We start from the raw sequence: 115,768 nt of genomic DNA on the forward strand, positions 1-115,768 counted from the left end.
GATGGAAGTTATTACAACATCAATAGTTCAGAGGTTTTCTTGCATCTTTCTTCCTATCTCTCTCTCCATATACACGTTTTATGAAACGTCAAAACTTTAAAACGCAAGAAACCATTTAGGTATGAATGTTTTGTTGTTATTTTTTTCCAAAAGATGAAAGTGAAAGAAAATAAAAAGATGAAAAATTATTGAGCTCTTTGATGTTTCTTCGTATGTCCCTTCCCTTCCTTCGTTTTTTTTTTTTTTTTTTTTGTTCCTGAAAAGTCACAACCAAAGTTTCTGAAATATTATAAACGACACACTGAATAAAAACCTAGAAGTTTATGATAATTATTAATGAGTTTCTAGGTTCTTTGATAGTAGTTTATAAACCTTAAGATTTTAGAGTGTTGTGTGATCACCTGACACTTAATTAGTAAGGCGTCTATCAGCAACTTGCATTTGGTATAAGAGGTCTGTGCAAATTACGACAAGACGAGGTAAAAATAGAAAGTACGAAATATTGAACAGATAATAACCAACACTGTTCACAATAATAAAAAGTAGATAGTGGTGAAATCTCAAAAGATGGAAAACTATGTTTATTTAGTGAGTGTTGCTAAAGTCAATAATAAAGTTACAGTAAGTTACGTAAAATGTATTTACGATTACACTGACAATCGATTGATTTAACTTTATTTATAAAGTTTCTTTTTTTGTAGTTTATGACTGTTCACTGAACAAGTAGTGCCCGGTTATGTTTCTGTCTTACATAGATTACTACTTTGATATCTACTAGTTTCATTGAAACAAACAAATATAAAAAACTTTCATAAGCTCTTGGGTTATTTATCCTTTCTTTCCTTTTACACCTTGCGTTAAATTTATTAACGTTGTTGTTTTGAGTTAAGCACAAAGCTACACAACAGGCTATCTGTACGCTGCACCCCACGGGTATCGAAACCCGGTTTTTAGCATTGTAAGTCCACAGACATACCACTGAGCCACTGGGAGGCAAATTTATTAACATTCAGTTGCATTACTAGTAAATTATTACAAGATAACTGTATAAAAGTCTGTCAAAACTGATGCGAAACTATTGTTAAATGATTAATGAAAATTATAGAATTTAAGTAAAACGAATTTGTCTGTACCAACAAAACTCACATACTCTTCACTGATTTAATTTTTTGAAGTAATTTTTCAGTCACCACATTTTTACTAAAAAACAACGAAGGAAAGTGAAATGTTATTGTGCACTCTGAAAGAGACTTAAATGATATTCGTGACGTTTTTTAACTGTATTTTAGGTCAGGAAATAAAAAACATAATGTGGACATTCCGACATAAATGTTTGACACTTTTGTCTGTACGGAGGATAAAAGCTATTTTGTAATAATATAACGTTTATTTTTCTCTAGGTTTCAAGGCTAAGTAGATAAAACGTATTAAAATATCAAAATATATTTATTAGTTAACATTTATTCCCGACTTAAAAGTTTTTAAACACCGACATCAATTTGCAGTTTTTCCACTAAACAAAGGATGAACACATATTTATAGTAATACTTATTTACGTTATGATCTAAGTAGGTAATATTAATTATTGATTATTTATTAATTAACATTTATTCACCACTTAAATCTTATTAGTTTTCCCATCTTGACGTCATCATCACGACATACTGCTTTTTCAAGCGAACAAAGATATTACAATATCACAACCACAATTTTCCAAATTTTAAAAATCGTGAAAGTTGTTATAGCTTTCATAACAGATTTTCCATAATTCAACTACGCAGATTTCGAAAATAATACTAATTTCCTTCTATCGCATAAGAAGTTTTCACAAATCGGGAAGGAAAAAAAAAACTCTTACTTAGATCAAATTATTATTTCGTTTACCACGACCAACATTTTTATTATTATTATGTTTATTTACAAAAATACAAACAAACTGAAGAAAAGAAAAGGATGTTGATGACAAACGAATGTGTATCATCATTCATCCTGACTTTTTGTGAAACCTACTTCTTTTAGCACCAAAACTACATGTTGTGGTCTTTCCTTTATGTATTGTGTCTGGAGCATCTCTTTCCAATGACTAGTAGAATCAGCCATCATGCTGATGTTTCATCTTCCCTGATAACTCCTATCCGTGTCTCTGATGTCTTAATGAAACCTTTACGCTTGTTCTTCGCTAGTATCACTGATATTTTCAGAGAAAGAGTCAATATGTGAGCGTAATAAATGGACTTTCAAGCTCATATTACAACCTAACTTTTTGAATTTATACAGCATGTTATCGACAATGTTTTCGTTATTTGGGTCCTTGCTGTTTCCTAAAAAAAATTCAATAACATCTTTAAAATCAATTCAGGCTTCATTTTCAACTTTCCTCACTGCCCTTTCGAACTGTTCATTCGATGTTAATTTTTTAATCTGAGGCGCAACAAAAATATCACTCAAATATAATAGAATATGTATGGGTCATTTACACAACCTTATTAACACGAAAAAAACTAATGTCAAAGAACACGCACAAAAGTATTTTCCAGAAATGACACGTAATACATGCCTGTTAACAGTTTATATATATCTATATTGGCGGTGCGTTTCTTTTTTGTTCTAAACCGATCGATAAGTCTCATGTCACAACTGGTCTAGAGAAAGCTGTAACCAGCGATTGTTAACATTTCGAGCGTAAGAAAATATGACCCGACTTTAATGAAAATTATTCATTTATGTAAAAGTAAACATGACGTTTTGTGAAAAAATCTGTACGTAGTGAAGAAAACGTGATATAATTTTCGGATTCAGCGTACAAGAATACATTCAAGATAAAAGTTGGTTGTTCTCTGTTATTCATGCAATGCTACACAGGAATTATCTGCCCTAAACGTCCGTAATGTAAACTGATATCGGCTAGAGGGAATGCAAATAGTCTCTCCCTCTTATAGGTGTTTGGGTATTGGTGTTTATCTACCCAGGAGGGTCAGGTTTCGTTAACCTCTTCCTCCTTACTTTAAATTTTGGTTTTATAACCGTCAAGTGTATTTATATATGGTACACGAGGGCCAGAGTAACCCGCACTTAATCAGGCCCCTTTCAGGGCAATGCTCATGCACAATCTATACATACACTTGGTGCAAATAAATAATTTCTCTTATAGTTCCATAATTATTTGCACTTTCATTTGTTAAGTATTAACTATAAAGCATTTACATAAAAAACCTTTCAATTTTGAGTAATTAACCCCAAAACTAATGTGGAGTCTAGTTCATAGGTGATCTTTTTTTTAAATATATTTATTTAGAAAATAAAAAAAAATTCACTGAGGAAAGGTGTAAACAATACGTGTCAAGTTCGCTTACAAGTTCATTTTTTCTCCAATTTTTGTCAAAATAGTTTATTGTACTATGTAGGAATCTATCTGCTATTGTTTATAAATGTGCATATTTATGCATGAATTCAGATGATGTTGTTCTAGGTACTTTATAAGCTGTTGTAAGTAATGTATTCTGTATTGTTTGTAGTTTTGTTTGAAGTAGTTTTTTGCTTACATTTATCCATGCAGGGGCTGCATAGTCAATGACGGGTCTAATGTACGTTTTATATATTTTTATGATGTTGTCTGCCGTAGCTCCTCTGATTTTGCCAGTTAGCCTCCTAGCATAGTTTGTTCTTCGCCAAATTTTTATTCTCATATTATTTATGTGGTTTATCCACGTAAGTTTTGAATCAAATAGTCAACAGCATACACAACCAGCTTTTGAATTCTTTTTGTAAGTGGAAGTTGACTGTTTGACAGTATTATAACTCCACTTCACGGAAGGTCGGGGCTAGCTTTTATTCTTTGCATAAATGGACACGAACCATGGAGCCTCAGATGCATAGTTCCGCACGCTAACCAATGGATCACGCTCTGCATCAGCCTTCAATCAAAAATAGATTGGTAATGTTTCGAAGAGAATTATACATATATAATGGGAGTGAGGGTGACAGTGAGCTAGTGCTCAACCGTTTTCGAAGAGATTTATACATACATAATGGGAGTGAAGGTGACAGTGAGCTAGTGCTCAACCGTTTTTTAAGAGAATTATACATACGTAATGGGAGTGAAGGTGATAGTGAGCTAGTGCTCAACCGTTTTTACGACTGATATTTTCCTTGTCTCTAAAAAAAATTAAATCAACATCTGACGGCTACGTAAAAGATTACGACTTTATACGCTCATGAGAACAAGATGATAATTGAAGTTGATTCACACTATGCTTGGATGATGAAAGTGATTTAAAGACTTCCTAAGCTTAGATACTGCACGTGTTTTAGCTCACTGTATATTTAGCACAGATAACCCTCGTGTAACTTTGCGCTAAATTCAAAACAAACAAACAAACTTCTATATTTACTGCGGCATATCTCAATACTGATAATAAAGTAAAACAGAAATACATTCCAATGAATGGCCAGGCGTTAAAGTGTTTGACTAGCAATATAAGAGTCGCAGTTTCGAATCCATCTCTTACAAAACATACTTCTCTTTTCAGTTGTGGGGGTGTTATAATCTCACAGTCAATCCCACTATCTGTTGTTAAATGAATAGTCCAAGAGTTGGCGGTGGGTGGTGATGCCTAGCTACTTTCCCTCTACTCTTTCACTGTTAAACTGGGACGGCTAATGCAGATATCCCTCGTGTAACTTCGCGCGAAATTCAAACCGTTTTTCAACAAGCTTTCAGTTACTTACACTGCAGCCATTATTATTTCTAAAGATATTCTGTGTATTTTGCTCTGTTGTTGTTCCAAAGATAAAGTAGGAAAAGAAAAGAAAATTGTTAAATGATTTCTATGGTGTCAGGCTAGAACGAAACTAATATCACGCCGTATATTCCTTTGTTATTGTCTATGATAAGAGAAGTTATTCAATAGCAATAATTAATTTTTATGAGGCTCTTGTAACCGATATTCAAACAATAAGCTTTTGGCCAAATAACTAAACCAGAAGGAAAAGTTTGAGATAGTGTATAGTGTAACATTTCTAAGGAAATGTACAGATACTTTTTAACTGTACTGCTAAACAAAACACAAAAACCTTTTTTTGGTAACGTGATAAGTATGATATATTAAATCAGAAGTTATTTACGTTGTGAAACGATCAGGCCATTAAGTAAAGCGCTTTCTTCTTGTTTTGAAGCATAAATAAATAGTTTAATATTAAATTTGTTTACTCTTCATTTGAAAAATGTTTCTTGAAATGTAATTTGAATTAATTTGTGTATTTATTCATGTAGGATAAAAAGATATTTTAAATGTGACTCTTACCAGAAAAGCGAACCTCCCCCAAAAACAAAATGAAATTTTGAATATTTGAATTTCACTGATTTGTTCCAGTTAAAAACAAGAACAACAACAACAAAAGCCTAACATCCACATCTGAGTTAACTGACAATTATTTTGAAAAGATGTAAATATAATTTATCAGATATTCGCATGTGAGTAAGACCCGGCATGGCCAGGTAGTAAATGCACTCCATTCGTAATCTGAGGGTCAGCGGTTCGAGTCCCAGTGACACCAGACATGCTCACCCATTCAGCCGTGATAATGTGACGGTCAATCCCACTATTCGTTGGTAAAAGAGTGGCCCAACAGTTGGCGATTGGTGGTGATGATTAGATGTCTTACACTGCTAAATTAGGGACGGCTAGCGCAGACAGCCCTCGTGTAGCTTTGCTCGATATTCTAAAATCAAATAAACAAACCTATGTGAGCAAATAGACAATTTATATCTCCATGGTCAAACACGGAATGTTTAGTATGTTTTTTTAAATTATTGTTTATATCACCAGTGAGTTTCCTTTGTTAAATTTAAGTAACGTAGAATTTAAATTGCATGTGAATTGTTAAAGTTGATAGTGATGCTCTTTTAAAACAAGGAATGTGTTTAGAAACCACATGTCCACCGATGTCTGTTCTTCTCGAGTGTTTAGGAGATGTTTCAGACTTCAGCATCGATAATCGATGTATCATTTTGTTATTACAGTTACAAATTTTAGAAGTCCGAGTGAAAATATGAGATTTAAATTTTTATTATTATAATTTAAGAAATGAATCTTTACACCTTTACTGAAAGATGGGTGTCAAATGCTCTGAACTGTTAGCAACAGATTTTTTGTTTGTTAACTGTATTAGAAAGAAGGTTTATATTTCTTAGAACCAATTGCAATTCCTAAAATTTTATTTTAACTAATAAATAATTCTTATTTCATAACTAGTTCAAATTAAAAAAGAAAATTATGTTTTCCACTGCTCGTATAAAAATAGATTTTCTCGGAAATATTGTGTTTTAATATAAGATATTTTCATGATGTTAAAGAAAACAAGTAGATTCAAGAGTTCATAAGACAAAATAATAAGATCCCTATAACCAGAGCATTTTCGAAAAGTGGACTTTTCTTCATCACTTCTACAAAGTTGTGTCATACAAGCGCAATTATATCCTATGATGTCGTATCATACGAGCACAATTATTTGATATAACGTTGTTTTATAACAGCCACTTGAACAAATATATTAATTTTACAATAAAAGTTGTATATGCTTTATATTTAATTAATTTCCATGAATTTCATAAGGATAACCTTAAAGGTTTAAAATATATCAACTATCGTCCATAAAATGAAAAAGGTAAGTTTTGCGTAAGGATATCAATAAAACAAAACAACAACATAACTTTCTCACGCAAAAATTCATTCCCGTGGTGGGAAGAGTACAAATAGACCATTTTGTTACTCTGTGTTTAACTTCAAACAAACAAATTTATTTTCGAAACACTGTTATGTAAGTGGATGGCTTTATAGATATTTTTTTAAACAATGCAATTGATAATTATTCTATTTCAAGAATCTGTTTATGATCATGTAAATAGGTGGCCAAAACGCTTCAAACTGCCCTAACCTCCAAGTCTTATTTATACCTGTCGTGATTTTCAAACTCCCTCTGGTGCAACTGTTATTCAGAGAAAGATAAATGCAAGCTTATATTTCGAATAAAATACACTCAGGTTAAAAGCCTACATCATTCTGTTGTCAACATATGTCAAAGGTAGTTTAATTCTATACGAACTTTTTCATAGCAAATACATATGTGTGCATAACTAAATTTCCATTAAAAGCCAACAAGATATGAATATGGTAAGACAAGACGTAGAAGACGGTTTACAAAGTTTGTTCAAGTGAATTGAGGTAAATCATGGAAAAGAATAATATAAGTACTGGTATTTTCAATTTGATTATCATTTAAATTTACACACAAGAAAAACAGTCAACTGAGTTTCTTTGTTTGTGAAATATTGCGCAAAATTGTCTCTTATTTAGAAGTGATAGACTAAAGGAAAGACGGCTAAACACCACTACACACTGCTAACTTTTGGGCTACTCCTTACCAATGAATAGTGGAATTAACCGTTACTTTATAACGTTCTAGTTTTCGGAAAGATGCTTATTTTCGCAGGTTACGAGTCGCTCACCATAACCACTAATCCATGACAGGTGCCATGTCAGAGTGGGTACCAACATTGAAGCGTAACTGTGTATAATTTAGAACTATTAACCAAAGGGAAGGCCTCTGGACAAAAGTAACCACTTTTCTAATGAGCCTTCAGATGAAACTGTTGTTCTCGAACTTTAAACTTTTCTATACTTAACCATTTAAATCAAGTATTAAGCTTCGTGATTGGGTTAAAATATTTCAAAATGTTCCAAAGTAAAGTGAAGAAACATTTTTAATGTTTACTTAAAATTTAGCTTTTGTTTATTGCTATCCTCAACTGTTGTGAGTTTCGCAGATACATGTATGCTGATGACACCATAATCCGTGATGACGAGAAAACCCACTTATAGAGAATTATATATTCTCTACCCATACCAGCCCTTTTAAGTATATAATGTTGATGACACCACATTTTCTTAATTAGCAAACATATCCATAGTTATAATTAAATGTTGTTTTGTGTAAGGTGAAATTCCCAATAAATGAATGAAAAAGTAATAAAAAGAATGACAATATTTCTATAAATTATGAGAAGTGTAAACCAGGTAAAAAAAATTGAAATTTATTAGTGATATTAACTAAAGTATACACATAATACTTTTAGTTTTCTCTTATTCACCACGATAAACTGACCCTTTGCCCTAGCGGCAAAAGTGAACCAGAATAAGGTTATAACTTTTTTCAAAGAAGATTGAATATATTCTTTAAACATTTTAATATTTATGTAATCCAAATTCGGCATTTAGTTATTAATTAATATAAAAAATAACCCGTTTTTTTACTTAGTGTTATCACGGCCTGATTATTAGAGGCACTGAACTCGCAACCTAAGAATCTAGGAATGAAATCTCGTCATTGAACATATCTCCATTTTAGCCATGGAGGCATTATAATATCACAGTCAGTTCCTCTCTTCATTAATAAAGAACAGTTTTATGCGAAACTGAACAAAAAGCCTCACTTATTTCGTATCTTCCTTGTAAACGTTAACAAAGTAATTCATTATACTACGCATTCCAGGGGAAATGCTTTTATATATCTTATGTGTTTATTTCTCTAGCTTTTTTGCTTATGTCGGGAAAAAATTAAAATGTGAAAATGGGTTCTTAATACAAATCAGTAATAGAATATACCAGAAGGAGCATTACTTATTAACTTTATGATTAGAGGAGACTCAAAATCTAGGGTAAATATTACAATAGCACAATTAATGCAGCGTGTTTGTTTTATTTATTTTTGTTTCGGTTTGTTTTTAAGTTATAACAAACTAATATATATATATATATATACACGTATGTATAGTTTTGTTTCTGATGAGAGGTATTTATGCTCAACAAACAAAATATGCAATCAGTTAGTTATGTCCGACTACAGTTATCGATGTGCAGAAGGCCCCCTATAATATTTAACTGAAAATGACTAAAATAATTATTTTATAAAATAGAAATATTAACTCAAAATATAAATTAAAAGATGCATTGTTAATTATGTTACATCGAGTTAGTAAAAGGTTAACATACACATATTCAGTGTTGGTTAGAAGTAGATTATATCCATATGTTTTCATTATAATGTTCTTCTTCGAAATAAACAAGCATAAAAATAAGTATTCTTAAACTGCTTTACATGGTGTGCTGCATGCTAGTATTTTGTAATAAAATAGCTTAGTATTCTAAAGATAACTAACTGCACTACCTAGAGAAATCTAATCCATGTTTTTAATAACTGCAAGTCTACATTTTTAAGGAGTTAACCAAAATATTAATATAATTTATAATATAATGTAATATGATGACGTGTCAAAAACTACCTTGACGAAAAATATTATTCAAATGTAAAGAATTTTCGACTTAAGAGCACGGTTCTCTAATTATTCAATATCTTTTAAGTACTGTTCTTTCATAGAATTAGATTTGTTGAAGATATTTTTTAACACCAAAATATTTTAAGAAGGGGTGTTAATCATTAATACGGTTGGTATATAATTAATTGTACGTCAATGTAGTTCCTCTGTACACCCTGAAAGTGGACTGCGATATATTGGTATTAATATTCATCGCTTGTGAGTCTTTTAAATTAAATTTATACAGTTTTGTAGATGTAGAAAATTGTATTTTAAAATAATTATGCTAAATATTTTTTTATTTCGGTGTAAAATAACTGGAAGAGAAAATGATACACAGGTTATAAGATGTTATTTTAAATATGTAATTCAATGCTTTCACACATTAAACAAAAAAAAACTGAAACGTTTAATTTATATAAATGCTTTAAAATAATCTATACATTATTTTTAAAATACTGTACATTATAAGCATCGGTGGTTCAGTGGTAGAATGCTCGCCTGCCACGCGGGCGGCCCGGGTTCGATTCCCGGCCGATGCAGTCGTTTTTTCCTTCAAATAATATAAAAACGTCTTGTTTTAACACCGAGGAAAAAACCTTTGTAGTTGGTTAACAATTGAGGAAATTAATGATATATTTTTACCACACTTTACGGCTAAACAGATTTGAGTTAAAATAACAAATATCTTCATATTTTCTCCAGCATAAATAATCTCTAATTTTCAGCATTTGAAATTTTAATTAGTCTAGTATTTAACCTGTGAACCTGACGTTGTTCGCTCATCTACGTAAAATAATTTCTCAACCCAAACGAGCCGTTTTTGCATATATATTTCTCTACAAGTGGGTTTTCTCGACATCACTGAGTCTAGTATTTAACCTATGAACCTGACGATGATCGAAGAAGGTCGAAACGTTGTTCGCTCTTCTACGTAAAATAATTTCTCAACCCAAACGAGCCGTTTTTTGCATATATATTTCTCTACAAGTGGGTTTTCTCGACATCACTGAGTCTAGTATTTAGTAGGACAAATTATATTAAAGGTGTGATCCGATAAGTTTCAGTAAACGTTTTAAATTATTTAAGTGTTTAATTATAAGAAACCACGAGTACGGCGACTATAACATTTTCATTGTTTATATCTTGTTTCTCCTGTTTACAGGTATGCTTACCTACAGGAGTGTCTGGCTCACTGTGACCTTTGAGATCAGTATTTGTATCTTATATCGGTGGTGCCCTCAAGTGGGCAAAACCACAAGTTTTAATATTTGTTTAGAATCTGTGTAATTTGTATTACGACAATATTATTAAGGCTACCTACCACTACCTCTGATTTTGAACTACTGAACAGAAGAAAGGCCGTCTGTCAGCAGTACCTTCCTCCTACTCACCATCTACGCTTAAGTCAATATTTTGGGTTTTTTGTACAGACTAAAAACCTTTAGCCATTTCTGAACTCCAGAGCTCTATGTATCATGGGGCCAATCCGCCTCTATTATTAAAGGACAATAGGAACTCGTTAGTTCTTTATTTTGTGTCCACTTGTTGACATTGAGTATATTTAAGTACTAACTCTTAACGAGAGTTCTGGATAAAGATGGCACGTCAACCAATGAGAAGTGGTAGTCTTCTGTTTCACTCTTCGGATCTATTTACTCGTCTTTATCAATTGCTTTAAAATTAATTATTATATTTACAAGCGATACTGACCCTTCTACGTCATCAAACTTATCCTCTGCAGCTTAATCGATTATCTTCTGTTTTTATATTTCTCATCAAAACAGTTTTTTCATCTCTATACATTCATCAGTATTTTTCTTATGGTCCTTCTGTGTTATGAATACTACATCTTTGTATTTCATAGAAATCTTGATTCGTTGCTGCATAATGGCTGCTTGGTGTATGTGGCAGCACGTTATCAGCCCATCATGGGTTTCACATATACCGTTTGTTTGTTTAGAATTAAGCACAAAGATACACAATGAGCTATCTGTGCTTTTCCCACCACGGATATCGAAACCCGGTTTTTTGTGGTGTGAGCCTGCAGACATACTGCTGTGCCAGTGGGGGATACACATACAGAGATAAATATTAATAAATATGCATCTCAAGATATCTGGTAGGGGTATTAGAACTTTTAATAAATTAAAGTAGAGAACAACGTTTCGACCTTTTTAGGTCACCTTCAGGTTAACAAAAAATGGCCTAAAAAGGTCTAAACACTATTCTCTATTCTAATAAAAGTTCTAATACCCATACCAGCCACCTTGAGATACATTTTTACTTCAAGTTGATTTCTCTTCATCGCGGATGTTAATAAATATGTTAACATGATATAAGGTCACCCACCCTGTATAGAGTTATAATTTACGTGCATATGTTCGCGCATGGATACCATATCCGTGAAAAAATCCACGAACTGTTCTTGTATTATCTATTAGCGCTAACGATATGCATAATAACAATAAGAGAAAAGTCAAATGTCTGAATCTATTTAAGGCCCGGCATGGCCAAGTGTGTTAAGGCGTTCGACTCGTAATCCGAGGTTCGAATCCCGGTCGCACCAAACATGCTCGCCCTTTCAGCCGTGGGGGCGTTATAATGTTACGGTCAATCCCACTATTCGTTGATAAAAGAGTAGTCCAAGAGCTGGCGGTGGGTGGTAATGACTAGCTGCCTTCCCTCTAGTCTTACACTGCTAAATTAGGGACGGCTAGCGCAGATAGCTCTGGAGTAGCTTCGCGCGAAATACAAAACAAACAAACTGAATCTATTTTTCTAACCCAAATTGTTCAAAGTTCAAAACATTCTGCATCTAAAGAGGAAGAAAGAAACATCTATGTTCACAGAAATAATGTTTTTATTCTTAAATCTAAAATTCTTAGGAGTAGAAACCAGTGCACTTTTTGATTTTGTAACCAAATCTGAAAATTCGACAGAAGACAGTAGACCAGCTATTATTTTAACCTCCACATTATCACATTATTCGTGAAATTTCTTTTTGGTTCGCGGGTTCGAATCCCCGCCACACTAAACATGCTCGCCCTTTCAGCCTCGGGGACGTTATAAGTAACGGTCAATCCCACTCTTCGTTAGTAAAATAGTTAGCGGTGGGTGGTGATGACTAGTTGCCTCCCCTAGTTTTACACTACTAAATTAGGTACGGCTAGCGCAGATAGCCCTAGTGTAACTTTGCGCGAAATTCAAAAAAAAAAACCAAACCAATTTCTTTTTTTTTTTTTTTTGAAAGAAAGATTGTCTGTATAGTGCTATTAGAATTTCAATAAGTTGGCCAAATCGCTTGTCGACAATGCGCTTTGGGCTGAGAATACAATAAACAGAGTTTAGTAGATTAGGTATTCGGGTCACATCTCCTGCTTGTAAAGATCTTCTTTGTTTTATTTAATTGCACCTGTATTTGGATAGCTGAACTGTAGGACGATTTCGATATGAATGAAACTGACCAAGAAAGAAATCGGTGTGTTGGGATGAATAGTTTCATTATATAATTGCAGTGTAATTAGTAGGTTATGAATTTTCATTCACCCCAGTCGTGAATATGAAGACTTACAGCATCAAACTGGTTTTCGATACCCGTGTTAGTCACAGCGCACGAGACCCCATTACGAAGTTCTGTACGTTAAAAACAATGAAACAAACAAAGTATGATGAAAAAAGGGTTGGCAGATATTTCTCGAGATCTTTTTCTCGCTCATCCATTCGTGTTTAGTATTGAATATGTGAAAAAATTACGTCACCTCTTTATTTACTCGCTTGTGTAAATCTCTGAGTCAAGAGGGACAAAATAGAAGAAAAGAACTTTGGATCATTATTTAGATTTTGTTATAATTCTTTTTATTTATTATTCACAGATGTAAACATTGATTTATATCCGTGTTTTATCAATTGTCATTGAGAAAAAATACTGAAAGTCGATGTATATGTATTACAGATACTGGGTGTGGTAGACAGATGAAACATTTGCATGGTGAGTGAACTTCAACCTTTGCCCTTTTAAATTCTTTCTTTTACTTGCGAGAAGAGGAAGCCGATCCTTCATTGAAAGAAAATTGCAGTGATAATAAATATATAAACTCATAGAATAAAACGATATTTATTTTTGATAACTTTAAGTTGAATTGTTTTCAGTGTTTTTTAATAAGAACACAGACAATGAATATGTTATAATGCAGCCCCGCGATTTCACATAGTAATCCGATTTCTTTGGGGGGTGTCTTATTATCAATTTCTGAAACATGGTAATTAAGACGGAGATTTATTTGAAAGAAAAAAAGTTTTTAAAACTGTTTTTCTTATTACAATAGAAAATGAAGGTTTGTGTTTTCTTAGTATGACTATTACCAGACTATCTTGAGAACCAAATGTTGATGTTCTCCTGAAGTTTTATGGATTTGTGTTAAAATATAATTCATGAATCACCTAAACAACTCGGGTCAGATTACTATATCATTGAACAACTCGGGTCAGATTACTATATCACTGAACAACTCGGGTCAGATTACTATATCACTGGGTCAGATTACTATATCACTTATTAACTATGAAACTTTAGTAAGTGGATGATTGGGAGAACAAACCTTATTTATTAATATACAGTAGAAGGCGTAAAACTGGGTCAAGCCTGGCATTTGCTTAGTGTTTAGGATATCCCATTTGCAATCTTATAGTTGCGGGTTCGAACCTTGTCTCCGAACAGGCTTGTCCTTTTAGCTATTGATGCATTATAAAGTGGCGGTTAATCCTTCTATTCCATGGTAAAAGGTAGCCCAACACTAAATGGTGGGTGACGTTGATTAACTGCTTTTCTTCTGGTCTATCAATTCAAAATTAGGAACGGAGTGGTTCTGTGCGATATTCAAAACAAACAAACAAACAAATAAATAGAACCAAATCTTAAGGAAAGGGAACATTTGTCTTACACATTTGAAACATAGCCGTTAAACTGCACTTGTTAATATCTGTCACATGAAAAACCTTGAAATAATTTAATTTGTTCAGGAAAATTGTACTTGTTTATCACGTAACGTAACGCATCCTCACAGACCATAGAAACTCATAGTTAATTACATAGTCGTTACGAGGTTTTTAAGCACGAATGTTTACACCATAGTCCCATCATTTCTTGACCGATTTGAAATTTAATTACAGTTTTGGACTCAGGAGAAAATATCCTTTCCATTGATGTATTGGACCACGCGCAAGGTCTTATAGATTAATTTACTCTAATCACGCCTAAAATAATTTAAAGTGTCGCGACGATTGAGGAGTCTCTCTTGTTTTCAAATTGTTTACCTTTGTGTAAAGTGATAGAACAGAGTACTCAAAATTTGAATACATGCCATGTTTATTGGTTATAACAATTAATATAGAATGTTTATATAATTGGAAAATAATCTGGAAGGAAGAAGATATTAAAAAAAAACATGAGTGTTTGAATAAAAGAACTGAATTACAATACGATTTTGTTACACATTTAGCTACCTACACTAACGTTCCTAATTTTTGACCGCGGCTCAAATAATGACTGAGTTTGTTTTTTTTCAAAGGCATCAGTCCACAGTTCCGTTTCTCGAGATGTAATTACAGCTGCGGCTGTTGAGAATTCCCTCTTGATAACAGCAAATCAGAGGTGAAGTAGCTAGTAAACCTCCCTGTCCCCACTTTGTGGGGATATTTCAGTAAGAGTTGTACAGCACCGTTACTTTATAAAGTCCCCACAGTCCTGAAGTGCAGAGAGCGTTTTTTTTTTCGGTAACGGAACGCCAACTACAAATTCGTAATTGCTGTAGTACGGCACACTAACCACTGGACCAATATTTTTTGGCGTCCAAACTCCTTTAAAGGGCAATTAATAAAAACTAATTATAAAATTCTTTCTCTCTTGATTGGTTTGGTTTGTTTTGAATTTCGCGCTCATCGTCCCTAATTTAGCAGTGTGAGACTAGAGGGAAGGCAGCTAGCTAGTCATCACCACCCACCGCCAATTCTTGAGCTACTCTTTTACCAACGAATAGTGGGATTGAGCTACTCTTTTACCAACGAATAGTGGGATTGATAGTCACAGTATAACGCCCCCATGGCTAAAAGAGCGAACATATTTGGTGTGACTGAGATTCGAACCCGCGACCCTCGGATTACGAGTCGAGTGCCGTAACCACCTGGCCATGCCGGGCCTTCTCTTGATCGAAAGCAAATTTCAGCAGAAAAGCCAACCCAATTTTGAAGACCTGCTTGCATTAATATATTTGTTTTATAAATTCCTCAAACAGTCACTGTGTGATGTGATTCACTACCGAAATTTATAGAAGATTTGAATGTTTTTTCTATTTTATATGACGAAAAGTACTCTGTATTCTGATTTCTTTTCCCCTAATTTAATGTTTGTTTGGCAAGAAACTCTTTAATACGAAAGATAATTATTAGTAAACGTTAAGATTTTAACTTAGACGTTAACGATTCTCAATCATTTATCAAATTAGTCACATTATAATTTCGAGATGCATTTAGAATTCGAGATAGCAAACGTTTCTTTTAAGTTAATCACTTATTTTAATTTCTCCTTTTCAGTTGAAGCTCTGTAATGACTTCGGTGTCACATTTTAATTTAAAATTAACATATTCAAGATCTGATATTTCGCTATGATTATTTTACTCAATGGATACCTTGATGTTAAAACAAAAGTGTAAGTAACTTAGGAAAGCTATCTGTGTTCGAATAAAGAATGAATTTATTGTTAACATCCAACATTTTAAGAACTTTTTTCACTTTTCCTGCACCATTACAAAAAATTACAAATAATTAATCACGTATTTTTAATGTGAATGCTGTTATACACAGTATGAACTTACCAAACGATGTTTCTAAGTAACATTCACGTAAGCCATACAACAGGTATGTAGACAAAGTAAATACTATTTATTTACATTCGCTAAATCATGCAATCAAACAGACGGGATGAGTAAAAAATACGTTAGTAAAAATAGGTATTTATTCCATTATAGATGTGAACTATTACGATTTATCGATAAACCTCGACGTTCTGCTGCAACGTATAACACTTCTATCAGATGAGTGACAGTATAATAATAATAATTACGCGTACGATACCTAATCGTGCACCTATTATGTTTTGGTTTGGTTTGAATTTCGCGCAAAGCTACACGAGGGCTCTCTGCGCTAAGCCATCCCTAATTTTGAAGTGTAAAACTAGAGGGAAGGCAGCTAGTCATCACCACTCACCGCCAACTCTTGGGCTACTTTTTTACCAACGAATAGTGAGATTGAACGTCACATTATAACTCCCCACGGTTGAAAGGGCGAACATGTTTGGTGGGGCGAGGATTCGAACCCGCGACCCTCAGATTACGAGTCGAGTGCCTTAACCACCTGGCCATGCCGGGGCCCGTGGCTAAAATGTGGCAAAAAAATCAAAATTAAGTTACAAGGAAATAACGAATAATAATAATAAGCAATTACTTCTTTACGTAATGATTTTTTAACTGAAGAACGTAGTGCTAAAATAATGTGATTCGAAGATTAATAAATATGTGTATTTCTTATTGCAAAGCCACAGGACGCTATCTGCTGAGCCCACCGAGAGGAATCGAATCCCTGATTTTAACGTTGTATATCTGTAAACGTACTTCTGTACTAGCGGGGAAGCAGATTAATAAGAGTAAGAAACATTATAAAACATATCCCAACGTAAGGATAATATGATTCGAAAAACTTCAGCATCATGTCTATAATATAATTTCCTGAGACTAAAGACAAAAATGTAGGATATAACTGTAAGTGAAATTATAAATAGCATTTTTTTCATGATTTTAAAAGAAATGTTTGTTACAAAGAAGTAATTTAATATCCAGCAACACTGTGAGATCGTATATCAAAAGTGGAAGCTAACAAAGGTTCGAAGTGTGAAAAACAAACTGTTGACAGTTAAGACTAATCGATGAGTAAATCACAGTAAATAGTGATTATTCGCCTTGTTTTGTTGCGTTATGCCTTACAATATTGTAATATTGACTGTATGAACAACATGTAGGCATTTAGGACAGAAGTAACTAGTAAGGAGAGTATGATTGAAGAAACACTTGTTTATAAAATAGTTAATAATAATTCGACGAGAACAAAATATTAAACAACTAAATTATTTAGTAGTGCGATTATCTAACAATATCCAACTTGGCGGTACGAACCAAGAACATCATGGCTACCTTCCGGTGGAATAATGAACAGGTGCATGATAGCTTCTTTGACACACCTGAAACTTTGCTCACCTTTTCAAGTCGAAGGTTGAGACAAGCTTTCAGGTGGGTCAGTGAAGTCAGATCTCCTGAGGTCATTGCTGTTTCACATCTGCTCACGTGATCTGTAAGATTTACTTACTGGGGACATTCACTAAAAATGTTATATAAAGATCTAGCCTCGAAATCTTAGATCTAGAAATTGATTTCTGATTGATAAAAACTGTGTGTGACTCAATAAATTGAAATTCTTCAATCACATTTATAATACGTCCAAGGAGGTATTAGAAGCTGGTTAGCATTAATACTGTGAGTTCATCTTTCCTCACTAGGGACCACAAGTTAGCAAGTACTGATACCATAAATATATCTTTTCGCACTATTTACCAGAAGTTGGTTAACATTAATACCATAAATCCATCTCTCCACACCAAGTAACAAAAGTGGGTTACTATTAATACTATAGATAGAATGATCAGCAGATGTGACATATTTTCTACGAAATATGTACCATTTGTCTTTGTTTTGCATTCTCCTTCACATTTTATTAAAGTAATTTATATAAATGTTTAGCTTTCATCGTAAATGCTAACGCTACAAAATGCACTGAAACCAAGAAAGAATTTCTGATTGCGGTATTAGCATTGTAAAGAAAAAAATCACATAAAGAATGATTTTCGTTTTTGAAATTATTGGACATCGCAGCTTCTTAGCCAACCCGACACACCTGAAACTTTGCTCACCTGTTAAACGTACACAGGTTGAGTCAAAATTTCGGGCGCATAAGGTTGACAGATAATACCTTCATTGAAAGCCTAAGAAAAAAAGGAAGAAAATCATACAAATATATGTTAGAATAGAGGCTTCTATCTAAAACATATGTAAAGAAGAGAGCAAAATCACAAGGACAGTTCATTTAAGTATAAAGTTATTATCAGACCTTGATGATATGATTATTATTTTACAATAAGTCAGCCGCATTGATAATTAATATTTTGTACATCAAGTGTCTAATTTGTTAAAACCTATGATCTTTTCATGAATTTATAGAGATGTAACATATTCAGTAAAATAACTAAACATATAACGTTTCGTTCTAACTTACAATAACTAATTTGTCAGTCACGCACTATTTTGTTTTAGCTGCAGTAAAAGTTTGTGTTTAAATCGGAGCTAGTCTTAATTAAGCAGAGTGGTTCTTAATCCTCGAATCAATCTACTAAAAATATTCATAGTTAAAACCAATTCCAGAAAAACCTTCCTTTGCTATACATTCAGTTTTCTTAAAATCTTACCCAGAATTTCTCTCTCTCTCTCGATTTTTTATGTCTTATTCCTTTCAGAGAACTTCCTTTGAAGGTTCACCAATTTCTGTCTTTTTTCACCCTTGTAAGGAAAACGTAAGGCATATATCGCATGGATTTTCTCTTGGGTATCGTATATTTCACTAGTAAAATTTCTTCGGTGTTTTTTTTTTCTGGAATACAGTAATGAAATATTTTCTATTAGAAAAGAAAAGACAGAGAGAGACCCTGTACGAAAGCTAGTAATAAAAAGATAAGATAGATAACAAATATAAAATAATATGATACTACTATCTATAAAATAAAATAACTGCAATAGGTTCAAATGCGCATGATTAATATGAAAAGAGAGAAACAGAACAATAAGGGAAAAACAATCAAATCACATGACCGACCTAAGAACTGAGGGGAACTGTTTATTTTTTGAATTTCACGCAAAGCTACACGAGGACTATCTGCGCTAGCCGTCCCTAATTTATTAGTATAAGACTAGAGGGAAGGCAGCTAGTCATCACCACCCACTGTCAACTCTTGGGCTACTCTTTTACCAACGAACAGTGGGATTGATCGTCACATTATAACGCCCCCACGGCTGAAGGGGCGAGCATGTTTAGTGAGACGGGAATTCGAACACGCAACCCTCAAATTACAAATCGAATGCCTTAACCCCTCTGGCCATGCCAGGCCCACAGGGAAGGGAACTAATAGAGTTTCTGTAGAAAACACCAGCACGGGTTTAAAATTTACTTTCTTAACCCTTTGTCGACTAGTAGTGACACACATCATATTAAAAATGAAACAAACTTAGTTACAAGTGTTATACTTCTTACCTCTCGCCAGTAATAGCATACTTATTTGTATTTATATATATATATACATATTACAGAACAGTTGTCATAATTTTAATACCTAACAGAAAGAAAGCGTGAAATTACCTCCTTACCTCTGTGGATATTTTAAAACTTTTCGCACGAAAGATAAAAATCTTTGAACATAAAAGACATGAATATAACTAAAGTACAAACTATAATGTGGGGTCATAAAATGAATCTCAATTAATGGTATCTGTCGAAACAGGAGGGTGGGAAGTCTGCCAGCTCATTTGAACATTGCTGGTTAATCCATAATCCTATAGTTCTGTTGATTTATAGTGTGTTTTTTTCGTTTGTTCATGTCTTGATTTCAGTTAGCAAAGTTAATCTAAGTGTCGTATTCTTGTGCTCTGTGTTTCATTTACCTTTTTGGTGAATGTAATTTTATGATCTTTTTTTCTTGTTTCTTAAATCCGTTCAAAGGCTTTCTGTCCGAGTTCTCCATAACCTGGAGCTGACAGACAAGAGGGAAGGCCGCTAATTAAAACCATTGTCGCTAACTTTTGTGTTTTTCTAATATAATAGTAGGACTTAACCACCAACTGTTATAGTGCACCTACAGCCCTAAACTACGAATCACGGCCACACTGTTTTTGCATCATCTTTAGTTTAAGTTTCGTTACAGATTATTCAGTAGGGTTATTTTAATTTTAATTAATTAATCAGTCCTTTTGAAACATAATCACTCGATATTCTTCTTGTATTATAGATTCTAATTATCTTAATAATTCTTAATCAAATATGGTGAATTGTGGTATAATACCAGCTTTTGAATCTGTAACTGCTGCTATTGTTTCAGCTAGGTAACATTTATTACACGGTACAACTTATTGTTTACAAGGTTCAACCAGTTGATAACAACATTGTCGTTTAGAGGCTTGCTGTCGTGTAAGCGTCACATGAGTTGTGATCATGTTCCCTGATTATACAGCACTTGAAAAATTGTGTAGTTCTACTTTAACATATGAAAACAGCCTTAAGCTTTAAATTCCACACACAAACGTAGCCATATGCACATGTACGGGTATTATACAGCAACATTTCACCTGAACGTCTTTTCCTTACTAAATTATATACAAGATCTCAGTTTCTTTTCTTTTTTTTTAATACATTTACTTCAAAGTGAATAACAAACAAACACATAAAAAGCGGGCCTAATGAAACTTCCAGCTTCTGCTTTTCACAATTTTAAAGCAATGTTATAGGTGGAGATTGATAAATGTATCTCTGTTGCTAAACTCTTAGACTTAAGTCGCTCGTGACCATTGTTAATCTACTTTTTTTTTAAATACAAAGCTCAAAAGGTCCTTTTAATATTATATAAAGACCCGCAGATATGCAAGCACAAAGTTTCAGTTTAACTAGGTAGATATCACAATCGGGAACATTGTAGCCTATCATTTTGATTTAACATTTTCAAATGTTTCCAAAGATCAGAAGGGTGAGGACCTGATCTTTGTGTGTTTTATTTTAATAAGGTGACATTAATATTTAAAAGTACTGTATAGGATGCACGTATTTTGTGGTTAGGAGCAAACATTAAACTGCTGACCAAATCAAATCTACTGCGTTTTTCACATTGGGCTTCTTAATAATATCAAGATATACATGGACATTTAACCGTATGTATATTTCGTTTATTTTTCATGCTCATCTACAATATATAGCACCGTACAATATAAGTCCCTACCATAAATCTCTAATGTTGGCGTAATAAAATCATAATTGTTTTTTTTAATTTAGCGTAAAGCTACACGAAGGCTATCTTCGCTAGTCTTCTTAAATTTAGCACTATAAGACTAGCGGGAAAGCAGCTAGTCGTGATTACCCACCGCCCACGCTTGGGTTACTCTTTTACCAACGAATAGGGGGATTGATGGTCGCATTATAACGCTCCCACGGCTGAAGGGGCGAGCATGTTTAGTGAGACGGAAATTCGAACACGCAACCCTCAAATTACGAGTCGAATGCCTTAACCCCCCTGGCCATGCCAGAAAAGAAGCGTGTTTGATTTGACGGAGATTCGAACCCGCGACCCTCAGATTAGAAGTCAGCGCCCTAACCACCTGACCATGAAGTAAAGTGTTTACCCTGCCGCCATAAGATACATGTACATCAATTGCTCTGAAACTTGATGAAGTAATTTGTGTCACTCAATAATTTTTCTCGATCAATCACAAAGATTCTAATGCTCGCAAATTTACAAATAAAACTGTTTGAAGAATATTTCGGAATAGATATGTTTGTTTACGCAAGACTTTTCACGTGAATCGAATAGCGTTACATAAACGCCACAGTTTGAAATGTTTGCAGAGATAAAGAACGAATATAATAAAATCATTGTGAATTTGTTGTAATAAGTACGGTGGACATTTATTTCGACACAGGGAAACGATTGTCATGCTTCTAAAACACGTTTAACTCATTGGAAAACTAATTAAATGTTGAACTACCAAATCAATGATGCTATTAAACTGTCTGATACAAAGTTTAACTTACGTAATCAAACAGTGAATCAATTTGATGTTTATATTTTCCACACTTCTAGCAATCTTTCATCTCTTAAGTTCATGTAATTTCTGACATTCTGATATTTTCTGTACAGTCCATATTATCAAAGTATACATCTGATGAGGTTTTGTTCAGATTCCAAGCTCACTTGACGAGTGCAGTGGGTGGGCATTTCATTAAACAGCGCAAAGTTTAAACATTGTTAAATTCATTATAAGATAACACGAATTTCTGAGAGAAACAGCTTTGTTGAACGCCCAAAGTTTTATTCTTTTGCGTATGATAAACTATTTTTTTGAAACATTTACCTCTCACCAATCACAAGCCGTCTTAGATTTAGTCTCGAAACAAGTTTTTATTTCAGAAATCTGCTATCTTACATCCTGTCTTGTGCTGTATATCATTCCTAAAATGGAACGAACTCTTGAGGTTTCCTTCTATAAAGTAAAGGGCAATTTTATATTCTACTCCATAATGATCTTCATTAATGTTACACATTTCCAGAGATATCAACTACCAGAAATTGTAATGTTTCTTACGTGCTATATATATATGAATATTACAATATACTTTAGCAGTAACCCTCTCAAGAGTACACTTCTGTACTTACAGCGTCCATAACTATTAAACATTCATTTTACGACAAACTATCAACCTGGATCATTAAAAAAAAAAGAAAAGCACTATATTATGTGTAACAATTACGCATATCACCACAGTTTTGAAGTTTAAATGTCCCCCGTTGGTGCAAGGGTAAGTCTACGGATTTAGAATGCTAAAATCAGGGATTCAATTCCCCTCGGAAGATAGCCCGATATGGCTTTGCTATAAGAAAACACACATACACACAAAGTTTAAAATGTTCAAAGGTCAATATAGAGTTCCAAAATTGGATCTCACAATCGCACTTATATTTGGAAGAGTTTTTGTTTGTTGTAAAACGCAAAGCTACATGACAGGTTGTCTGTGTTATCGAAACCTAGTTTTTATCATTATGATTCTTTAGAGTTATCGCCAAAGATAGACCATACTTGTTTAACATACACTATTCTACACGTATGATTCAGGTGTTGATCTACAAATATAATACATAATAGATTTCTATATCTTTTATAAGGCTCGGCATGATCTGATCGTTAAGGCACTCGACTCTCAATCATTTGATTGTGGATTCCATTCTCATTACCAAACAAATCGTCTTTTTAACTTTGGAAGCATTATAATAAGACAGTCAATCCCACCTTTCATTGATGAAGCATAATCCAAGAACTGGTGGTGGTTGATTTTGATTAGCTGCCTTTTCCTTAGTCTAGGAAGGTCGTGCGCAGATAGCCTTAAAAGTGTAAACCAAGAGAAAGAGGTGTTTAATATTGACTAGCTGCCTTTGTCCTAGTTTATCATCTCTAAAATAGAATCGACTAATACAGATAACCCTAAATTAACTCTGATAGAAGTTTAACAAACAAAACACCATCCTGCATATGCTCTTCAACTATTACATAATGGTGAACCTAATTCGCTTTAGAAATAACATTTCAGATTGAAATAATAAACATCTGTCATGTCACATAGTCTGATTGACAAACCTGACGGATTTTTTCTTCATTAAAAAAGTAAATGTTGAAATATATCGCCGAAGAAAATCAAGAAAATAAAACTTCCAATGAACTGTCTTTTATGTGGTATTCAGCTGGTCATTAAGCCTTTTAAGAATTATTAACTTTTTCTAGTTTAGTGTGTGTGTGTGTATGTGTTTTCTTTATAGCAAAGCCATATCGGGCTATCTGCTGAGCCTATCGAGGGGAATCGAGCCCCTGATTTTAGGGTTGTAAACCCGAAGACTTACCGTTGTACTAGCGGGGGACTTTTCTAGTTTGCTGATTCATTAACGAGCGTGTTTCCTTTGTGATACACAGAAATTGTATTAACATGAAACGAAAGTTGGCATTTTTCAACAGCTTTATTTACTTCATGATTTAGGAAAGATGGCTTATGAAGATATTGGACTCTTTCGGCTATTAACTCGTCTTACTGCAAACAAAAATATGTGTAGATTTAACATAAGGCTGCAAAACGGACTATCTACGCTCTTTCCACCGAGGAGAGGCCAGGCATGGCCAGATGGTTAAGGCGCTTGACTTGTAATCTGAAAGTGGTGGGTTCTAATCCCCGTCGCACCAAACATGCTCGTCCTTTCAGCCGTGGGGACGTTATAATGTTACTGTCAATTCCACTATTCGTTGGTAAAAGAGTAGCTCAAGAGTTGGCGGTGGGTAGTGATGACTAGCTGCCTTTCCGCTAGTCTTACACTGCTAAATTATGGACGGCTAGCGCAGATAGCCCTCGAATAGCTTTGCGCGAAATTCAAAAAACAAGCAAACAAATCACACCTTTGATTTTTTTTTCTGTGTTATTAAGAATTTACTATAAGCACTTTGTTTGTATTTTAAGCACAAATCTGCAAAATGAGTTATCTGTTCTCTGCCCACCACGGGTATCGAAATGCAGTTTCTCGCGCTGAAAGTTCGTAGGCATACCGTTGTGCCACTGTGGGGCCCCCCGCTAGTACAGCGGTAAGTCTACGGATTTACAACGCTAAAATCAGGGGTTCTCCCCTCGGTGGGCGCAAATACAAAATACGCCACTGTCGTGGGGCACTTTCAACAGAGCTTTATTTTAATGTGTGAAGGTTGTTACATTTTGAACATAAGTTCCAGACATTTTCATAGGGGTGTCAAGATAGCGTGAAGTTGTGAAGTGAATAAAACATTTCTAAATTCATGTACATATGCTGAATCAATAAACAAAGAATCATATTTCCCATTTTAAAATGCCCCTTCCATCCCTCACAGACGTCCATGGGTATATTCCGTATTAATGCAAAGTTATTATAATCTAAGGATCAGGTTGTTATGTTTTTATGTGTTGAAATGATTGTTTTCTAAGCATAAGCTTACTTCTTTTAAAACTTCATATGTTTTCTGTGTAAGTGACGCTAGCCTCACGAACTTACATGTACGAGACTCATATTTAAGATAATTGTTGAAAGTTAAATATAGGTTGCGGTGAGGTGAAGAATATGATATTGACTTCGTTTTTAGAATATCTGGAAAGTGTTGAAAACTGTTCATCGCGAATGGAGTATTATTTAGTGTAGAATGTAAAAGTCGAATCCTAAGAAGGCTTAACTGGAGAACGCCAAACCATACATTTCAATACTTCATTTTTAACGATGGTTTGAAAATATATTCAAAATATTTAGTTCACAGCATACAAGTTAGTAACACACATTTTATAAAAAAAGGAAACATTTGTTATGATTGGTAGTACGCGATTTTTCGCGAAATCAGAATGACTCGCTTATTCGAAGTTGTGAACATGAACTTTACAGTAATTGTCTTAAACGTGGGTGTCCTGTAGCAGCTTTATATTTCTCTTGTGAGATAATTCACTTGATTAGTTTCCGTAGCCTCTGCACTAGTTTGATGGAAAAGGTTATGCTAGTTTTGAAACGCTTAAGATATCGAACTAACGTGCATACTCGAATATAACCGCCACCTTAATCCTCCATCTTAAGGTTAAAGACAAGTTTACTTCTAGTATAGTTGTTCCAGAACATTAATAAGCGTGTTTGTGCTATTTGTTTTAGAATTTTAGGCTGTTAGCCGTCTCTTATTTGAACATATGATTTACTTAGCTGACTTTTATAACATCTAAGAATTTACATAAGAGATATGGAAGTCTTACATACAACGTATTACCTAATCTTTTAACATTATCATTTAATAAATAACATATTTCATAATTTTTAATGGGGAACATATTTTGTTTGTTGTTTGCTTAGAGCAAAGAAACACGGAGCTATCAGCTATGACAACCACGGGTAATCGAACCCCGGATTTGAACGTTGTAAGTTACTAAACTTACCCCTGTCCCGTTGGGGAATCACATCGTTTTGAATCAATACCGGTTCTCATTTTTGACTTTTGAGAGACAGACTGGACGTGAGGCTGCAGACAGAGGACAAAACGTGAGTTACATACACGTGAGAATTACAGTTACAGTAATATGGTGAAAAGAAATAAAATAATAAATTAGTATATTCCAGTCCTTAAAACAAATAACCCTATAAGCAACGTATACAATTAATTTTATTTGAATTATAATCTGCGAAATAGCTTTCATCACTGACATTGTTTCTAATTTATATCAGAGACGTTTTATCAGAAAATGGTTATTCTATTTGTTTACCAAACTTTTCACTCATATTACAGTAACATACGTGAAACATTAAACTGTTTATCTAATCAAAACAAAAACCAGTAAAATAAGACTTTTATCACTTACTCAGTTTTCCTTGGTTCAAAGAAAAGAGCATGAACTACGAAACGCGTATAACATTTTAAAATGTGTGACTAAGCGATTGGACTTAACATAGTGTTCTAACATAAGTAACATTTTAAATAGCTTGTGTTGAATGGGGACTTAACACAGTACTCTAACATATTCTTAACATCTTATTGGTATTCTTAACATCGTATTCTGAAATAAGTAAAATTTTAAATAGCTTGTGTTAAATAGGAACTTAACATAGTATTCTAACATAAGTAACATTTGAAATAGTTTGTGGTTAATAGGGACTTAACATAGTATTCTAACATAAGTAACATTTGAAATAGTTTGTGTTAAATAGGAACTTAACATAGTATTCTAACATAAGTAACATTTGAAATAGTTTGTGGTTAATGGGGACTTAACATAGTATTCTAACATAAGTAACATTTGAAATAGTTTGTGGTTAATGGGGACTTAACATAGTATTCTAACATAAGTAACATTTGAAATAGTTTGTGGTTAATGGGGACTTAACATAATATTCTAACATAAGTAAAAATGTAAATAGTTTGTGTTGAATGGGGACTTAACATAGTATTCTAAAATAGGTTGTTTTTTAATATTTTCTAGACAAAAATAAATGCAGTACTTCAGCATCTCCTTACTTTCGTTAACATGTTAAACTCAGTTAATAAGGAGGTCAGACAAAGAGAACTACATGCAAATAGGGCTAACAGATAAAGTTAGCAAAAACAAATTATTCCATAGAACAGTAACGTGTGCACAGGTACTAAAGGTATAGGTAAACGAAAGACCCCTACGACAATATCTATTCACTGTTGTAGAAATTCTCACGTATAGATGCAATATTGTAGGTTGGAGTGGAAGTGTATTATAATATTTACATCTACTCTCATTTTAAACTGGTTTCACCAAAACGTGTGGCTTGCAGGTATAGGTTATGTTTCAAAAATAAGTTATCTCCGTTAATTTTGTGAGTCCTAGTTCCATGACGATCCTCGTCTATTATGCAATATACACTTTTGCCTCTATATTATATATCCATCTGTCAAAAAGTAAACTTTTAACTTTGAAGTAGTTAAAATATGTATTAAATTAAGTGCTTTAAATACATTTATTGAATTAAAATATTCTAGAAATAGCTATTGCTATTAAACTGTATTTTCTTTTTAGGCGCGTTTTCAAATAACGTTATAAGTATAGAATATTTCTGCAGTCGTTTGTTCTTCACATCACGATATACTAAAAGGCTTCAAGATATTTTTGTATCCGATGTGAGTATGTCGTTAGCCATATCATCTAGCAATGGTTGGTTAGTTTGAATAACTGAAGTTACAAGAGACCCTTTGTGCTACACTGTTATGAAATAACTCCAGTCACGTTATTTCACGATAATCAATGAGTTTCCTCGTTTTTGGCTATACGTGCATAGTTACTCAAGGACTGTAAATCTGCGGTAACTTTCTCTAATCTTGAAATGACAAATTAGGGGGAAGGCGTCCAGCCAACAGAACTCACCACTAGCTCTTGACATTACCCTTATAACTACTAACGGACAGGGAGTACAGAGTGAGGTTTCTTTTATGTGGTAAAAGAACGAAACAATTATAAGGCCATGTTAAGTCAAGCTAACTTTAGGGGCATGCATAGCCACACTAATCATAAGATTATGCCTGGCCACGCTAACTACTGGACCATGTCTGGTCATTCTAGCTACAGGGTTATGCTTGGCCTATAAAATTATGCTCGGCCCTCGATAATGGGAAAAAGTTGACCATGACAAAGACAAAAATAACGTGTCAGTTATATCTTGCTACTCTTAAGAATACTGACAATAAATATTTGCAATGGCTTTCTTCTTTTCTCCTATGAAAGTCTTCATCCTATGTTAGTTCATCTTGCATCTTTATATTATGCTTAACTTACTTATTCCACAGTTCTGGAGCTTGCAGTACCAAACTTGGCGGGGCCTGGCATAGCCTTGGGGTTAGGACGCTTAACTCGTAAATTTTCAAGTCGCAAATTCCAATCTCGTCGCCGAACAGCGGGATAAATTAACGGTTATTCTTGATAACAAGAAACCCACTTGAAATAAAAAATGTATCTCAGAACGGCTGGTATGGGTATTAACACTTTTAATGATAAGCAGAGAACAACGTTTCGACCTTCCTAGTTCATCTTCAGGTTAACAAACTACAAATTAACGGTTAATTCCAACACTTTATTAGAGTTGAAATGTATGGCGTTGACTAGTTGCTTTCTCTTACTAGTCTATAACTTCTAAATTAGGAACGGCTAGTACAGATTGTTTGTTTTGTTTTTTGGAATTTCGCACAAAGCTACTCGAGGGCTATCTGTGCTAGCCGTCCCTAATTTAGCAGTGTAAGACTAGAAGGAAGGCAGCTAGTCATCACCACCCACCGCCAACTCTTGGGCTACTCTTTTACCAACGAAAAGTGGGATTGACCGTCACATTATAACGCCCCCACGGCTGGGAGGGCGAGCATGTTTAGCGCGACCCTCGGATTACGAGTGGCGCGCCTTACGCGCTTGGCCATGCCGGGCCATGGCTAGTACAGATTGCCTTCGAGTAGCTTTGTTCGAAATTCATCAAACAAATAAACGAAATAAACTTTTCGACTAAGGTCTCGCCCTCCTGAGGTAGCTATAGAAGTAACTGGAACAGTGGAGGAACTCGATTGTACCATGGTCTTTTATGAATGAAGCGGAGCGCGGGAATCTCATGCTAATAACGACAACAGATAAAGTAATAGTGTGCTTAGAAATGAATATTTAGACAGAGCTTAGATCATAGAAAAGGGAAGCAACCTTTTTTGATCTAATAGACATAGCGAAGACAAACACACAGAGACGAACAATTCTGTTATTAGTGTTGATTACTACTGGCAAATGTATGATTTATTTTCTGTGATGATCGTTGGTTATCCCTGTGTTCCCTCAAGAAAAAGTTAAGTAACGCCTGTATAATAGAGACAAACCGTTACTTGATGAGAATAAATAGGCAACTAAATTTATAAGATGACGAAATTCCATGTTAAAGCCAGTGCACTACTGATCTAGGATACAGCAAGTATAAAGCCACGATAAAGCTATTGCGCTACTGGCCCAAGACATAGGAAATATAAAGCCACGATAAAGGGAGTGCGCTACTGGCCCAAGATACAGGAAATATAAAGCCACGTTAAAGCTAGTGCGCTACTGCCCTAGGATACAGAAAATATAAAACAGAGAATCAGTTTTGCCATCATTTGTGCTAAATATCTGTACTAAAAGAGTCTAATTAAAAGTGTGGAATGGAAATTGTTTTTCTTGAATAAAACAAAGTTAAGGACTCACACAGCTAAAAACCAGGTTTCGATACCCGTGGTGGGCAGAGCACAGACAGCCTATTATGTAACTTTGTGCTTAATTCCAAGTAATCAGTCAATCAGTTAATAAAACAAAGACGATATTATTCTTATCTAATTTAACAAAAACTAAGCATGTGCTTTAGAATATATAAAGCATAGCGTATGTATAAAACACACCAAAAGTAATATATACATATAAACCATATCAAGCGTAATATATAGAGAAAAAATATAAAGTAATATATATATATATATGGCGAGGTGATTAAGGGCTCAACTAGTAACCTGATGGTCGTGGGTTCGAATCCCCATCGTACCAAACATGGTCGCCCTTTCAGCCGTCGGGGCATTATCGTGACGGCCAATTCCACTATTCGTTGGTAAAAGAGTAGCTCAAGAGTTTTGGGTGGTTATGACTAGCTGCCTTTCCTCTAGTCTTACACTGATAAATTAGGGACGGCTAGTGCAGATAGCCCTCGAGTAGTTTTGCGCGAAATTCAAAACAAACAAACACTAGCATGATTTAGCGATTGTAATGAAGAGCATTTGCCTTTCATGGCAGAAAACATTTGTCTAAATTAAGAATCCTCAGTGACATGAACATTGCGTGGCAACTTATTTGTAGAAAGTAAAACATTTTATAATTTTATATCCAAAATGTCAGTTTTAGAGAAAGGTATTTATTGGACAATTTTTTTTTCCCCTTTCAGGAATGTTTCCGTCTTTCGTCAATTTAAATTCTCAAAAGTGAAAAAGAACAGAAAGGTGCGAAAGAGAAACCAATCAGAAGGAGATAGAATATTTTGATTGTAGCGAAGGATTGCATCAAACTAAACTACAGCGATAACCATTTGTTTTAGACAAAATGACAGAGTTGTCCATTCATTCATACTCATCAGGCACAGAAACCATTTTGGCTACGGTCAACTCAAACTAGACGTCCAGTGTTCACAGTAATCATCTCTTAGTGCAAATGAAGGCTAATGCGGCCATTTGAATGCTTGGGAGTTATCAGGAATGAAGGGCAGAAATTGGAGTCAGCAGTGCGAGAGCAATTTGTGTGATGGGTTTACTGAGCCTCATTTTGGATTGGTGCGCGTAACTATAGCTATTGAGGGCTATAAAATTTTGTCCAAGGCAAAATCTGTCTTAAAAGTTGCATTTCAGCACGATGCGCTATCTTCGTGACTGCACAGAGTTCAGTCAATATTTTACGACAGTCTTTAAGCACACTAATAGTCAGAGCTCTGATAAAACTTTCGTAGAACTAGAAACATAAGCGCTACATAGACAAAGTTGCGATGAAACCAAACACCAAAAGAACTTGCTATCCCAGAAGGTCTCCCTGTATTCCATATAGTACGAACACTACTTAACAAGTTACAACAAATTACAAATCTATATAAGAAAGAAAATACCTATATAACACGGAAAATTTTGTTTTTTTATAACACTGATACATTTTGTAAAAGCACTTAAACTGTAATTCGAGGGTCGCAGTTTCGAATCCCCGTCACACCAAATATGCTCGCCTTTTCAGCCGTGGGGGTGTTATAATGTGATGGTCAATCCAACTATTCGTTGGTAAAAGAGTAGCCCAAGAGTTGGCGGTGGGTGGTGATGACTAGCTATCTTCCCTCTTGTCTTACACTGCCAAATTAGAGACGGCTAGCGCAGATAGCCCTCGTGTTGCTTTGCGCGAAATTCAAAATAAACAAACAGGCATTTTGTAAAAGTATTTAAAGAGAAGATGTAATATACTATACAATTTATTGATATGGTAATATATTACAAAATTTACTGGAATAGTAAGGTATTATAAAATTTACTGACATAGTAATATGCTGTAAAATTTACTGACATAGTAATGTGCTATAAAATTTACTGACATAGTAGTGTGCTGTAAAATTTACTGACACAGTAATATGCTATAACATTTACTGACACAGTGATATGCTATAAAATTTACTGACATAGTAATATGCTATAACATTTACTGATATAGTATATTAGTAAACAACTCTATTAAAAAGATCTGCGCAACATGAAAATTCAATAATTTTCATTTCTTAGTCTTTACAAGTGTTGAACACAGACATTAAGTCATTATTTAAAAAAAACAAGGTATTTTATTGCAGCATTAAAATACCTCAAAATTGTGAAACCCATTGTTTAGTGATTAAAAGACAAGAACTGAATTTAAGTATTTGGTTAATAGCTAGGATAAGTTTACTATCGTTACGGTATTAATGTCGTATGCCATTGTTACTTTTGTATCATCCACTCGACTATACAAATACACATAAAAGATATTCTGAGTTGTTAAGGTAATCATGTACATGATATGGTAGTTAATAATCACACACCTTTTACAAAATCCACTTGAAAAATATGAGAGCTCACCCATCAAAATTTGTCTTTCTTATCCAGCCACAGAAAGGATGCTATTTTGCCACCTAACGCCAGTGTGACGAACAGTCAGGTCACTCCCATGTGTTTGGCTTGCCTAAAATTTGAAATACTATTAATATCATGACGAACTTTGGTCTGCTTCTTGGCAATAGTTTTGAATTCAGGCTTAAGGCATTTCTGGAAACAGCTAATGACTTATTTACGCGCTTAAATTATTCTAATTAAAACCTCCTGTTTACTGCTAGTTTATAAATCGTACCTCATTAATAGAAAATATTCGCACGATCTTAAAACAACAAAGCTATCAATACTTTATACTATATAAAATAATAAAAGTACGTTATAATTGCAAGATATCCTTTAGAGGACACTGCTGTGGACATTTAATATCCTTTAGAGGACACTGCTGTGGACATTTAATTAATTTTAAGGAATTCTGTCATCATATTTGGACAACATATTCGTGAATTATTTAAAAAGAAAAGTGTGTGTGTGTTTTTTCGTATAGCAAAGCCACAAAGGGCTATCTGCTCAGCCCACCGAGGGGAATCGAACCCCTGATTTTAGCGTTGTAAATCCGGAGGCATACCGCTGTACTAGCGGGGGGCCAAAAGAAAAGAGAAAAAGGGTATGTTTATTTAAGATAATCTCTTAACAGTAAGTTATGTATTTTAAACACGTTTTTCAAAAAATCTGTCAAAGGTACTACATTGCTGTACATTACAATGAACATGACTGAATTATTTGTGCGTTTCTTTATTATTGAGCACAAAGTTAGACAAACGGCTGAATGTGCTCTGACCAGCACGGGTATCGAAACGAGATTTCTACTGTTGTAAGTATGCAGACATAGCGCTGTGCCACTGGGAGGACTATTCGTTGCAAAAGAGTAGCTAAAAAGTTGGCCATGGGTGATGTTAACTAGCTGTAGTTCCTCTAATTCATCACTTCGAAATTACGTGGGCTTAATTAAAATTCATCCCTGAAGCTGAATTTTACGTTTCCTTAGTTCTTCAGACCCGGCATGGCCAGGTGTATAGGGCGCTCGAATCGTAACCTGACGGCCACGAGTTCGAATCTCTGTCAGACCAAACATGCCATGGGAGTGTTATAATGTTGCGATCAATCCCACTATTCGTTAGTAAAAAAGAACGTGTTTTTCTTTCACTAAGTTTGTTTTAATTTAGTTATTTCAAAATATACACTTACAGTTTATTGAGTTCTAATTAATTTTATTCATTAGATACGCTATATGCAAAAATATTCGAGTGAAATTTATTTAGAACAACCGATAAATAGTGAACATGTGAGAAAAAATGTCTTACTTTTATCGTACTGAAATTTTTTACTTCACTAATTTCTAAAACTTCACCTAGGTAGTAGCTTAGCCGTTTGAAATATTGATGCATTTATTACTTAGCAAAGAAAAATTCATGCCATTAAAAATTGAAGAGGTCAAACTAAAAATAAAATTACTATTTTCAAATAGTCCAAGTAGACACTACAGCTTATATCCTTACATATACAGACGCTAAATAATATCCTATTCAAACGATTTGTATGTCCAAAAACAACGTCCGTGGTGCCATAATGAACATATTCGATCACAGTAAATTTCCAACTACTAGACATGTTTGAAAGACAATTATTTGAAAAACTACATTCTTAAATGACGTAGAACAATAAGGCCCAACACTTTGAGAAAGGAAGCATATACGCTAGAGTGTTTAAGACAGTAAAAGGTGGTTATAGTGCATTTCAACTCAATTCGGAGCAACTCCCTCTTTCGAAGAATGGAGGGTTTAGTTACAGAAAAGAATCATCCAACCAAAGGTACATTCACAGTTTGAAGCTAATCATATATCCTTGGTTTAAAGTAAAAGAGAGAACAGAAGGAAAATTTTCACAAACATTCAGTAATAGCCCTAAAGTATGGCCGATTTTTGTGCGAAAGATGACCAAAGAAACAGTAATCATAGAGAAGTTCCATGATGCTATTCCACTGGACTTTGGACATCTTAAACGCATTTTAAATTGTCAATGCCTACGTTCAGTAAAACGTTCCATAAATGCCTATCAAAAAGTGCGGTCTAATATTGATCTGGCTGTACGTCGTATAAACATTTTACAGTACAAACTTTGCTATTGAAAGGATATTTGGTAATACTGATAATCAGACAGAACATAATAAAAAGTAGTTTCATGAACTCTGAAACAAACTTCTAATAAAGTTCAAATAAACCTTAGGAATAATATGAACAAACATGAAGTGGTATACTTTGTATTCTTCATTTATTCAACTTCACATCCTTAAGGAATCATCTTATATGACTACTTCGGAATCTTTGATATCTCAGAAATGAAAAAAGGATTGACATATACTCTATAGCTTTTAGTAAGTCCTTTTGTGTCTCTTACGTCTTTCCAATATAATATAGTGAATTAATGAATCAACTTCTACCAGTGTTAAACACTTCTGATCCACAGTTAGTTTTCGACACCTGGTGAGAATTTAAAACATTCTTTATGATTTATTTAATGAGGTCAGTTAGCTAAAACAAACTGACTGGAAGTATTTAATCTCAAATCCACACATTAAAAAACCACATACACACAATATTATACAATGGCCAAAATCCAATGAAAGCTAGTTGGAATCATTGCTATTAGCAATATTATTGTTAATAGTCTTACTACTAGGTTTTAATAGTTTTTGAAATATTTTAAGTATTATAATGATTAATATTTAACGAAACTAAGTAGAAAGAAGAATGGGGAAGTCATTACTTACATACACATAAAATGCCAGTCATTTGCTACAGATCTACGTAGTTGGCTGATATACAAACATAAAGATTATACTTTATACAGGGCTGATACAAAATACGTTTGAGTATAGGTGGAAGGAGGCCCATACAATAAACAGATTTTCCAGTTCGTACCAAGTGTGTAAAACAGATGCGGAACATAAGGTATAAAAATATGAACAACGGTGGCGCTGGAAGACGACCTTGAAACCGCCCATAGTTACCTAGTTACCACGCGATTGACGTCATTATAAAATGTTAAATGAGTGAATTTGATGTTATAACTTATTCTTTCACATATCCATTAGTAGAATTTCTACACACATCCAACGATAGCAGTTATTTGGGCCAAAAATTATATTCAAAATTACATAAAGAGAATCACAAAAATCATATTTCATTCTGCTGTCTGTTATGCTCCAACATCGTCTGAAGTCGTCACTTGGAGGAAGGGGGGAGCGCATTGAACATTTGACTCGACTTGTATTGATTATACACCTGTAACAAATTGCCAAGCTATAACTTATATAGTTCTCATAACACCTCTACGCTTATATACAACTTAATTTTATGTCGGCCCTGTACTTACAAGCAGTCTTGCATTTGCAGTGAGAAACACCGTACAACACAGCCTGACAGAAGTTTCGTGTGTTTTCTTATAGCAAAGCCAAATCGGGCGACTTGCTGAGTCTACAGAGGGGACCCAAACCCCTGATTTTTGCGTTGTAAATCCGCAGGTGGGGACAGAAGCTGCAAAAACTAAACATTCAAATAAAACAAATCAGTTGCCTGTTTAAAATATTAAAGATTTTTTATCATTGTATCCCTAGACATTTCTTTCGGGTTAAATGAAAAGATAACGGAACTTCTACATGATACAATTTGATATACCATAGACAATTCTAAAAATTAAAAAAAATCTTGACAATAGTAAAGATACTGAGATTGGAGATTAGATCACAAACGTAATTAGATCGTTTAGTTTTGTTTTGGTTTGCATTTCGCGCAAAGCTATACGAGAGCTATCTGCGCTAACCGTCCCTAATTTAGCAGTGTAAGACTAGAGGGAAGACAGCTAGTCATCACTACCCACGTTAGTACTCTAAATCTGTCACGTTAGTTTTTTTTTAATTCTTTGTGTAAAGGAGTGGTTTTTAATTAAGTATTAGGCCCGGCATGGCCAGGTGGTTAAGGCACTCGATTCGTAATCCGAGGGTCACGAGCTCGAATCCCCATCACACCAAAGATGCTCACCCTTTCAGCTGTGGGGGCGTTATAAAGTGACGGTCAATCCCACTATTCGTTGGTAAAAGAGTAGCCCAAGAGTTGGCGGTGGGTAGTGATGACTAGCTGCCTTCTTTCTAGTCTTACACTGCTAAATTAGGGACGGCTAGCGCAGATAGCCCTTGTGTAGCTTTGCGCAAAATTAAAAAAGCAAACTAATTAAGTATTAACAATTTTAATTGGTAATTCATTTACTAGGTTTTGATTTAGTCATTTTAGAGAAAAGGAATATGTAAATATACAAAGAACCCCGTGTTTGTTTTTGTTTTAATTCTGACATCTTATACACCCCATCGTGAAACTTGAATATTTTTTGCCACAAAATGTGATTGTATTTTACATTTCTGACAAAACTGCAAAACCAATCTTTCCAAATAGAAAACAACCATTCAGTGGCATCTGTCATCCACTCTAAAGGATTGGTTATCACTCTTATAACACTCCAGTACTTAACGCGCTTAAAGTAGTTTGTGATATCACAACAATTCGAACCAGGGTAAACAGCTTCGAAACCCAGAGCTCTAGCAGAGAGTCAACCCTCGTTCCAGCAACAAAATGACATGAAAGAAACGGCATGTTTCATATTTCCTCCCAAGAACAAATAATAACTAAGATACAATAAATTTATTTATAGCTAATATTTATTTTCAGTTGAATAAAAAATAGCGAGTATTGTTTTACAAAACACCACATAGCTTACTAACGTATTAATTAATATCACAATTTAAGGTTAATTTAAATCTTAGCTTATGAAAAACAAAACTACTTTCAGAAGATATTAAAATGTGTTAATTAAAAGATAAACCAAACACGTGCACATATGTACACATAAATATATGTCAAACTCAGACACAAATTTTCATATTACAGAATCGTCACAATATAATACTATGAACAACCCACATTGAATTAAGATAATTTAATATGTAGCTTATCTCCTTGACGTTCAGTCACATCAATTTCAGCATACCATTGAATAAAAGTCTGTATTTAGTCCTTATACTTAAATCTCAACCAATCGAAATACAGCTCTATGATATGTAAGCAGGATAGGTTTATCTTTACCATTTCTTATTAATTTTCTGGATGTGAACGTTACATATTTGACCAATGAAATAGAATAAAACATAATCGGTTGTAGTGATTTTCTGTGTTGTAACATCCAGATCCCACCGCTAATTTGAAAGGTGTAATACAAGACATCCAGATTCCATGGTTAACTTGATTTGTGTAATACAAACTGAACGATTTGTAAGAAATTCAATAATGCCAAAGAAGCATTGTATCTTCACTGGTATGCTAACCACTAGACTAATCAATAGAGTATGCTAGAAACTCAGTTTAGATACCTTTTGTGGACAGAGCATTGTGTAGCTTTGTGCTTAACTTAGAAAAAAAGCAACTCAACAACAACTTGGCCATAGCTATCTCAAGAGTAAATGATCTGCTGGGTTTGAAAAGATGTTAATTCAACAGTGTGTTATACAACAGTTATCCATAAAAATAATTATAATCTAACAGTGTGTTATACAACAGTTATCCATTATAATAATTATAATCTAACAGTGTGTTATACAACATTCATCTATTATAATAAAAATGATTAATAATTATAATCAGAAGAATACCACTAACAGTAAAATTTACAGAATAAATAATAATAATAAATAATAAGTAAATAATAATAAATAAATAATAAGTAAATAATAATAAATAAATAATAATAAATAATAAATAAATAATAATAAATAATAAATAAATAACAATAAATAATAAATAAATAATAATAAATAATGCTGCTAAAAATATTTCCAACATTTTCCTTTTTTTTTAAATCTATAAATCTAAAGAACATTATGATGAGTTCTATTGACGCCATCATTCCGAAAGATGGATTTAGTAATGCTACTTACCATGCTAAAGCTTAAGTCCAGTTTTTGCAAATGTTAATAAATGGAGGTTCATAAAAATACGTATTTAATTACTTATGTTGCTACTGTATTTTAACAACCAGTCATGGAATAAGCAAGCTAAGTTTATAAAGATGTTTAAGGTTCTTAAAAATGTTTACTAAAATATAAAGCTATATATTAAAGTACATCTTACCCTTGGAGATGCCTGGCATGACATGGTGGAAAGGATACTCAAGTCGAATACTGAAGGTCGAGGAATCGAACTCTTTCACCGAACACCGTTCTTTCAGTCGAAGAAACGTTACATCGTTATTGTCAGCCCCTCTGTTCGTTGGTAAAGAGTGGTCCAAGAGGTAGCAGTAGGTGGTGTTGAATAACTGTCTTTCCTATGGTCTACCACTTCAAAATTGGGAACGGCTTGCGGAGATAACCCTTGAGTAAAAGATTATTATCAAATAAATTCCCTTCCGAATCATGTCTACAATTCATAAGGTAGAAATAACTATAAATACTTGTTTGTGTTTCAGTTTGGTTTCAAGAATTCGTCTACAGAATTTAAAATAAAGCGATAGAAAATACGATGGTCTTACTAGAAATACGTTACGCATTGCAGAAACAATAAAATTTCCATTATGGTACATGAGAAAATAATAAAACATCTTCCCTGTCATACAAGGTAATAGAGACACTATACGTTGTCTCATCCGATGCTAAAATTGACATTTTTCAAGCTAACATGAAATAACAGGTTAGAAATGAAGATCGGGTTCCAATCGAAATTTATTTATCAAACTCCTAGCAACAGTATTGGAGCATCGACAACTGTACAGAAAGTTAGTAAGAATATAGTGTTATAGTGTCTAACGTTTTTTGTTTGAATGATGATTCAACTGAAAATACCGTTTTTACCGATCCAATTCTTTTAATTTCAAGGCAATTTTTACCGCTGAAGCTTTTGACAAATCCAATAACTGTCGTCGTATCTCCTTATAACACTTAGATGAAATCCCAAATCCGATAACCTGGACTTGAGGATATATCAATGCTTTGCTCGAACTTCCTAAAATCGATCTGATATAATAATATCAACTTCCAAATACTGCATCGGTAGTTAAACCAATATCACACAACTATATATATGATATTTTTATAAACCACACTTACCGTTTTTCTTACATTAATTACATGCACTATAACTTAGGTTGTTTTTTTTAAATTGTTGTTCAAGCCATTAATTATTTTATTCAAAGAAATAGTTGTCATCGCTACTTTTCTGCCAAAAACAAGTTAAGTAGATAACAAATACAATTCTTGTATGTATGTTTATATCACATTTTTCAATCATTTAATGATATGGTTACATTAGAAACCAGAGGTTGCTTTAAGCCTATTTCGTTGACAGTTGGTTTACCATCAAAATACGAATGTTAGGCGTTTTTTTGTTTTGTTTTTACAACTCAAAAACATGTCTTCGACTGCGGATTCCTTGATTGTTAACAGGGGTTCTCCAAGTGAAAAAGGAAAAATCAAATTGTGTTTTATAAGCGTGAAAGATTTTCTTGAGAAGTTGTAGCAGAGGACAATACTATATAATATTTAACAGGTCGACCAATATATTGGCAGCTTATCTTTTCCACTCTAGAGAGAGAGAGAGAGACATAGTTTGAAAAACAGTACATGTCACAGGACCAGGAAATGGAAAAGGAATGACAATATATATATTGAATAGATGCACGAAGAACGAATACCGTTCGACTTAGTAATGTTCAGTATTATTCGTGGATAGTAGAGCAGGTTGTTTGATGTGATGACACCGTTATATGGTACCATTCGGCGAAACCATAGCAAGTTTCCCCTTGGGTAGAATTTCTACTACAATCTATCATTTTCTGTACAGAGTAAAGACGTCTCAGTGGAACTTTGACCAAAATCTGTACAGTCTCTTCCAGTGATTATAGTAGAAGAAACAACCTTGAGTTGAGTAAATGGATGTTTGGCTCATTCAAACAAATAACAAAAACTTGTATCTGTACTGCAAGAAACAAAATAGACGAACACTTTATACATAGAACTGGATCAGTATCCAAGTTACGAGTGTTTGCTTTGTAGTTGGCAGAAAAAAAAAAAAGTAAAATATGAATGATATTCTATCACTGCTAACCAACAAGAGAAATTCCTGGTGTGAACTTTTGTCATCTAGCAGCATCTGATCAAGTTTTGTCAAAGGATATATAAAGGTGTGTGTGTGTGTATGTATGTCTCACGAGGTTTTGTTTTCTCTGGCACTCTAATGTATATTCTACGTCTTTTCGGATCAATTTCTTGGAGATCCTTCAACATCACTGTGCACATGTGAGAATTTCTTTTATTTTACTTCCTACATTTTCATTACCTATAATTGCTTTTCTCTTTTGATTAGTCTCAGTTTTCCGCGTATCTTATTACCGTTATCGTATTTCCTGACAGTGTTTTATATTGCTTAATATAATTCGCCAGTAATTTTTTTTTTATCTAAAGTTTGCTTAGTTTCTGTATAACACTTTTCTCTGGTAGCTCAGTTTGTTTCTGTTTTATCATTGTACATTCAAATATGCTTATCCAGTTAATACTAAGTTACAATTGATACTTATTACTGACTTGTTTATAAATGATATCCTGCTTGGTATATAATTCGTTTTTATGCATCAAATTGGAACTAGCTTATGAAGCACAACTGGGATATATCCCTTTACGAATTTTGTTCCTATAACCTTCAAATAATAGTAGAAACATTTACATTTCTTACAAAAAAAATAAACATATAAGTGAGAACATCTAGTTACTCATACGTCTATTTGCCTCCCGCTAGTACAACGGTAAGTCTATGGATTTACAACGCTAAAATCAGAGGGTTCAATTCCTTTCGGTGGGTTCAGAAGATAGCCCGATATGGCTTTGCTATAAGAAAACATACACACATACGTCTATTCCCTCTTAAAATATCTCATTAGGATATTCGGATATTTGTGTAAAGAAATACTTATTGCTTTAAAAATGTTCAATTTCGAAACTCTAACTTAAATTTGTTTCTCATTTATTTTATGGAAATCTTCCTTTCTTTTATTTTCACAATATTTTTCAATAACAACGACTTTGAACCGTATACGTGTTTATAGCATCTCGCGTTCTACGATCTCCCAGTAACTACGATAATAGGATGCAAGAACATAGCGAGAGATTTATGCTAAACAGTGTTATAGAAATGAACAAATAAGAAAATTTGCGATTATATTTTTTTCAGGTTCGCTCAACCAGAACACATTAGTCGCTTTCTTGTTTCAGCTTACAAAAAACATTAGCATACAAATGGGTGCTTTCGTTACTTTCTAATAAACCTTCCATACTTTGCCATATTTGAGCTGGCGACATCAAAAAACAAAAACAGATTCGCCATCAAATGAATGCGAAACAGACCGAAGAATATGCAACGTTGATTTTTTTTTTGTCTTTTCGTCGTTTTTTTTTATAAATATACGGGTACAGTTCTAATTTCCTCTTATAACCCACTGCTTTTCCATACAAAAATACAACACGTTTTGTTGTTGTTGTTGTTTAAAAAGAGCACTGAGAGATCAAATTACTACCAAGGTTTTTACAATGTTATAATACGTCATTCACCTTGACGATCTAATGCATTGTCTGATACACCGACGATTTTCATGAATACAAATGTCTGTGACAAAGCTCTTTTAGCAACAAAGTGCTTGGAAACGGTGACGCTCTAGCTATAGCTGAGATAAACAAGGATCGTGAAGTTATTTCGCAGTTCCATATCACATCACTGACTTGCTTCTTGTGGTCTAGAATAACTAGCTACTCGGACTAGAAATAACACAGTAAATGTTTCGTGTTTTGGTAGACTATTTATATTGGTTCATCTTCTACAGGAAAAGTGCTTTACGTTTTGTTTCATAGTCATCAGTGATAGTTATGTATATCTGGTACCAAGAAGATAAGCGCACGAAAAAAGAACAGTCCTCGGTGACTCAGCGGTAAGTATGAAGACTTATAACGCTAATAATCGCGTTTCGATACCCGTGATGAGCTAACTGTGTTATGCCCATTGTATAGCTTAATAACAAGAAAACAAAAATAATGTTTACTTTTCCTAACTCTAGATACAGAACAGAAAACATTAACGAATATAGTCTCAAATTTAGGAACATTCTTCTTTGTTTGTTTTAAATTTCGCGCAAAGCTACACAAGGCCTATCTATGCTAGCCGTGTAAGACTAGAGGGAAGGCAGCTAGTCATCAACACCCACCGCCAACTCTTGGGCTACTCTTTTACCAACGAATAATGGGATTGACCGTCACATTATAACACTCCCACGGCTGAAAGGGCGAACATGTTTGGTGTGACGGTAATTCGAACCCGCAGCCCTCTGATTTCGAGTCGAGTGCCTTAACCACCTGCCCATGCAGGACCCATACCTCTTTAATAATTGTATTTTGTCATCTTTGAAGTCAACATAATCAGTTTTGGTAACATTGTCTAAAGTTGTATTATTTAAGTAGATAATCGCAATAAATGAGATTTATAAAACAAAATCACAGTGTAGCGGAACTCTTGCCTATATGATACTGGCAAAGCATTTTAATTACGCAGTGTTTAACCTCCAACTTCGCGAATCTTTTTCTTGTGTGCATGTACATGTGCAATGGGGGTCAAAATTTTCCTGTTTCTCCTTTGTTGCCCGTCACGGAGAACTTTATTTTTTCTCCATTTTAATATTGCAGATATGACGTCATAAATATGTCACAAGAAGATTTAATGCAGTAGCGCCATCTATATAAATATACTAGTACTGTCTGTTGTATGTCCATGTAAATACTTCGCAGGGTGTGGATGGATCTTCACAAAAATTGGTATGGAGGTTTAGTCTGTATGTCTGTGTTTTCTTATAGCAAAGCCACATCGGGCTGAGTCCATTAAGGGATACGAACACCTGATTTTAGCGTTGTAAATCCGTTGGCTTACCACTGTACCAGCAGGGGACATGAAGATTCATTAGGCTCATGGGGAAATACGTACAATTTTCACTTTTGCATTTTGAGGGTTTTTTACCACTATTTTGCCCTTTTTAATGGATCTTCGCCATATTTGGCATGAAGGTTTGTTCGGTTTTACATTATGTTTTTGCTGTTTTTTAGGAGAATTTGGTGTTGTTTTTTAAATCATATATATAAAGAAACAACTTTTCATGTCCTGACATAAACTTTCATTAATTATGAATTTACGTATCTTCCGTCCAGGGTACAGGTATCCTAGCCAGTAAATGTAATTTACTTACTGAGTCATTGGTATTGCAAGTTTAATACATATGACGAAGTTTAAGAGTCACCACCAATATAGTAATTGCTTCTTAACCGTAATTAATTTCTGGTGTAAGATGTGAATTACAGTCATATGATGATCAATCACAATGTAACTGTACAATTAATAGGAATAACGTCTACATGACTATGCCACTTACTTATTCTCAGTTCAAAAGTAAATAGTTTTATGACATAACTCACAAATCAACGGTAATCTGAGGATCCAAAAAATATTCTATTTTCATCCTAGGAAACCATATTCAAGTACGTTGGACATTTTAATTCAATATTGCCAGGCTTAGAAATTATAATCTTTATTTTCAGTGATGGATTAATCACCTATTAGTTTTCCATTAAATAGTTCATTGTAGTATAGCTTTCACCAGTAACATTGTCACCACCTATACTTCTTATGCATAAGTAAAATCTCTGCAGTATTCATTTGTAACAGTACTTATTGCTGTTTGCTTCATTGTATCTTTAATTGCCTTGGTTTTCTCTTCAGTAATGAATTTGTTCATTCATTATTCTTATCAATAATAGGTCAAAATGATATTCATTTTTAGGAACAACATTCATTGAATATTCTATGCTTAACTCATTTCTCTAGATTTACGTTTATCCAAGCATAATTCTAAACAAAATAGAACTAAATTATCTTATGAAATTCCGTCACAGTGTATGTGTAAATTAATTTGGTACTACAATTGAAAAATATATCTTTCAATAAGGTTTAAGTTGCATACATATTCTTAGCCCATTCACTGCCACTTCAAGTAATATTTGGAATATTTTCTGTATGGGCTTTTATTTCTGGTTCTTACCTTATAACACCTATCCTTTAGATAGGTTTAGGATTAGGCCTTAGGTAAGAAGAACTTTGATGTATTAAGTTTCAATAATTTTATCTACCTTCGAACATAATTTTTGAAATAAAAATAATAACTAAATAATTATATCTAAGAATCACTTGAAAATAAATCCATGACAACTTTTTTCTGCGTTCAGTAGCTGGTGAAATGTTAGTTTCTGAAAGATAACATTACACGAAACGGCATTATTAGGCTAATATAAAATCTTACTGCCTAAACATATGAATGAATAAGTATGATAATTACAAAACATAGTAAATTTAGAATAAATCCAATAAGCTTAATAATGATAATAACATTGAGTAATCGACTGAAGTGCTTATTTCAATCACAGAATGTTGAATTGTTTATATCTGTTTTCAAATTACATTTTAATTTCCAGATTGTTAATTTGTATATAAATAACAAATTTTACTACGACATTAATGATTACAAGATTTTATCTAACAAACACCAAAGGATAATCGGACCGTGGGAAATTGCATTTATGTTTATAACAACTCGAATAGGCATTTATTTCATGTCGTTGAATCGAATAAAAACGTTCAGGGGCATTTTGAAACTGTTCTATTGCAAAACACTCATGAGATAACTTCGTAAAATTTTAAATAAAATGGTAAAGTAACAGCCCCTTCGCCACGTGTAAGCGTACATTGGACTCAATTAATGTGTCGAGATTTTATACACTTTTGTAGGATTGATATTTTTGCCAAATAATTTTAGGTTCATCAAAATAATGTTTTTTGTCCGAAGAAGAAGGCAGAATACTTTCCATTTTTGTGTGTTTTAGTTACTTATTTTGTCATTGTTGTTTAGCTTCAAGTCGTCGAAAGTATGGTTGACTTATGCAGCAAAATAATAGTTCGATAGAAGCAAGCTATCTTGTGTACAACACCTGCTTGTTATCTGTGAGTAAAAACTTATTTTTCTGAAGATACGAACTACTTTTCTATTTAAAAGTACTTCTAATATCAAGACATTTAAAACTTTTTTGCATTTGTTTGGATGTGCCTTCCATGTATGTTTGTTTGTTTAGAATTAAGCACAAAGCTACACAATGGGCTATCTGTATGTTCTGCCCACCACGGGTATCAAAACCCGGTTTTTAGTGTGTAAGTCCGCAGACATACCACTGTGCTACTGGGGGTCTACATCTATGGGATAATATTTGTAAGTCAATGAATGGGTTGATACTGTGTCTGCCCATTTACGATTTCTTTTCTCTTTTTTTTTGTTTCTTTCAGTTTGACCACTTAATAAACCGGTAGAATTTGCTTTTGATTTCAAAACCCCATCTTTATGGTTGGTTACTTCTGTAATGACAAACATCCAGCTAATAGGAGCAACCTTTGTATACAGTTAAATATATTTGAGGATTTTTCTTTTCTTATTTTTGTGAACACAGAACTGCAGTAACATTACAATCTTCATCGAAAACAATAATACACGCATATAAGAATGGTATATAAACTGTAACAGGGAAACCATCTATTTTTCCTTTGACATAAAAAGCATGAGAAAGTTAAACAACGTACGAAATAAAGTGAAAAAAACTGATTTGTAAAACATTTTTTTTTTCGTAGGAGAGCTCACTGGTATTTGTATTTCAATCTGAACTAGCGCTAAGACTAAATTAACCTTTAATACTATGGATCTAAAGTAATAGACATCCAACAAAGCATTAAGTTCTTGTTTTTTTTTCTTAAATTCGCACTACGCTTCACGAGGGATATATGTCGCTAATTTAGCAGTGTAAGACTAGAGGGAAAGCAACTAGTTATCATCATCCACCGCCAACTTTTGGGCTCCTTTTTTACTAGCGACTAGTGGGATTGACAGTCACATAAATAACGCCCCACGGCCAAAAGGGTAAACATATTTGGTGTGACTGGGACTCGAACTTGCGACCTTTAAATTGGGAGTCGAATACCCTAACCATTTGGCTATGCCAAGCCTAAGCACCTCCACTACAAGTTTTAATGTTTACCAAGGACGTTAGCTAAGTTATCGCCGGACCCGGAATCCTCTACAGACGCAGTTATTCTCTTTGAAGAAAATCTAAACATCTATTTTTCTATTCTAGTAAATATCTACTTACTGACAAAAAAAAATGTAATTGAGTGTTAATTAACTTTTTTGTTATTTGTCAGACAATAGGCCATGCAATCCAGTTTTCGCTTTCAATAGAATTTCTCAACTTGAAATAATCTTATCGGTAACATATAATACCAAATATCTATTTATAAGCCTCCAGAATGAGTTGTCCTTATAAAGCAGGATGTTCAGAGATATTAAGGTGCATGTGAACGAAACCTATTATTATGAATCGTCTTTAAAATATTCGCATTTTTGTTATCCTAATGATTTACGTTGTGCTTTTCTTTAGGGAAAGTTGGTTTTAACAAATCGGTTCAGTCGAGAGAAACAACGCATGAAACAAGTTTTGGAAAATAACTAGTATAATAAGCCTTCCCTTTTCTCATTTTGCTTCTCTTCTAAAGCACTTCAGGTTTCCGACAGTAAACTAATAAATAGTCGTTTTCCATGGAAAAGAACATCACTATAACAAAGTATATTGAACGGATGCCTCACTGCTTCAATTTATAAAGATCTCACTTCTCTCACAGTTCCTTGCTTGAGCCTAATAAACTCTGTCTTGATCGTGAAAGTTAATATTAAAAAGATTATTCAGGCGATGAAGCAATAATAGTCCAGCTTCTAAATTCTTTGTGAGTTACTAAGTTTTAATATGTCAACTGAAAGATCCTAAATCACCGTTAACTTAATCCATATGCCTAGAAATATATCTCTTATCATTGAAGCTGTGCATTTCGTATAAAACATTATTTTTAATAGATATTTTCAGAAAAGTAGCTAGCAACACTTAGAGTTACTTCCAGGAGTGATGACTCTGCCCAGATCGCGAGTTTCGGGCTCACCTAATTCCTGTTGTCAGTACCTGGTTAGAGCCTCGTACCAACAAAACGATGAAATTCAAACGGCAGTAGGCTGATATCTCGGAGCGTTTTGGTAAGTTACGTCATTGATGGTCAGAGTTTACACACTAGCAGGCAGAAGAATCGTTTTGATCAACGGCTGGCAGTAAATATCTAAGTCAGCGAAAAACTGGGAGTGATGGTGTCACTAAGAAAACGACACGTCCAACGAGTGCGTTAGTGATGGACCAAAATCTCACCAAAGCCGTGGTGCTCAAAATCAGATGGAGCATTCTTCAAATGGAAGAAAAATGGTTCCGCTTCTTGGTGTTTCTGGTCTAAATCCAACGGAAATATTACAGACCAGTAATGAAACTCGCAAACCTACCATACATATTTGTACTTACAATGTGAGAACCTTAAAATACGATGATGATCTTAAAAGATTACTGGAAGAAATTAAAGAAATGAAATGGGACATCCTAGGTCTAAGTGAAAATAAAAGAATTGGAGAAAGCCCAGTAGAAACGAAATACGTGTGAATATATGAGGCGGAGAAGATAGATTAAGATTCACAAGCGAAAGTTGTAGCCTTTGTCATCCATCCAAACATGAAAGACGATATTGGAATCTTTCATACACAATTGAACAAACTGATATCCCTAGATATGAATCTCGGTGGTAAAGAAGCAATGATAGTAATCTAAGTTTATGTCCCGACATCTGACTATGATGATGATGAGATAGAGAAATTCTATGATGATGTTGAAAACGTACTGAGGAAAAGCAAATCGAAGTACAATGTAGTTAAGGGTAATTTCAATGCAAAAATGAAAATTAAAGGAGACAACGAACCGTTTTAGAGTTTAGGAAAATATGGTATAGGTGAAAGAAACAATAGAGACGAAAGACTTATTTAGCTTGCAGAAAAATAATAGTTAGTGACAGGAAACACTTTATTTGGGAAAGAAAACAAGGAGTTATTCGACATTGGAAAGCCCAGACGGAAACATAAAAACCAAATCGAGTTGATAGTGGTGAATAAAAAAAAATGATGGAAAATTGTGAAGTCATAACCAAGACAGACATACGAAGTGATCAAAGGATGGTGAGAACAAAAATTAACATAAATAAAACACTGGCGAGAATTAAAATTATACAAAAGCTACCAAGATCAATGTTAATAATCTAAATGTGAATAAAAAAGATTTTGAGTTAAATCTAAGAAAAGAAGGGGGAGTCTTCGAGTACCCCGCTAGTACAGCGGTATGTTTCCGGATTTACAAGACTAACATCAGGGGTTCGATTCCCCTCGGTGGGCTGAGCAGATACCCTGATGTGGCTTTGCTATAAGAAAAACACACACACTCGAGTTTTTGAGGAAGAGCAAGATCTGGATAAGTTTGGCTAACAATTTAATGAAATTTTAATTAAAGAAACAGAAGGAAAGAAAATACTGAACAAATCTTAAAAGCTGGTTGAGTAGAGGACCTAAGAGTGTCAGTAGAAGGTTGAAAACAAAAAATATGCTCAATAAAAAAAACAGAAAGGAATCACCACAAATGATAGAAATAGTTGAGATATGTACAGATATTTTACAGAGATAAATTGTTAAAGATCAATACATTGTTAAATACATAAATTGTTAAAGATGAAACAGGAACAACAATGAATTTTGAGAGTAAGAAAACAGAATTAAAATAGAGGTACCTAAAATTTTAATATCAAAATTGGAGAATGTATTAACTGAAATGAAGAGTAGGAAAGCTCCAGGAAACAATATAATCACCAGTGATATTTTTAAAACAGGTAGAACTGAAACATTAAGACAAATAACAAAATTGTTTAACAAAATATTGAAGTCAAAGACGATACCAGAGAAATGGAAAGAGGCCAATATTATCATTTTATATAAGAAGGAAGACAAATAAGATGTAAGTAATTGCCATCCCTTAAGTCTATTATTTCACTATTCACAAGAGTACTAGAAAAAACATTGAACAGAATTTTGGACAAACATCAACCAAGAGGACAAGAAGGCTTTAGGTAAAAATTTTTAACAACAGATCATTTACATGAAACTAATCAAATAATAAAAAAATCAGTTAAATATATCTTACTTACTTTTATGTGTGGGATTTATAGGTTATGAAAAAACATTTGATTTTATGGAAACAGCACAATATTAAATGTTTTAGTTACAATAGGCGAAAATCTAACTTACATTGAAATATTAATATTTATATATACAGACGCAACAGCAAAAATACATCTTGATAAGGAGGTATAATTAGTGATAAAGATAGAGAAATGGTGAAACAGGGTGATACAGTATTTAAAACTGTTTACGACAACTCTAAAAGAAGTATTCGGACAAACTGGGTGAGAAAATGAAGGTATGGAAATATATGGCGAGACAGTAATAGATCGAAAGTTTGCAGATGATGTTTATAGATTCAACAAAAAAGATGGAAGCCCTATTAATCAGTTTAAATGCCAGTAGTAAGATAGCAGGATTAAAAGTACATTAGAGAAAAACCAACTATCATTATACAAATACCATCAAAATTGAGAGTGAAAAAAAAATTAGAGAAAGTGTTAGAGTAGATACATTTAGGACAAACCTTCAAAATGTAACACACAACAAGGAATTAAATTATGGTAAAAATAAAGGCAACATCGCAATGTTTTGGAATGTGCAAAGAAGTGCTAGAGAATTAAAATATCCCTTTTACTTTGACGAAAAAGATCATGGATCAGTGTGTACCACCAACCTCAACACATGGTGACCAAAGATGGGCACTAACAGTAGTGATAAGGAAGAAGAAGAAGCTATGGAAAGAAAAATACTTCATATAACACTACAAGACAGATGGAGAATAAGAAAAACAACAAACAGAATAGATTCATTCGAAGAACTAAATGGGAATGAGATGGGCATGTTAGTAAGGTGTTGTGATAATATGTGGACGTTAAGAATAACAAAATGGCAGCCTAGGATAGGTAAAGGATTTAATAGAAGGCAGAAGAATAGATAACGGGACGATATATTGGCCGAAGCAGGAATCAGATGGAGAGAGTGTGCTAAGAATAGAAAATACTGGACTGGTCTTACAAGGATGAATGTAGCTTAGAAAGACAGGAAGCGTTACCTAAGACTGACAAGATATCTGAATATTCTTGGATTACGTCAGAAGCAGATGTTTATAACTTATTTTCCAAAGTAACGCTTATATTCTTCCTTTAGTGTATTCAGATAAATAACTCGCTGGACCGTTTTTTGTTTGTTTTGAATTTCTTGCAAAGCTACACAAGGGTTCTCTGCTCTATCAATCTCTAATTTAGCAGTGTAAGACTAGAAGGAAAGCAGTTATTCCACCACCACCCCAAGCTAACTCTTGGACTACTCTTTTCCCGACGAATAGTGTGATTGACTGTCACTTTATAGTGTCCCCACGGTTGAAGAGGAAAGCATATTTGGTGCGAAGGGGATTCGAAACCTCTACTCTCAGATTGCGAATCCAACGACCTAACCACATGGCCATGCCGGGCAATCCTGGAGAGTTTTACAGCAACGTTTTACATATATGATAAGAATAATTATCACTTGTCTAATAACAGCATAGAAATACAATCTTGAAAACATAAATTCATGCAAATTTCTTAAAAATGAAATAACTGCAAATCAACCCTTCAGGTCTCATTTTATTGGAAAAATGAAATTAGAAAAGAGACAATGCCTAGAGATATAAGCTGTACTAAAGAATAACTGAATAAGGAAACAAGACAATATACCGATTTATTATAATTCAAGAAAGTATCTTGATCCAAAAAATAACCAGTGGTTATAAATCCTGTTCACGTCTACAATAATGTTGACGTTTTGTGTGATATTAACTTGTTTGAATAGGTAAAAGTTGAGTTACTAATGTTCTGTGTGGTATCAACTGGTCTGAATAGGTAAAGTTGAGTTATGTGTTCGATGTGATATTAACTGGTTGGTTTGAATGAGTAAAAGTTGAGTTGCCAAAAAAAATCCTTCCTCTGCTGCGAATAAATATATAAAAGTTGGGTAGAGTAAACAGATGATTTAGACTGAGTTAAATAGAGCATGAACTACACTTTATTTATATAGACGTTAATATTACCTTTTCCCGCAGAATAATAACACCTTTTCATCTGTATGTTCAAAATCTACCGTTTTATTTCTTCCTTTCTAAAAAAAAATTGATGTTAAAAAAAAAGATGCTCAGTTAAAAATTATATTAACTGCTCATAGGTTTCTTTAACAATCAGTAAAAATAACAATAATAAAACTAGCCTTATTTTAATGTAAACTAGATAGTAACATTGATAGCAAACAAGTTTACTTGTAATTCTATCGACGAAAACAAAATACGGTGACGTATCCACAAAAGTTCTGTGGTTTAGAGGACAAGACGTCGGTGATCAATGGAACCTGCCAAAAGCAGATACAGACCAAAAGGATCTTTACCATTCCAAGGAGCAGATGCGTCAAAAGCTACCGGAGCTTCTACTCCAGTAATTAAGTAGTCAAAGCCGTGACAAATTACCTCCAGAGCAGTCTGTGTGGACTGACTTATCACCTTACTTGATATGGATGAACATGATTTTCCTTACTTTAAAGATGGCCATTACTCCGCAGTTTTTCTTCCATATATAACAAGATAAAAAATAACTCGAACGAGATGACGTGTTTTTTTATCTTTATGAAAAATGATCATTTCTTACGTTAGCCTTAAATAGTTTTTTCTGTGTGCCTGTGAAAATTTATATTAAACATAGCTCAAGAAATATTATTATTCTTAGTTTGGAGAATTAGTTTTAATCATGACCAAGAGAAATATTATTCTTTTGCAAACGACCCTGTCTGCCCCACTACTTGGTTATCTAATTCACAGTTATATTACAGATATTTGTAAATTGTTTATTAGCTCAGTAATTATTGGATGTTTTAATTACATAGCTTCGTTTGATTGTTTGTTTGGTGTAAAATTGAAAGCTACGCCACGGATTGTTTGTTCTCTGCCCACCGCTGGTATCGAAACCCACTTTTTTGCATTATATGCCCATAGAGTTACCGTTAAGCCACTGGGAGGAAAATATGTAAGAACAAATATTTTTGTCTCCTTTACAACTATCACAAGAAATCCAAAAACACGGATAAATTTAATCAGAACGCTCGGCATGACCAGGTGGTTAAGGCGTTCGACTCGTAATGTGAGGGTCGCGGGTCCCCGTAGTACCAAGCATGCTCGCCCTTTCATCTGTGGAGGCATCATAATGTGACGATCAATCCAACTGTTCGTTGGTAAAAAAAACGTAGCCCAATAGTTGGCAGTGGGTGGTGATGAATAGCTGCCTTCCCTCTACTCTTACAGTGCTAAATAAGGGACGGCTAGTTTGCGCAAAATAAGAAAAAACAAAACTAATCAGAAAGATAAAACGTTTCTTTAGGCCACACATGTATTGTTTGTTTCCATATTGAATATTTACAGTATTTTACTTAATACTTGAAAATTAGTAATCAAAGTTCAATAAAAAATATTCGTTATTCAAATTCACTACGTGGAGTTTTAAATTCGGTAAATGACGATTCTTCACTCTATGACGAATGATTTTTCTCTGTCTTTAGAGCACACACATAAACATAATAACAGAATTTTGGTCAAATAAATACTTAAACCTAAACTTGCCTTACAACAAAAGAAAATCATCATTCAGATGAAACAGAACTGAGATTCCTTCGCATTTCATACACAAGGCACGATCTTAAGGCTCTACTATAACCAATTAGAAAGAGAAAATTTTAGAAAATGAGCAAGAAAAAGTAAACATCTCTCTATATATTAAACTTAGAATCGCTTCTAAACGTTAACGAAGATAAAGAAATACACAATACATTAGAAAAAGTTGTACACCTTAAAAAATAATTTTTAAAACATGTACTCTGCTTTCCGTTAATGTCGAAGTGTAAAATTATATAGCTTTCTGTTTGTCCACACAGAATTAATACATAATACATGTATCGTTTTTTGAACGTTCGATTTTGCGTTGTATGCCAAAATTGGATATGAAAATCATTACACAGGTGGCTATGGTGTGGATCACCAAAATATTATCCTTAACATTATGTCTCGAATTAGCCACAATAAATCCACAAATCCATACCAGTAAAAAGGTTTGTTTGTCTCTTATTGCAAAGCCACATCGGGCTATATGCTGTGTCCACCGAAAGAAATCGAACCCTGATTTTAGAGTTAAAAATCCGAAGACTTACCGCTGTCCCACCGAGAGACCTGTAAAAAGAAACAAAATAATCGACTAATACGCTCAAATAAAATATATAACAGACGTGGAAAATCTAGAATTTAAGCCAATTTTTCTTTCAATGTGTGTGTGCGTATTTTCTTATAGCAAAGCCACATTAGGCTATCTGCTGTGTCCACCGATTTTCTTTTGGTTAATATATAATTGGCAACTGGTTACCTTTGTTTAAAAAAATCAATAAGACACATAATTTATTTGTATATTTTAACATTTCTTTTTATAAGTAAGTTGACAATATGTTAAGAAACTATTTAAGAAAGTATTGGTTTATTTTCGCCACTATCAGAGTATGAGCGTAGATGGAGAAGGAACGTTGAGTGACAAAGAATGCAAAGAGATAAGCTACCTCAAATGAGTTGATTGCTTATTGCGTACCAAATTTCTTTCGAAATTATGACTTCTGTTCCGTATTAGAAATCAAAATTAAAGGCTCTATAAAACAAGTAATAAGTTCTCAATCTCTATATTACCATTTGGCCAGTAAAGACATTAATATACTTCAAAAACTAATGTATTTAAAAGTAGTACGAATGCTGAAATGCTGGAAGAATAGAGCGATTAATATTGATGACAACACCCAAGGTTTAAAGAACTAAAAACTTAAAGGAGATAAATGGTTCAATGTATCTTTTGTTTCGAATCTATTTGACAAAAGTATTTCCACTGTACTACAAAAACTATCACCCGCAAGGGTGTGATAAAGGACGGTCAATGCCACTATTCGTGAGTACAAAAGTAACCCAAGAGTTGAAGGTGGGTTGTGTTGTCTAGGTGTCTTTCTCCTAGGGACGACGGCCCGGAGAGGAGATAGGCACCACAAGATAAACGTTATCTAAGAGTTATTTATTTCTTATTAGCATCTAAAATGTTCCAACAATCATAAGAGGCCTTTGGTCTCAAATAAAAAAAAGCCACTAAATCATGAAATTGAAACATGCTTATTATGAACACTATAGTATTTAATGTCAGAAGAATTCCATATGATTGGGTTTTTGTTGTTCTAGTGGTTAGAGTATTCAGATTGTTAGCACAGGGTTCAATGATAATTAAAGCAAAAAGATCCGCATTGAGAAGCTTTGTGTGAGAGTGAAGATTAACCCTACCAGTCTGTTAGATAAAATTGGTTTGAATTTCGTAAAAAGCTACACGAGGACAATCTGTGCTAGCCATCCCTAATTTAGCAGTGAAAGACTAGGGGGAAGGCAGCTAGTCATCACCACCCACCGACAACTCTGTTACTCTTTTATGAACGAATAGTGGGATTTTTCGTAACCTTTTAACCCCTCCCCGACGGCTGAAAGGGAAAGTATGTTTGATGGGACAGGGATTCGAATCCGCGACCCTCAGATTGCTGGTCATGCCTGTTACATAAGAGCAACCCAAGAGTTCTTGGCGCGAGCTGTTCGCTAACTGCTTTCTATATCAGTTCAAAATTAGGGACTGTTTTGAGCTTTTTGTGTAGCTTTTAGCCGAAGTTTTGAAAGAAACAAACAAATCTTTATATTTGTTTGAATAGCTTGCTTTCAAATTATGCTTGTATGTTTAGTTTGAAAAATATTCACAGAAGGTATAACGTATATTTAGCTTCAAAACTGGTTATCACGTTAAGGTTTAGCCATTAAATAACACGAATTAAGTAAAAGTTTCAATATTCTAGAAATGTAATGCAGAACAACAAATCATTATTGATGCAGTAGAAAGCTTGTTGTTAAAATTACTCTTAACAACACTGTAACGATACCAGTTAAACAACAACAAAGAAATCAACTGTAATGTTAGCTTCTTTACAGGTTTCGATTCGTTGAAATACTTTGTAATTTATCAGAACCACCTGAAATGCTCAGAATATGTTAGAGCGGATGTTTAAACTATTCTACTAATGGTTACCTCATCTCAATTTAGCGTAGTTTCATCATTAATGACAAGGAAACCCCATTACTTACTGATAGTGCAGCTCGCATTAGCAAACAAGCCGTTATTAAGAAATCCGAACAAAATACAGCCCTGCAGGTGCTCCGCAGTTTTAATCAGCCATGCTAGTGAAGTCTAGGATCACAGCCAAGCGTAGCAATCTGTCGGTAGTAAAAAAAATTGAGCGTAAAGCAGCGAAGGGTTTGTTGTGAAACTGATGGTGCAATTAGGCTCCAGTTTGATAATAACCCGGAAAGGGTGGTAACAGTAATACTACTTAAATCTCCACAGTAAAATTTAATATCGAGAGCGTAATGAAACACTTTAGGGTAAGCTACAGTAATACACTTCTATTCGCGTCCAAATCAACCAAGACAACAAAGTACATCCATGTTTCATTACATCCGTTTTAATAGAATACATTAAAAATAACTATTTAGTCAAAGTACTGGCTGAATATTGTTTCAACTTAGTTATTAATTACTTTGAACTTTGGCTTTGCAGTTCACCATTAGTGACAACTGAAAAGTCGGCTGAGGTATTTCAAAATCTTTGGGAATAGGATTTATATTAATTAGTAGTTCACAAAGAAACACATAATTATAATTTTATCTAAGGATGTTTTTTTGAACAACCAATATAAATTAATTCAAAAAATTACTTTTTTCATACGTTTGAAATAACAATATGTAACTTTTCGGAGTAACAGTATAGTATAAATTATTTGATTGCATGGGCCAGGTGGTTAAGACACTCGACTTGTAATCCGAGGGTCGCTGGTTCGAGTACCCGTCACACCAAACATGCTCGCCTTTTCAGCTTCGGGGGCGTTATAATGTGACGGTCATTCTCACTATTCTTTAGTAAAAGAGTAGCTCGAGAGTTGGTGGTAGGTGGTAATGACTTGCTGCCTTCCCTCTAGTCTTACACTGCTAAATTAGGGACGGCTAGTGCAGATAGCCCTCGTGTAGCTTTGTGTGAAATTTCTAAAACAAACAAACATGAAATATTTCTTTTTATCAATACAATATTACTTTCATGTTTTCAGTTTGACTATTCACTGAAGGCATGTGTTGCATGGTCAAGTGGTTAGGACGCTTGACTAGCAAGTGGGGGGTTTACGGTTCAAATCCTACAACCCCACGTGCTCGACCCTTTAGACATTGCAGAGTTATAATGCGATCAATTAAAACCTTTATTCGATTAAAGTATCCCAAGAGGTTATGGTGGGTGTTGTTAACAAGTTGCCTTATCTCTAATCTGTCAATTCAAGATTAGGAATGGCTTGTGCAGATAGCCTTCGAATAGCTCTACGCGAAATTCAACAAACCTTTCTTGTATATTAAAACATAAGGAATTTGCACGCTAGTCAGGCTTATCATGTGCATATTTTATTGGATCTGTTAATTTTTCTTTTCCACCCAAAATTGTTAATGCAAATAAAGCAATTTTGAGCATTGCACAAGTGAATGACTCAACAAAAGTATACTTTCATACACTGAGTACATTATAGTAAAACAATTTAGAATATGCAAATGAGAATGTCACATAACCACACAGATGATATAAAGTCGCAATAGGTTGGCATGTTTCAAAAATACTTTGACAGTGCTTAGCTATTCGTTTGGTTGTTATGATGTTGCGAAAAATTACACTAGAGCTGTCTGTACTAACTGTTCCTAATTTAGCAGTGAAAAATTAGAGGAAAGGCAGCTAGCCATCACCCACCGCCAAATCGATGGCTACTTTTTTCATCAACGAATGGTTGGATTGATCGTCACGTTATAAAACCTTCCCGGGATTGAGAAGGCAAGCATGTTTGGTGTGAGGGGGATTCAAACCCACGATCCTCAGATTGCGAGCCGAACGCCCCAGTCATCTGGCCATGCTGAGCCATTAGCCTGTTTCAAACAATAATGACCCGACATGGCCAGTGGTTAAGGCACTCGACTCGTAATCTGAGGGTCGCGGGTTTTAATCCTTGTCATACCAAACGTGCTCGCCCTTTCAGCCATGGGGACGTTATAATGTAACGTTCAATCTCACTATTCATTGGTAAAATAGTAGCTCAATAGTAGGCGGTGGATGGTGATGACGAATGTGGGCATGTAGTTATTCGTAAGTAGCGTGATGTTACTGAAAATGGGTAAATTTTTCCAATGCAAAATATTCACATACTTAGATTATAATGACGTATTAGAAAACAAAGGAATATGAATAAACATGGGGTACTAGAACCATTCAGAAAGACATCTCCAACAAGTCGTATCATAGCCGTGAAAAGCATACTGTTACAGATTAGAATCCATGAACATAAAAGTAAGTGTCAATAGTCATCCAAGTATCCCAAACAGTATAACAAAAGCTACGCAAGTCACGTGTACACAGGCTGATTTGACAACATCTTAATTTAACTGTCGTACACATGAAGCAGCCGAAAAATGAAACAAGTGTTCATGCTATCGTATATGAAAACGTATAGGACTACTATCAAGATGCAGGATCGTTAAGTGGAGCACGACTGTGGTTCGACTCCAGAATCGTTTTAATAATATTCGACATGGAGTTAATGCTAACAAATCTGTAGTGTTATATATATACCATGAAATGAGAGTGATTACAGTCTGCGAAACAAAAGGAATGTTTATCATGTATTATTCATCTAGGCATGAATACTCCATCAATGAACTAGATGAATTATTTCCTCTCATCCCAACTGCAAAGTCAATAAAGAAAAAAAAAATCCATTGTATACTTAGTACCAGATGTTCACGTCAATTTCGAATATTTTTCAAAATTATTGCGTGTTTTTAAGCATTTATAGAACAGTAACGTTATATCTGAGTAATATATTAAACAAACAAATAAAATAAGAACAAGAGAACTGAGGAACAACTTCCATTCTACATCAAATTTCATATCCTTTAATAATTATCTTTCCTAGTGACTTTTGGAAAAAAATCTAAGCCTAAGTCCAATTACAAAACGTAAATGATTGATTCCTATATCTGAGCTCTTTCAAAAAAGAAACAACATGTAATCCTTTTACAAGAATTCGTTGTTTCTAAATATTTTATTACGCTCTAGTACACAGCCAATGAAGCTTCGTCGAATAACTAAAAACTAGTTTCACTAAAAAAACAACTATCGGAAGATAAAGTAACGTTAATCCAGTCAAAAAGCTGCATGCTGTACTTTACTGATTTTTCTATTTGTACTTATTTTGTAATTCTATGTGAAATTCCGTACAATAATTTCATATATGAAGTCTTTGAGTTTCTCATAAAGACTAGAAACGAAAAACGAATCATCATAAAATCTCATCCGTATATGAAGTAGAACAGTATCTCATGCCTTTACTTTGTAACTGGGAGATATTATATACATATATTATATATATATATATATATTGTTAACTTGTTGAAAACTTTCATTTTAAAAGATCAACAACAACAAGTGCAAGTGTATTATGTGAAATATCTTGCTTTTTTAAAAAATATATATCACGATTTTCGGTCAGAAAAAACAACACCCGGCGACAAAATGTTTTTAAATGGTTACATACAACACTTTCTGTGAAACGTTTTCAGCTACACCAATGAAAAAGAAGCGAAACCGACTAATGGTTACAGAGAATGAGTTCTGATATTTCAGTTGATGAGCAGTGCCGTTTCTTCAGTTAAGTTTATGTGGTCTTTTCCACAAATTGTCATGTTCTATTTGTTAGAAGCGATTTAAGTAAATCATTATATTTGAACTTAACACACGTCAGCCTCACGAATAAATTATATAACACGGAAAAGCATATGCTTTATATAAAGCACTCAAGATAAAGAAATAATGTTATCTTGCACGAATTGTACGGCAGTTACAGAACGTCTGAAAAATAAAACTCTGACTCTGTAATATCAAAGAAAAGAATTTCAATAAACCGAGAATAACATAAAACACAAAATTTGACCACGAGTGCCTACACCTTTATCAATAGATTGTGGAAAACTTCCAAAGAATGGTAAACTAAGAAATACATTTTGGAAAATTTCTATGCGGCGGTTCTTTATTGGAAGGGCTTATCTACCTCACCAGGATCTCTCTTTTTTATTTCTTATAGATAGTTGACAAGACGTAAGAATCAATTGAAGGAGCAGGTGCTGAAGAAATATTGGAAGCACTTCTCTCAAAATATGGAAAACAATTTTTGGGTCAAAATAATAAAACAAAAAGGACACATAGTTTAAGGTCTGATGTAAAATATGTCTTATTACAAACGTCTGACAAACAAAACCAATACTTGTCAAGAAAAAAAAGATGCAATAACTTCGACTAAAAGATATAACATGACATATTATATTGTGACTACAATGTGATAACAAGATGAGCATAGATTATATTAAAAGTGCCCTAATAGTTAAAACCTTTAATAGCAGCGACTTAAAATATAATAAGCACCAATGCACATTGGACAATTTGAGAGAGAAATAATTCCAATACATTTTTTGATGAATTGTATCTCCACCCTGTATTAGAACATATATGTGTGTGTGTGTGTCAAAACATAAATAAAGTTGAAAATGTTAATTTATTAAAAAATAATAATTTTTTACAAGATTCTAAACATTTATTTCAATAACGATTACCATACCAGAGTAGTTAAATTGTTTACGGTGGTCACTGTTGACTATTTGCCGTCCCTTTAAGTCTATCAGTTCAAAATTAAGGGCGACTTTTGTAGATATCCTGTAGCTAGTTCAAGGCAAATATTCTGAATCAGAGAATAACTGTTCTGGTTTCTAAGTAACTTCACGTTTGCGGATTTACAACGCTAGAACCAAGTTTCGATGCCAGTTGTGAACTGAACACAGATAGCTCATTATGTAGTTTGCGCTTCAGTAAACAAACAAATCTATATAATTTACCCTGTATCCTGTCACATTCGTTTCCCTAGGCTGTAAAACTGCTTAGTAATTAAACTTACGCCGACTTATATACTTCTCTATAATAACTCTTTCGAGATAAACCTTATCACAAAGAGTTTAGGAAGGAAGATGCATCATAATTACGTCATGTATTTTGTAGCACAAGATAGAAGTTAATCAGTGGTCGTGGAAAGAAAAGGGACTTCAATAGCTTTTTCAATACGTTATTTAAAAAGATTATTTGTAAAACATATGCTCTATGTTTACGACAACATAAATAATTATTTAGGGACTACTGTGAAATTACTAAACCCTTGTGCTAAATAGCAGATAATTTACATAAATCACATTAATTTGTTTACAGATATAAAAAATTGTTTATTTTGTTGTTTATCACAAGGCTGCACGATGGACTATGTTTCCTCTGTCTACTGTGGATATCGAAACCAGAATTCAATGCTTAATATTCAAGGCTGGTAATATATATACATATATACTGAAATATTTATTAACCTGTTGATTCCCAAGTATTTCAACTGCTATGGCAACTCCGAACCAAGTTCAAAATACAACTCCAATGCTTCTTCATTTTGTAACTTTTTTCATGACGCCATTTTGGATCGACAGTTAAACAATTTTTAAGTAGGTCAAATGCATGTATGGTGCTGACATCTAGCGTTGAAGTTAGGAATTATCGAGAACGAATTAACTCGTCCGTGGCACTGTGTTACCGATCGGCTTGGACGAGGTCTTGTCTACGGCACTGAACAGGTTAAACAATTTATACTCTGACAATAATGTGTTTCGTGAGACAGGTTGTAGGTACGTTAGATTCAAAGAAATATATGATATTAATCTTTCATCACCTATAACCAGAATTGTACATATGCACGTTCTACTGGATTAATTTCAATTTTTGGTCCTGCTATGTTTCCAAAATTTATTAAATAACATATCATGTTAGTGCTCGCACAGTACAATAGAATAATTTGTACTATGTAAAATTATGACGAGAATGGAAATAGATATAAATTATTTTTGTATTGCAGCTAACCCAATATTCCATCTGTATTCCACTGTAAGAAAATACCTCTTCATTTCAGATAAAGTGGCTGTCGCTATGACAATTGACTGACCTTCGTGACATCCTAAAAGTTTTGTTATTCGATTATAATCGAACATCGTTATTTTTATGAAATAGTATATTTGTTTCTAACATGATAAGTACATCAATATGAATTAGGAGTATAATCCAATATGAAACAACAGTATTTAAGGTTAGTGTAAGGCGGTGCTGATATTCATATCAGAGATGCCAAAATGTGCTGAAATAATGCGATTATTTTGGTCAATAAAGATTACCAAAAATCACTATTATGCTCTTTGGCCTAGTTGAATACACAAAAAGAAAACATACTGTTGCAACATTGTCATGGATAAGTCCATCTATATAGTAGGGTGGTTTGTTTGTTTTTAAATTTTATGCAAAGTTACACGAGGGCTATCTGCGCTAGCCGTCTCTAATTTAGCAGTGTAAGGCGAGAGGGAAGGTAGCTAGTCATCACCACCTACCGTCAACTCTTGGGCTACTTTTAACTAACGAATAATGGGATTGATTGCACATTATAACGCTCACAGGGTTGAATTGGCGAGTATGTTTGGTGGGGCGGGTATTCGAACCCGCGGCCCTCAGATTGCGAGTCGAGCGCCCTAACCACCTGACCATGCCGGACCTATAGCACGGTGGAAAAGTAACACTGTTAAGGGGGTAACAACGCTTAGGCATAAACTTAATATTGTTTTTACCTTTCCAAAGCAATGCAAAAAACATACCTCATAACCTTAACACGAAACGTTTCCATAAGGCCTAAGACATTACACAACCTCCAGCAGCTAGAACTGCTGAAAACTCACGAGCTGAAACAAATGTTGCATGTGATTGTATCTAAATTGTACGTAAATTGTATTACAGAAAAGAGGTGATCTGGAGTCATTGGAGCATGTAATATCTTCCCAGTCATGCACTTTCCATAGTTTGATGTATACTCACCATGAGAACTACACTTCTTTTTATACATACGAGATAAACAGTTTATGAACTCATCAGTGTTTAACGTATCATAGTCTTTGTAATGTCATTCGCATGGCACAGTTGTGGTTAATTGAATTGGCCAATTGAGAAATTATATTATTTCAGATATTTACCAGCCTGTCCTTTTATCTTTTTTTTCTTTGTCTGTCATATCAGACGTATTCAGCTGTGACTGACTAGACCTGTATTTTAATAGTTGATCAAAGAAATAATTTTTGATAAAGATAATCCTGATAAACGCACACCCAAGCGACGACTCTTAAGAAATGAATTAAAACGACAGACCTGGCAACGATGGATACAGAAACAAGAGTGAATTGAGTTAACGAGAGACAGTTGAACACAGAAGTACACGCAGGTAATCACAGCCAAGTACAACAAATATATATGTAAAAACGGCTGGTTTGGGTTGAGAAAATTATTTATGTAGAGGAATGAACAACGTTTGGACCTTCTTCGGTCATCGTGAGGTTCACAGGTTTGTTCGCTTCTCTACATAAACAATTTCCTCAACCCAAACCAGCCGTTTTTAAATATATATTTATCTACAAGTGGGTTTTCTCGTGATCAATGATTATTATTTCAGCCAAGTAGACACTTATGAAAGATGGATCAAGGCTCGCTCAAAATGCCCACAGACTAAAATTGGAAATATTGAATATCTCGTCGGTGTGCCATTTGTAGGTTTATGGACTTTAGCAATGCGAAAATCCAGGGTATGAACCCTAGCGATGAAGGGAGAGCTCAAACAGCCCAATGCGTATTTTTGATAATAATTAAGCACTGCACTTACTGTAGACAGGGGTAGTAACAACTACACTTCCGGTGTTAGTACATGGACTGAAAGGGTCTCCGTCCGTATTAAAACTATTGTAGATTTCTACTACTAGCAGCTATAGTATCTGCATTAGTTGTTATTCTATCATTATGTAACAAATGCCGTATTTCGATTTTACAGCAGTAACTATTAATTTGCAATCCTTATTAAAGAATGTTGGCAATAAAGTTAAATCAAGGTTACCTTTCCTCTCCGGGTTATAATAATATAACCTTTTATTTCAGCCAACGTTTCACCCTCGTGGCTTCATCAACTCTACTGGTACAATAACTTTGTTAAGAAATTCACTTTACAAATAAATTACGCAATTATTGTAACATTAGCCATTGAAACAACGTTCCCTTATTAAGTCGAACACTGACTTTCTGTTATCGTGATATACATATGCTGTTTGTTTGTTTGAAGTTAAGCACAAAGCTACACAAAGGGTTATCTGTGCTATGCCCACCACTGGTATCGAAACCCGGTTTCTAGCGTTGTAAGTCCATAAACTTATTATACAGAGCTTCGTTTGTTTTGAAAGCGATCAAATTTATGTCGATCTTTCTAGACACGTTAATTCTATCACGTGTTTGGAACCGCCAATATTTGTGAACGATCAGATGCGTCTCAAACATTCGTCAGAAGACCTAGAATAACTTAAACTAACGTATTCTGTCATTGTTCTGCAGTGCGCGTGAGTCAATTAAATGTCACAGGTACCATAATATAAGTAAAATAGGATACATGTGTGCATATCTTGTACAGGTACCGAATATTAGGTTTTAACAGCAAGTTTTAGTTACTTACTAATTGTATGTCTTTAGCTGGAAATACGACCTCGTATTGAACAGAGAAAATAGGATATTTCTAGTTTAAGGCCAGTTCATACTGAATAAACGAAGACTAAATATTTCCTAAATTTACTGTTCTCTCACTATAATCTCGTTTTATATCGATAAAACACAGCGTCTGTGAAAAAGAATCGATATATGCATGTCTCCAGAAAGTGCGTGCAACATAATTCCATTGCAAAGATAATTAAAATATGTTAAAGGTAGCCATTATACCCACAATATATTTATAATATTTCTTCCTAAAGAGCGAAATGATAACTATATCCTTGGTTTGGCCCTGATGCTTCCGAATTTGTTTTTCACTCTGGTGGATATAAATGTGATTTTATTCTCACTCACATGAAAGATTTTAAAACGATTTAGTAAAGAAAAAATTAAGGAAAGCTACACAACCATTTATTCAATGAAACAGTACGAGTGCAAACAAACATCCCAAGTTTGAAACCGCGTGGAAAGGGCACGTGATATTAAACGTCTTTAACTTTAACAATAACGTTATCTGAGAAAACAAACTGAATTTAAAATCTTAAAAAATTAGAATTTTGTGGAATTTTACTCAAGGAAAAAAAAACACGCTACACAAAGATCTATATGATTTTAGATTGGTAAGTCATTTTGACATGATTTTTTAATGTATTAAATTACGAAAAATAATTTTATCAATTTTGAATATCTTTCGACTCATCAGTTTAATTTAGCCCATGTCACAAAACTCTTAAATAACAGAAACAGGTAAAGCACTAGCTCTGAAATGTATAGCATTATTTACAAAAAACCCCATTTATTTGTAGCATTTATAGTCTCCACAAGATTTTTATGAAGTTAGGTTAAATAAACATCAGTTGAAGAAGCAGGTGAGGAAGCCGGTATGTAAACTACAAGACCCCTTGTAATTATGAATAGTTATCATCTGATACATGGGAAACAGATGCAAAATCATAAAGAAAGGAATATAAATGAGAGAAAAGTGGGTAGATGTGTGTGTGAGAGAGAATGAATAAACTGAGAGAGGCAAAGGAAGATGATAATGTGCTGCTATTAAGAAACAGAACCTATTTCTAAATCTATATGTTATTTATTACCAGTAATAAACATCAGTCGGTTATGTTTTTATTGGTATGAGTCAATTTCTGATGGCCCGGTATGGCCAAGCGCGTTAAAGCGTGCGACTCGTAATCTGAGGGTCGCGGGTTCGCATCCGCGTCGCGCCAAACATGCTCGCCCTCCCAGCCGTGGGGGCGTTATAATGTGACGGTCAATCCCACTATTCGTTGGTAAAAGAGTAGCCCAAGAGTTGGCGGTGGGTGGTGATGACTATCTGCCTTCCTCTAGCCTTACACTGCTAAATTAGGGACGGCTAGCACAGATAGCCCTCGAGTAGCTTTGTGCGAAATTCCAAAAACACACAAACAACAAACAATTTCTGATACGTATAAATACAACCTAAGTTACGTCGATAACGCAAGACGAGAAAACGAAGTGCGGAACTAATAAGTCATAACAAAGACTTAAATACGGCTTATAGTGGGCAGCTATTAAAGAAAATAATTTAGTAAATCGTTACAGATAAATACCGATTCTTAATTCGCTCTTTGTTGAAAATAATTGAACTTTATCACAACACTGAACTCATATTAGCGAATATTAGCGTCATAAACCTGGGAAAAGTGTGGTCGCTTTATGGCCAAGGTGATTGGTGAGCCCTAAGTTCTAGTCTTTATTACTGTTTATAAGATAAATGATGAATTAAGGATAAATCATACGTATATAATGAAGACCAAAGTTTTAGACGTAGTATCCTTTACGAAAGGTTACTTGGAAGGGTATTTATTCAGAATGCCATTATTATGTTGTATTTATTAGATTATCAGACTATGATTATCTGAATTGAGTATTTAACACTTTCCTAAATATCAGAATCATGGCTAATTTGAGTTAGAGTGTTGTTGGTTGTTTGTTTTTTTCTATTAGCTTGTTTGTATATTGAGTAATACGTAACTTTCATCAGACTAAAAGAAAAGGAATTATTTTCTTGTTTCCAATGAGCTCTCTGTGTAAAATTTATTTTTACATTCAACTTTGTGTTTTATTTTCACTCATATTTTGTATACATTTAACTAATGCGTAAACAAGAGGAAACAAAGAAATTAAATAACATTACTTCACCAATCATTCTAATTAGGTTTCGAAAATACACCTCACTCATTTTCTATGAATCGAAAATTCTCATTTTAACTGGTAACTGTAAACTCTAAAGTTCAAAACATGTAACTTAATGGTTTAATGATTAAACATATAGAATTCAATTCCCTTACTATGTTCTCGTACACGTGTCATTCACTATGAGCTCATAAAACATCCTTATGAAAATAACAACAAAATATTCAGAACCAAAGAAAATAAATAAACTGAACAGTGAGGGGGTGTTAGCTTTTCAACTTATTTCAGCTTCTACGTCACTGGAGTTAATGCAAATAATAGAAAGCAACGCTTGTGGTAGCAAAGAATGTGAGCTCTATAGAAAAAAGTGCACAAAAGAGATAACAGATAACACCACGAAGAACACGTGTTAAACAGGTTTGAAGTACACTTCTCACATATACCATTCTACCTTCCTGCTTATAAAGCAATTCTTTACAACTGAACAACGAAAAAGGCAACATAAACATATGCTCACCTATTTTAGGAATGAAAATACTCTTCTGAGAAGAACACTTGATTAATACGTAGTCTCATTACTAGTATTCACAACCAGCATGGATTTCAATGTTTTTTTGTTTGTTTTTTGAATTTCACGCAAAGCTTCACGAGGGCTATCTGCGCCCGTAATTTGGCAGTGTAAGGCTAGAGGGAAGGCAGCCTGTCATCACCACTCATCGCCAACTCTTGGGCTACTCTTTTACCAACGAATAGTGGGACTGACCGTCACATTATAACGTCCCCATTGCTGAAAGGACAAGCATGTTTGGTGCAACCAGGATTCGAACACGCGACCCTCAGATTACGAGTCTAGCGCCTTAACCCACCTGGCCATCACACAGTATTTAAGTGTGAAAAATGGCGGACTTAAATTCTCTTACACATTGACATCCCGGCCCAGTGGATGGTGATGATTAGCTGCTTTCTGACATCCCGGTCCGGTGGATGGTGATGATTAGCTGCTTTCTGACATCCCGGTCCGGTGGATGGTGATGATTAGCTGCTTTCTGACATCCCGGTCCGGTGGATGGTGATGATTAGCTGCTTTCTGACATCCCGGCCCGGTGGATGGTGATGATTAGCTGCTTTCTGACATCCCGGTCCGGTGGATGGTGATGATTAGCTGCTTTCTGACATCCCGGCCCGGTGGATGGTGATGATTAGCTGCTTTCTTTCTAGTCTTACACTGCAAAATTGGGGGCAACTTTCGCAGATAGCCCTCGTGTATCTTTGCGCGAAATTCAAAATAAATAAAAACCAAAATAACCCATAAAGAAGACTTCCAGAAAAAGTTGCTATAATTGAAACAAAAACAGATTTTTTTTTGTTATTTACGTACCTGTAAGATATTAAACAGTGATACATATAAATATTACTTTAATTATATTTGTTATTTCACACCATTGTGTAATGTAACAATATATTCAGTTACAATAACATTTACAACAAACTATATTTTTATGTTCACACATACATACATTATAACATGAACTATGTGCATATGAATTACAAATGAAAGTTCATACTAGTTTTCATCCATGTAACAGCTCTTATAATACAATAAATGCAGCTTTTTTATTATTTATTTTATGACATTCTACCTTCTCGTAATCATTTCAGATAATCTAGGACAATTCGCACTTCTCGTGCAAAAGCGTTTTTCTATGCCATTTGTGTGCTTTACACTGTAGCCTAAACGATATTTAATTTTAAGTAGAATATAAAGGAGAGGACAGAGACATATGATAAAAGACATATCAGAATCTCAGATAAAAGTAGGGACCAACTTTTATTAGAAAATTATCGTTTCGTTACGAATATGTTCATTTATATTCAAAAGACAATACGAAACTATGTTGAACATTCACATTGAATTAGATTATGTTTTTTACCTTCTTTTCTTCTGTTCACAAACATTCAGTTACTTACTATTCGTGTAAGAAGAATAAAAACTGAGTAACATGTGTTGCATATCGTTAAATTTTCGTTTATTTCATTGAATATCATCCTTCACAAATATCCAAAGTTACAGATTAGGCCTCAGTCACGGTGCGTTTCAAATAGCGAGGGTATGCTGACACCTAGCACAGAATTCTTCGAATCGAATCGACTTTCATTTTTACCTTAAATGTGTACCTACGTTTGGTGTGATTAAACATTCAATCCTGCAGGAACACAAGTTTGATGCGGTCCTTTTCCTTCTCCTGTGTTTAAGTACTGCAACCACGTGCTGCGTCTTGTGAGGAATTGTCAGTCCAAGAAATATTGGGATGAAAACGGAAGAAAGGGCATGACACCAAGTTTGGTTTTTACGTATGTGTCATGCTTGTAGACACTAAATATCTTAGGTAAACATTTAGATTATTAAATAGAGTACATGTAAGAGTACATATACATCTTTGTTTTGACTGAACTAACAAATCAGTGACGTCCTTCTGTCATAACTTTTATATTGAAGAAAGAAGCAGAAAAATGGAAACACAATAAAACACGTTCACACGTTCACAAGTCAAAGAAACACAACATATCTATAGAAAACACACAGATAATAAGTAGGGAATCATATATAAACAAACGCAAAATCAAAGAAGCCCTACTTATACAGCAATTACAACCAAAATTAAACCAATATAAAGGAGCACCTTTATACTTATACTAATTAATAATCTAACATCTAACTGCAACGCCCCCTACAATCCCGTACCTGTTTATACTCTCGCCCCTAAGTCATGTGTCCGGTAACGGTCAGTTGCAAACTCTCTCTTTGTTAACTTGAAGATGACCTAGAACGGTCGAAATGTGGTTGTCTTCCTTATTAGTAAAAGTGTTAATACTAAAGTCGAAACGTTGTTTACTACTTTATTAGTAAAAGTGTTAATGCCAAGGTCGAAACGTTCACTGCTTTATTAGTAAAAGTGTTAATACCCATACAAGCAATTCTGAAATACAGATCAGTAACAGAACATTTAAATTCGCTGCAAGTAATTAGTGTATTTTAACTGAAACGTATAATACTGAATCCCACATTCTGGTGTGAAAGTGTGAAAGTCCGTTAATTTAACAGTTACTATTACAGCTGCTGGTAACCTGTTATTCGGACAAATATTTTTTTACATTTGCAAATACTATTTATTTCACATTCACTAACCCAATATCACTTTTTTAAATCAGATGTAGATTTACATCATAAGAATGTGATTGTTAGACGAGATGAAATTCTAGAAATTTGAAACACTCCACTGTGAATGGTACAAAACACTCCACTGTGAATGGTACAAATATTTCAAACTTCCTAAATGATGTTACTCAACACTATAATTACAAAAACTTAAATGAGAGGCGTACCATGATGGAATACCCTCCTTCCTAATGTTCTACGGTTTCGAAGAAAAAAAATGTGTGTGTGTGTGTGTGTGTATTAAGTTCTGTTATTTTTATTGTTTTGTTCATTATTAGGGTTCAGATCTATATCTGCATTAGTGTTTTATTATTTTAATTGCAACGTAACCACTTAAGAATTTCTATCTGAGAAAAGTGAATTAAAAATACGGTGTGGGAGCCACGCAGGTGGTTTCTTAGTGCAAGAGAGAAGTGTTTCTCCTAAACACATGTTCATGAGCTTTACATTTCCCTGGAGTTTTGAAGGTACTTTTTTGGTGACAGACGGCTGACTTGTTAATTTCACGTCAGTTCAACAGCTAAGTAAACACTAACGCGTATCTATTAATTTCCTTCCCGTGCACCAAGCAGTGTTACATTTATTAATCTATATAATATATAAGTCTGACAAACCAATACCGATGTTAGTGCACTTAAGCACCGTATGGAAAGAGCGGAAATTGCTGCCTCACGAAAAGCTTTGCTACATGAACGCTTGTCAAAAATGTAACTTTCCCAACATCAGGACACGTGATATGGTCCATTCAATAGTTAAGTCACGACGGAATAATACATATAAAACTGTCCATGTGACTGGAAGTTATAATTAAAACAACTGGACCAAAATATATTTACGTTGTTTTTTAAAACAGATTTACTATACGCTTTCCTGCTAGATAAATACTGCTTATAGAAGAATTCCAAATTCAAATGGAATGCATATTCAAAACCCACTTGTGTATGAAACATCAAAAATTCATTATGAAAAACTGTGGTTACATTGAAATTAAAGTTATTAGTTTAGTAAGCTGGTAGTACTTTAATTTTTTACACAAGTGCTAATTGAAGAAAGAAATGTTACAATCACTTTTAATCAATAATTGAATTATAGATAGAAATAACATTCTAGCTTATAATAGGGATATAAATACTAGACAATATAATTAATCTTGTACGTTAGACAGTATTATGCAAGGATAAAGCATTTTATCATGTTCAAACCGTAACTTACAAAGGCCAAACCTGCTCAACATGTTTCGATGTGGTGTATTATAAGGTATCCGAAAACTCAGGAACCATATGCACTTCAACGGGTTTTATACGTTCTACATGCTATCTTTGAATTTCGAAACTAATTTGGATCATCAGCAGGATTAAGAATCACCTATGATTCCATGGTTTTCGGACATCCTGCACTATCATAGACTACGGTTACTGCATCATTCATTAGTGTAAGCTGCAGAATGCTTTTATTCATTTCTGTATCATATTATGTGTCTAAGATACCATACTTGCTTACATGTAAACGTGACTTTTGGTGCATCGTCTTTCACGTTCCATCGAGTCTAGGTTGTTTCTTGACCACCAAGTTACTTTATGACGTTATTTGACCTGACAGTTGAAATGATGGAGCTGCCTAAACCGGACTTGATTCACCGTGATTCGGCTTAGCTAGAAGAAGTAACCACATAGTTTGGATCACAAACCAAAAATAATAAATACATTTAATGTTTTAAGACTATTTATTACTCGTGTGTTCGAGGTAAAATAAAAAGTAAAATAACAATGTTAAGGCTTCCAGTAATTCTAAATCTCCCTCGTGCTATTATTAGCTCTTCTGTCAGTAAACATTGCGGATAGGAAAACCATTGCTCCGTATTTTAACACAGATATATTCGCGGTGCGTCCCTTGGTCACGTTAAAGCGTGCCAGTTGGATATAATGCAGACTTCGTGGAACTCATCCCAAGAGTGCATTTCCCCATATCTTATCGCCACTCAAATGCGATACAAGCTCCACCCTCGGACTACGAACATTAGGCAGCTTTGGGTTCTCATCTATTTAACAGTGGTGGTTCACATTAATCTTTCCTACTTTACATACCAATCAGGACATGGTTTATCAAGAATGTTTTGTTGTTCCACTCACAGATGTCGTAAAGAAAATAATATGTTTTCACATTAAAATTTCTTTTTTTCCTATAATTTAAATATTTCCCAATTCTTCAAGAAATGCCTAGAATATTATAACACGTGGCTGGAACTTCTTATTTCATTAAAATAACTTACTTGGCCCCACTTGTCCATGCCGGACCTAAAGGGTTCTGTCGGGAAAGCTTCATTTGTTTAGAAAATTCAAGTAGGAATAGGAGAGAGATGCCCGAGTTAGTTGTTACTCATTTGTAATTGAAGGACTAGAAGGAAAGCAATTAGTCAACATTATCCGTTGCTAACCCTTAGGCTCTTCTAATCAAGTACTTAGAGTTTATAATTGTTATTGCAATATACCAATGTTGCAAGGGAACGTAAACCATGGACCTTCGGCATCACAGCTCAACACACTACTCACTTGGCCATGATTGGACCGTCCAGAAAACAGGCTACACTTGTTTAAGCATGATTTACTACAAATAGTTTATATGTACAGACATTAGCTATTTAGATCTTGGATGGAATGGCCATTGTCATAGTAATATACGGAAATTACTCAAACAAACAAGGCAGCCAGCAGTGAATACGTTATGCCATGTCTGAAGTCTCTAGTTGAAAATTATACTATAACAGTCTGAAATCAAGACAGAAACAAATTCAGTCAAGAAGTTTCAGACCAGACGACTAATAAAAAGCAAGACAACAATTACACATTATTAAGTAGACATAGGTGTTGTACGTCTGATAAAACCACCACTGTGCACGCTTCTATGCGCCTTCACTATGTTTGCAAGCAGCGATATAGACTAGATGCTGAATGTTAGGATAATACAATTGTCTGAGAATAATTGGTCATTTAAGTCGGGATTTTCAGAAAGAAGGAAGAAAGGTGAATATGTCTTTCATTACCATGCACAGATGAATATCTGGATTCACTGAAACGAAGCTATTGATTCATTCAACATATGGATTCAGACTTCTGTGTACTGGCTAGTTGGACTGGATGATAAAATAGGCCTAAATTTTATGTAATATCTTTGTTTATGCAATTTGCGTACCATTTTCAAGAGGCTGGTGGAGATTACACTTAGAAGACTGCAACAGGAGAGATGTCTGATGTTTTATTAATAACATACTAGTCTTTGATCATACGTTTCAGGCCGCTGCTATGATCCGAATAATATTCCACTGCAACAAAGTTAAATGATTAAAACTGAAGCCATGACTGTGTGTATTAATGTACACAAAGATTGTGTTTCTTACATACCCACTGAGCAGAGATAGTGTATCCACTAATCCTTCAAAGTTCAGAATAATAGGTCAAGGATTAGTGCACATAAATGAGGTTTCTCACACAATAATTAAACGTGAATAGTGTGTCCACTAATCCCTCAAAGCTTAGAGTAAGTGGTTAAGGATTAGTACAAATATATTGGTACACACTCATTGAGCAGGAATAATGTGTCCACTAATCCCTCAAAGCTTACAATTAGTGACTAAGGATTGGTTTCAGTCCAAGGTTTCTAGGTTTCACATTGTAATGTTGAGGAGGGTTTATGGTTAACATTGTAGAACCACTGTCTGCAATGAGATTGGGCTGTTTTGTTTTAGGTACGGGATGGTATTAATCATGTATGAGAGTCATATGTTAACTGCTTCTGCATGGTGACACTTTATGATAAAAAAAGTTTCTTGTAACTGTAGTAACCAACTGTGAGATGTTACTGCAAAGACTTAAGGTAGGAATTTCACCATTCAGACAGACCATATACAATATAAATGGGTGGTAAATATTACAAATTCCCAAAGGATAATTACGTGTAATAAAGTGATACTCAAAGAGTATGGCTTCATTGTAAAATGCTACCTTGGTCAACAGCGTGAAATGTTGAGAGATTACATTAATTTGTCGAATGTTCAGACCTTAGACACCACCCAGCAGCCAAAGCCATTGCAATGGCCCATGCGAGTGATACTAATTCTGCATTAAGATGGACACCACACGTGACCAGACAGGAGCTTCAAAATGAGCATCTAAAGAATCCATACATAGCTTTGGGGATCACTTTGCATTCCTATCACAAACTGCATATCTGAGACTGAAGTGTGTAATATCTGAAACCTACATAGTCAGTTACGAGTGTAGAAAGAGGTTTTACTTTGATCATAAACAACCACGCCATGGTACCCAACTTGTGATACATTTAGTTTATCCCAGATCTCGAAGGCAAGGAATAATTAGAATTTTACAAAGTGACAGAAGTGAAGGTTCCGAGATGAGTTTTGCACTGTTTCAAATATGCGTAAGTGGTGTTTCGGCGAATATTTCTATAAATATGCTGTGCAAGGGTTTAAGAACTTTACCACATTGACCACCTAGAGGAGAAAAAAATCAACCCTCTAGGAAAATTTTCGCAAAAAGTTATAGATTCTTCCGCCCGAGACACTTTTATAGACATAACTGGTTCCCTGCTTAAAATTAAAGGAAAGTAATCATTACCTAATTGTCATTATTATTTGGTTCACCAGGTGAGGAGAACCTGATCCTGATTTGTATGTGACAGATTGTCAATATTCAATATAAATTAGTATGTAACTAGTATTTAAGCTGGCTTCCTGATCTGAGTAGACTTCTCTAGGTGTTACATGTGATGAAAATGCACACTTCACTTGATCTAACTAGACTTCTCTAAGTGTTACATGTGATGAAAATGCACACTTCACTTGACCTAACTAGACTTCTCTAAGTGTTACATGTGATGAAAATGCTCACTTCACTTGATCTAACTAGACTTCTCTAAGTGTTACATGTGATGAAAATGCTCACTTCACTTGACCTAACTAGACTTCTCTAAGTGTTACATGTGATGAAAATGCTCACTTCACTTGATCTAACTAGACTTCTCTAAGTGTTACATGTGATGAAAATGCTCACTTCACTTGATCTAACTAGACTTCTCTAAGTGTTACATGTGATGAAAATGCTCACTTCACTTGATCTAACTAGACTTCTCTAAGTGTTACATGTGATGAAAATGCTCACTTCACTTGATCTAACTAGACTTCCCTAAGTGTTACATGTGATGAAAATGCTCACTTCAGCATATTATCCTCAATTCCACTAGCTTGACTGAATGGGTGATATAGTCTGTTAAGCAGAAGCTTCCTAAATTTGTGAACCCAAACTGCTTAGGACGAGCGCCTACTATACTTCATATGTAGTCGTCAACTGGGTGCTCTCCGGATTTCTTGATGTTCAAACTAGAACTATAGCTTCAGTCGATTCGGTATAAATGGCCTTTCTTTCAAAGCCACAGTGGTCATGGAAATATGTGAAATGGTTGTTCTTTAGTAGTTGTGTAACATGAATGTAAACATCAGTGAATCGGTGAACTGTTAATGTACCAAAATATATTGTTAACTAGATGGAAGTTTAAGATTAAAATTTTGGCATTGCTTTAATATGTGTCTACAGTGCAAAAGAATTTCAGTTCTGTTTGGACTACTTCTTATCTTGTTTGTCTGGACTAATCCTTATCTTGTTTGTTAATACTTCAGTAATGGAATTTATGATTTAGTTTGTTATGAATTTATCGTAAAGCCATTTCTAATTTAACAGTGATAAACTAGTTAGTGAACGCCATTCACGGAAATATCTTAAGATATTCTTTTACCAAAGAATAGGAGGATGAAGCGCCACATAATAATGCACCCGCGGCTAAAATGGCGAGCACTTTCGGTGGCAGGGTTCAAACCCGGGACACTTAGAATGCGAGCCAAGCGCCCTAACAACGAGGCCAAGCTAGAGATGATTTATGAAATAAAACAGTTGAATAGTGGAGTTAAACACGTCACAAAGTTTTAGGTTTACAGAAGTAAATGAATACATTGACGAGGATGTCGAGAGCACCGTGTCATATAAACTTGACTACGATGATGAAGAGGCCCGTCATGGCCGGTTGGTTCGGGTGCTCGACTCGTAATCTGAGGGTCGCGGGTTCGAATTCCAGTCACACCGAATGTTCTCGCTCTTTCAGTTGTGGGAGCGTTATAATGTGACGGTCAATATCACTATTCGTTGGTAAAAGAGCAGCTCAAGAGCTGGCAGTAGGTGGTGACGATTAGCTGCCTTCTAGACTTATATTGCTAAATCATAGACGGCTATCGCAGATAGCCCTCGTATAGCTTTACACGAAATTCATAAACAAACAAACAGGACGATGAAGAGAAAGAAAGTGGAAGCACGCACCTGATTGTTCGGTTAGTATTAAAACAAGGAAAAACCACCAGCAGAGGAGACGCCAGTCTGCTTTGATGCCAACATTTGTTTTTATTATATCCTACTGGGATTAACTGCTCGATAAGCTGTTATAATAATAAGTTGCCTTAAAAACCAGTCACTCAAAAGATATGAAATTCCTCGATTTCTGAGCAGTCAAACCATTCAAGTATTATAGAGGTTAGACAGATGGTTTAAAGATCGACAGTTTAAAAGGAATTATGACGTTTACTCTGAGCTCTAATAAAACGTTTGTAGTATAGTTATGTGTGTGGAGCAGACGATGGAAAACTCACTAAATACGTAGTTAGGGCAGAAAAAAACTGCCAGATAACATCTCTTAGAAGCTCTTACAAACCGTATTCCAAAACAACTTTGCATTTCCTGTGTTCCTAGCACACAGGTACAGTGTACTTGTGAAAAATATTGGTGAAAGCTATTTCACTGGTAGATAAATCCGAAAGAAACTCGCAGTTTCTCGCATACTTTGAGTCATGTTATATTGTCTCACTTCGCGAGGCTCACGTGGCATGAAAAGATGACAAGAATGGTGTAAATCAGGTTAAACATGAATAACTTTGTTAGATTTTCTTGCAAGATTTATTTTGCTTTTTGTGTGTTATTTTAATAACTTATAGACGATAGTTCTAATAAAAGACACGTGGTTGTTCGTGCTAAGTGCTGTGTTGGGGCAGTGAAAGTAATTTTACTATCGTCTTTTGGGAACTAATATGTTAAACTGAATGTATCTTGTAGTTTATAACACTGAGTGATATCCCTTATTTTCATAATATCATTCGATTTAAAATGACCTAATCCTGTAGGTGGTGCTCGAAAGAAAGCTTGTTTTGCATACTTTGGAGTGCACACGAAGATAAAAGTGCTGAGCTGATTTGCCATGGAAATCAAGCTAGCTGTGCATAACGGTGATATCACGTACTGCAAGTATGCATTAGTTAATATGTGGCATGAGGATGTATATATATATGTATGTTTTATGTTATATATGTGTGTGTGAAACTGATTGTGTATGATTAATCACGTGTATTGATATAATATATCCCCATTTGGATCAGAGCGCACCTGCATGCATATCAAATTTCAAAATTGAAATAAATGTAACTATTTTAACCATATTTCAACAGTTGTTAACTCAAAATATATTTTATATTTTATAGTAGGTCATTGCGAAATATTCATTTAAAGTGATTTGCAATAAGAACGAAAAATAATTTTCTGTTTTTATTTTTTTGCAGTTCCTTGAAGTATTACTTGTACAACAAATTTATCATTTTTCTTATAATGTTTAAGCCTTGGTATCCAGGCACAGTTGGATGAACTGGGTTTGTCCTTGGATGACATTGCTGTATCCACTGGTCAGCCCATCCCACCATGGATTATTACCATCCCTAAACATGACCTTTCTTTGAATCAACTGAGGAAAGCAAATACTCCCGATTTGGAGTGCCATCTTTTATTTGGTGATCATATTTTGAGCCATCCTGCCACTCCCATTTATTTGGATGGTTCGAAATCAGGTAACTCTGCTATGGTTTGTTGTGGTTCGGTAATTGCTCACAGAATCTACTCTATAGTTTCTGTAAGTTTAAGTTGAAACTATCTTCCCTTAAAAATGATCATGTCTTGTTTTTCACAATCTTTTCCTTCTTTCTTAGTAGGATTACAAATAAAATTCCTGGTAGCCATCTTTTCTTTGTGATGTCACAACACGTGATTTGAAGAATAAATTCAGCTTTGAAAATAGAGACTATGATTGAAAAGAAGTATGGACTAAGTCAGTATATAGTTAATAAACCAATTTGAGAAGTAACTTATGAATTCTTAAGAAAATGGAGCTCCTATATGGATTGAACTAAAGATTCAAATTAAAAAGTTTTAGTTATTGGAAACAAACCATAGATACTGGTATTTTTACAGTTGTTCTTTCCATTCGTGAAAATGTTTTCATTTTACATTAATTGTGTTTATAAGCTACCTTATTTATTGAATATGATTGTTAAAATTTATTGCAATGATAAACAATAGAAACAAATAAATTCACTTATTCTTCATTGGAAAAAAATGATTTTTTACCAAGAATATTGTTGACAAAAGTTACAAACCTAGTCTGGTAAATGTAAGAGTAACACCATTTTCAAAGACGAAATCCTAGATTTCTAATATATCTCTGTTAGTGTTTGCAATGTTTTTTTATGATTTATAGTGTTATCTACTTCAGTTGGAAAAAATAACACCTCAAAACAAATATGTTAATTCATACCAATCAAATCAAACTTACTGGATATATAACATGGAACCTTCTGCTTAACGTTAAAAAACCTGAATTCTAAATGAAAATATTTTTAGAATTGTCTGTCACATCAAAGGTTTTGAGCTTGATGGACGTTTAAATGAAAATTACTTTTTTTTAAAGCAGACTGTATTATTTAGTAAGTTCGTACGTAATTTCATGCAATCTATTTAGCTGTTTTTACTGTGAGAAGGATAGAAATGAGGAGGTGTAAGTGAAATCTTTCAATATGGTAGCACAACATGAATTGTGTTGTGATGTGATTAAGGAATTTAACTTGGAATGATTTCTTAATGAAAGTAAAACACAGAGCTGCTTCACAATCTACACCACAGCAGAGAAAAAAGCATGATGGACCTATTATTTTAACTGGTGTTGATAATGAATAGATACTTTATTAGTAAGACAGCTGGAATATTTGACTTTAAAGATGAAATAAAACATATTATACCTCAATTTTTTCTGGTAGTTTTGATTTAGAAATACATTCGTTTAGCATGAACGACAGATTTAAAAGCAATGCTATCACAACTATAAAAACAACAACAAATTGAAAATAATAATATATCATAGGATAATGGTATTTCAAAACTTAGAAAACATTTTTTTTTTATGTAGTTTACTAGTATTACATGTACTGTGTTTGGATTTATTTTCATACATTCAGAATTTTGTTTCATAAGTGGTACACCTAATTTCGATTCAAATAATATTAAAGAAAATATTAATATTATTGACTTAATTCGTGTGAACATTAATATGCAAAAAAAGAGATAGAATGAAGAAGTATTTTTAATATGATCATAGTGAATTATTCTCGACGTAAATTAATACAAATGCCATTTGTTACTTACCACGATAACACTTTTTCCTTTTCCGCAAATGTTTTTGTCGTGCTGACCAAGCGAAAGCTGGAAAAAATGTAACCAGTTATTAATTTTACAACAATTAATTACACTATAAAAACCATTACATCTATTAAGATTATGAAACATCGTGAATTACATGCGCGAAACTCCAAAAAGACAGTTACAGCAAAAAGACTGTTGGTACTCTGCACTAGAGAAAGTTAAAACTCACTATTCGATTAGAGTAGCTCAATAATTACTAGTGGATGAAAATGCACAGTTACCTTCCCTCAAATCTATTACTCAAAGCCCCAAAACCCGGCATGGCGAGATGGTTAAGGGGCTCGACTAGTAACCTGATGGTCGCGGGTACGAATTCCCGTCGTACCAAACATGCTCGCCCTTTCAGCCGTAGGGGGTGTTATAAAATGACGGTCAATCCCACTATTCGTTGTTAAAAGAGTAGTCCAAGAGTTGACAGTGGGTGGTGATGACTATCTGCCTTCTCTTTAATCTTATGCTGCAAAATTAGGGACGGCTAGCGCAGATAGCCCTCCTGTAGCTTTGCACGAAATTCAAAATGAAACCAAACCAAAGTCACAAAGTGACTCAGCGGCAAATCCGAAGCTTTACGACGCTAAAAATCGGATTTCCATATCCGTAGTGGTGAACAAAGCACAGAGAGGCCACTGTGTAGCTTTGCGCTTAACAACGATCAAATCAGATCACCTGAAAAAAGGAACAGTTATAGTCAGATAGCCGCGACCTAGTTTTGCGCGAAAATCTTTAAACCAACATGTCCATTTTTCAAATAAATTATTTCACGATTGAAAGTTCTAAGGATTTATTTAATCTAGTTAAAGAGCCCGGCATGGCCAAGTGTGTTAAGGCATTTTACTCGTAATCCGAGGGTCGCAAGGTTCGAATCCCGGTCGCACCAAACATGCTCGCCCTTTCAGCCGTGGGGTGGGGTTATAATGTTACGGTCAATCCCACTATTCGTTGATAAAAGAGTAGCCCAAGAGTTGGCGGTGGGTGGTGATGACTAGTTGACTTCCTTCTAGTCTTACACTGCTAAATTAGGGACGGCTAGCGCAGATTGCCCTCGAGTAGCTTTGCGCGAAATTCAAAACAAACAAACAGTAATCTAGTTAAAACTCAATAACAATAGAGATTTTTCTTTCAGACGTTGATATTAAAACAAACAAACGAGCAATCTGATGTTAAGTTGAATGAACAAAATGTTATTTAAGCAATACTGTGGACTAAGATATGAATTGAAAAGTTAGTTTTGATTACTTAGTTTTTGCAACATTTCAAGAACTACAGAAGATGAATAACAATAAAAGTCTGCCAGCAGGTCAAAGGTTCGCTTATGGAATTGAAAACCTATAAACGTCCAAGGTTCGATTCCCCATGATAACCTTTCCCTAACACAAAAAAAACAACAAAAAATCTCGTAAAAATACATGTAGTGGTGTGATCTAAAAACTTCTAAAATGGGATCTCTGAAACATTAATACAAACAAAGTAAAATACATGTGCACTTTTTTCTTTTCGGAATCAAGAGAAAAATATTCAGTTTTGTACTTTATTCCAATATATTGTTAGTACTTTTCAGTCAACTCTGGAATAAGTTGAAAACAGATAAATTTGATTAAACTTTCCTGCTAACAAACAAACAGATTATTTTGTTGCTGTTTTCAGTCGTGATATAAATTACAGTTTAATTAAAATTGATATTCTCTAATGGTCTTTACATATGTGTGAGTTTACTATCAATTCCGAGTGGTAATGAATAACATTATTCTGAGCTTTTGGAGTTGAAAAGCTTCATCAGAGAATGGAGAGAAGTTAAAACAGGAAATTAAACTCTGCGCGTGAAACTTTATTCATTGATACGGACTTGATATATTTGGCTAATTCTTTAGTTCCTCCTTTTAAACACTCAAAAGATCTTCTGAGAAAATTATATTCTCCACTTTCAAAACGTTTCGCTCACAAACGCGTTACAAAACTGGAAAAATAAATGAATGTTACATACAAAACCGTCTAATACATTTGCTTTAAAGTGGATAGCAGCAGATTTTTTTTTCACGTTCCTATTAAATACAACATTCTACTTTATCCAACGTTCGTTTCTCCGATTTTTTTATTTTTTTTTGCATTTTGAAATATCAGTTATTTGCATATATATAAACACATCACTTAAGTATAAGGATGATTATTGCTTTAGTTATTCAGTTTACCAGCATGTGGTATTACCTTGGCTCTTAACTATTTATTACTTTGCATATGTGTAGCTGCCTGGTGAGCCCAAGTCTCCTGTTTTCAGCTTTTAAACATTAAACTTGGGCGTTATCTATTCGGTGCTTCGTATAACACGAAAGAATATTTTAGTTCTTTCTCTAATGTTAAACTTTTCAAAGAATTAATCCCTATGAAAAATCCGGCGAGCCCATAAACACAGAAATTGTATCATATTTGCATATATATTTCATGCACAAGAAATCTTTCGTTTATTTATTGTTTTGATAAGCAGAGAAAGTAAAGATGAGATGAATGTCCTCATAATGATCAGGGTAGATATCAATACTGCATACATAAATATAAGAACAGCTTTATATTCCACTAATCTGAATCTGTGCTTTAAGTAAGTTTATTTAGATTATTGTGTTTAATTGTTAACAGCATTATAGTTTACATCATAAATCGTGAGAATAAATACATCATTTTCAACACAAAATGATCGTTGGAAGGGTGAAAGAATTTCTTCTTAAAAACAACTATTAAACGTTAAAACTTATTTCTATCTAAGTATGTAAATACAATGTTTATCTTTTATAGTTATGCAAACAATAGAATAAATTACAATATTCTCTGTCCGCCATAGATATGTGTTAACATAGATAACTATTTGATATTACAGTATTCGCTAAAACTTTTGTGCATGTTAACCCTGACGAAGCCGCACAGTCAAATGTATATATATGGAATATAAAGGTCTTTTTTCAACGTTTTATGAAAATGTGTAAATCCCTCCAGTATGCACTACAGATTTTGAAATAGAACAAAAACATACTTTTAGACATAGAAATATCTGTGTAAAATTGAAAACATTTACTAAGTAAAGCTAAATTGAACTGAAATAGCGACATTAAGATAACAAAAGTACGTTGAGATCTCTTTCCTTATATTACAGAAATTATTGTTTTAATTTTTTCGGTATCGAACCCCATATTTTAGGTTATAAACCATCATGTTTAGTTGAGCCACTGAGAGAACTTGCATTAATAATAATAGACTAATGTGAAGTTTTGAACGCTGCATAACGAACCTATAAAGAAAAAAACAATAATAGTTTTACGATTTTCGACATCATTGTTTGATGCGCTGACTATTTATTTTAATATTCTAGAAGTTCCAAATATTTCTGAGTATATCTTGTAATCTTCATAAGCTATATTAGTGTTAAAGTATGAAGTGTTAAAATGTTTGTAATTTAGAGGATATATTTACTATAAGAACCTCTTCAAAGTTTACGGTAAGCTCTAACTTTAATTTCTGTACTTTTTGTTTATTATCGAGTTGATCCTGTAACCATTCTAGCTTTCCTAATTCATTCAAGTATAAAGATATTTCAATTCTGAATCCCTTGTGAACGTTAACTCTGTTCAGTGTGAGACAATACCTCACGTATAAGAAGACACGAGATAATAGGAGAGTATTGACAATTGTTTTTATCCATTGTTTTCATAACTGACGTGATTCGTCCTTCATTTAACAATAATTACCACATAACAATGTTTCTCATTTTTTACACATGTCAACTACAATAAAAAACTCAGTAAACCTTTATAGCAAAACTTTTATTGTGAAAAACCTCAGTTCAGTAATTATAATTGAATTTGTATCACGACTCTATTAAATGTATCTTTTGTCACATTAAATATATGATTCTGTTTTGTTACAGATATGTAATAATTGTTATATTGAAACAAAATATACTTCTATTAATCAGTAATCACTGTTCGTATGGTAAAAGTACATTGCAAGCTTTGAAACGTTCAGCTTTCCACTAAAACACACTGTAAATGAGCACGTGTACTCCCAACCTGTATTGTGCAAGTTGTTTTGTTTTTTCTATTATTATATATGGATTAGTAAGTTTTCAGTTTAGCAAGTTATTGTCTGCTTTAAGAAAAGGATTATTTTGTTTTTTAGAAATTATTAGAACAATGATCACATATTACAGACTTAAGTTTTGATTAAACTAAAACTTTCCTGCTTTAACTATTTAAAAAAAAAAAACTTACAAACTTTGGGTTAATGTGTTGTTAATTACTTTCACGTTGTATTAGTTATAAGTTCATTTTTATTAAGGATAAGTGATTACATGAGAGACCCCTTACAAAAATTACAATATGCTGTTAATTTGTGATGTGATTTGTTTTTTCTCTGCTCTTCAACGTTACAAGTACTCATAACAAGATTAAATCCGAAAGTAAGGTTTCGCATTGATATTCGATAGATGAGTAGTGCAACATTCTGTAAATTGTAAAGACCGTGTTAAAGTTTTGCCCTATTAAAAACTTGACTTTGTCAATCAAAATAGTAACAGTTTTTTTATTGTAAGTGGTCATAAAAACAGTTATATCACAGATCAAATATCTTTAATATTTACAATAAGAACCGACTTACAAATGAAAAATACGACATGATGTAACATGACATTATTGATAGTTGTTTTACATATTAACACAAAATGTATATTTTTGGTATTTATATATGTATGATATTAAAAGACATGTTTTTCGAGTTAAGGTTTAATTATACAAATATTTTATCTGTCTTTATTGTTATACATAATACGTTAATGACGAGTTTACTTATTTAAGTTAATAAATTACATTGTGAGTACAATTGTCTATGAAAATACACCATTGAAGCTATCGTAGTTGAAACATCAACAGTAGGCATTGGTTAAACCTTAAAACAGAAACAAAATAATCAATGTAAAACGTATTGACTAAATGATAGAGAAAATTATATCTTAAGTTTATAAATCAATATAATAGAAGATTATGTGTTTTCAAACCTTAAAATATTTGCAAGATCATGTAAATTACAACATTATATAAATAAATATATGTATAAAGTAACTAATGATATGGAATGACGGGTAACTTGTGTCTACATGATTCATGTATTTTAGGACCTATATAAAGGTCATTTATGCACATGGGACACAGATTTCATTTGCAAAAGTGGACAATAACAAAGGAAACATTTCAAAACCAAAACTGTTATTGTTACAATTGCTCTACAATAAGAATACTTCTAGCCATCAGATAAAGTAAACATTTTAGCAGTATCACGAAATTGTGGGAATCAGTGAGCAGCTATGTTCAAAATGGTGGTTATTGGTTGTTGTTTCATGGTATGCCCGCTTGATATTTATGCGTAAATGAGCTTTGTTATACGCGGACAGGGACATTTCCTAACATCTAATGTGGAGAATGACATTCGGCTAAGATAATTAGGTAAACAATCTGACAGAAGATCAGTAATTCAGGTTCAATGACATACTTGTGTAAACTTCTAATATTGTATCTAGAACCTAAGTTTATGTAAAAACCTGTACTGTGGTCGGCACAACTTTTGGCTAGAATGCAACTATACCGATAACCTTTGTTCGTGGTAGCAAGTTTAATTGCTTGTGGTTTAAATATTTTATTCGTTGGTGTTAACATCTTTGTCACTTACAGATTGTATTACTGATTCTTCACAAGTATATATATATATTAGAAAGTAGGGTAATACAATAGAGGTAGTTTTATAGTTAATAACATAATATATATATATACATATATATTACTCCAGAATTAAAATTACAACTCATATATTTTTAGACTTATAACAAAAAATAGCGAAAATTGGGTGATATATATCGTGATAGAAAACGATGGTTTTAGATTATATGAATTTTCTATATTTATGTATTTAGGGGCAATTATCATGTTTACATCCGGTTACAGATTACAAGTGGAGGTGGAATATAAGACATGGTGAATTCTACCATCCAGATCCTTACGTATTATTTAATTTGTATCTTGCTTTCTAGCTTTACATCTGTTGTTTTGATTATGTGTGATGGGCGAAATATCCCTGAAGCTTGTGGATGATACAGTTACAAGCATTTTCACTTTAAAATGATACTCTGCGGTATTTACACTTTTTTTTTTTCTGGTGCGAATTTGTTCGCGCTTACAACCATAATATGGCCCGGCATGGCCAAGCGCGTAAGGCGTGCGACTCGTAATCCGAGGGTCGCGGGTTCGCGCCCGCGACGCGTCAAACATGCTCGCCCTCCCAGCCGTGGGGGCGTTATAATGTGACGGTCAATCCCACTATTCGTTGATAAAAGAGTAGCCCAAAAGTTGGCGGTGGGTGATGATGACTAGCTGCCTTCCCTCTAGTCTTACACTACTAAATTAGGGACGGTTTGGTGAAGTGGGCTAACAACCTACTCACTTAAATACCTGTTGAAAAATCCGCAAGCGATTGCGGTCCTATGTTCCTTGATGGAATCTAATGGTGAATGAATGAATTACAACCATAATAAAGGTGTGTTTTTAGTTGATCATCTTCTCAGGGATGTGCCTATATGTCTTTCATAGATAATGGGAAATACATTTTTCTTTCTCTCTATATATATATATAACCGCAAGTTGTAATAAAATGAATCGTGAAAGGAGGTTAAGACACTCGACTCCAATCCATCCTAGGGTCGCGGGTTCGAATCCCCGTCACACTAAACATGCTCGTACTTTCAGCCGTAGGGGCATTATAATGTCACGTTCAATCCCACTATTTGTTGGTAAAAGAATAGTTTGTTTCGAATTTCGAGCAAAGCTAGTTTTGACATAATACTGCTTAAAAAGACGCAGTTCCATTTATAGATTTTTAAGCAACATAATAGGAATTTTGTCTGAATATTTTCCTCAAAAAACAATATGATATCCTAATAATCACTCTTTATAGCCCTGACATTGAAATACTCACGAAGTTTTCTAAAACGAACATTAGTTATTTCTAACATATACTCTGGTCTTTTACCGAAAATTACCAATTAAAAACATCACGTAAGAAATTATATGAAATAAGAGTAAAATCTGAGACACCTATATCTTGAAAAGTGTATTAACTTTCAGATTTACTTTTTTGTTGAACAGCGAAAATAATTTATTATTGAAAGAGGGTGGTAAACGTTATATGTAGAGATACTTTGTATACCATTGTTTGATTGAATTTGGAGTTTTGTTGTTTTATTTATTTTAAAAAACGTCGATAATGACGCCTTACACATATTATCGACTTGAATCTTTTGTATTACAAGACAAATTGTGCTTTCCCGTATGTAGGACTGTATTCCCGATTACAATATTAAAATACCGCCACCTGTCGGTCACTATGATTGTAACAGCATACACCGTAAGTTCTGCAAGATTGCACATCAAGTCATTTACCATATACCCTTATATTTCTTCTTTTTTTAAAAGTAAAGTTGTTTTTTATAATCAATATATTTTTTATTGATAGCTTGGATTATAATATATTTGCTTTGGCGTTTATCTTAAACAAAAATAAGAGTATAATCTAATAGTTGTTTGCTAGTAATAATTGCAAGTGACGTTTTTACTAAACTCAAATTATTTGTATGTGAGCTAAACGGCTATATCAGAAATACTAAAGGGTGAAGACGTAGCTGTTCCTGATAACGAAATGCTAACCAGACAAAGAGCAGCTAATCAGCAGCACCTTCCGTCATAAGGTACTTTTCCAGATCATAGAATCAAATAACGGGGTTGAGTGTTACTTTTATAACGCGTTCACAACTAGAAATGCACTTCTTTTTCAGTATCATCGTAACTCCAACCTTGGATCTTCCGATATACAGTACAGAACACTAACCCATATGTCAATCTCTGACACATTTAATAAAGAAGTACTGGGGCGTAGTGTCCGGCGATATTTAGTGACCTTTTCTTAACAATAGTAGAGCGCAGATAGTCCTCCAGAAGCTTCCCGCGAAATTCAAAACAAACAAATAGTGGATCTGCTATTACAGAGCGTACCCTATAAAATAATCTGAATATCTAATAATGTATGAAATTAGTATAATGTAACCCATGTTGTGGTGTTCAGAATAAACGGTTATGAAAGTAAAAATTCTACTATGAAAATCTAGAATATTAATTTCTTATTCAAAACGTATTGTATGAGTGCAAAAGAATCGTTGTGTTTCTGTGGAAAATGACATTATACTTAACAATAAAATTTAAGTTTCATAGTTAGATGGAATAGTTGTTTGTTTCAAAATTGCATTTTTAGTTTTGTTTGTTTGTTAAGCACAAAGCTATCTGTACCGTAGCCACCAACTTCTATAACTCAAAAAAAAAAACACTAGAATGTGCGGTTAATATATAAAAATAATGCTGGCAAAAGGTGTAAAAATCTAGGATGTATCATTTATGTGCATGGTGTTAGGTGACATTGGACTTTATATGAGAGTGTAGTGTGTGTTTCCTTATAGCAAACCCACATCGGTTTTTTTTTGTGCCCATCAAGGGGAATCAAACCCCTCGATTTTCGCGTTGCTTTGTTTGTTTTTGAATTTTGTGCAAAGCTACTCGATGGCTATTTGCGCTAGCCGTTCATAATTTAGCAGTGTGAGACCAGAGGGAAGGCAGCTTGTCATCACCACCCACCGCTAACTCGACTCGTAATCTGAGGGTCGGGGGTTCGAATCCCCGTCATACCAAATATGCTCGCCTTTTCAGCAGTGGGGGCGTTATAATGTGATGGTCAATCCCACTATTCGTTAGTAAAAGAGTAGCCCAAGAGTTGGCGGTGGGTGGCGATGACTAGTTGCTTCCCTGTAGTCTTACACTGCTAAATTAGGGACGGCTGGTACAGATAGCTCTCATGTAGCTTTGCGTGAAATCCAAAAACAAACAATCAAACCAGTAGGTATTGCTATTCCAAGACCATTAACATTCTAGCAAGAGTAGTACAGCTATAGTAGTTGCACGTGTTTAACATAAAAATACATATCATTTCAGAACCAAACCTAGTGATTAAAATGTAGGCCCTCTTTATGCGTACTATTATTGACTAGCTGCGACCCACAACAATTTGCAGCAATTTTCATGACGTTGGAGTGAATTTTCCTTATTCTGTTATTTTCAACGCTCTACGAAAGCAACGCTTTTTTGCAGGCATTATATATTAGATCAATAAATCCTGATCTGTTTGAAAATATTGTACACGGTAAGGCAAACAAACTCACGTTGATGTAACTTTATTCAATAAAACTACATGTAAAGTAAACATGAAGCAGCGATGATTACAATGATGTAATCAAGCTGAACTTTCAAACAATTTTACTTATTTAAAGTTACAAAAAAATGATTCTGGATAAAATAAATAATTTGGGATTATTAAATAACGGCTATCTAGAATGAGAACATCAGTGTTAAGAAATTGCGTAACACTGAACACTGAAATTCTAGTCAAACAGGGGACAAACGATATTCATATGTAAGACGTACGGTGTCATTTAAAACCAGCGGGAAGCAAATAAAAAATTGGAAAAGGGCTTAGAAAAAGAAGTCTGGAAATAAAAGTGATTGTGTATAGTGATATTTAACTATGTATTCGGACATTGATAAGGCTGCTGATGGAATGTTGATATGAAATGTTAATAAAAAACATTATTAACACAAGCCTTACACTCCAATTCCGTTTCTGAAAAAAAAAAAAAAAAAACATTTCCAAGGTCTAGGGAAGGTAGCTTGATTAAATTTGCGCTGGATTCAATCCATCAAACTTCCTATAACACGATCTACGAAATTTTATATTCTAATAAAGGGTATTAATGTTCAGAGCCTCGATGGAACCAGACGAGGTTTCATCGCGTGGTAAAGCCGTACCGCTGGAAAGCTGACTGCGATTGAATCGATTACCACGGAAACGTTATTCAACAGAAAACTTTCCACATTTTCAGCCGAAAACACAATGTTGTTTTTCTTTTTCTATTTTTTAAAATAAAAGGACGTGAGATCACTGTGTAAAAAATATATATATACACACCAATAAAGTAAGAAATCAAAATATTTCAAGTTTACAATTCTGCCCTCGTTGAACAAATATACCCGAAAATAAAATCTTTGTGAAAGAAAGGTTTGTTTGTTTTTTAATTTCGCGCAAAGCTACTCGAGGGCTATCTGCGCTAGCCATCCCTAATTTAGCAGTGTAAGACTAGAGGGAAGGCAGCTAGTCATCACCACCCACCGCCAACTTTTGGGCTACTCTTTTACCAACGAATAGTGGGATTGACCGTCACATTATAACGCCCCCACGACTGAAAGGGTGAGCATGTTTGGTGTGACGGAGATTCAAACCAGCGACCGTCAGATAACGAGTCGAGTGCCTGAACCACCTCGCCATGCCGGGCCTATTTAATACAGTAGCATTTACTCAGCGAAGTGTTTAGCTTATATCACCAAAGCAGGGTATGTAATTAGAGCGAAATTAAATAAACTAACCTGGCAATCAGCGTAATTAATTAAATAATATGTTTCTTTCTCTGCTACTTATAAAGATTAGAATGCATTTTTTTCATCAGCTAAAATAACCTTTCCAATGAAATAATATAAAAATTAATAGAATTTGATATGCTCAAATAATATAACAATGTTTGTTATATTATTTTAGCATATCAAATGATTGTTAATAAAGTTAAAAATAAATACATACGTTTTACATAGGGAATGCAGACACACTCACTAGCTGTCTGTTCGAACAAGAGACGTGGAAAAAGTGTTTTGAAAACTTAAAGTTAGCATATCATGCTCGTTTGTTGTTTTTTTTAACAATCCTCCCTTTCGCGTTTTAGTTCAAATGGTTTGAAAGATACCATTACTACTAAATAATATAGCATGATTGAGCCGTATGTGTTGTAGACGTGTTGACACAACTGCAAACGTAAAGTTAAATGAAATGTCTCTTCACAATTTACAGCTTGTATTTTGAAACCATTAGAATTTGTACCGTAATTTAAAGATTTTGTGTCTTTGGAAAAATGTGTTATTTGTTTATGTGCACGTTTAATATGCACGAGCTAATTTAAGAGTAACTTCCTTTGTTAAGTGTTGAAACATGACCGTGAACCATGGACCAAAACTATTCACAGAGGGTTTGGTGTTACGAGTAATAAATACCTTATGAAGATTTCTTTCCATTAGGAATTTGAAGTAATGTAATCTGCTTGCCGAAACTAATGTAAACATTACACTAGATATGTAAAAAATAAATTATTTTAGGTGAGAATAGGACTATTTAACTAATATTCTGCCTTACTAATGTTGATTACTGTAGTTTATGATTTGTTCGTAGTTGTTTTACTTTAAGTTATAAAAAGAAATAATAAAACATGAATGGAAATCAACAAACTCTAATTTATATATATATATATATATATATGTGTGTATGTTTAAATTAAGCGTGATCGCTTATCAGAAATATTGTGTTTCATATGTGAAAAGAAGGGTCAGAACCGTATCGATGTATGTAACTTATGTTTCAATAACGTTAGACAAACACCTAGGTTCAAGAAGTTTTGATAGAAATTAATAAAAACCCTAAAACCCAAGTGCTTTCAAAAAGTGGACCTTTCTTCTTCTGGGGCAAACTGTAGCTTACATATGTTGTTGTCATTTTTCGTAAACACGAGATTATATTTGCAAAACCGTATAACCCGAGCGCTTTCGAAACGTGGACCTTTCTTCTTCAGGGGCAAACTGGAGCATACATATGTTTTTTTTGTTTTTTTTACGTAAACATAAGATTATGTTTATTATGCATTTAATGTGTGCACATAAACTTGCTTGGAATAAAACTAACCTGTTGCTTTTAATATTTGTGCAGACAATACTTTAGAGTAGTTATATAGACAGCACCATACATAAGGTATTGTAATCAACATTTATTCTATCCAACACTGCACACAACTAGTTATGTAAGTAATGTTTCATGCTGACCAGCACCACAGCAACTAGTCTTTCACGTAACATGTCTTAGGTCATCCCCAAGCCGACCCTACTTTAGCAGTGTAAGACCACAGGGAAGGCAGCTAGTCATCACCACCCACCGTCAACTCTTGGGCTACTCTTTTACCAACAAATAGTGGGATTGGCCGTCACATTATAACGCCCCCACGGCTTAAAGGGCTAGCATGTTTGGTGGGGCGGGGATTCGAACCCGAGACCCTCGGATTAAGAATCACTACCAAATTAGGGACGGCTAGCGTAGATAGTCCTCGTGTAGCTTTGTGCAAAATTCAAAAATAAACAAACAAACAATAATCCCTTTTCAATACTTAATTTCAAATAAAAACCAAAACTGCGATAAAGCTTACACGATATTGTAAACCTACCACTGAACTAGCACTCACTCTTTTGGACCATTGTTTCATTTTATAAAACACCTGAAAAAAATGTTTCTTTAAGTCAATTATAAACGCAACAATGCCTCTCGCTAATAAAGCGGTAATTCTACGAATTTACAACGCTAAAATCAGGGGTTCGATTTCCCTGGGTGGACTCAGCAGATAACCCGATGTGGCTTTACTATACGAAAACACACATGCAACAAGTAATAAAAACAGCAACAATATTTTTTTTCGTTCACTTCAAAGTATATTGTCTTATTGTTATGTTGAAAGCAGTGCACAAAATTATTTTTATCATATACAAACTGAGGTGACGTGTTTGTTTAATTGACATCGGTGCCAACAGAATATGAATCGCAACGTGTATGACAGAATTTTAAATGTCTTTAAGGACAAACCAAACAGAAGTCCCAGCTTTAGTGAGAGAAAAATAACCACATATCTAAAACTGCAAGCTGTCTGATGGGCGGCAGTGTGTCTTCAAACTCTCTTACGGTGTATGCAGAACCACAGAACTAGCTGTATTGTTAGTAATGAATGAGCCATCAAACACAGATGTTGCTCAAGTATTTTAGCAGTCACATGCGTAGCGGAATATGTTTCGACTAGAAAAATAACCAGTACCTCAACATACGTAAATGTAAAGGGAAGAAAGTGAAATTTACATTTATGTATGCTTAAAGGACCATCTATTATTCTTTGTTGTAAATGCATTTTCTGGATATATTTAAATAATGTAAAAATAAAACAGACCTGAAATGTGGTCTATTTCAATTCAAGTATTTTTTATATCTAAATTTGGATGGAAGAGAGATAGAACAAAAAATACATTTTATGAAAAAAAAACGCATCTTCTATTAGAGTGTCTTCGATTTAAATAATTATTCTCTCCAAAATACACATACTCTCAGAATTAAAATACTTCATCATAGGTTAAAAAACCAACAATAGTAGTATCATTAACTATAGTAACAACAATCATTGATTTTTTAACATGTTAAAGTATAATTATATTAAATTTCAAATATATTTGTGCAAGTATTTATTGTAAAACATTTGTTCACCCAATAAAATATTCCACAGTACGACAGTACAATTAATTTTTGAATTCGTGTTTACCCAGTAAAATTTACCGCCCCTTCCAATGGCACAGCGGTATGTCTAAAGTCTTACAGTGTTAAAAAACAGGGCTTTGATACCTATGCTGGGCAGAGCAAACAAAATTTACCAGAGTACGATAGTGCGATCTGTCTGTGAATTCAGAGAACAAAAATTATTCTTTTAGTTCTCGAATCTTTAAAAGAATTAAAATAATTACGTGATTGTTTGTTTGTTTTGAATTTCGCGCAAAGCTACTCGAGGGCTATCTGCGCATAATTTTGTGAAAGGTCTTCAAAATAGTTGTTGATATAAATATGAATTGTTGTTCAGTAAAACTAACTGAAATCGTTCTGAACATTTTATAGAGCTCTCAACATAACACGAAACACTTTGTACTGGGTGCCAAGTACGTGGATTGAACAGGGCGTAAACTTTAATTCTCAGAAAACATAGACACATGATTAGATCCAAACAGCAGTGCTATGACACTTCTGTCACCGGTCTGTTTCCAGTGGTGTAGTGATAAGTCTGAAGGCTTATGACGCTATAACTGGGTTTCAATACCAGTGGTTGGCACCGCTCAGAGAGCCTATCGTGTAACTTTTTGCTTATTAACATCCAACAACTTTCAGGATGGGTAGTATTATGTTGTCATCTTTGCATATCTGTATCTGTACAGGTGCTATCTAATGTTACATATCTGTACAAGTGTTATCTAATGTTACATATCTGTACAGGTGCTATCTAATGTTACAGAACTTCACTGGTTAATTTTCTTCTCAAACTTATATGTTGGGTCCAGCATGGCCAAGCGTGTTAAGGCGTTCGACTCGTAATCCGAGAGTCGCGAGTTCGAATCCCGGTCGCGCCAAACATGCTCGCCCTCTCAGCCGTGGGGGCGTTATAATGTGACGGTCAATCCCACTATTCGTTGGTAAAAGAGTAGTCCAAGAGTTGGCGGTGGGTGGTGATGATTAGCTGCCTTCCCTCTAGTCTTACACTGCTAAATTAGGGGCGGCTATCGCAGATAGCCCTTGAGTAGCTTTGCGCGAAATTCAAAAGAAACAAACAAACTTATATGTTCTTTTTTCCCATAATCTTAGAAATAACGCTGTTTTATTTTTGAAGGGCTCTATTTTTACTACAATAATTATTTTTATGTTTTATGAATTCTAAGGGTGGCTCACTATTAAATAAAATTTATTTTAGGGGAAGAATGGATAATTTAACCGGATTACCCAAAGTTTCATTTCCTAAAAAAAAAAAAAAATTATTCCATAAAACTTCTCCAACCATTATAGGTCTTGTAGAAATCTGGTTCATTTTAGTGTTTCGATTAAACAAATAAATCATATTAACTTAATTTAATTTCTTTTTAACAATATACTGTGGCCTGTTTTCAGCATTGTTGCATCGATTAAACATGTAAACAACAATTATCATTAAACCTTAAATAAGTTACGTAATTTTAGTTGGATTAGAATAATCATAGATTAATTCTACTGATAAGACTAAAAATGTTGAATAACAACAACAAAGAAAATATGTTAGATATAAGTATACAAGGAGTGTGAGTTTAATAATTTTGTAGTTGATTATAATTGTTGGAAACTATTTCAATCGACAAATTATTAATTTCTGACAGTTGTATTGTTACATATTTCCAGCATAGACGGAATTCAGTTTATGAACTTTTCAAAGTTCATAATAAGTCCTTCTGCTTCTATACGTTACAAATTATTCTAATAATGATCGAATACATATGTGGGTATGTATGGTGATGCTTTAATTAAAGAAAGAATTGCTAAAGAACATCTTTCGAAGTTAATGATGATTGTGTGTTATAGATATCATAAAAGTGACAAGTTTTATCTAGAGAACGTTTACGTCTTCGTTAATATAAAACTACAAACAACTTATGATAATTAAGACAAGCGTAAAAACAACAACGCAAATTGAATGTAAGAAAACGCTGAATTTTGTTACTATGAAAAAAAAGGAATTATATTTGTTAAGCAATGTAGGTTTTTTGAGTTTCTCTATGAGTCATAAACGTAGTTCCAAAGCTTTGTTTGTTTGTTTTTAGAATTTCGCACAAAGCTACTCGAGGGCTATCTGTGCTAGCCGTCCCTAATTTAGCAGTGTAAGGCTAGAGGGAAGGCAGCTAGTCATCACCACCCACCGCCAACTCTTAGGCTACTCTTTTACCAACGTGGGATTGACCGTCACATTATAACGCCCCCACGGCTGAAAGGGCGAGCATGTTTGGCGCGACGGGGATGCGAACCCGCGACCCTCAGATTACGCACGCCTTACGCGCTTGACCATGCCAGGCCAGTTCCAAAGCAATAGTCATTTTAATTTTAACTAATAGATATTTGTGGTGTTTGGAGATGATAAATTGATAATTGTGGTGTTAATTAGAATTGAAAGTTTTCTTTTACTTACTTTTAGTAAGCGCATGACACATATAGTGACGTAACTACGTTGTCATTAAAGCTGAAGTCCTCCAGTGGGTCAGTGATAAGTTTCGGGCCTTAAAATGCTAAAATCAAAGGCTCGATTCCCTACAGTGGACGAATCGCAAATAACTTTAATCGATAAAAAATGTTAAAGAATCCCAGCCTCGTAATACATAATTATAAGTTAATTAATATAAACATAAAATTAATTTTCTATGTAGTAGGGAGTTCGATTTTAAAAATGTCAAGACTATAACCCAAGTTTATAAAAACATTGTTTTCATTATGAAATCATTGTTTACTTAATAACGATTTTATTAATACATTGGAAATGCATCAGGCATACTTGATATTGAACTTCTTAAATTTATTCTACAGGTCAGAATGTATTTCATTATTTTAGCAATCTCAGCTCTTACACTAAAAAGTTAAAATTATAAAAAATAGGCTGAATTTTTTTTACGAACTCTGTGGAAATAATGAACCTGAAGGAAACGAGTGCGCTGAACAGGAAAAGGCTGAAACTATAATGCAAAAGAATTGGCAGAGGCATTTTGACTATACGTATGAAAAGGTATTGTAGTTAGTAGAGCGAATACAAACAGTTTGATCCTCAGTTAAAGCAAGGTAATAAACTATATAAGACAATATGATGTTGGACTTGTATGCGTAATGATTAGTTCAAATAGATTACTTTTTTCTGACTAATATATCTAAAAAAGTAGAAAGAGTTTATTACGTTTTGGTAGAAGATGATTCGAAAGGAATGACGGGAGTTAGACCTCACAGAAGTATCAAAATGATTACATGTGATTTAGGAATGTGAATTCGAAAGCATTTATAGTCATTACAGAAAGAAGAAAAAATATTACAGAGTGGAACTCGAAGTAGTAATAATTGCAGTTTTAAGAACGAAACAGTAGAAGGAATTACGCACAAAACTTGGAACCAGTAATGATACTGTGTTTGTTAGCCAACGATTTTTATCGAGCTTGTTACATATTGAAGCAATAAGATCTGTGAGGTCTCTGGAAAACGTACTACTTGCTACAAAGTAAGTACAGTTCTGTGTCTCAGGGCGACTGGTATGGGTATTAACACTTTTACTAAAAAGCAGAGAGCAACGTTTCGACCTTCTTAAGTTATCTTCGGGTTAACAAAGGGGTTAATAAAGTACCCTTCTTCCCGTAATGTATGAAGTGGTGATTAACAGTAACGTCATTACGGCGGACAGACCCTTATGAACCGGATGACAGGAAGCAGGTTTTGTGTTTTGTTGACAGGTGGCTTAAAAAGCCGTAATTACGGGCAGGCGAAGAAATGTTTGTGAATAAGAGTGAAATAAATACGGGCAGTAAAAATAGAATAGGAAAAACCACGTTTTCCACGCCTATAATCAACAACAGGACCATAGTACTACAATAAGAAGATAATTGAAACCTCTGTGCTCAGCCTACGCCCGGATTAATCGCATGAACACGTCTGGATGCTGGTAGCAAGGACAGTTTAGCTCTACACTCCTGCCAACTATGCTATTAACCTGAGAGGGTAATAGCTTACAGAAAAATAAGGACAACAGATAAATATAGGTACAACTCGATATGCTTACCTGTTTAATTCGATCTCATCACGGTAGATAGTTTCTCAAAGCCCAAAATAGGAACTAAAATCATTTGAACATGAAGACGTTCTTATTAACCAATCAAACTGAATGTGAAAAAGCTGAAATTTTAATTTAACGAAGTTGTCTAATATCTCTACTGTGCATAAAAAATATACCATTCATTCGAAATAAAATCATGGAGGACTTGTAAACGAAACGATCCTAGGAAAACTTCACAAAAAATGATATTTAGAAACGGAATTGGGCAAGTAATTATCTGAAATAAGACATAACATTTGTTTTTCTAAACGAAAAAAATGTTCCTTTTTTTACAAATGCTTTATGATACAACGATAAAATTCATTCGCGTACATAGATAATAAAAATAGTGTTTCTTGGAAGCGTTGTCTTTACTTGTGAAGATACTCAATACAAGAAAAAATATAAATAATTTAAAACAAGCACTCCAAGATGGTAAAAAAATGTATATATCATTACACCTACTTCACTTACTGCTACTTAAAATTATAATAATAAACTATAATGGTAATGTAAGATGTTCAAGTTTATTTTATGAGGGAAAGCACAAATAACCAATTAAAGTACTTGATTTATGTATAATCGATAGTAGCCCTACGGGAACTGAAGAAGCTTTGAGATTAGTTATTTCAGAAAAGAAGAAAGTGAATAGTGCAGTAAATAATTAATGTCTCATCTATTATTACTGTTTGCTGTTTTTTGCTCTTTGTAATACAATGTTCTTTACGTCAAAGAGTTCTCTATTTAGAAACGATTTATCATCCTAATCTTTAGAAAGTGTTTCTATTATAGAATAATTCTATTTACATCGATAACTTGTTCTTTCTTCATCTCATGATTGCAAGATAAAACTCTAATATGTATCTATGAAACTTCTAGTCACAATAATGTAAAAATGATTGTTACCTACTGGGGTCTTAGTGTAAGATGTGTACGACAGTAATAAATTTCTTCAACTGCAATATAAACAGAGAAAGAAATATCAATAATGCTCATACACATATAACTAGATAACAAAGTACAGACAGCTTTATAGGTAATAAAGTACGTTAGTTTTTCTATGACCAGGACAACATCTTATGAACGAATAAAAAGTCTGAGAATTACTCTTACAACTTTTCACTCCTTTGAGTTTAATCACTGTCCAACTTAAAATGAATTTATAAAAGTACACTAGATTTTTAGTGTTCAAGTCTCACCTTGTGTGGCGAGGTTTGCAGCAAACACCCGAGGTGTTACTAGTAAAAAAAATTATACGTGAATACAGCGAAAGACAGATAGATACACTGTCATTTTCTTCCTCATCGTATCAGCAGTAACTTCTTTTCTAATTTATAAAGTGTTGTGATATTAATAAGACAGATAGATACACTGTCATTTTCTTCCTCATCGTATCAGCAGTAACTTCTTTCCTAATTTGTAAAGTATTGTGATATTAATAAGACAGATAGATACACTGTCATTTTCTTCCTCATCGTATCAGCAGTAACTTCTTTCCTAATTTGTAAAGTATTGTGATATTAATAAGACAGATAGATACACTGTCATTTTCTTCCTCATCGTATCAGCAGTAACTTCTTTCCTAATTTATAAAGTGTTGTGATATTAATAAGACAGATAGATACACTGTCATTTTCTTCCTTATCGTATCAGCAGTAACTTCTTTTCTAATTTATAAAGTGTTGTGATATTAATAAGACAGATAGATACACTGTCATTTTCTTCCTCATCGTATCAGCAGTAACTTCTTTTCTAATTTATAAAGTGTTGTGATATTAATAAGACAGATAGATACACTGTCATTTTCTTCCTTATCGTATCAGCAGTAACTTCTTTTCTAATTTATAAAGTGTTGTGATATTAATAAGACAGATAGATACACTGTCATTTTCTTCCTCATCGTATCAGCAGTAACTTCTTTCCTAATTTATAAAGTGTTGTGATATTAATAAGACAGATAGATACACTGTCATTTTCTTCCTTATCGTATCAGCAGTAACTTCTTTTCTAATTTGTAAAGTATTGTGATATTAATAAGACAGATAGATACACTGTCATTTTCTTCCTCATCGTATCAGCAGTAACTTCTTTCCTAATTTGTAAAGTGTTGTGATATTAATAAGACAGATAGATACACTGTCATTTTCTTCCTCATCGTATCAGCAGTAACTTCTTTTCTAATTTATAAAGTGTTGTGATATTAATAAGACAGATAGATACACTGCCATTTTCTTCCTCATCGTATCAGCAGTAACTTCTTTCCTAATTTGTAAAGTGTTGTGATATTAATAAGACAGATAGATACACTGCCATTTTCTTCCTCATCGTATCAGCAGTAACTTCTTTTCTAATTTATAAAGTGTTGTGATATTAATAAGACAGATAGATACACTGCCATTTTCTTCCTCATCGTATCAGCAGTAACTTCTTTCCTAATTTGTAAAGTGTTGTGATATTAATAAAACAGATAGATACACTGCCATTTTCTTCCTCATCGTATCAGCAGTAACTTCTTTTCTAATTTATAAAGTGTTGTGATATTAATAAGACAGATAGATACACTGTCATTTTCTTCCTCATCGTATCAGCAGTAACTTCTTTCCTAATTTGTAAAGTGTTGTGATATTAATAAGACAGATAGATACACTGCCATTTTCTTCCTCATCGTATCAGCAGTAACTTCTTTTCTAATTTATAAAGTGTTGTGATATTAATAAGACAGATAGATACACTGCCATTTTCTTCCTCATCGTATCAGCAGTAACTTCTTTCCTAATTTTTAAAGTGTTGTGATATTAATTTCTGTTCCAGAACGTGAAAAGTTAGAGTTTATTAGTCGTTCAGGTATACAGAGGCTTTTTTACAGAAGATTTCAGTCAGATTTTATTTCCGTTTACATAACACTCAACTCTCAGTTTTGTTATTTGTTGAGAACGTTGTGTGATAATCTGTTAAAAGTTTGAAACAAAGATGCTGATAAAAAAAAGTGTTTTGTGTATATTATACAAAATGTTAGTTTCATATAACGTTTCACATAATTTCTTGGTTTGGTTTGATTTTCGTGCAAAGCTACACTAGGGCTATCTGCGTCAGCCGTCCCTAATTTATCAGTGTAAGACTAGAAGGAAGGCAGTTAGTAATCACCACCAACCGCCAACTCTTGGGCTACTCTTTTATCAACGAATAGTGGGATTGACTGACGCATTATAACGTCCACACAGCTGAAATGGTGAGCATGTTTGATGCGACGGGGATTCGAACCCTAGATCCTCGGATTACGAGTCGAGTGCCTAAACCACCTGGCCATGCCGGGCCACAAACAATTGCTATGCTAGTAGATACCAACCACGTATCATTTATTTCAGGTTATTATACTTTTAAATAAATAAAGTTATAATAATTAAGACTTTTCCTGGTAAAATGATCAAGTCTAAGTTAAGTATCGTAATAAAAATGGTTAAAAGAAAAATAAAGTGAAATAATGGGGTTCATTCACGTGAGTTGTTAACACTCCTATGAAAAGTGGGGCCTTATAGGCCCCAGAGCAACTTGAAAGGTTATTAATATTAGGGTAATAATTTGGTATTTAAATGAAATTGCCATTTAAATCCATTAATAAATGGATTAACGAGATTCCCACTGTCCCTATCTACTATCTAGCGAAACCACTGCCAGGGGAACGGGCTTGGAGAAATCAGGACAAGAAACGTCTTTTCGTAGGAGTGTTAAAACATATACAATATTTTCTCTTGCATTACTTTGATGTCCATTAAGGTTCTGTATGTTCCATGTTCCTTTAGTTCATAATACTATAATAGCCTCTATATGAATGTATTTTTAGTCTGCAGATAAAACATCAAATGTCCTTTAGAAAATAGTACCATACCTTGAAAGCTGATTTATTTATTTAACGAACCTAATAGTTTGCAGGGTAAATATGAAATGCCTAGAATCTGGATGTAATAAACAAATCAGCGAGGAAGCATAATACGGTTGATAAATTTTCTTACGTACACTTCTGGGAAGATAATGAAGCTGTTTGATTGGCTAATAACGTCAAGCATTCGCATAAAACTAACCTTTGTAGTGTTTTATCTCTTTTATACATAATGCGGTGTTTCACTGAAGACGAAATAACAATATTCACTCCTTCGCATTAAAATAAATCAAGGAATTTGATACATAACACTTACCACAATATTCTTTGATTTAACCATATTTCTTAAACGCTTATAATTTTGTTACGTGTTCATTGTTCATTTATATTTACGTATAAAGGCTTTCTGAAGGGTTTTATTTTTGGCAGTTTAAAATGTACCCAATGTTATTGGCTAGGTATAATCTATAGTGGTTCGACAAGAAAACATTACACCTCTCCGACCTATACTTACGTTTTTTTCTATAAAACCATTTCTTCGGATTACACTGAGAAACAAATCGAACGTTCCTGTAATAAATTCCTTTAAGAGACGATTCATTAAAAACCGTCATCACATCAAGATAAATTTATTGTTTTAATACAGAGATTCGAGAGCACAGAAGCGTTAGAGAAACGTGGTTTATTTTAAGCAAGAGAGAGAGAGAAAGAAACCAGTGTATGAATTAGAAGTTTTACACGGGAGACTTTGAAAGCTATAAGAGTAAATATTATGTAGATATTGGGTGATTAAATGTCTAATCAAATTAAGCAAAGTTACATATGTTATTCCAAGGTAATAATTTCATTGTCGAACATAGCCTATCAAAAATAATTTAAGATAGCTGTATTCAAATGTGACCTGTTTTAATATAATTAAATATATATATACATATATATCAAGTTATGAGTTATTGGAATGCCCATTTCTATGTTGAAAACGAATCCTGGAAAGAACTTTAAAAGTGCTGAAGTAATTTACTATTCAAATAGAGTTTAACCACAATAACATTGTGACAACTAGGGAGGAAAATTCACCCTTACCCAGGCTGTCGTAAACTACCGACTCCTTTTTTTTCTTCTTATAATGCAGCAAGGCAGGAAAACCACACCATCTCGCTCCAAACGCTAGACTGCTATCTCTGGTTACAGCTCTGGAACTGCCAGATCTGTCGCACTCAGCAGCACTCTCGCCACCAGGCGTCATACTACGCAGCTATAGGGGTCGCTTTAATGATGAGGGCAATGTAAACGAATTGAAGTAATGGCTACTGGGTCGAAGATACTGACTGTTAAGGCTCAGAAAATGCAGTATTAAAGTATGTTAGAATTAGAATTTCCAACAGTGGTAAACTGGAATGAAATATGAAAACGTTTATATTCAAAAACACATGTCGTAAGGAAACTTTATTTTGTTTTAAACACTGAATTATCAACAACACTTTCTAACCATTGATTGCTTATAATTATACTCTGTTGAACAAACGAAACTAATAACTTGTACAACTTTTAGATAAAGTTTAAAATCTTATTACTTTTGATTCCTCAATAATACAACCAAACCATTATACTTTACTTATACAAGAATAGGTTATAGAATATTATATATTCTTCTCGCTTTCAAACGTTTCTTACATGTTCTTACTTGACAGCTGGTAAACCCAAATACTACAATTGCCAAGAAAGAGAACTGATGTGTTACGACTTTAACGGAACGTAGTGGGGTAATTTCTAATTTTGTTCCTCTTATAGTGAGGCTATTAATTGGAACATATTTTAGGCTTCATTATGCTGGTTATGACTACGTGAGTATTGAGTTTGAATACTGACTTCAGGATATCATTTTAACTCATCGCTTTCAGTGATTTAGCTGTGACAACATGGTATATTTATTTTACCCTTTCTTTGCTTTGTAAAAACATATACAGGAACTAACGCCTTAAAACTGGCTGAAAACGATGAATGTTATCTTTAAAATAGTCTATGTTTTAGCCCGGCATGGCCAGGCGATTAAAGTACTCGACTCATAATCCGAGGGTCGCGGTTTCGAATCTCCGTCACACCAGACATGCTCACCCTGTCAGCCGTGGGAGCTTTATAATGTGTGGCGGTCAATCTCACTATTCGTTGGTAAAAGAGTAGCCCAAGAGTTGGCGGTGGGTGTTGATGACTAGCTGCCTTCCATCTAGTCTTACACTGCAAAATTAGGGACGGCTAGCGCAGATAGCCCTTGTGTAGCTTTGCGCGAAATTCAAAACAAACCTTTTAATATCCCTAGACGATAAATATTACCCTATAAGTATCCCTATACGGTAAACGTTATCCTTTAAGTAACCCTAGAAGATAAATGTTATCCTTCATGTACCCCTAGCTGCTCCTAATTTCTGCATTTTAAACAAGTAGACGTAGAAATTTGTTTATTTTACTTTGCAATTTCTGGCTGAGATAGATGTTTCTTCTTCTGATCTCAGTCAAAATAAAAGAGAAAGTTAGATAGCAGACTCTTTCTTTAATATTTAACTCTTTTTCTCTCTAGTAAAAATCGTAAATATTCATTTTTAAAGAGAAACATGTTATAATACTTGATTTAGCTGTGAAAGATGTCAACTGAGCTACCAATTGGTTACTTTTACCAAGTTGTTTTAAGATAATCTTATTTGCTAAATGTTTCAGTAACATATATACACTAACCCACAGAAAGAGTGTTCTTGTAAATCATAATCTAATTGAATATAATAATAAAGAATAGTTCTTATAATGTTTTACTCAAATAACAGCAACCTAAAACACTCTGTCAGAAGTACACAGAAAAAGTAAAGAACAGAAGTGTCCTAGCAAGAGTCTTATATCTCTGCCTATTCTGCATTATGCTCGATTTTCTGAGGTTTATTCGAATTTCGGTTAGCACTCTGTCACTTCAGAGGACGGAAACCTTCTATTATATATATTACAATCACTGTCAAAATTGTCCCAGAACAACAATTACAATACATTTTGTACCGCAGTACCTGCTACAAATCAGCAACAATTTTGTTCAATCTGTAACAGACATCCTTAATTAAATCCATCCTTCTCTATTTATAAGATGTTACAGTTGTAATAGAAATTATTAAATATAACAAATTAAAAATGAGCTTTATACTACACTAAAAAACAGGGTTAAGTTTTGTTTTCTATAATAATTCATTTCAATTCAAATCTTACTTATTCAAAAAAGTTAGAGGAACACTTATCTGTAATTAAATTTTTGTTGTTGTTTATCACCCACCTCCCCCTCAGTAGCTATGTTTGCGAACTTATTCTGTTAGAAACTTGGTTTCGATATTCGTAGTAGGCAAAGTACAGATATCCCATTGTGAAGTTTCGTGCTTAATAACAAACAACAACAATAATATATACATATATCTAGAGAGAACAGCCCAGCCACCTTGTACTCTTCTACGATGATACATTTAGTGGGTAGAGTTACAACCTAGGTAATATCCTTAAATTTCGCAGTTTTCTCAACACAGTCCATCTGTTATTCTTGCTAACTTTCAAAACAGCGATAAATTATCCTTCCTACTCATTTTGATAATTCCAAGGTAATCTACAGCTATCTTTATATTTAGAGCATGCTGTTAGCCATCTATTTTATATATTTTTAAACTTCACGTCTCACTACCGAATCAGTGTAAAATGTGTAGCAATATTCAGTGAAACCAGTCACATTCATTCAATTTAAAATGCTTTTAGCGCTACTTTTAAGGTTTACAATGAGTCGAAACTTGTTCCCAGTAATTACCAAGTTCTATCTGATTGCATCACTTCAATATTTAAGAACTTTGACAAAGACATGCCATATTGTCCAAAAGAAAAAACACTCAGAAGTTTTATTACTAGAACTGTAATATCTTGTCTCGGAAAATGCAGATTTAACACTAAACTTACAGCCTTAGCTTTGCCACTTATTCCTTACTCTTAGAAAACTCTTCTCAGAGTACACTGGTGTGTAAATACATTTTGTCGTTATGCTTGTATCACTAAACATTATAAAATATGAAATTTAACAATCCGATTTAAATTTATTTAAAACATAATATATATACATATATATATATATATAAAAGCAGAGATAAAGAGATATTTTTGTTCTTTTAAAACATAAGTTACTATTTGTATTTTGTAAAGTAAGTTGTTAAAGTATGGCTGAAATATTTTGCGTGCTTGTTTTCTTTCCAGGTTTGGTTTGTTTTGAATTTTGCGCAAAGCTACACGAGAGCTATCTGCACTGTCAAATTAGAGGAAAGGCAGCTAGTCATCACCCGCCACCACCAACTCTTGGGCTACTCTTTTACAAAGAAATAGTAAGATTGACCGCCACACATCATAACGCTCCCACGGCTGAAAGGGTGAGCATGTCTTGTGTGACAGACACTCGAACCCGCGACCCTCAGATTACGAGTCGAGTACCTTAACCACCTGGCCATGCGGGCATGGAGGCAGGTCCAAAGTATACTCTTCAACCACTCTGTCAACATTTAGTTTGTACACTAGAAAACCAAGTCTACTTTAACTTTTATTTTAAAAGTGTCATAGTATATAAGCTTGTGCCAGTTTTAGCATATAATCTTATTTTATCTTAAATTTACGTATGACAAATTAAAGTATTCATAAAAAAGCAAACGAATAAAGTTTTATATTTAGTGTTTTTGTTTTGCATTATTTTCAAACAATAAAGTTTTATATTTAGTGTTTTTGTTTTGTTTTATTATAAAACAATATTTTTTTTGTTTTATTTTAAAACAACAGTCTTATATTTAGTGTTTTTGTTTTACTTTATTTTCAAACAATAAAATGTTATATTCAGTGTTTTTGTTTTGTTTTGTGTTCAAACAATAAAGTTTTATATTTAGTGTTTTAATTTGTTTCATTTTCAAACGAACGACAGAAGTAAAACTGTATGTTTATTTGAACAATACTACTTAGTCAATGAATATGGTTAATTGACTGGTTTTATTGGTAATGTTTATTTATATAACTGAAACAGCTTGTGATATTTGGCAAAAAAAGACTAGTAAGTGTATATCCCTAAAGATCGATTCAGTTTCTGCAGTTATATATGGTTAATCAATGTAATAGTAATCGCTATGTCTTCGTGTGGTGGGTTCACTAAATAAAGGACGCTGATGTCCACAGAGGTCATTAAGATATAACATGAGATTCAAAACACCTATTTTTGTGTAAATTCATAACTTTCTGTTCAACGTAATATATCAAAATCATTTCCCATTACCATTCATCAAGACAAAATCTAATCTAATTACAACTGTGGAATATTATACAACTAGAACTAATATTACACCGAAATGTCATCATTTTACACTTGAGAAGCGTACGATTCGTACATTCCCGCATACTGATACGTTCACACATTGAAAATAAACAACAATTAAAGCGGTATTGCATTGAGCATATCGCTTACCATTGGATGTCCATAAACAGGTCTGCCATTAGAATATTGAATCAGTAGAATGATATCGAGGCTTGTGATTTTCAAGAAAAAGAATCTAAACAATTAGCTTTGTATCTACGAGGTACATATATCACAATTATAAGCCATTCCATTCAACGTAATCTCCCCAAGCTGATACCCACTTGTTTCAATGTTCCTGCCATTTTCGGAAACAATGCTGGAAGTCTTCTACTGTTATGCGACTAAGTTCTGCTTTCACATTATCATGAATGATTGGAATGTCATCAAATCTTTTTTTTTCTTTAAACTTAATTTTTATTTTTAAGAACAGAAAAAAATCACACAGGGCAAGATTGGGAGAATACAGGGCGTGTAGTATCACAGGGTGTGTGGTATCACAGGAATATGGTATCATAACAGTGTTTTCTTCTGGCGAAAATTCTTGAACACACACAGCAGTGGGTGAACGCGCATCTTCATGATTAAGAAACCAGTGACCATTCTCCCACAGCCGGTGGCGGTTTCTTTTAACTTTCTCCATCAAACAAATTAAGACCTCTTTATAAAATGCCTGGTTAACTGTCTTTCACCTTAGCAACCTTTTCATCAGTGTACGATGTCGACGGTCGCTCAGAACGTGGGTCATCCTTGACCGATTCGCGGACGTCTTTGAAGCGTTTTATCTACTGATAAACGACAGCCTTACTCAAGCAATCATGATCAAAGGCATTTCTTAACATTTCGAGAATTTCTGTTCCTCCTTTACCATTTTTTACACAAAACTTAATGCAAACATGTTGCTTTTCTTTCCTGTCCATTTTTATTACCACAGGGACGAGAGATACATCTGTCTTTGAAAAGGTTTTAGCAACACGGGTATAAGGTCTAGAGAAATGACTTGTTCATGAGGTAGATCACTATTTGTACCTTGTTCACACCTCAGTGAAGCTCACTGCCTCTGTACTGGCACCTGTAACAGAAGAAGTCTCAGAACGTTTTGATCAGAGCTCGTATATTTTAAGGGCTTGGCACTGATGGTATTTCCACTTGATTTCCTGGAGAGCTTATTAACTATGAGCAATGAGTGATCTTAACGATTCCTAACCACTTTGCGGTACAGATAACGAACGGCCTTTACGTGTTGTAATTAATTTTTATAGTACCTTATCTAAAGCAAAGCTTTGTTGTTTGATATCATGTTCACTATGGACCTAGATAAGTCAAAATAAGGGCGACACTCCTCTCTCTCTCACACTTTTTCCCTAATTTTTAATAGTTTAATAACTCTAACATCCTTCATAAATACCACTCCCTCTATCAACAGCTGTACTGTTACACAGTCACACGAAAATAATAACAATATTCATGTAATCATTTTAACTGAAGTCAATAAATAATCAAACCTGAAGATTAAATTTCAGTATACAAAGTTTATGTCAATTTAACAGAATACTAACATATTTGCACGGTTAGGTTAAACATGTACATAGTAAATTGCATAGAACTATCTATAGCTGCATGTATAATTTTCCAGACTGTATCAAACATCCCCCATTCTTTAATTGTGATGGTCTTATAATGTTAACATGATGAGAGAAATTTACATATACATATAACAAGGTAATTGTTGTCATAACCTGAAATGCAAAATCATCTATACTCAATCATAACCTAAAATGGCCAGATGGTTATTTCGTTTGACTTACCATCCGAGGGACATGAGTTCGAATCTCCGTCCCACCAAACATGTTCACACTTTCAGCGGAGGGGCGTTATAATGTGACGAACATTTGTGAATTTGCCTTGAGTTGACTATATAAGGGCTAAATATGTCGCCAGTTTCTGCTGTTTACAGTTGCTGCTACTAACCACCGTACTGGAATTTGGAAATCATTCTTACAAATTAGTTGAATTCTGAAAGGGAGAAAAAGAAATTGTATTATCCCTGTGAGTAAGCTGTTATATTGTACATAACAGGAAACAAACTGAAACAATTATAGTTTAACCACACAGTATATATATATATATATATCTATATGCATCTTAAAAAAAGTCATTTAAAACTTCACACTACTTTAAGCGGATGTACACTTTGAACCGCATATAAAAGCACGACAGTCAGAGTAAACTTAATATACTGATATGATTCAATGTCGTGTTAATTAGTGCCTCTACCATATTGGGGACAGGAATGCTAACTTCAAGAGGTAAGTTTTATCCCACTTACCCCCAAATGGTACTACATTATTTTCCTTATTTTTTTATTTTACTTTATTTATTTACTTTTCATCTTTTTATGTTTATCTTTTTCTTATTCTTATTTTAACTTGAGAGAGCAGTCACTGCAGGCAGTGAAGGGTGACATAGATGCGGGACGTTGTGGGCTTGAGCACCCACAACTCGCTCTCCTAATTTCTAATCTTCTTATGTGAGAGTAGCGAATTGGAGGTTAATACTGATAGACGGTGCATCCCCACCGCAATGTGGGTCCTACTTCTTTAGTCACCTCCAAAACCTAGGATACATTTTATAATCCCACATTGTAGCTTGTATCCTGGTATCTTTTAAAAATATGTAGCGTATTTTGTTTAATTTTAATGGGTGGAAGATTTTTTAATGTTGTGTTTCACACAGAGTTATTAAATTAGAGATTGGAACCCTGCAATTGATTATTGGCAAGAATACGTTCACACAGTTTAGTTACACTGATTTATTGTATTCGTTTTATTAAGCGGTAAGAAGATAAACTTTCTTGTCTTTTGTCTTATCGCGTTTACTATCTCATAATCAAGAGTATGCAATCTATCTTTTCTTTGTTTGAAACGTGTATATTGCAGAGAATACAAGGTAAGGCCGAATATTTTGACAGTTTCACAAAACAAAATAAAGTATAACATCGTTTCCATGCGAACTTTTCTCTACGTTAAAATACCTTTATTACCTTCATTTGCGTGCTTTCAGTCACTTCACAATAAAAGTATTTTAACATAGAGATAAGTCCGTGTAATTTAATTCTACATATTAATGTACATACGTAATGAGTCTTAAAATACAATATTATTTCTGTATTATTGACGAATGTCTTTTGGGAATAATAAAGTGCATGCGCATTATTTCAGAAGATCTTCTAACTTTTAGTGGTATTTTAAACCAGTTATTTCAGACAACGATATTAATAAAAATCTGTTTCAAATAAAAGTCGTATAAAACTAGGGTACAAATCACAAACTAGGAAAAATATGTTCAGTGTAAGTAAAACGGGTAGGCGTCACCGGAAATAGACCTTACAGATATGGATATATTATTATCATGGAATATAAATTGCTGACATCAGGAGATTGATTTTTACTTATTACGTCCAAAGGTCCTGCAGTGGCAACTTTCTATGATTTTATTTTTATAGTTATATTTCATTAGATGAAACCATTTAAAATTCTAGTTTGTATTTTCGCAATAATATCTGAAGATATGTAAACTTTCATCGTAATAAATTTTGGGTCGAAAGATTCTCTTTCGTAACCATAATTTATGGATGGTTTGCTCAGTACTAGCTTGGTTAGGATCTAAACAAATACGTGTCTTACTGTGTTATATGTCACCCTTCAAACAATGCTATTTTTACCTCAGTTTTATTATTCTGTCCATTTGTGCGACTTTTTTGTTTCGGGGTTTGTTGGCCAAAATTGTTTCGTAAAGAAAAAATACTATTCGAAAACAAAATCTATAAACATGTTAAACTTCAGAAGATTTCGTATGGTGTAGTAAACTTAATCTTCAAAGCTAGAACAGTGATCTTTACTCTGATGTAGTATATGTCTAAACTTTTTGAAAGTTTCAGTTTATGTGATGTTTATTAGCAATTTATAACTACGCCTTCTCCTCAGTGAGAATGTATCATACTATCACAGTTCAAAACTACCGTACATATCACACCAGGAAAACTATTGCTTGAATTACCATTATGACAAAGTAGGTTGAGTTGAAATAAAGTGTGAGGCAAAATCAATAGAACAATGCGAGGCAGAATTGCTCTAGTTGAAATTATTTTGGTATTTAAATCCACAAAGATTTCCTTTATTGTAAGGAATCGCAAGTTTATATTCCAACTAACAGACTCACACAAAACATCGTCACGAGTAGCTTTACAACTTAATTTTGAAAACGTTTTCTCAAACCGTGAGTCCCTGTACTAAATTAGTAATTGTTAGTCACCGTTGACACCGAAAAACCAAAATTTAAATGTTAAAAGTTAAACTTGTCTTCCATCAGATTACTTTACTGGCTAGCTACATCAAAGCTGACAGACTGGGTAACGTGAAACACTGTTGATAGTTAAGTACTTTTGTAAATCCAAGATGCGAGTGTAAATATGGCTTTTGACAGCATACTGCTACACGACGTATTTTAATGTCTTGTTTCCCTACTTCTGTTGCCCAGGCAACGCCGATAGCGATATGTATCCCTGCTGAGCTTATTTCCCTGCATTTTATCCCTCCCGTTGAGCGGGACAGCCATATGTGCTCAGAGAGAAAGATCAGCAGGCTTCCGCGTTTGCCATCATAGCCCTCGGCACGAGATTGAGCAGTGGGCCCATAAAAACCAAGCATATCTCGAGAAATGAAGGTCTCCTCATAGAGGCGGAGCAAGAAACCTTTTATCTGCAGCGCCTCGCAAGATATAAGGACGAATTTTGTCAATTTTGCTCCTCTAACGGCAAGAAACGAACAAGCAATACGAACACAGGATCTTGCGAGGAAGTAGATTTCCTTTCCTTGTCACAAACTCCAGAAACCATCACTGTGAACGACTCTTCGATTTAGCAATTCACTTTGTTCAGGATAACTATATGAAAAAAAAACTATATGAAAAAAAAGTTTTCTTCCTTAAGCAATTCGCAGCAATTTTGCAAAATAGTGAAAAAATGCAATGTTCAACTATTTTGTTCCTATTACGTGAACAATTAACTCTGTAACAGACTCGTGACACGACGTGCGATAGGAACGGAACTGACTGAGAAAAGTTTAATCGTAAGGAGAATCAGTTGTTCCGCTAATCATTATTAAAGAACCACCTAATTAAAGAGATATCGGGGGGCTGTTATCCTTTTATTTTTTCCTCCGTTAGGATAACTGTCTTCGGTAAAATTTTGGCGTTCGATCAAGGAATGAAAGAAAATAACCACTAGTGACTTTTCGAACATAATTCTGCTACTTTTTCATAACCTTATGCTATTCTTGTTTTCACTTTATCAATCCGTATGACTTAAATAATACCACCAAACGTAGACTTCGTAAAAATTACTGAAGCCTTTATGAAAAATTTGATTCTCATCTGAACATAAGTGAGCACAAAGAATCATACACTGGGTTTGTTTGTTTGTTTGTTTTGAATTTCGCGCAAAGCTACACGAGAGCTATCTGCGCTAGCCGTACCTAATTTAGCAGTGTAAGACTAGAGAGAAAGCAGCTAGTCATCACCACCTACCGCCAACTCTTGGGCTACTCTTTTACGAACTACTCTGTCTTTATTAAAATTAAATGAACATATGTCCAGTATCCCAGTACAATCAAATGACCATGCGTATGATGTTCACATTAGATGTTCGTATTTAAGTATATTCTGATCAACGTACATTATGGCTGTGATAAATTTCACATTGTATTATGTAACAAGAGAGCACACGTTATGTTATTTGCCTAATAAATGCAGATGAAACATTTGATGGATTTGCAATAATTTCTATCCCTGAAAAAACCTACCTTGCGAACGGTCCACCCCTGGGACGGCGGTAAATCTTCGGATTTATAACGCTAAAATCAGGAGTTCGATTCCCTTCGGTGGACAGAGCAGATAGTCCGATGTGGCTATAAGAAAAACAAACACATTGTGAATGAGTTGCTATGCAGTTTAATTTAAATAAACATACATAATATTTTTCCGACATTACGCATGCTATTAACAAGAGCAAGTTTCTCTATACCAATTTTGTTACCCCTTCCAGTCGCTCAGCGGTTTGTCTGAGAGCTTATACTACCCGTAGGTGGTAAACCACAGATATCCGATTTTGCAGCTTTGTACTTCAATATAAATAATCAGTTTGACTTTAAGAAAATATTGTCATAATATCAGGGTAATATCATTTAAAGGACTGAATATGGCGTTAGCAAGATAAAATTACAAAATTGAAAGTAAACTTTTGGTATGGTAGAAAAATGCAAAAGACAAAAATATACATTCACTTGTATGCTATTGTAAACCAATGCAAAATTTCTAGCATCAACAAAATCTTATCACGTGTTGTCAAAATAAACATATGTAGTAAATAAAAATATATAGTATGTAGTTGGTTGACCCTGGAAGGGTAAAGGTTAATTACTATGAATGGTAGGATGATCTCCGACTTAATACTATTATATTTGAATGTTTTGTTGAATATTTATTTGTTTCAACTTCTTCGATCACGTTAACATCTTCGAATTCTCGTAAGGACAGAATTACTCGGTTTTTCTCAATATATTAGGAATGATTCACTTATTAACTTCAACTATGCATTGCTAAAATTTGTCGAACGACTGCCGTGCCATCTATTACTCTAGTCTCTACTTGGAATATTCTTGAATAATTGGTTCTAAAATGTAACGAATAACTCAATATTTACAAGTTAAAAATGGGACAGTATTAAAAGCATAGTTGTGCATTGGCTTGTCTCTTCAAAAAATTGTGGATAAAACTAATACGTAAAGGACAGCTATCAATGATTTCTGATTGATAGACAACCTGGAAAACAGCTAATCAACGGCACCCACCACCAACTCCTGTCTGACCCAATAGAAAGAATTGACCGTCGTTTTTGAAGTGTGCCCACGGCTCTAAAGTGCGGAGCGTGTTTTCGCGGCACCGTGCTGCGATCCTTGAATCCTGGGATTCCCAGCCCTGGCAAATTATTATCAGATCTATTCCTCACACACACACACACACAAGTAGTACAAGAATGAATCAGTTACTTGTTTAATAACCTGTTTTATGTCATATTAGTAACCTGTTTGTGTACCAATAAAAACAAGAACTCATTCTTTACTCAATATTTAAGTCAAGTGTCGTGTTTTATTAACTGTTTAATAAATGTTGAAATAATCAGAAAGTTCGACTTTCCCCCCCCCCCTACAAATTAAAGTAATAGTAGTCTAGAGATTTGTAAAATGTTTTAAATTATACGGATAAGTTCAACCCAACATTTTGTCGGTGACGATTGCTAGTCGTATCTGTTACGGTAGCTTATCAGAAAGTATCAGTTACAAACGTATTCTCCAGAAACGTAAAGAGTAGAGAGAAGTTTGATTTGAATTTCGCACAAAGTTACATAAGGGCTATCTGCGCTAGCCGTCACTAATTTAGCAGTGTAAAACTAGGGGGACGGCAGTTAGTCACCACCACCCACTGCCAACTCTTGGGTTACTCTTTTACCAATGAATAGTGGGATTCACGGTGGCAAAAAGGGCGAGGATGTTTGGCGCGACGGTGACTCAAACCCGCGACCCCGGGATTATGAGTCGAGTGCCATAATCACGTGGCCATGTTGGGCCCAGGACAGTTGAAATGTGAAGAATCACACTTTGTGAGTTCACTTAAAACTGAACAGTTATAAATAATTTGCCGAACAAATTTGATAAACAGCAATTATGGTTAGCTGGTTCCTTTTTGCTTGCATCTTTCTAAAAAGCTGAAATAAGTTTCGTTTTTACACGAGAACGGCGATAAATCATATCATGACGTATATCACGTAATTCAGACGACAACCGAAAATATTAGAACACCTGAGAAGAACGAACTTTGTAACTCCGTGTTTTATCTCGACCATACCGGTCAGGTAGAGCTAAATATGTGATATAAACAAAATAACAGTCTGTCGTCACCAGATATCTTTCGGTTGGAAAGATAACCAGCAGGATGTACTGCATAATAATCTAGTTTCCATGGAAATACTGTGGACAAGAAACTGAATTGTCTCAGTATCTTCAGTGAAATCACTTTATAACGTTAAAAACTTTTAGTTTTACACTTAAAAGTTTTTATGCTCCCTAGCGAATTTTAAGGATGTGAAATTTTATCGGACATATATGAGCAAGAGAACCAAGTGTTTGTATAGTCAAGTGGTTATTAAAATTTATACGAACATAGCGAAATGTGCTTTTTTTTTGTCTTTAAAATGTGAAACGACGCTCATAATTTTTCAGTAGATTATTAATTTCGCAGAATGTAAGCAATCAAATAGATATGTACGATTTTGTTTTTTAGTTTATAAAAGGCATTATTTAAAACATACACACATAAATAACCTCATGATTATCCCTAACCAATACAGGAAAGTTATAATTATCACAGTACTTTCCAAGTTTCATCCGTGGCAACTAACCCTATATAAATATTTAAAAGGGTGCAATAAAAACTTACTCAACATCTATTCACGATTCTGTAGGTTACCTTGGCAACTGGTTTTGTAGCTTTGCCGTTCCAACTTTCAACCTGATTCTGTCTAATGATTGTTCGTGACAACGTTTCTGGATTTGTGCTCAGTCCAGCTTCCTGTAGAAGGCCAAATGATACGTGTCCAGGTACTTGACTGAGTGTTCTCATATTGTACTAAATAAAATTATTATTTGACTATTCTGTATTATACGCCTGTAATGTTACTTGGTACCGAGTCAGGCTATGACTACACATAATAAGTATATAACATGATGATAGAAGTTACACATTGGTTTAAGCACCCAAATCTCATATTCTTGTTGATTTGATATTTTAAGGCTGTTGGGCCTTCACTATTTTTTCGAAATATTTTTGTTATTACTGTTTGTTTGTGTGTTTTTTTTTTAATTTCGCGCAAAGCTACACGAGGGCTATCTGCACTAACCGTCCCTAATACAGCAGTGTCAGACTAGCTGGAAGGCAGCTATTCACCAACACCTACCTCCAATTCTTGGGCTATTCTTTTACCAATGAATAGTGGGGTTGACCGTCACATTATAATGCCACCACAACTAAAAGGTAGCGGTGATTCGAATTCGCCACCCTCGGAATACGCGTCGAGCGCCTTAACCACCTGCCCATGCCGGGCCACTGTTATTACCAACCGAGCTATCTTTAT

The 115,768-nt window shown here is 34.0% G+C and overlaps 1 protein-coding gene and 1 non-coding gene across 10 annotated transcripts; one reads left to right on the plus strand and one right to left on the minus strand.

Moving 5' to 3' along the window:
- The first annotated feature begins 9,844 nt into the window (after positions 1–9,844).
- Positions 9,845–9,915, plus strand: TRNAG-GCC (transfer RNA glycine (anticodon GCC)). The gene has a single exon. It is a non-coding gene; the product is annotated as a tRNA-Gly (tRNA).
- A 16,346-nt stretch (positions 9,916–26,261) lies between these two features.
- LOC143233988 (uncharacterized) lies at positions 26,262–112,489 on the minus strand. Of its 9 annotated transcripts, XM_076470953.1 has the most exons (7): positions 112,383–112,489; positions 108,330–108,537; positions 102,213–102,521; positions 79,540–79,596; positions 38,671–38,909; positions 32,465–32,567; positions 26,262–26,344 (listed from the first exon to the last, which is right to left on the minus strand). In XM_076470953.1, the coding sequence occupies exons 3-5, from the start codon at positions 102,373–102,375 to the stop codon at positions 38,779–38,781; spliced, it is 351 nt and encodes a 116-aa protein (XP_076327068.1). In that variant the 5' UTR covers positions 102,376–102,521; positions 108,330–108,537; positions 112,383–112,489; the 3' UTR covers positions 26,262–26,344; positions 32,465–32,567; positions 38,671–38,778. The 9 variants fall into 9 exon arrangements, with proteins under 9 accessions (XP_076327068.1, XP_076327071.1, XP_076327072.1 ...); XM_076470956.1 differs by lacking the exons at positions 26,262–26,344; positions 32,465–32,567 and adding an exon at positions 71,465–71,616 and having other exon boundaries at positions 38,771–38,909; XM_076470957.1 differs by lacking the exons at positions 26,262–26,344; positions 32,465–32,567; positions 38,671–38,909 and adding exons at positions 51,832–53,963; positions 71,465–71,616.
- Positions 112,490–115,768: the final 3,279 nt, after the last annotated feature.

This window comes from Tachypleus tridentatus, chromosome 12 (genome assembly GCF_004210375.1).
Source record: "Tachypleus tridentatus isolate NWPU-2018 chromosome 12, ASM421037v1, whole genome shotgun sequence".
NCBI lineage: Eukaryota > Metazoa > Arthropoda > Merostomata > Xiphosura > Limulidae > Tachypleus > Tachypleus tridentatus.

What these genes read in the sequence shown, in the direction of transcription:
- LOC143233988 (XM_076470953.1), bottom strand. Translation starts at nt 102,375, where the DNA reads ATGACGCCTGGTGGCGAGAGTGCTGCTGAGTGCGACAGATCTGGCAGT. An exon ending in GGTAGTTTACGACAGCCTGG is followed by an intron (nt 79,597 to 102,212) that starts GTAAGGGTGAAT and finishes CATTTTTTCCAG; the next exon opens with CTTTCGCTTGGTCAGCACGA. An exon ending in AAGGAAAAAGTGTTATCGTG is followed by an intron (nt 38,910 to 79,539) that starts GTAAGTAACAAA and finishes CTTTTACTCAAG; the next exon opens with GGTTATCTCCGCAAGCCGTT.